The 139473-nt window shown below is 44.0% G+C and overlaps 1 protein-coding gene across 1 annotated transcript; it reads right to left on the reverse strand.

The window, feature by feature from the left end:
• Positions 1–3918: 3918 nt before the first annotated feature.
• On the reverse strand, positions 3919–113159 carry ARHGAP31 (Rho GTPase activating protein 31). Its single transcript, XM_065876489.1, has 12 exons — positions 113060–113159; positions 50808–50910; positions 48091–48235; positions 37770–37852; positions 36485–36592; positions 35082–35224; positions 28899–29097; positions 26710–26834; positions 20327–20389; positions 17894–18466; positions 10787–11064; positions 3919–7642 (listed from the first exon to the last, which is right to left on the reverse strand). Exons 1-12 carry the CDS (start codon positions 113157–113159, stop codon positions 5204–5206), a joined length of 4359 nt encoding a protein of 1452 aa, XP_065732561.1. The 3' UTR covers positions 3919–5203.
• Positions 113160–139473: the final 26314 nt, after the last annotated feature.

The following is a 139473-nucleotide window of genomic DNA, read 5'->3' on the forward strand; positions in this document are numbered from 1 at the left end:
ACCCTTGGCAACAATATTTTTCACTGCAAATATCACCAAGTTGTGAGCCTAGGCTGTATGATTGTTTTTTTAAGGGCCTGTCATTTCAGCTCATTGAGTGCCTCTCTCCCCTCCCCCAACCCCCTTCTGTGATAATATATGCCACGATAGCAAACTTTTGCTTTTTTTCCCTCAGAGCACCATTAACAAAAATCACTGAAAAAATAGTCCTCCCTGACTAATTCAAGAAATAGAAAAATTGAGTTCACATCTTTGCAGGCAGACCCACATAACTCCTTAAGCTGTGGAGTTTTGAGAAGTAATAGCTTTTTTTCCTTCTCATTTTTCATGACAACATCCATTGATTTATACTGGGTATATTGGGTGACATGTATGATTGCAACAGTAAGAGAGTGAAGTTGCAAATATTTGACAATTATTAAGATGTAAAATAACAAAGCAAGAAAATTTTACTGAAGCAAACGATCAGGACTTGTGCTGTGAGGAGACCAAACCTTGAAGTAATAAAAAATGACATCAAACAGAACAAAGTAGAACAATGAGCCTGAATGCATAAAGTCCACTTTTCCTATTATTGATTTTGCTGATCCCATGTCCTCTAGTTCATAGTGCCGTCATGAGCATTATGTTTTATATCATTTATTAGAGTACATTTTTAAAGGATAACAATCTTTTAATTACACTTAAATGTCTCTAAGGATAGGTTTAATATTTATGCTTTTTTAATCAATAGAAAAACATTTTGATTATATCTTTGGAAACATATTTGTCAAGCTCAACAAACAGCTGAAATCATGTGGCTTTCTAATAGACTCCTTTGAGAAAGTGCTTTACCTTACAGAATTATAAGCCAGGAAGTACTGTGGCATTAAGTTAATGCAAAGCATTGTGATTCATCCAGTAAAACACATGGCTCTGAATTTCATAGGTTTCTTATATGTAACTACATCCTCCTTCATCCTCATAGAAGTGATCCCTGCATTGCTCATGAACTTCAACGCTGCTGAATGTGTGCCAGTTGATCAGTGGTGGCCCCAATTTTATCCTATATGGACTTACCCTGATCTTAAGCAATCACCCTTCTACCATCTCCCATTCCTCTCCATGCTTGGAAAGGTGCTTGCTCCCTCTTCTGGTCTAACTTTGCTAGGAAAGGTGTTGACAAAGGAGGACACATGCTTTGTCATTCCACATTTTGAACTGACCTTCCTGCTGGAAATGCCTGAAATCATACTCCTGGCAACATTTAACCCCAAGATTCATGTTGTCATCAGATAGGACAGGCCATGGTAGAATGTAGTCCTAATCAATCCTGGTGGGAATTGGACCTACCCTGAACCTCTCCCATTCCAATCCCAGACAAATGAATCTTAGGTTTCCCAGTAGCTCTTCAGGCAGAACACAAGACCTGTGTAGACAATCGACTGACGCACCCAACTTTAAGCAAATGTGATTATCATGTGCTAAACATTAGACACGAAAGTAACAATTTATCTTGGACCTATGACTTCATCATCAACAGGAGTTAACCCATTTTGTGATGGTGGAAGTGTCTAAAACCCCCTCTCAGGGAGTATGGAACCCTGATGTTACCTGGCTCATTTGCCGAGATCCAACAAGACTTCACAGCCAAGCTAATTAAGACCATGCAAAACCTCAGAACTATTTATTCTTAGTTACCACTCGCTAAGTTTTTAAGTGATCAAAGCAAAATTCTCAACACCTGAATGTCTTCCTGGTACCTTCTACTGGATTTGTAATTGTGTTTAATTTGATTAAAGTCAGTAGGTAACTTGAACACTATTAGCAATCATATTAAAAGATGCTAAGTTGCTACCTGTTTTCCCCTGCTGCTTTCATTTGGTAACTTAATGGTTCTAGATCTTGCTCCTGGTTGCTTATAGGCTGTTTCATTTGCTGCCATCCCTCTCCCCTTTTTCATTAGACTCTTCAAGAATTTCAGAGTTCTGAGGTACCCAGTGCAATATTACTAAGCTCTTGATAAATATTGTCTGTTGAGGATGATGATGTTTACATTTTTAATCTCCCCAGAATTCAGAATTTTGCCTTGGCCAATATTTTGAATTTTAGGGCTTAGATTAGGCTAACAGTGTCTTAATGGGGTTTTTGATCAGGACCCTTCATATTCCATTTGAAGTAGAGAATAAAAACTAAATTCCCTCTACCTGCTACATTTTGGCAAAAAAAAAAAAAAAAAAAAAAAAGGTTGGCCTGGGAGGGCCATTTTGCCAATAAATATAGGTTATTATCTTATCAGGCAACCATTAACACTGAAGGAAACATTAGAATATGCATGCATTTCACTTTAAATTCAGGATTTAAAATCAGCCACCCCCATTTTGATGACTCATAGTTTATTTGAAGGTGCCTTTTGAGAATTTGTTTCTGTAGCCCTTTCTAGGGCACCATGTAGATCCTCCTATAAATAGCAGCACCTCTTCTCTCCTTCCCCTAGATGGAAGCAGGCAGTCTGATTTTCATCCAGCCATTCTCAGGGGGTTCATTTTTCAGTCCCAAGTGGATGACCAAATAGGTAATCTCAGGAGATTTGGGGGGAACAATTTCAAGGGGAAAATGTAATGAGTTTTCCTTGTCATGGAATGGAATTTCGTCAGTGCCAGGCTAGCCCCAGCTCACAGGAAGTTTATGATTATGGAGAGGTCCATACTTTAGCAGCAGGACACTGACCAAGAAGGTGAGTCAGCTTCCAAGGCCTTCTGGATTGATTGGCTGGGAAAGCTCAGAGTAGGGAATATCTCCAGACAGTTGTCACACACACGGTGTGTGTGTGATGACATGTGGATGATATCCACACACACACTTCTGAAGATGATGCTACAAATGAAAGATGTCAGAGTCTAAGGAACATGGCAGTCATTTAATCTACATAGGTGCCTCAAGTTGAACTCACTTGTTATGTAAATGGTGGCTTCTCAGTCTATCCTCAAATAAAAATATATCCTCTAAGTGTTACAAAAATTTTAAATAATCATAAAATAGTTTAAATATTTCATTACTTGGCTCAGAGTTCTGATGGTGAAGCAAAGTGCAGTTCCCTCCCTCTCTCACATCCTAACTGGAACATGGTCTTTATCAAAATGTAGACACCACAGTGTGCTGATATTGACATAAAGCCTGTCTGCCACATTTTCTGATAAGGCAGAAATGTACTTTTCAAATCTCCTAAACACGGCTTTCCTCATCTGGCACCACTATATTCCTTCACCTTTCTTGCCTAGGGGAAAAATGCTATACCTTAGGACTTTTCTTACGGGTTTACATCTCCTTGGCTGTTGGTCCAATGTCTGCTCACCCAATGCAAAAACCACTGACCAAAGGCCTATTAACTGCTCCCCTTGCTCACTCAGTGCCCTCTGAGAGCAGAACTCGTCAGCTGGCTTGCCGTTTATCTCTGTCACAGACACTGGCTTAAAAGGTATAGGACAAGATTTCAAAACTCTCTGTAAGGCTTCTCAGGGAAGAAGGGAGAGAGGAATATGTATCTGTTGCAGGACATCAGCTTCCAGTTTCTCACTGGAGGAGGTAACTTCAGTTCAGCCCCTACCCAGCCCATTGCCAGCCTTGGTTGTGAGGTCTGCCCAGAGGTACTGCTAGCTCTTAGAGAAATGTCTGCAGCGATTGAGCTTCTGGACAGAGTTCAGCCAGCCTTGAACCTGAGAAGAGGTACATAGAGCTAAAAATAGGTCCTATCTTTCTTTGTTTCTCAAACAAGATAGTTGTCTTAGAAGGTTTGAAAGTGTTGATACCATGATGGGTTTTGCATTGAGAAGGGTTCCTGTGAAGCCCTTTTTGGAAGAGCACCAAAAATCTGCCAGCAGGTTATGTTAATTCTCCTTCCTCTCTCCAGCTGAAAAGGAAAGAACCATTTGAAGTTCCAAATAACTGAAATAAAATCAGATTGGTTTATTGCTTCTGCTTGCATATAGACAGAAGAAGAGCAAATCTGAGTGCCTGGGGTCGGTGCTGGATGAAGGGAATTATGGAAGGGGGAGGGGTGTCTCAAATCTGCTCTTGACCAATGGAGGGGGAGGGAGGAAGGAAGGTGCCCACTGGCTAAAATGAAATACATTTTCAAGAAGGGCAGCTCTCACCAAGCGGGAGTGATGGCCACCCTGCAAGGGTTCTTCCCGCTCCTCCTAGGGCTCCCCGCTTATCCTCTCTGGTACTCTGGTCCCAGCCTAGTGTGGAAGGAGAGTGAAACTGAGCTAGAGGTGTTTTCTGTGAAAGTCCCACCAATTTATTAAACACTTAATGTTTGGAGGGTAATTCTGCTTATGTGTGAGGCTTTCCTCTTTGATGACAATCTGTTCGTGAACTCTGATATTGGAAGGAGAGCAGATCACTATCTCATACTAAATGAAGATTTAGCACATTTCATTGAGGTAACCCTCAGCTCAGCCCCCCACCCTGCCCAACTACTGGATTTATAAATCACAGGGCAGGATCATGGCAGCTGGAGTCCCAAATTAATAAAAGCCAGAGCCGGAAAGTCTTCTTGGATTGTGCCAGTCTCAGAGTTTGCTCTTGAGTATAGATTCTGATTTTCTATGCTGGTATATGGAGCCATCTGGGATAGATCTGCAGGGATTCCAGGGAAAGCACGGCTATATTCACCCACTTGGATGTCTAAGTGTACGTTAGTTTGCATTTCCAAACCTGCTTCTACTCTGGATAGTACACTTTTACAAAGCTTATCAGAAAACTGGTCTAAAAGAACACATGCTTTAAAGAGCATTAAAAAGCATGAAGTAAATAGGAGGCCTTCAAACCTCAATAGCAACATTTTCCAACACAGGCAAAGGATTTTCTTTCAAAAGACATCACATCCAGCTCTCAACAGTACTAGATAATGGCAATGGGGGAGTGATGCAACTTATAAGCCCCAAATATCACTGGAGGCCAGCATTTCATCCTTTTCCCTAACCTGACTTTTCCCTGCCTGCTCAAATAGGCTTATTTAAATGTCATCTCTTGGTCCTTCCCTTGACCTCTCTCCTGGCAAATGGCCTAATTAATAAATGGTCAAAAGGCTGAAGAAAGAGAAGAGGCCAAAATAAGCCCGAATTTGGATAACCTCTGCCTGGAATAAAGGCAAGTTGCCTCTGTAATAACTTCCAGATGAATCATGACATTTTCTCAGACACCAGCAGGTGAACTGATGTCATTCTATTTGCCTCCCACTTCTGCCATCCAGAATCACTGATCTCCGCTGGGGCTGGTAAAAACAGCTTGTTGAGGTCTCCAGTCTCTGGCCATTCTTAGGGATGGTCATTTTATTCCTAAGTGTAACCCCTTCTGGTGTGACCCATGTGTTTTCTGCCAACTCCCCACAAAGAAGGCCAGGGGAAATTGTCTGGGTGGGACTTCTGATAGGGGACAGCAGGACCTTGGAATCTGTCACTGTAGATGAGGGGGGCGGGTGGTCCATGATGGGGAAAGGAGGACTGAATAAGATTAGGCTCTGAGGTCTTCCTGGTCTTGACCTGTGGAAAGGCTTAGAACCCCCTGATGGTCGCTCTATTTTTGAAGAAAGAAGGTTGTCCCCAGATGGTTCTGTCTCTGATGTGCGCTTTCTACATTGCACTACTGCATCCTGAGTGGAGAGCAGGTTAACTAACCCTGGTTCTGGAGAAAGGGTGGATCCCTCGCACATGCAAGATGCAGTGGCATCCACTGGCAAGGACTCAATGGCTCCTGTATCTTGCTTTGGTTTCTCTTCCTTTGGGCTTTCCAAGGAGGAGAGAGAAGCATCTTGGGCAAGTTTCTGAGAGGTTCCACCAGTTGAGCCGGGTTCCTCTTGGTTCCTCTCCAGGGGCTGAGCCCCACTCTCCTCTGAGCTCTGAGAGGGCAGGGGCTGTGGGATCTGGGTGTACTGAATCTTGGGTGGAATGACTGGGACTGCCCTGGCCTGGCACATTTTGACCATGAAGGAGGTTCTCACAGCTGACACACTCACAGGAGCTGAGTTACGGCGGCCCGTCAGGGCATGAGCAACAATGTCCAGGTCCTGAGAGTCCTGGGAGTAAACCCTCCAGGGGTCTACTTTACAGTGAGATGAGGTCATCCATGTGATCTTTGGGTCTCCTGGCTCAGAGAGCTGCATTCCAGGTGAACCAAATGAGGCCATATTCTCAAACCGGAAGAGGTCAGTGATGGGAATGGCAGAGTCCAAGTTGAGAGAAGAAGGCCTATTTTTCCCCTTTAGGGGCCCACATTCAGTGCTCTTCAGCTGTAACTTTGGGGGATGCTCTCCAGGTGAGGTGCTGTCTTGCACACCCGGTGAATTCTCCTTGCTGTTTTCTGGCCCAGGATCACTGCCTTGCTCAATTTGAGGGTTGTGTGGCCCCAGGTGTGTCCCCAGTTCCTTTCCCTCTGCTAGACTGACAGGGCTGGATTCTGCTGATTTGGGCTGCAAACCACCTGGTCCCTTCTGGTTGTGAGGAACCTCTGTCCTTTTCAGGCCAGAGAACTCGTGAAAGGACCTCATGGCTTTCTCATCCCATCCAGTAATCTCGCTCCTGGGTGCCAAGGGCTGCAGAGGGTTGGAATTCCTCTCTGCTTCAAGATTAGCACAGCTGCTGGAGGAGGAACCCTCAAGAGTCCACTGGCTCTTAACCGTGGTTTTGCCATCTAGAGAATGGCTCTGGCGAAGGCTGGGCCTGTGGGAAAGCCGCTTCTCCAATCGGTGGCCCTGGGGGCCCTGCATCTGGGCCTCTTGTACATCTTTAAGGGTGGGTGAGTGCAGGGGACTTGTCACCCACTGGGGCTCCTCCCAGGGCTCCACCATCTCCAGACCATGCTGGGCAATGTCTGTCACAGTGTCATCTTCATCACAGTCTGAAGGCTCCTGTACTAAGTGGGCTACATCCTCCTCTCCTTGTGGAGAAATCTCAACCTCCCTGGTTGGGCTTGGAAAGCTAGAGCCTTTGCCCTCAGAAGCAGCATTCTTTGAATTTTGCTTTTCACTTTGTTCTGAAGAGGCCTCCTCTCCCTGACAAAGACTGGGAATCCCAGGGCTGCCTTTGGACTTCAGCTGATCTATATACGGGTTTGTTCTCAAATTCCCAGATGAGTCTTCTCTCTCAGGGCCACCGTTCAATAGCTGGACTGGAGGCGCCTCCTCCAAAGGAGTTGGAGGAGGAGGAGAAACAGGCAGGAGCAGAGGAGACAGATTCCCTGGGCCCCCCACCTCCGCTGCTGCTTGTGGAGGAGACTTCTCAAATGGAACCATTTCCAGAGGAGTCAGGCTGGCAGGGTCTGGGCGCTGGCCCTTTTCAGGCTCGGATCTATGGAGGATGCTGGTTGTCTCCGACTTCCCTCTATTGGCTGCTGCGGAAGTGCCCTGTGTGCTCTGATTGGTTGGATCCTTAGTCCACTCCTCCAGAGGGGCGGAAACTGGAGCTGGGGTGGAGCCACAAGGCAGGCTCCCAGGAGGCTCCGGGGAAGCAAAAGGCCCTGGACTAGACTCAAGAATAGGCTGAGTCGCGCCGGTCTTTAGAGCAGGTGGTGGCAAGGAGGAGAGTTCCTCCTCAGATTCAATAATTTTCAGCTCTTGTTGAATCTCAGGCCAGATCAGGGCGTTGGCCAGATCATCTTCATCCTGAAAAACATCAAGAAACTGATTACTTAGAACCAAAGACTCTCTCGGCGCGGACATCCGCACTGTTTCCCAGGGAGAGTCTAGGGACTGGAGCAGTGCCTGGCGGCGCTAACCTCAGCACACAAAGGATACAGCGTTAGTAATAACTGTGTCTGTTTATTCATGCTTACCGTGTGCCATGACATCATTAACTGTATTTTCTTAATTTCCCCAAGAACCGTAAAAGAGAACTACTACTGTAATTACTCCCATTTTAGAGATGAGGAGAACTGTGTTCAAATAGATTAAACATTTTACCAAAGCCACACAGCAGCAGACCAAGACTGAATTCCAGCTCAGTCTGCCCCAGAACATAAGCACTTAATCCCTGTGCACTGTTGCCCTAATAAAACAAACCAACCCCTGATCTCATATAACCTCAGGTTGACCCGATGGCTCACAAGAATGAGAGTCTCCCAGTGGAATGAAATGGTAACTCTTGTCCTGACACCTGCTTTCCAAATAAATAAAAATAGCTTTCCCCTCTTATTACCAAAGAAATACATACTCCACATGGAAAAAAAGATTTGATACATATGAAAAGAAAAAAGGATGAAAAATAGCAAAATGATATACCCCTAATTCCCCACAGATAACCACTGTTAACTGAGATGGGTGCTTCCTGCGCCATCTTATTTGTTGTCCTCGTCTCCCCTCAAGTCCAGCTTCTCTCTGTCCTCCTCGGCTCCTCCCTTTCCCTACACAAAGCCCACAGCTGCAGAAAGGAAAGGGATGAAGGGAGGCCTGGTCAGGGCCAGGGAAGCAAATTTCAGTTCCTTTTGCTTCTTATCTCAAGGCCTAATTCTGTCCCGAGGAGAAGCAGTTTGGGGAGGCATTTCTATCCTGAGGGGCGGACGGCCCTTCTGGGAAGTCTGACATGCTACCCACCTGACATCACTTCTCCCCTGGCTCTGATCACATGTCATTTCACATTACAGTTAATTGGACGCTTGTCTTATCTTTCCCAATGGACTGTGAGTTCCTCCATCAGGAACTGTGTTCATCCATCTTTGATTCCTCAAGGCCAAATGATGCCTGGTATACTGTGAGTAACTGCTCAATAAGGGGTCTGTGAATTTGAGTGGGTTCATTGTTTTCTTTTATTTTCTTCTGATAACTGTCCGGGAGTAGGATTACTTGGTCAGAAGGCAGGGGTATTTTTGAGATCTAATTCTACTATACTGCATTTATCTGTGTACATTTCTGTTTTGCCTACTAGACTGTGCCCTCCTTCAGGTCAGTGGCATCTCTTTACTCTCTGCAGCTCCTACATTATTGATCTCTTACTAAGAAACAATACATTTAAATGAATAAATGAACATCTAAACTCCCCTCCACCCCCAGTCTGCCACTTCAGTTAAGTGGACCATAGTGCATGTTTCGCTCAGATCAGAAACTCATGGGTTGTCCTTGATTCTTCTTTCTCCCTCAGTCCTTATCCAATCCTTCACCAAGTCCTATTCACTTGACCTTCCAAATAGCTCTGAAAGCCTTCCATTTCTATCCGCGGTTCCCCCACTCTAGTCTAAGCCACCATCTTTTCTCCCCTGATCTGCCACAGACTAGCCTTCTAATTGCCATCCCTGCCTCCTGTCTTGCCGTTCTCCAAGCCATTCTCCTCACAGAATAGAGTGGCCTTTAAAAGATAAAATTCGGAGCAAATGAGAAGAGTTTCCTTTGCCCTTAGGTTAAGCTCCAAATCCCTTCCAAGCAACCCTGCCTGACGTGGCTCCTGCTTTGCTCTGAGCCTCACTTTCTCTAGTCCACATTCCCGTTCTCCAGCCTTGTTCTTATTCCTTGAATGTTTCGTGCTCTTTCCCATTTCAAATTCATGGCACATCTTACGCTTTCTGCCTGAGAGTCTCTCCCTTCCTACTCTGCTCCCTACCGCTTTCTCCTAGCTAAGTTCTCAATCTAAATATCTATTCTTCAGAGAAGCCTTCCCTGACCCTTGTGACCCCCCCTCCCTCTGACTAGGTTGCATCCCCCTGTTATATGCTCCCACAGAACTCATACTTCCATATCACCCTAGAGAAGACTTGGTTAATGACCTTTCACCTACTAAGCTGTCAGCTCCAAGAAGACAGTGATGGTGACCGTCTTGTACACTGCAGTGATCCCAGTGCTCATCAGAGTGTCTGACACAAAATAGGCGTTTAACACGTTTTTAAATGAATGAATGAATTGCCGCTTTTACTTGTTTCCATGAATCCAGCCTGGTTCTCCTTCTAGCATTAACTTCATCTGCTTCTCAAAGCAATGTCATTCATACTTGATCCCTCCCCAGATTCAATCCCCATAATACTCTTTGCAACCTTCTCCTTCTATAAATACAAACACACCTTACAGGAACCCTTATTCAGCCCTCCGGAGGCCACTGTGGTGTGCCTGCACTGCCCTAACTCCCAGTCCACAAGCCTTTTGTGCGTGTCCCAGAAACCAAGTTCCTGGAAGCAAGTTAAAAGGCAAAGTTTTCTTTTCCCCTTTGGCACACTCCTCCAGGTCACAGAGCTATTTCTCAAATGTAAGACTCCTCCCTGGATGTCCCTGGAAAACCTCCTCACGACTTCATCTTGAGCAAGGATATCCCCCCCGCAAAAGACCTTGGAGAATCCCACCTCTAAAAAGTGGAAAAGGTTTAGTACGCTCTGGCATCATGTTTTAAGTTCTCCAGAGCCATAGGAGGAAGGAGTAGATCCTGAAAATCTTACAGAAGATTTTTACAAATAAACATAGACAACTGTCCATCCAGGATGTCTGGAAGAAGAGAGCTGGCCCCCATGAATGGTCATCACGTTTGGGACCAGGACACGAGAAGCAGGTTTTGCACTGCTTCCGGGATTGAATGTCATTACATTCCCAGGACATGTTACTGGTTTATGGTGACTTCAGGTCAGAAATATTTATAGAGTTGATTCGGTCCTAGGGAATCTGAGCTGGATGGTTACTTCGTATCACCATAGGATCCCTGACAAGTTCACTGCAAAAAAATCCCAGACCTGATTAGAAGGCTGTGCCGTAAAGTCCCCTTGGCAGAAACTGGTTCTTCACACAAACAACAGCAACAAAAAACTTTAGCTGGACCAGGCAGTGAGTCCACCTTACCATCTCATGGAGAAACACTGCTTCACCTCTGGCCCCAGGGCTCTCCTGCAGAGCGCTGGATTCCACCTGGCCAGTCTCTCCACCCTCCTCCACCGCCTTCTCTGCATCCAACTTCTTCTCTAATTCACTTGAATGTCGAGAGCCTAGGGAGTGTTCTGAGGTTTTCTTCTCCGGTTGGCCGCCTGGCTCCTGGGGAAGGCCTTTGCTGCATTCCAGTGCTCTCACTGCATCTGGTCCTGGCTTAATATTCTCAAGAGCTGCCTTCTTAGGTAAAGATGCTGCAATGAGGATGAGAGTTATCAGTGGAAGGAGACTCCATTCAAGAGAGGCCGTTCCCCGCACAGTCTTTGTCCCAGACTCGTTCTGTGTCAATGGATGGAGGGAATTCTCCCAGCTCACTGCTCCCTCACATTCTTTACCCTTTCCTCCTACCAATGATCTGTCCTCTGATCCCAGAGTCTCAGACTGTTGGAGATGGGAGGGACCTTGAAGATCATCTAGTCCAGTGGTTTTCGATTGGCAACCGTTTGCCCCTCCCCTCTCCAGGGGACATTTGGCAATGTCTGGAGACACTTTTGGCTCTCACAACCGGGTGGGGGGGAGTGGCTACGAGCATCTAGCAGGTAGAAGCCAGGAATGCTTCTAAATATGCTACAAAGCATAAGACCGCCCCCCACAAGGATTACCCAGTCCAAAATGTCAATAGTATTGAGGTTGAGAAAGCTGGCGCTAATCCAATCTTTTGCCTCTTGCCTAAGGTCACAGAAACCTGTGATTTACACCAAGCTACAAAGATGTATTATGATTGCAGCTTCCCATGTGACTCTTCCCAGGGGTGATCTGCACATCAGTTTGGATATATCTTTATATCTAAAGTGAGTAAGCGCTGATCTTAAACATCTACCAAGACACTAGAGAGGGAGGCAGACTTCATGTTTGGCCCCTACTGCCTTGCCTGAAGAAGGTCCTATTTCACTGTATAAGGCTGTTTCCACAATGTAGACTCAGTACTTAGCACAGTGCTTGTTACATAGCAGATCCTCAGTGATATTATTATTGTTTGCATTGGAATTAACGAAACCTGAGTTCAAATGCTAGTTTTTCAGTGAATCTTGTAACCTTGATACAATGGCATAATAATATATAATAATATATTACAGGGCTGTTGTGAGGATAAAGTAGATTAGAGAGGCAGAGCACTTAGTACAGTGTCAGACATACAGCAGAAGCTCAGAAAAGTTTACTGATTGAGAATGAACTCTTCTCATTGCCTCTAGTTATGCTGGTGACTTAAGGCCTCTGACCACAGTGCTGGCTTTAAAATCAGACCCAGGAGTAGCGTCCTGATGTCAGAACTAATAATGCTTCAGAACTGACAAAGTGTTATTTTCCTCTGCCCATCACTCAGCAGCCTTGTTTTTTGAAATTTAACTTAATTTTTGAATACGTAAAACAACTACAGAGTTGAAAAGTTAAAATTACATAAAAAAGTGGTCTCAGAAAAGTTTTGCTTTCATCGCTGTTGCTTCCATTCTGTTCCACACCCCCACTGTCTCCTATGGACAACCATTTTTACTAGTTTCTGGTCTATTCTGCCATAGTTCATTTTTGCATATATAAGCAGATACTTATACCATATATTTTTTAGTCCCCACCTTTATTACACAGATTATAGCCTGTGATTTATACTATTCCATGTTTTGCATTTTTTTTCACTTAAGAACATATCTTGAAATCTATGCCATATTAGTAATATAAGTGCGTTAACTGTTCTTTAGGATGTGGGCTAGTTTGAGTTCCCCTCAAAGTAGAGCCTGAGCCAAGGTCCTGGCAGCAGGTCGCTTATTCGAAAGGTGGTCCCAGGAAGCAGGAGTGAGGAGGTGAGACAGTGATGGAGGAAAAATCAATAAGTGGTTACCACAGTGAGCAACCAGAACTCAGTCCCTGGTGACCCTCTGAAGAACCAGGAGGAATGTGCCCCCTAGTTATTCCACCAAAGGGTGTATGGCTGGGGCATTAATCCCCTGACTCCCATCTCCTACTGGGTGAGAGCTGCCTCAGTTAACTCTCCATATACTTCTGGGCTTTCCTGAGCAAGGGCTGGGTGAGTTCCTCCCTTCAGAGAAAGCCCCGAGGCAGAAAACCAGAAACACAAGGCCGACACTTCAGATACAATGCCTTCCGTGTGCAAACTGTCCCCCGCAGATGAACTAGAGTTTGGGGAAATGGTGCCGGGCCCACAAAACTATGGACTCCATGGGACTCAACTGTGAGTGATGCACCTTAGTTATTCAATCCATCTCCTAACGGTGGACGTCTGGATTGTTTCCTGTTTTTTGCTATTACAAGTAATGCCGTGATGTGCATACACATTTTGTACTTGTGCAGCTATTTATTTAGAATAAATTCTTGGAAGTGAAACTTCTGGGTAAAAGGGTAATGCATCAGTGATTTTTTTAAAAATATTTTTTTCCCATTTTACTAAGAACTCTTAGTTGGATGTTTGCCAGTGTCTCTTTTTGTAAAGCTCAGGGTCTTCCATTCATTGACTGTGGACTCTTAAAGTGAGGACTGGAGGAAGGGTCTGCATGACATGTGAGCTTGTTCAGATCACTCACTGTCCTGCTCAAAGCCCTCCTCACTCTGGCTCAGCCACACATCCCCTCATCTCCACTCCCCTGCGTGACACTGAGCAGACCTGCTACCCCTGACAGGCCTTATACTCCCCTGCTCTGGTCCTCCCTGAGACTCGACTCTAACCCAGTCTTCAAGACGCTAACCTAATAACACCTCTTTTGGAGCCTCCCCAGACCACGCTCTCCTTCCCTCCGCTTCCTGCAGCACTCACTGTAATAACCCGTGCGGTGCCAAGCCATCAGGTTACCATTTTCTTTTCACTTGTATGTGGTGCCCATCCCCGGGTTAAGTTCCTCAGGACAGAGGCAGCATCTATGTCTAGAAACTATCTTCTAAGGGCCTAGGAGTCCAATATATATGGTTGCTGGATACTTGTAAGCTATAAAAGAGTCTCTGTAGCTCAGAACGGAAGGGCATTGTCAGGTTCCCAGCATGGGATGCTTTATGCATGAAGTGGGTGACCATGGAGACAGAGACTCCTAATGTCCCCTAGTATCCATTCTCTTCCTCATTTTGAAATAGAACCTTCCCTGCCGCTCAGGTTTCGCTAGGTACCTGGCCATCCAGCCAGCGATGCTTCTCAGCCTCCCTTGAAGGTCAGCATGGCCATGTGAGTTATGGCAGATGGGATGGAGGTGGAAGTGATGGGTGCAACCTCTGGGTCCACCCTTAAGTGGAAGCTGCTTGGGTGCCTCCCCTGACCCCCTTCCCACAGGCAGGAATGTGGTGGTGGGGGGTTGTTGCGCTCACTTTGACCACACAGGCAGGAACAACACCCCTGGGGACGGCTGAAGGAACCTGGGACCCCAGAGCATCTTCCCGAGCGCATCCACCTACCTCTGGTATGCAAGATAGAAATCAACTCCCATCTTGTTTGAGCCACTGTGTTTTGTTCTCTATGTGACAGCAGCTTGGCCTGTACCTTAACTAACAGAACCATGGGTTTATGAGATAGGCAAAACATATTTTTCTAGGTAGACTCCTGTTTCAGATGCACTAAAATATAACTATTTAAAAGAATTCTTTTGTACATTCTTCAGAAGAAGAATGAGGCAACTCCTAATATCTCTTAGAGTAATTCTGGAGTTAAGTTTAAATTAAAGTTAAATTTCTATGGTTACTCTGACCTCCCTCTAATAAGCATTTCTAGAAGGGGACCCAGAGAGTGTTAGTTGTAGCTTGTAAGTCAGCCCTTTCAGAAGGATCCAGTTAGTGGTCCTTTCCCCCCCCCGCCCCCCAACCCAAGAATGGAGGTTACCAAGACGTAGCCTTGAATCAGACAGAAGTCAGACAATTAATTATTATGACTAATTGAATAATCCTTTTTTTTTTTCATTCAAAGCGATCAATGATCTAACTTTCAACACTTTAGTTATAATGCAATACTTACTTGGTATCTCTTACTTTTTGGGTTGTACTGGAATTTTGCCTAGTTTAGCCAAAAGGAGAAGAATGGGTTTGAGCAGAGTGACTAAAAATTTAAATCAGGTAACCTGGAAAATTGTCTTTAATTCTGTTTCTTTTATCTATTGCTACCGTACAAAAGAAAGAAAAAATAATTTATTAAGGAAGGTGAAGTTCTTCATTTGGAATAATTATGGAAGAAGATAAGTAACCTACGTGAACCTAATTCCATCAGAGAGAAAGGTGAGGGGCCCTTCGCTGTCGCTGAAACTTTTGGCATCTCCCTCTGGCCATTGGTCCTAGATCCACGTGGCTGCCTCCTACAGGGTCCCTTGTTCTGCCCTGGCTGCTACTAATCACAGTCAGGGAAGCAGACTGGAGTCTCCATCAGTGTCTTTCCAAGACCAATTTGATACAGACTGGGTATTCTGAATTACCGAGAGAAGGAAGGAGAGAGGGAAAAAAAGTAACAGACTGTCTGCCAAAGACCCCTTGGGGCCTGGGGACCCTCTCTTTTGGAAAGGACAGCCAATCACATAAAAGCCTTTGGAAACACTTTTTTCCTCAAAGGCTGCGCTTCCTCTTCTAACCCTCACTCTGTTCCACCCACAGCAGCCCATGGAGCATTCTCCAGACAGGGCATCACTTAATTCCCCTAGGTTTTTGGTCCTCTTGTGCCCCATCCTGAAGGGAAGGGGGAGGGGAAAGGGACTGATGTTCACTGAGCATCTTCTGAGGACCACACCCTGAGCAGGCATTTCATGAATATTTTCCCATGCGGACCTCATCCCAGCCCTTGAGATAGGAGCCATCCCTGCTTTGCAGAAGAGAAACAGGCTCGGAGATATCAACCAGCTGTCACACTGCCCCAAAATGGTGAAGCTCGGATCTGAATCTGCCCAGCTGGGGTCCAAAATCTATACACAACAGTCAGCACCTCTCAGCCCATAATGCCCTTTTCCGTCTTTTCTGCATTCAGAAGTCCTACCCATTTATGAAGGCCCAAATGTCACCACTTCTGAGAAGTGTTCCTGGAATCCTCCTGAGAGGGCTGCTTCTTTTAGATGCCACTGAAGTCCCTTCTGAACACCCCTTTCATGATACTTTGGGTACTTACACTCTCCCTCATTCAAAAAGCCCAAAGGAGCACATATCCAGACAAAACTCTAATTCAAAAAGATACACACACCCCTACGTTCACAGCAGCACTATTTACAATAGCCAAGACATGGAAACAACCTAAAAGTCCATCGACAGATGAATGGATAAAGAAGATGTGGTACATATATACAATGGAATACTACTCGGCCATAAAAAAACACAAAATAATGCCATTTGCAGCAACGTGGATGCAACTAGAGATTGTCATACTAAGTGAAGGAAGTCAGAAAGAGAAAGACAAATACCATATGATATCACTTATATGTGGAATCTAAAATATGACACAAATGAACTTATCTACAAAACAGAAACAGACTCACAGACACAGAGAACAGACTTGGGGTGGCCAAGGGGGAGGGGTTGGGGGAGGGATGGAGCGGGAGCTTAGGTTTAGTAGATGTAAGCTATGATATATAGGATGGATAACAACAAGGGCCTACTGTATAGCACAGAGAACTATATTCAATTTCCTATGATAAACCAAATGGAAAAGAATATAAAAAAAGAATGTGTGTGTGTATATATATGTGTATAACTGAATCACTTTGCTGTACAGCAGAAATTAACACAACATCGTAAATGAACTATACTTAAAAAAAAAAAAAAAAGCCCAAGGGGCGTGTTAGGCTACTTCCACAAGCTGACCCTGTGCTGCAGGTGGGTGCAGAGTTTCAGTTTCCCTTCCTAGTTTGGAGCTTGCTGGGGGAAGGGACTGCATCTTAACAATCGTTTTAACTCTACAGCCCATAGCAAACACGTCAGGGATCATGGCAGAATGCTTAAAAGCATGGATTTTTAAAAATCTGGATTAAAATCCTGGCTTTTACACTTCCTTGCTATGAGTCCTCGGGCAAGTTAACAGATTCCTCTCTAAGCAAATGGGGATAATAGTAACTACCTGTACCTCATGGAGTTGTGGTGAGAAGAAATGCGATAATACATGTAGAACACTTAGGACACTGCCTGACACCATGATAGGTGATCAGAAAAAGCTAGCTTATATTAATTTTTATTTTTGTGTATGGTGTTGGGGTGTGTTCTAATTTCATTCTTTTTTACATGTAGCTGTCTAGTTTTCCCAGCACCACTTATTGAAGAGACTGTCTTTCTCCATTGTATATTCTTGCCTCCTTTGTCATAGATTAGGTGACTATAGGTGTGTGCGTTTAGCTAATATTAATTGAAATAGAAATATTCTTAAACCACAATGAGCATTTATTGGTTTGTCTGTCAGCCATCCTCTCCTCTGAGGTTCTCATTACTTCCCTTTTGTGTGGCTCACAGTTGGTTGTTGGTTCTCACTCCAGAGACGGCCCAGGGACTCTCGCTTGGCCAATCTTAGAATCCTATTAGTCTGCCAACAGTGACTGGTCCCAGGCTGGGCATGTGACCCAAGCAGGCCCAAACACAGAGTCCTCCCTGTGTGTGTTTTTTTTAAAGGAAATTGGGAGGAGGATGCTCTTCCTCACCGCTAGGGTCGCTATAGCCACGTTCTCTGCAGATGTGAGGTAGAAATGTGGGATGGGTGGATTGTGTCTGGAAGAGTTGAATCCCCAGTTCCAGCTCTGCATTCCATTCCATGAGCTTTCCCTCCTGCCTTACATTTACTGAGTACTTCCTGTGTATTAGACCCTGTTCTGATAGCTTTACATCTATTAACTAATTTAATATTCACAACTTAATACTAACATTATCCCTATTGTACAGATCAAGAAGCTGAAGCATGGAGTGGTTATGTTAACTTGCTGGAGATGGTACAGCAAAATGGCTGAGCCTATACTTGTACCAGGCAGTCTGGCTCCAGAGCCCGCAGTCTTAACGGCTTCACTACATTGCCTTGCAAACTCTGTTTAAGTCTGGTCTTTCCTCTCTTGCAATGGAAAGAGACCCTCTCCTTTACTTTACCTGTAGAAGTCTCAACTCCCAGTGGCTTCTCTTCAGGCCAATCTCCACTCTCTGAGCCCTGGAAAGAAAACTCTTCCAGGCTGGAAAGAGACTGTAGCTCCTTTGGGGGGGTTCTGCATGGGGTGCTGTTGGTGCTGATGACGGCTGACACGCGGAGTGGCACGGACACAGCAAAGGGCTTGGAGATGTTCAGGGCCTTGCGCTGGTGACGGGGAGAGGGCTCCATCTGGAAGAGGCTGCTGGTAAAGACAGATTTGCTGGGGCTGTCGTTTGAGGTGTAGAACATACCCAGCATCTTCGGGGCTGTTTGCTCGCTCTCAGGATCCTCGATGGGTCGGAACACCTTCAGCTGCTCAGGCGGGGCCCGGGCCTGAGCGCCCTGCAGCTGGCTTCGGTCACTGCTCACGTCAAAGCCCCCCTCGGCCCCCGCCGGCATCCCCTCCTGGCCCCATTCGCCCTCTTGCTTGCTGAGGTCACATGAGCTGCCAGTGCTAGTCGAGTGCATTTTCGCTGCTGGAATGAAAAATCCACCAGTGGTGACTGTTCGATTGAAATTTCCTTTGGTTTCTTTCCCTAGTGAAAAAGCAAACAAACGTGGTCAGCAGCCCGAGCACACACATCACTGAGCAGCCTTCCAGTAAGGGCAGGCACACAACACTTGAATATTGGAAAGGCATAGCACGATAATAAGGGCATAGCTATCCTAATAAAGACAGGTACATAACATTTGGTTGACAAGAGGAAACATCTCCCTATGTGCACAGAATCTTGTCATAATGCCCTGATAGAACCACTTTGTTGTATCATATGTATCTGTTTTAAACTTTGCAGGTAGAGCAGTTTCCAAAAGACAGACACTGCTGAAATTGCTAAACAGACCAGTCATCCACCAAGCATTAAATGTAGATCATGAAAAAATAAAAAGAAGGTGGGAGATGACAGAATGATGTTTGCTCAGAGTGAATATAAAAAGGCCAAAATAACAGAATCTTGTTTCATTTTAAAACTTTAAAACTTATTGTTTTAAGTCTTCTCTGGCAGATGGACCCAAACAGGGGTTTGATTTCCCAGCAAGGAAACAAATGCTGTTCTCAGCTAGACCTTTTTGCCTTTTCCCAGGCTTCCTCCTGCTGATTCAGAGGATGAGAAACTAGAAATGTAAATTAACTAAATGTTAGAAAGCACAGTTGTGAGGAGTGAGTTCCTGACTGACTTAGAAGTGAAGGCAAAGAAGAGAAAAAAATCTGTGTGAAATAAATAAGCTGGGAGACAACAACTGAATTGCCAGGGATCTGGAAAATAATTCCCAACTAGGCACTAAGTGCTACATCTTAGGTAACATTAAGTTTAAAATTCTTAGGAACCACTCTGTAGGAGAAGTGTAATTATCTCCCTTAACACATGAGGAAACCGAGACTTGAGAGGTTAGATAACCTGTCCAATGCCCACGGAAGTGGTGACCTAGTTTTTAGTGTCTTTTTTGTTTTGTTTTTTTAGCTTTTGAAATATTAAACCCTGCCAAACTGGGCAAGAACTGCCTCCAAGAGGTTTCAAAACCAAGCAAATTGATGAATATAAAGGTGAGAAAATGCTAAAAGGATGGAGCCAGCTTAAAAAGATCTCATTGAATATTTTACAAGTTTAGTATTATTTTTTGAAAGTTGTTCTAAAGATTTTCTGTTTTGTTTCAGGCTGCCTCATTTATCAAAGAGCAACATACCTTGTATTAAAGGGATTCGAAAGTCATGGTACAGTCATGGGGGAGTTTAAGCAGTCTGCTGCTAGGGAAGCCCTGTGTATTGCCAGTTGTAGCGGTGCTTGTTGGCCGCTTAACAAAAACAGAAGCAAGGGCTACGGGCAAGTCAGCCCTTAAGGCTGGAGCTGTAAGAACTAACACGGTGAGGTGCCGCTTTGGTGATGGGTGTAACCTGGCATGCAACTGTATGTACATCTGCTCCAACCAGCAGTGTCCAGCTACGTGCCAGGCTGGTGCCTGTCAGTGTTTATTGATGAATGAAGGAATGAATGACTCTACCAACTCAAAATCATGACTTGACAAACACAATGAAGCTAATGCCTACGGAAACACCTAAATTCAAAACTCTTCTTTATGCCCCAGGGGGAGCCTCGTCTGCCTTAGTTTTCAGGTGTTGACCCTTTACCTGGCTCAGGATTGAATGCAAGGAGGCTGCTGTCTCCAGCTGTGGGGAGACAGGCTGGAGAAAGAGGCCTCGTGGAGTAGGGGAGGTTACTGCAAGGGCTGTGTGCGCCCCTTGAGTTCCGGAAAGTCAGGGAGGGATTTGGGCCTGGGGGATTGTGTGTGGCCATGACTGGAGCTGAGCAGGGTCTGCGGTTTAGGAAGGCAAGTCTGGTGTGGGAGCGCCAATCTCCCAGTTGTAATCGCCAGTTCCAGATCCAACTGAAAAATCTCACCTTCCACGGGCACTGAGCACAGCGAGTCCATGCTTTTAGCTGGTCGGATAGTAGCCTTTTCCACTAAGGACAAAAGAAGAAATATCCCTGATGAATGCTTGTTCAGAGAAAGTGTTTAGAACAATAGGTCAGGCTGTAAGTACAAAAAAGAAATTTCTTTAGGGAAGTTTTTCAAGTATTTATAATTTTCCCCTTTGGAAAACATTCCCCACTCCACCTTAGATGTTCCTACTTTCTTGGTGGGAGTGACCTTATAAAAATAGGGCATTTGTAGATCAAAGGTTTATTAACATTTTACAGATAAGGGTAAGTTACAATTTTGTCACGTAGCTATTAGCAAATGAGGAGTCCTGAACCCGATTTTATTGTACAGAAAAGACTCAAAGATTCATCCATGGAGTAGAATCCATGGGGCTCTAGGCAACCCCTCCTATTTGACTAGGCCAGAGAGCAGAATTCTTGGCTGCAGCCACATCGCTCAACACCCAGGAATTTGGTACAACAGGTGAGAGGGAGCCCAGGGGTACTTTTCTCCCTTTCTCCCATGTGTCACCTTTCTCTACGTGCAGCTCTGCTCCTTGATGTCTGCAGCCTGGTTGCTCCCCAATGCTCTCACCCACCAGCCTCACCCTGGAGCAGATCCCAACCAAACGAACCTTTTTTGAGCACCTGCTGTGTGCCTGGTGGATGCTATGCATCTTCGTTAAGCCACCCAAGTAGGTTTTCAGAAGATTATGGTTTAAATAAATAAAAACTTATTATTTCAGGCATAGGCTTAGGCACTTTCACAAACATCATCATGTCTTTTCAGGAAGGCTTCCAGGGCAAACTTGCTAGGAGGGGAGAGAGGGCAATTTAGAAGCTGACCGGGAGCCCCAGGACTTGTGGCTTTAAGGTAACTCTGGATCCAGGCAGATCTGGCTTTGAATCCCAATTCTCCCACTTTTGGGCTGTGTGACCTCAGAGAAGCAACTTACCTTTTTGAAACTTCAGTTTTTTGGCATGAAAAGGAGGAACAGTAGAGCTGTTGTGAGGATGAAATGAGTAGTGCATATAAAATAGGTTGCATTAACCTAGAATAGAGTAAATGCTCAAGAAGAAGTAACTATTGTTTATTGTTGTTGTTGATATTATTCAAGATAAACTAGGGCTCAGCAACAAGGGTAAACTCAGGAGACGGTTCTAAAAGAAGCACTCAGTGTTGGCCCTAACCCAAATCGTGCCCTGACTCACACTTGCTTTGTCCCTCTTTTAAAGATCCTTTTTTCCTTCTTGCTCCAAACCCTGCTCCTTCTGAGAGGCTCTGAATTAGCCCCTTGGCCTCCCAGGCTCTGGGCTTATCTCTGCCTGGGTCCCACTGGGCTCTGGAAGGACACAGCAACATTCACCCAAAGCCTTGGTGACACCAAGATGGCCTTCCATCTCCTTACTTCCAGAGGTAAGCCAGAATTCTCATTCTTGGAAGACTGACTATTCCCACAAGTTTACAAAATGACTTTTTTTTTTTTAACATCTTTATTGGAGTATAATTGCTTTACAATGGTGTGTTAGTTTCTGCTTTATAACAAAGTGAATCAGTTATACATATACATATGTTCCCATATCTCTTCCCTCTTGCGTCTCCCTCCCTATCCCACTCCTCTAGGTGGTCACAAAGCACCCAGCTGATCTCCCTGTGCTATGCGGCTGCTTCCCACTAGCTATCTATTACAAAACGACTTCTAAAACTGCCTGGCCAGCCTCCCTTCATTCGTGTATTCTTTTTTTTTGGCCGCACCATGCGGCTTGTGGGATCTCAGTTCTCTGACCAGGGACTGAACCCAGGCCATGGCAGTGAAAGTGCCGAATCCTAACCACTAGACCACCAGGGAACTCCCCGTTCGTGTATTCTGAGACAAGATTTTGCCTTTGTTTTCCAAGAGCTGCATTTCTTGGCCTTCCTCATGGGTTTCATGTATCACCCTTCAGGGGTAGTGACCAGGTGACACTGAGTGTCACGGAGGATGGGTAAGCGATCTGGTTGCAGGGCCATCAGTGTTCACCTTTCCTGCTGGACCCTGTTTCTGACAACACAGCTCCTTCTGGTCCTGGTGGCCACAGTAGCTGCTTTTGGCAACAGTCAAGAATTCCCTGGCTCCTTGTCTGGATAGAAACTAAGCAGCACTCAGACATCCTTGGCCTATGACTACACAATCGTCCTTGGTATTTTGAGGGGACTGGTTCCAGGACCACCACGGATACCAAAATCCATCTGTGCTCAAGATCCTTATGTAAATGGTGTACTGCAGTCGGCCTTCCCTATCCATAGGTCCTGCATTTGTGGATATGGAGGGCTAACTGTATTTAGATTATATTTTTCTGTCTGGCACCTTGGCCTCATGGAAATGCATCCACCAGTTTTCTTTGGGTCCTTGGGTTCCCCTCTCTTGGTTTATCTCTATGGCTTTATTTCCCTACTCAAAGGAGTTCACTCTGGAGGGTTCCCTGGAATCTTCCTGTTTGATAATATACAAATTCCAGTACACCAGTGTCTGGGAGACTCCAAAGTTTATGCATCTCCATTCAGTCAATACCCAAGTTTTTCTTATCCTTTAGTATTTCCTATTTCTGTTCCATTTTCTAAACATGGTTAAACATACCTTCACCTGCCCCCATACCAAAAAACACCCCCAATACTATATACATGGTGAATCAATTTTTAAAATGCTCTTAAATATGGAGTTTTAAAAAAAGATTTTTAAAATTATTTATCAATAAATATGTTAATCCACTGATTTCCTTTTTTCACACACATATTTCAGTGAATAGCAAGCCCACGTGCCATTTTACGGTGACCATGCTGGTGGGTTATGACCAGAAGGCTCCCCACTTCCTACCCCCCAATCTTTAGCTTCTAGGGATCCAGCAACACTCTTCTGGTGAAAAGCAGCCACTCGGGCAGTAGTCAAGGTCACAGAGAGCCACTTATATTGACGCTGATGGTTCTTTAATTTCACCCCTGAAATTCATCAAAATTTCACCCCTGAATTTCATCAAAATTCAGCCAGTTTGATGAACTATCTCTGATTAGCTTATTCATGAGATAGCAGTGGTTTTCAACACCGGCTGCATATCGGAATCACCTGGGGAGCTTTTTAGAAATTACCAGTACTCTGAGTTCACCACAGAACTCCTGAGGCAGAGCTGCTGTGGGTGTGGACCATACTCTATGGGTGATTCTGAGGTGCGGCCAAGCTGAGAAGCTGGCCAGGGACGTCCTGTGCATTCTGTGAGTTTACCATTGTTTGATCCAGCACCTGGGGCTTCTTCCTTTTGAAAACCACAAGGGGGTGGAAATCTTCATAAGTCAAGATCAAAGAAAATCATTTAATCTAATTTTACTCGATTGTTTTGTTCTATTTTTTTAAACTTTTTGTTACTTGGGGAACCTTTTTCATTGTGTCACTGATTCTGTAACTGAAGGGCTCTCTGATGTGCTTCAGCAAGTCTGTTATTAGAGCAGGGGTTTCCTGCCAGGTACTCCCCCTTAAATTCTTCTTTGAGAATCCTAATTTTTGATTTGTATCTGCTCGACCATACCTATAGCAACCTGCCCTCTTCACCTGGCCATCTTGCCATTTTGTGAAAGACGTTTTTCCCTATATAATGAATATTGTAGATGCCTACCCAGAATCCATTTCCCTTTCCCCTTCTCACAGAGCCCTGTACATCTTGGGTGCATCTCATTCCTCACACAGGGGTGTAATGCCATTCTTCATGCCAGTGATTGGTTCAGGAACCTAGGCCTAAGCCAATCAGCACAGGGCACTCCCGTAGCCATAGGGATTGACCCGTGTGACTCAGTGAAGGCTACTATTGTGGGGCGGAGGGAGGGGGGCAGACAGACTCTTAACTGGGGTTTCCAGGAAAGAAGGGTCCCTTTCCTTAGGAGCAAGCTACCAGAAATGATCTTCTTTCTCCTTCTGGATATAGTGAGAGTCAAAGGTAAAGCCTAGAACTATTGTAGCCACTTTGTGGAGGCAAAGGAAGCCAGTCTGGGGATAAAGCTGACCGACAGGGGAGGGCATAGCTGAGGAAAACGCGGAGAAATGGAGACAGAGCCACTGTACTAAACCACCCCTGAAGCCTTCCCTACATCTGGATGTCCCAATAAACTCCCTCCTTGCAGAAGGCAATTGAGTTGGATTTGTCATTAATTACAGCCTAAACCACTGTACTTGCTATACCCTGTGACATCCCTCATTATTCCAATAGGTCAATGTGACAATTTCTAACATCTGTGCTTTATGATCCTTGGAGTACAATTATCACTGGGCTTGAGGAAGGTCCTTAAAAATATTACCTCATTTTTTCCTATTGGCATTAGTTTTTCCTCCCAAATCTTTATTATTAAGAATTTCAGGGGCTTCCCTGGTGGCGCAGTGGTTGAGAGTCCACTTGCCGATGCAGGGGACACAGGTTCGTGCCCCGGTCTGGGAAGATCCCACGTGCCGCGGAGCCACTGGGCCCGTGAGCCATGGCCGCTGAGCCTGCACGTCTGGAGCCTGTGCACCGCAACGGGAGAGGCCACGGCAGTGAGAGGCCCGCGTACCGCAAAAAAAAAAAAAAAGAATTTCATACATTCAGAAAAGTTGAAGACCTCTAAACCTAGGTTGACATTTTGCCACATGTCTGCTGTATCTATCTCTTTTTATCTATCTATCTACCTACATAGATATGTTTTGCTGAATCATTTGAAAGTGAGTTTCAGTATTTTGACACTTCATCCTTAAATACTTCAGCTTCAGCATATGTCTCCTAAGAACCATCAGCACACTATGAGAATGTACCGTTCTTCAATATCATCTAAAATCCAATCTATTTGTCCCCCAAATTATCTTCTGTAGTCCTTTTTTTTTCAAACTAGTATTCAATCAAGTTTGCTCATTACATTTGTACATTTACCTTTTACTACTTGCTTTCATAACAATTGCCCTCATTTTTAAGCAATTATGCTTTCAATTTATAACACTAAATGTCTTTGTGGCAAATTTCTATGGCCTCCGCTTTCTGACACAATATTCAGCCGGACTGGTTATACTCCCCATTATATAGTGGTTCCCTCAGTTCCCTCCTGCATCATAGGTCCTAACCACTACTCACATATAATTCCCGCAGCATTCCTATTTAAAAATCATGACCCTCAGTAGTGTGCCACAACTACTGAGCCTGCGCTCTAGAGCCTGTGAGCCACAACTACTGAGCCCTTGTGCCACAGCTACTGAGCCTGCACTCTAGAGCCCGTGAGCCACAACTACTGAGCCCATGCACCACAACTACTGAAGCCCACGCACCTACAGCCAGTGCTCTGCAACAAGAGAAGCCACCTCAATGAGAAGCCTGCACACCGCAACGAAGAGTAGCCCCCGCTCAACACCACTAGAGAAAGCCCACGCAAGCAACAAAGACCCAATGCAGCCAAAAATAAATTAAATAATTAAAAAAATAAAAATCATGACCCTCACCCTGGGGGAAAAGGGACAGATCTTCCTTACAGTAGAGTTCAATTAATAAATGTAGAAGGAATGATGGAAATGGAGAATGACCATTTGGTAAACACCACAGTAATAACTGTTGCAGGCAAGGACCACTGATGGATGTTAAAATGCATGGATGAAAGTATGATGAAAAAAGGATATTTGCATAGTCTGAAAATATCTCCCACAAGATACTTATTAATTGCAAAGGAAAAAAATAGTAACTTTACAGGGACAAACCTTGTAGATAGCACTTTAACCAAGTGCTCAAAACTGACATCACCAACAATAAAATATTGACCTCATGTGCCCCCTGATATGACACATTGAGACATAACCTCAATCTAACCATGAGAAAACATCAGACAATCCCAATCTGAGGTATATTCTACAAAATAAATGGCCAAAACTCTTCCAGAGTGTCAAGGTCAGAAAGACTGAGGGACTGTCCTAGGTTGGAGGATTAAAGAGGCATGACATCTAAATGCAGTGTGGGTTCCTGGACTGGATCCTGGACCAGAAAAAGGACATCAGAGGGACAACTGGCCAAATATGAATAATGTCTGCAAATTATTTAATAGTATTATATTGATATTAATTTTTTGGTTTTGATCATTGTATTACAGTTATCTAACATGTTAACATTTGGGGGAGCTGTGTGAAGGGTCTACAGGTTCTCTGTGTACTATTTTTGCAAATTTCTTGTAAATCTAAAATTATTTTAAAAAACCAAAAAGACTCTTCAGTTAATTTATAAGTTTCTCTTTCAGGGTTAGTGAATTTGACATAATCAAAGCAAAGACTTAAGAAACAGAACTGAAATATATATATATATATCTTATAAACATAACTGCTATTGATTCTTACCTGAGAGCCTCTGTCCTCTCACAAATACACTCCCATTTCTACTCAGCTTTGATTTAGAGTCTGATCCAGAACGTCCCAGGTTAAATATTGACTTCCACTTCTTTGATTTACTGGAGAGCTTTCTTCTAAAGGAGCCAAGCCACAGGGGGTTAGTTTGCTAACTAGCTATTTCAGTGGGACTTTTAAACTAAGAAGGAATACCCCAAACATGTTCTTAGTTATGAACAGCTCTGACATATCAGGAAATTTCTCTCTAAAATCCAAGTTGAGCCTGACTCTCCCCTGTCTGGGGATGCCCATGATGACCAAGCTAGGTTTTCATGAGTCAGAGTGAAGGACCACATTCCCCAGAGGAAGGGACAAAGATGTGCTATTACAGGCAGGGGAGGGGGCAAACAGAGACAGGGGTCGGTGGCAGACTCAGAGGTCACAAGCAACCACAGTTCTGGGAATTCTGGTAAGCAGTTCAGTCCTGGGTTATCAAAGATACTTATTTTTTTACAGGAGTAAACACTAAAGGCCAGAGACCTCAGTCCTGTTATGCTCCTTGCACTGCAGCCACACTGCTTGAACACCCACAGGCGAGGAGGGGGCTGGGGTAGACTTTAGTGGACTGGAAAGGGGGTGGATGAGAAAGCAACTTAGAAGAGAGCCTGGCCTGGGAGAGTTGCAGGCTGCTGGGTGTGGTCAGCGGTCACTGCAGAGAAAGGCAGAGGGCAGTCACTGTGTTTCTGGCTTTGTCTCTCATTTCTCTGATGAAGCAGGGAAAGTTGAGTGCCAGACTGGGCCAGAGGGCCTGGTGCCACCAGGGTTCATCACAGAGGCCCTGCCTGGCTCTAGCCGGCCTTGCTATCAGACTTCATAAAGTTCCAGGATGAAACCCTGCAACCTGTGGGCCCCACAGAGGACCTTTTCTCTGCAGGGTTCTCAGAGAACATCCAGGTCTCAAGCACAGCATGATTTTACCGTCCCTCAGAGACAGATCTGCAGTGCTTAGTGGCTTCTATTGGATCTGGCCTGATGTTTTCAAGCACTAGGCCTTGGGGTGGATTTTACGTAATCGCATACCTTGAGGTACGGTATGAAGGCACAGAGAAAGTGAACTTGATTGTCCTTCAGAGGAAGTCTTCCTGACCCCTGAGTGGAAGTCTTATTCTCAGGGATTTAGGGGGGAGGGGCAGTGGGGATCAGTCTTTCAAAACAGAGAGAGAGAGAGAGAGAGAGAGAGAGAACCATCCATGCACTTCAGGAAGTAGAGGGGTTTCTCGCCAGGTGAGTTCCAGATACCCTTCTCAGAGCACACAGTGTGACAGGCGCCCCCTACCCCTGTGCAACGTGGCAGCACTCTTTCTCCCTCCCCAGGGGGAAACAGCCTCGCCATCGTAAGGAGGACGCTGATAAGAGGTCTGAGAGGTCTGTTTTCATACCTCCTTTCACTGACCAAACAGCAAGGCGGACACTCTCCAGTGAAAAGATTGCCTTTCGGCTCCTCTACCTACTGTCTGCCTAGGATTTCGGACCCCTGCTTCAGTCACTGCCTCCTTTTTACAGTGGGACATGGGGCTGGGAGAGGGATGTGTGGAGACCAGGGTTACCACAGAATAAGTGAGAAGGAGAAGGGAGGGAAGATATGAATGAGAATGGTGTTTGTTTTTGGAGGGGAGGGAGGGCTCTAACAGGTAAGAGAGGAGGAACAGAAGCCAGGATGCACGTCCCCAGGTGCCATGTTCCCAGAGGTCTCAGTCCAGAGCGGTGCTCTCCGTCAGCTTGCCCTCCACTCATCCCTACGCCTTCCATAGGTCCCGTGGGAGGTGCAGGGTGGGAGGAGGGGGTCAAGTTTTTGTGTTTTGCAACCTTCCTTTTGAAAATGTCAAGCTTATTTTGTCTCAACTAAGGAGTAAAGGGTTTTAGTTCTGATTCTTGACACCTATGAGCCCCACCTACACCACGGTACTAGGGATCTCCGGTGGGAGCTCAAGTTCTTGATGACTTTGGGGCAGTGAGTGAAGGCATCAGCCGCTGGTGAATGTCGTGGAGGCAGCTCCCTTCTCTTCTGGAATGCTTCCTTACCCCCCAATCCAGACCACACCCCCAGCCCATGCTGCCATCACAGCCCTGAGACTCTATGGCTTCCTCCTCCGTCCCCCTCCACCTAAACATCTCCCAGAACTTGGAAGAAGGACACTTACTTGTTGTCTGGTAACTCAAGGACGGTGTGGAAGAGGGTGCCCATGGGAGGGACAATCTCAGGCAGGCTATTCTCTCTCCTTTCCTTCCGGGCAGGGTGATTAGTAGCTAAGCTCCGGGCCTGAGCTTCCTCCAGACTCACCAACTTCATGGGCAGGGAGAGGGCTGGCAACGTCAGGCTCTTCATGATCGGCCGGTTTTCTGTAAAGAGAAGAGAAGAGCTCACAGACCTCCTGGGAGGAGGCCTGGGCACTGGCTCCAGCCAGAGCCCCCATCCACAGCCCCTCCTGACCTCCTGACAGGGGCTTCTCCTGGGAGTGGTGGGGTCTATAGGGCAGAGACTACACGTGGGGATCTGACAGCCCCCCTGGCCGGACCAACCAGGGGGCACACAGGGGCTTCAGAAGGCAGCCTGCATTCCTGTACTTTTCAGACTCTTCATTCATCCATGCACACGACAAATATACTGAGCACTTACTGTGGGCCAGAGTGACAGTAGTGGGTATTTGCCCCTGGGAACTGCCTAATGCTTTGGTCAGGTGGGAATGTGTGTTCAGCCACAGACGCAGCCTCACTCATCTAGGGTAGGGCATGATACTACGCCTCCTCTCCGCAGCTGGAGAACACAGGCTCCAGGGGAGTTGAAGGTTGGAGCCTCGACTTTCCTGAAATTACCTAGCCTTGTATCTCTGCAGTAGAAAGACATTTTATGGCTATGCTATTCCCTAAGAGATAAGTGGCTTTTTATTCACTACCTAATCATCTTCAAGTGTACGCAAGCCAATTCTTGTACGTTTTTTTAAAGAATGGAAGTGATGATGACAGATCAATGGTGTCCACGATTATCTCTTTTCTCCAAGTCAATTTTTTTTTTTTTTCAAACTGGGGCAATCTTGTACCCCCTGTCTCCAGCCAGGGACATTTGGCAACGTCTGGAGACATTTTTAGTTGTCACAGGTGTGTGGGGGAATGCTACTGGCGCCTAACAGGTAGAGCCTAGGGATGCTGCTAAACATCCTACAATACACAGGACAGCCCCTCGACAAGAATTATCCAGCGCTAAATGTCAACAGGGCCAAGGCTGAGAAACTCTGATCCAAGTAAAAACGAAGAGGTCTAAGTTTGCCTCTACTTAGTATTTTGGCAACCTTGCCAGTTTTCTGTAACTTTGGAAGGGGTAAAGAGACTCAAGGGTAATTTGGACCAATTGACACTAAGAAATCACTTTTGGTATAGGACTCAGCTAATTTTCAGAAAGCACCTCGATAGCACTATTTCTCTTTGCAGAGCATGACCCTCTCTGAGTGAAATAAAACCACTGACAAAAGGCCTTGCAGACAATGTGACTGCATGTGACTCTGGGGCGTTTCCAAGGAGGAGATAGTGGCCGTCATTCAGCAGGACTACAATTAGATAAATCTGTGATCCTAAAGATTTTTCAGTGAAGTTTCCAACTTTAACCCAGTTTTCCCACTGAATCCAAAGGAGATTAAAAATATTTAAATTTAATTGACTCAATACTTGTTCATAGATCCTAGATTATTTATGACTTTTTTAAACTTAATTATTTATTTACTTAAAACATTAAATCATTCTGGGAGCAACTGGAACAACAAGAAAAACATAAAGTGCAGGATCAGGAAACATAGCACCCACCTCTTGCCATGGTTCCAGGCTCCAGTATACTAAGGCCTACTCATCATTTCTGCTTAGATGTTCGATAGGCATCTCCAGCTTTACATCTCATAACAGAGCTTGTGATTTTTTTGCTCCTTATCTCGAAACTGGTACCTCCTCCCATCCTCTCCAAATCGGTAAATAGCACCATGGATCACCCAGTTGTGTAAGCCAAACCTGGAGTAGGTATTTTTCATTGATTCCTGTCTTTGATGTACCCCTTCTCCCCCACATCCAGCCTATAAGCAAGTCCTGAAGCTCCACCTCCAAAATATATCCTGAATCCAGCCACTTTCCTCCTTTCCACTGCTAACATGCACAGACAGTCCCCAACTTCAACAGTGGTTCAACTTACAATTTTTCAGCTTTAGGATGGTGTGAAAGCAATATGCATTCAGTAGAAACCGTACTTTGAGTTTTGATCTTTTATCAGGCTACTGATTCTGTACAATACTCTCTTGTGATGCTGGGCAGCGGCAGGGAGCCTCAGCTCCCAGTCAATCACGCAATCACAAGGGTAAACAAGCAGTAAACTTATAACCATTCTGTTTTTCACTTTCAGTACAGTATTCAATAAATGACATGAGCTCGTCAACACTTTATTATAAAATAGGCTTTGTGTTAGATGATTTGGCCAACTGTAGGCAGGCGCAAGTGTTCTGAGCATATTTAAGGTAGGCTAGGCCAAGCTATGATGTTCAGTAGGGTAGATGTATTCAATGCATTTTCGACTTAACGATATCTTCAACTTATTGAAGATACGTTTATTGGGACGTAGGTTGAGGAAGATGTAGTCCAGTCCACCATGATTTCCCTCCTGACTTCTGCCATAGCTCCTTAACTGGTCTCCCTGCTTCTAGCCTTTCAGTCTCTGCTCCACATAGCGACCCAGATGCTCAGATCCCGCACGCCCTGTTCAAACACCTCCAGTGCTTTCCCCAGCACAGGGGACAAACCAAACTCTTAGCATGACCGACCAGGACCCTCCATCTGCTTTCCCTCTCCCCTCTTTGCCCACTGACACAGTGGTCTATAAAAATATACAGTAAAATTTTTTCAATGTATACTCCCACTGTATACACACATATACAGCTGTAAGTTATACATATATACCACTGTATTTGTTTTATGTGTAATAGAAAACATACAACATCATAGAAATTACAAAGTATACAATAAAACCAATGGAAAAGAATTCTAATAGTTTCTTCCAATACCCATACTTTGGTCTTTGGCGTCCCCTGGGTGGGGCACCCCACTTTGGAGACTGCATTTCTGTAGCTACACTGGCTGACTTTCTGCCACGCAATGAGCTCCTTTCCACCTCAGAGCTTTTACACTCCCTGTTCTCTGTGTTTGGAACGTTCATCCCCCAGATCCTCACATGACTGGTTTCTCTTGTCATTCAAGTCTCAGTTCAAAGATCACTTCCTCAGAGGCCATGTCCACTCTGTACCAAAATTATACCCCCAAGTCATTGACCATCGCATTATCCTGCTGTACTTTCTTCCTGGCATTTATCGTCTTTGAAGTGATAATGTATTTATCTGTAAACTTATTTATTGTTTGTCTTTGCAGCCAGACTATAGCTCTATGCAGGGCAGCGGCTAGGCCGTTTTGGATACTGTCCCCAGTGTCTGGAACAGTGTCTGGCACATTGGAGGTGCCCAATGCTACATATTTATGTTTTAATAAACCTTGGTATATCACAATCTCTCTGGCCTCACTGCTCTCATCTATCAATTAAAGGTGTTGGATTCTATGACTTTTAAAATCTTTCCAATTTGAAGTAGAACCCTATTTCTAAATCTCAAATTCCAGAGCGTATGACTTATTCCATTTTGTGTAAATATTAAGTATGGTACCGAAGTCAATAAGAATTCATAACGAGAACATTTAAATGAAATGCACTGAATAATAATTATTGGAGGCAATCAAGAATTAAAGAGGAAACTGGATTTCAATATGCAGGACAAAAGCTGATTAAGGCAATGGTCATAAAAAGAACAGGCATTTCCAGGTTGGAATTAGGAACATCCTTAACACTAACAGTCATGAATGGAATCTGCTGTCAAGAAGAACATCTCCCAAGAGTCATTAATTCTCCGCAATGGTTTATTTATCTGTTTAACTATTTTTTCCTCTCAGAGTCAGCACAAGGTAAGGAAAGAGCACAGGCTGGAAGACTTAGGTTCAGTGTTCAGTCCTACCAGATACTAAGCTTTTCTGGTTCTCTGGTTCTTCATGTATAAAAGAGGGTTGATAACTTTATGATGGTTGTTGTGATAAGACCATGAGATGATACATGTGGAGCGCCTGCCATGGTTCCCGGCACAGAATAAGTCCCCAATAAATAACTGGTTGACTCAAAAGGATGAATGAATGAAAGCGTATTATTTCTCCTTTACTTTCAAAAAGGATTTATATAGCTTACAATAAAAAATACATCCATAATGTGCGAGTTAAAATAAAGATAAAAGAAACGTCAGCCATTCCTAAGTATATAGCCAAGAGAATTGAAAACATATGTTCACACGAAAAACTTGTACATGACCTCACAGCAGCATCATAATAACCGAAAAGTAGAAACAACCCATATGTCCATCAGCTGATGAATGTATAAATAAGTCGTGGTATAGCCATACAACAGAATATCATTCGGCTATAAAAAACAGAAATACCAATACATGAGAACATATGCTAAGTGAAAGAAATCAGTCACAAAAGACCACATATTGTGTGATTCCACTTATATGAAATATGCAGAAGAGGCAAAATCCACAGAAACAGAAAGTAGATTAATGGTTGCCAGAGTCTGGTGGGAAGACAAAATGTGGAGTGACTACTTAATGGGTGTGGGGTTTCTTTTTGGAGTGATGAAAATGTTCTGGAATTAGATACTGGTGATGGTCGCACAGTTCTGTGAATACACTAAAAACCACTGAATTGTACACTTTAAAATGTTTAAAGTGGTGAATTTTATGGTATGTGAATTTTAAAAGAAAGATCATAAACCACATGGAGGACAGGATGGGGGTGGGAACAATTACACCAGAAATCAAAATTTGATATTAATTGCAATTGATTACTTTGATGGTTATACTTGAGTTTCCCAAGTATATTAGCCAAAGTAGAAAAGAATGCTTTGATCAGCTAATACAAACATTTTGCAGATACAGCTCTCATACACCACTGGTTCTCCAAGTGTGGGCCCTGACCACCAGCAGCAGCTCCATCACCTGGAAACTTGTTAGAAACACAGATTTTCGGCAGCACTCCAGACCTGCTGAATCAGAAATTCTGGGGATGAGATCCAGTAATCTGTGTTTCAATAAGCCCTCCCAGTTATGTGACGTATGCTAATGTTGGAAAATCACCCTCACACAAATGGCAGTTAACAGGCTTATTGATCAGCTGGATTTTTGATTTTTACAAATTAGGCTCATATGAGTTCAATCAGCATGAACCAATACCAGTGCATTCCTAGGGTTAATTATGTTATTATGAGACTACAGGACTGAAACATCATATCTTGCATCTCATCACATCCAGCATGAAATAGCTATATTTTTCTTGTATATAGTGGGTTTCAATGCTAGCTAGTCTCTGCATACATGCGCCCACACACTCATTGCTGTATGCCTAGTGCCCTATGCAGGGCAGAACAAAGTAAGCACTCAAGAAATGCTTGAGAAAAAGACAGATATTATACGATACCACTTATATGTGGAATCTAAAAAATAGTACAAATGAACTTATTTACAAAACAGAAACAGACTCACAGACATAGAAAACAAACATGGTTACCAAAGGGGAAGGAGAGGAGGGATAAATTGGGAGTATGGGATTAACAGATACACACTACCATATGTAAAATGAACAACAAGGATTTACTGTATGGCACAGGGAACTATATTCAATATCTTGTAATAAACTATAATGGTTTATATATATATATATACACACACACACACATAACATACACACTTCGCTGTACACCTGAAACTAACACAATATTGTAAATCAATTATAGTTCAATTATTTAAAAAAAATGCTTGCAAAGAGAAGGCATTCTGAATATATATGTGAGTATGAATAGGATGCCTCTTAATTCATTCACTTAGGACTTCTGAAATATCATACTGAAAGTAAAGATGAAATCTAATAGTCGGCAGAATATTGCCAGTGTCTCTAGCTAATCACGGGAAGAGTTTAAGAACTCACTAAAAGCAACAGAAGGTATTCCAGTTCACCACACCACATTCATGGGATAGGCCATGTATGCAACTGATCAGAAACATGCTAGAGCCACACGCATACATACCACACTTTTGTTGCACAGGCACACATGTATGTATGCACGATCCCCAAACACACGCAGTGTAGTCAGCACACACACACAGTTGACGCTGAGAGCTAGATCTCAGCCCACTCTAACTTATTCTTGGGCCCCATGCCTAAGGCAAAGAACGGTGATTAGTAGGGTGTATGCCAGAAGGAGCCATTACCATCGTTCTCCAGAGACCCGGGTGCACCGTTGTTAAAGATTTGATCCACATGATTCAGTATGAATTCAATCACCACCTGCTGGACCCGAACTGCAAGGAAGGCTGCATCTCCATTGCAACCAGTGGCTTCAATTTCTTTGGACCTGAACCGTGGAAGAAACATTCAGTGAATGAGTCTGCCCTACCCCATGAAGCATAAGGGGGAGCCAGTGGGCCTTTTGTACAAGCCATCAGTTCCTAAATGTATAGTTTGTTAATTTGTATTACTTAACTATTTAAGATCAATTAAAGGGACTCTCCAAACAAACTGAACAAATTCGAAACAGTTACCAGGTATTATACCTTGCAAAACTGTAAACACTATATTAGTGAATATATAGGAATTAATTTTTTTCTTTATAGGATCTTCTTCCACCTCCACACAATTGTTCTAAGGGCAGGTCATCATTTATGAAGTCATATGAAGCAGTTGATTCAGGGTATAGACAGCTAGGACCCCACCAAAACCAACAAAAGCAAAGGAAGCCCCAAAGACCCAGAAAAGGCCTTTTCAGGAAATTATAACATACAGACCCATAACATTGGCCACATCCTGGTAATAAGCTAGAAGATACCTCTGGGTTCCAGAGTTTCCATGGTTAGCAGGAAAGGGCTATTAAAAATCACATTTGGGGGCTTCCCTGGTGGCGCAGTGGTTGAGAGTCCGCCTGCCGATGCAGGGGATGCGGGTTCGTGCCCCGGTCCGGGAAGATCCCACATGCCGTGGAGCGGCTGGGGCCGTGAGCCATGGCCGCTGAGCTTGTGCGTCCGGAGCCTGTGCTCCACAACGGGAGAGGCCACAACAGTGAGAGGCCCGCGTACAGCAAAAAATAAAAAAATAAAATAAATAAAATTAAATCACATTTGGGCTTCCCTGGTGGCACAGTGGTTAAGAATCCGCCTGCCAACGCAGGGGACATGGGTTCGAGCCCTGGTCCAGGAAGATCCCACATGCCGCAGAGCAACTAAGCCCGTGCACCACAACTACTGAGCCTGCGCTCTAGAGTCCGCGAGCCACAACTACTGAGCCCGCGTGCCACAGCTACTGAAATCCGTGCAGCTAGAGCCCGTGCTCTGCAACAAGAGAAAACACCGCAGTGAGAAGCCCGTGCACCGCAACGAAGAGTAGCCCCTGCTCGCTGCGACTAGAGAAAGCCCGCGCAGCAACGAAGACCCAGTGCGACCAAAAATAAAATAAATTTATTTTTTTAAAAATTACAAAATCACCTTTAATTCCCACGTGTGACAACCACTTAGCCAAAAGTTTGTCTACAAGGGGCTTCGGTTTTGAAGAGTCCAGTCTTTGTTTGAATTGGGGGCTGCTTTGAGCTCACTGGGGTAGTGAGGTGAGGGGTGGTGGTTACCTGAGGAGGTTTGGAGCCCACACCAGGGCCAGGTTCCTGGCATGCATGTTTGTCTTGCTGCTGAAGGAGGCGATGTGGGCCAGGTGTCGAATCAGGTATTCCAAGGTCCTGTAACGGTTCATTTTTTAAAAAGCAAAGTAAGAAAATTTGGAGCCTGTGTGAAGCCTGAATCTGGAGATAATTTCTAAAGTTTGAGTTTAAGAGACTCTAAAATATTTCTATCTCATGAATTTTGGAGGACTATCAGGAAGATATCAAGATAGATGGAAGCAATTTTCTTAGCCTCAGGAATACTGGCTGTGGGTGGGGAAGAGGTGGGTTTGATAGAAGTCAGCTGAGGCCCTTGGAGCACCAGCCAGAGGCAGAATAGGGGACTCACATCACTTGGAGCCTGTGCCTCCTTTCACCCAGGGCAGCACTGCCTCATACTGTCTTGAAACTGGGCCCCATCTCAGCTTTTATTGTAATTCTCGCAACTACAGGTACCTGGCACTTGTTAGAGAGCTCATTTGATGGATGAATAACATCTGTTATTGCTGGGAAGCCCTTATACCACATGAAAACCTGCCCCCCTGGTAAAAGCTGGGCAGGCTTAGGGAACAATGGGAAAGGTGGTAGGATTAGGGGCTAAATTGTGAGAATGAAATGAAAGGATGAAATGATGGAAGGGATGGTACTGATGAGCATACAGACAGAACAGTCAGCCAAACGCTCAAGAGCAACAGTCAAACCCTGTTTAAGAACCATCTTGGTGGGGCCTCCCTGGTGGCGCAGCGGTTGAGAGTCCGCCTGCCGATGCAGGGGACACGGGTTCGTGCCCCGGTCTGGGAAGATCCCACAAGCCGCGGAGCGACTAGGCCCGTGAGCCATGGCCGCTGAGCCTGCGCGTCCGGAGCCTGTGCTCCGCAACGGGAGAGGCCACACAGTGAGAGGCCCGCGTACCGTGAAAGATAAAGAACCATCTTGGTTTCCATAGATTTGGTTGTGCTATGAACCTCGGTAAGAACCTAGACTATCTCTGTGAGGCTGGCTTCTGTGATCATAATGATTCTTGTGGGACTCTGAGGGGTGCTCTGAAAGTAACTTAGACATGGGCTGTCCCTCCCCACCAGTGTCTCTGGTCAGGCACCAACTCACTCTGATAAAAGTGACCTGTTCTCTCCCCTCAACCTGCCCTGGGAAAGCCACTGTCCACTGAATTTGTCCCCTTTTATGATGCTAGCCTGCATCTATGGTATTACATCACATTGAGAGGCTGTGAATTGCTTTTACCAAGGATTCTTACCTGTAATGGGATGGGGGGAGCTCCTGGATAACATTCTGGATTCGGGCCAGTTGGCCTTCTTCCGGGCAATGGGACACCGCCTCCTGCAGAGAGGAAATGAAGCAGTCCAGTGAGTGCTCGAGAAGGGGGACACCCACCTGTGTCTGCGGGTTTTATTTAGGTTTCTGGTACTCCAGCCTCCCAGCCATGCCTAGAGATTGTCCTTCCAGGGGGCACGCTTTTCTAGAAAAAACAAACCACCTAAAATCTCTGAGGGTTCATGATGGGAGGTGTCTAACAATGTGGGCACACAGGGTCTCTGTGCATCCTCAGATGTTTGGTAGGTATCTGGTAAAAAAGGTGTAGAATCTTGGGTGTGTCCCGTGTGGCAGAGAGAGTCACAGAGACTCACACTGGGAGAGAGAAACAGAGACAGGGAGACAGAGTGAGATGGAGATGAGAGGTTGGCTCCCTGTTTACTTAGCCAGCTATCTTTTTGGGTGCAAACAGCCACTCCCCACCTAGCCTGAGACTATCCCTTGACCCGGCTGCCTGTCATTGATGCCAGGAAGCAGGAACGACGTGAAGCCGTGCCTTCTCATCAGGATAAGAGCTTTGCCCCTGAGACCTGGTGGCCTTGTCCGGACTTGCTCTCTGGTTGTTTCCGGTGTGGGTATTTGGTCCCCCCCTCAGCCCAGGCCCTCAAGGAGAGGCTGGGGCTTCAGTAAAGGCAGTGTGGTCACAGTCCTGCCCGGGGCTCCTGCACAACACAGGTGTCCCTGGGCAGAGTCCCCTGTGTCCCGTCCTGAGACTGTCCTGCCTGTGCTCAGGCTCAAGGGCCCCTCCCAGTGCAGTGGCTGAGTGCTCAAGACTGACAGCATGGGAGCCATACCTAAGTTCAAGGTCAATGGTAATTACATCTTTTTTTTTTTTACCGAGGTATAGTTTACATATATTAAAAATGTACAAATCTTCTGCTACAGCTCCCTGAGTCCTTGCATATGCATAATAACTATGTAATCCCACTCACGTCAAGAGATACTTGAAAAGGGGCTCCTAAGCTCACTTCAATCCTTGTGATCCTGAATTCACAGGCATATGTGACTTACACAGTTCTGTATTTCCTCACAGTGCTGGAAACTTGCTTTGCATTTATATATAATGAAAAGTATAATCAGAAAATATATTCTCTAATTTGAAGATCCTAACTGTGGTGTGGTTTTCTTATGCTGTTCGGTCATTCACTGTCATTTCTTGCTTGAATGTAAAGGCTGAAGTTCAAACCCTCAGTAATGAGAATTTGGGGGCACAGAAAAGTGGAAGGAAATGAACTTTATGGGGCACCTTCTGTTTGCTGGACCCTATCCTAGGCCACACTTGCTGTGTCTGTTCTGGTCTCACTTGGAGGAGAACTCCAACACGCTCCCCCAACCCAGACCTTCCAACCCCCCTCACTTGTCTCCATTTCTTCCCACAGCACTTGCCATCATTATTCATACATATAATATACTTATTTGTTAGGCTTATTGCTTGTTGTCTGTCTCCGTTGCTAGATGTAAGGTCCGTAAGTGCAGGGATGTGATGAGTCCCAGTGCCTAGAACGTGCCTGCCACATAGTAGGTGCTCCCTGTCGATCTGTTGGACTACCCGTGCTCTATTTCCCTAAGTGGGACATCATGCCAGAGCTTTGACCACCAAGTTGTTTTTGTTTGACTTTTTTACTTAATTGAAGTAAAGCATTCACAGAAGCTAACAATTTTCAAAGGCAATCAAAAATTTCTATGTGGGAAAACCAGATTTCATTTCCTAATCAGAAATGGGGAGAAATTCGGGGCTGGGAGGGTCACAATCACAGGTGTCTCAATCTTCTGGTGGGTTTGCAAGCCTGAGAACGGAACCGGCATAAGCATGATCTCTGTGGCAACCCTTGCTTTTTGAGACGTGCAGGATGTAGAGGGTGAGGACAAGCATGGGGCCCGGAGTAAACACCTGACGCCTCTGCCCTCTTCCTGGGAGCTGTCATTTAGAAAACAGATTTGTGGAGAAACCCTGATTCCCAAGACAGGGAGAACCTCATAAAGCAAGTGAAGGGAGAGAGCTCAGGGGAAGGAGGGGCAGAGGAATGCGGGTGTGGATCCTCCCACATTCTATCCTGCAAATGGGGAGGAGAGGTAGGCCTCTCTTCCTCTCCGCAAAGCTGGGACGAGCTTTGCAAAGCTTTGCACACACACCCTTCCCAAGCCTCCCCCACTTCCCCCCACTTTCTAAAAATGTGTCTGGGGAAAAAAAGGTGTAGGTCAATTCAACAGCCCTCATGGAAAGTTCCTGTAATATTTTAGGAAGATGTTAGTCACCTTTGTTCTGAGAGGCTGGGCGGGCTCACCCCTGATGCCTGCAGGTCCCATTTGGGACTGGTGTTCATTTCACTATTTATAGCCTCTCCCTATCACACCCCAATCCTATTTGGAATCTCTCTAGATCTTTGTTTTTCTCCCAGAGGGTCTGCTCACTGCAAAGCTATTTTTCGATCTCTTTGTCTTCACCCATTAGGAGAGCAGAATCCATCAGTGGGGAATTGAGGGAAAGGAGTTGAAATTTTGCCCACCCCAATTTTTTGCCTGAAAGAGAATTTCACTCAACATTAGCCAAGCCAATCTTGCTAACAGCTAAACCTTAAAAGATCTAGGCTGACTCTGTGACTATTTGTTCTCTTCCAATCAGTATCCCTAAGACCAGCTTCCTGTCCTTGGAGGACTCTAGCGAAGGCTGGACTCCAGTCCCCTCTGGAGGGGCCCAGGCTCTACTTTCTTCTGCTTACCTGAATACCACCTCTACCCCTGCCGCCCGGGGAAGGCCCATCACCAGGGGGGACAAACAACCCGTGACTGTCCCTTCCAACTGCGCCCAGCCGCAACTCAGTTTTTACCCTTTATTTTGTATTAATTATTTTAAAATTATTATAAAGCCACCTTTATTATTTTTAATTATTTTAAGCCGTTAGGTTAAAAAGTAATTCATGCACATGATTTTAAAAATGCAAAGCGGGTTTCCCTGGTGGCGCAGTGGTTGAGAGTCCGCCTGCCGATGCAGGGGACATGGGTTCGTGCCCTGGTCCGGAAAGATCCCACATACTGCGGAGTGGCTGGGCCTGTGAGCCATGGCCGCTGAGCCTGCGTGTCTGGAGTCTGTGCTCCGCAGCGGGAGAGGCCCGTGTACCACAAAAAAAAAAAAAAAAAAAGCAAAGCATTCAAAGAAATACACAGAAGAAAGTTAGTCTGACTTCCAACTGCAGACCCTCAGTCTCCAGAGACAACCACTGTTCTCTTCCAGACGGTCATTATACTACCTGTCTTTGTCACACCCATGGCAGCAAGCACAACTACGTGACCTGGCCCATCTGCAAATTCCCAGTCTCCCATCATTTCCTCCTTGCCTGCTCCCTATGGGCCATGCTGGCCTCCATATATTCCCTCAAGCAAGCTCGGCATGTCCTCGACTAGGGCCTTTGCACCTGCTGTTTCTTCTCAGCACCCTCTTCCACCAGATATTTGCACAAATTGTTCCCTCACTTCATCCTTGTCTCTGTTTAAATATCACCTCATAGACAGACCTTTGATTATCCTACCAAAAATAGCAGTCCCCATCATTCTCTGCCCTGTACTCTGCATTAACTGGCTTCGTATTGCTTATCAGCAGTTCAGATTATAGAGCTATGCTTTAAATTCATTTATCATCTACCTCCTTCATTAAAATGTAAGTTTCACGAGAGGAAGGATTTTATCTGTCTTGCTTACCATTAAACCCCCAGCACCTGGAACTGTGCCTGCCTGGTATACATAGCAGGTGTTCAACAGACATTTGTTATATGAAATGAGTAAGTGAATGAGTCCGTATTTTGCTTTGCATTTGAAAACGCCAGAAAGTCTCATTTTGGCCACACTTCCAGGACAGTACCCTCGAGAACCAAACCTTCTGAGTGAGGAGCACCAGGTTTGCTGAGACAATTCCCCTCAACTTTTGGCTCCTGGCAGGGTGACCAATCTGCAGAGTTTGCCTGAGATTGAGGAGTTTCCTGGGACACAGGACTTTTCAGAGTTAAAAGTAGGGGAGTCCCTGGCAACCCAGGACAGTTGGCTGCTACCCCATTGGCAGCTATCTTGAGCTCACAGCCAGTCAGCCTCTGCCTGATGCCACACACCGGTGGTCCACCCCCAGTGACACTTCAGATGACATGTGTGGGTCAAGCAACCTGCCAGCAAATGTTTACTAGGTAACAGTCACAACATTCTCCAGTAGCTGGAGAGCAGGGAAAGGAAGCATAATAATGAATAAAATAAATACAGTTTCTGTCCTCAGGAAGCTTACAGTTCAATGAAGGAGACTGATACACAAAGACGTAATTTCAATATAAAATTTAATACCTCTCTAAACTGCCTTCTCTAAAAATCCTGAAGCAGCAACTTTTCTCTATCTTGGGCGTAACAATTTTAGCTAAATCAATCTGACCCAAATTGAGTTTTTCCTAAAATAAACTTTTCTTCTGATAAAAATAAAATGTAGTGTAGTAGGTTGAAGAGTTGCTTCCAAAGATATCAGATCCTAATCTCTAGAACCTGTAAATGTTACCTTATTTGGAAAAAGAGTCTTTGCAGGTGTGATTAAGTTAAGGCTTTTGAGATCAGGAGATTCTCGTGGATTATCCAGGTGGGCCCTAAATCCAGTCACAGGTATCCTTAAGAGAGGGAAGCAGAAGGAGATTTGACACAGACAGGAGAAGGCAGTGTGACCACGGAGGCAAAGATGGGAGTGATGCAGCCACAAGCCCAGGCATGCCAGCAGCCACCAGAAGCTGGAGGAGGCAAGGAACAGGTTTCCCCCTCGAGTCTCTGTAAGGACCATGGCCCTGCTGACACCTTGACTTCAGCCCAGTGAAACTGATTTCAGACTTCTGCACTCTGGAACTGTGAGAGAATAACTTTCTGTTGTTTAAGCCACCAAGCCTGTGGTAATTTGTTACAGCAGCCTCATGAAACTAATACATGTACTGGAAGGAAATAAAAAGCACCTGCTAACCCACCACCCAGACATAACTACTATTAACCTACTCACATGTGAAGCATTAAAGGAAGCAATGTGTCTGGGCCCCCCAGCACCAAATATGAACACTGGCATCATTTCCTATTTAGTTGCCTATACTGCTTTTTTCCATTTAACTTTATATTATGGACAGCAAATAGTCTTCAGAAATATGACTTTTCACAGCTACACAGGATTGAAAACAATAGAGTTATTATCATTTATTTAACCCATCCCTTGGTGTCAGACGTGTAGATACTCCCCAGTTTTGTTATTGTAATATGGCAGTGAAATATTTGTAAATCAATTATTTGTGTGCGCATCTGATTATTATCTTAGAATGGAGTCCTAGAACAGAGTTACTGTATTAAAAAATATGAGCATTTTAGGACTCTTGATAGTAATTTCAAATGACTTTCTGCAATGTCCAGCAAATTTACACTTGCAATAGAAAACTATGAAAGAGCCAGTGTCACCACAGGCTAGGCAGCACGAAATACTAACATTTAAAAAATGTTTCTTTAATATGCAAATATATTTTTCTAATACATTTATATTTTTTAAGTTGGTTTTTTTTTTTTTTTAATTAATTAATTAATTAATTTACTGGCTGCGAGGCTTGTGGAATCTTAGTTCCCCGACCAGGGATTGAATCTGGGGCCTCGGCACTGAGAGAGCAGAGTCCTAACCCTTGGACTGCCAGGGAATTCCCCATTTATACTTTTTAAATAATTATGTTTCTTCTATGAATTGTCTGTTGAGGTTCTTTGCTCATTTGTTTTTCAGGGTGTTATCTGTTTATTTTTTATTGATAGGTAGGAGTTTTATATAATTAAAAATATTAATCTCCTGCCATCTTTATTGTAAATGTTTTCCATAGTCATTTGCCTTTTAATTTTGTTAAGGTATTTTTAAATTTATTTATTTTATTATTTTTGGCTGTGTTGGGTCTTGGTTGCTGCACGTGGGCGGCATGTGGGATCTTCCTGGACCAGAACTCGAACCCGTGTCCCCTGCATTGGCAGGCGGATTCTTAACCACTGCACCACCAGGGAAGCCCTATTAATGTATTTTTAAATAGAGAAAACAATAATCTATATGTAGTTTAGTTTGTTAAATTTGTCTCTGGTGATTTTTTTTTCCTTTGCTTTTATTCTTAGAAAGCCCTTCTCCACCCTGAAATTCGCTAAATGCTAAGAATGTAACTTGACTTCTCCCCTTTCCCAACACTTAGCCAATTTTCCTAACATTGTTTATTGAATTGTTCCTTCACCAGTTTGGGATGTTTTCCTTATTTCATATTAAATTATTTAATACCTAAGCCTATTTAAGAGTTGTTAAATCTATTTTGAAAATAGTGCGGTAGTTCTGAGACAGAATGTTAAATCTTTACTTCCATTTACTAGCTGTACAAACCCAGGCAAAAGTCACTCGGAGCCTCAAGTTACTCATCTGTAAAAGAGGCAATAAAACCTACTTCACAGAGTTATTTGAGGATTGAATGAAATAATATTTGTAATAAGCTTATCATATTGTAAGCACTCAATAAGTGGCAGATATCATAATTATTATTCTTCTATTAATATTTTTCTAATTCTGTTATATTCCATTGAAATGTTATTCTACTTCAGCTGTGCAAGTGAGTTTAAATAAATCATTGTAAGAATGTGTGACAATGTGATAGAGCTGTTCCCATGTCCCTGTAGAAGGTTTGCTTATATTTTCATAATTCGTCACCGTGATCAAAGCAATCTACTCAATGATAAATTTTTCTACATAGTTAACATCACTAGGTCCTACGTATGTAGAACTCAGTTGTCACAACAAAACATTTTTATTTTATTTCTTAGTGTCACTAAACTATGTTTAAATACAATGTTAAGTTTTCTTGAGATTTGACGACCAGTGGACAATAACATTGCTTTGGTATTTTTTGTCGCTGTGGGAGATAGAATGATTAGCAATGTCAGGGAACACAAGTAGGGAGAGATCAGCATGGGTTTTCTTCTGAGCCTCTAAACAAGAACTAAGAAGAAACTTGTATTTCTCGAGTCTCTAGACAAGAATTCCTATCTACCCCCATCTATCGTAGAATGAAATTTAGTTAAATTAGACTCATTCAGTTAGTTAACGTGATGATATTGTTTTCTTATTCAAGGATGAAACCGTATAGTGATAAGAAGACTAAAACTATGCAGAAAACAAACAAGAAAGTCTTACGCACAAATTAAAAGAACAGTAAGATATATTTTTGGTTGACTGAGATTGTCAAACAGTTTAACAAATTGAAAATACTCAGTGTTGGCAAGGCTGCAGGAAAAAGAACATTCTTGTCTCTCTACAGAACCATTTGGCAACGTGTGACAAAATTTTAAATAAGCACTTTTTACTCAGTAAATCTTTTTCTGTGATATTTTTCATAAGGATATAAACAGACAAAAGTATAAGATATATGTACAAAAATGTTCACTATAATGTTGTTTATAAAAAGCAAAATGTTCAGAAACAAAAAGTCCTGGGACTTCCCTGGCAGTCCAGCGGTTAAGACTTCCACTGCAGGGGGCATGGGTTTGATCCCTGGTTGGGGAACTAAAATCTCACATGCTGCATGGTGTGGCCCAAAAGAAAAAATAAATAAAAAAAATAAAAAGAAGAAGAAAGAAAGAAACAAAAAGTCTAAATGTCCATCATTAGGAAACTGGTTTAAGAAATCATCGGGTGCATGAGAGAATACGCTGTAAAAAGAGTGCCTCTCTGTATTTGTTACCATGGAAAGATGGTCACATTGTTGAATTAGCACCATTCCAAAACAGCAATATGTAGTATTGAGGAACAAAAGTTGGGAGAGAGAACGGGAGAGACAGAGAGAGAGAGAAAGACAGAGAGATCTGTAAGGATGTCTCCTGAAATGTTAATAGAAAATATGCCTAGGACGTGAGATTTCAGGTGATTTATACTTTCTCCTTTATATTCTCCTGGATTGTTTTAATGTTTACAATAAAAATTTAGTTTGGTTTAGAAAAACAGAACACAACAAAAACACTATGCAAAGAGTAAAAGAATGAAGGAAATAACCCTGTGTTAATCGTAGTTGTCTCTGGTCTTTAAGAAGAGAGACCAAGGTTTCCTTTCTACTTTCCCCCATTTTCCAAATTGTCTTTTATTGAGGATGATTCTTTTTATTGAGTATTATATATCATGACGATGATGATAATCTGACAGACACACAAGACCCACAACCTTTCCTCCTGGTTCCCAGGAAAGACTCCTCTGTAGTTGGAGGGTCAAAGGCTGTCGTTATTAATGACTTAGCCATGCAGAGTGGAGGCTCATTTGCCTTCTGCCTTAGATCTCAAGGTCCTCTTAGATCTTTAAGAGTCCCCTCGGCTGGTTTATGCTGGCTTTTCAAGTGGTCAACATTTATGCTCACTTTTGTTTGTTTGTATGTTTTGACCTAATATTTTTTTAATTAAAAAATTAATGGGGGGCTTCCCTGGTGGCACAGTGGTTAAGAATCTGTCTGCCAATGCAGGGGACATGGGTTCAAGCCCTGGTCCGGTAAGATCCCACACGCTGCGGAGCAACTAAGCCCGTGCACCTCAACTACTAAGCCTGTGCTCTAGAGCCCGTGCTCTGCAACAAGAGAAGCCACCGCAATAAGCCCACGCACCACAACGAAGAGTAGCCCCTGCTCACCACAACTAAGGAAAGCCCGCACGCAGCAACAAAGACCCAATGCAGCAAAAAATAAATAAATATATTTATTTTTTAAACATTAATGTATTTTTAGTGGATAAGATTTTGAAAGTTAAAGTATAAAGAAGCAGGGAAAACTATCTATAATCCCATCATTGAAATAAATAGCTATTAATCTTGTGAACATCTTTCTTTTTAATCATGTCTTAATATACAACTGTGTACCTGCTTTTTCCAGTTATCATAGTGAGTGTTTCCCTGTATCACTGAAAACCCCTAAATCTATTTTAATGGTCCACGCCCAATTTTTAAAAAGCATTCATTTATCCCTATATAATTTCAAACTGAAGAACATTTATATGCTCATAATAAGTTCATTACAAGAGCCATAAGAAAGATTCCTTCCCAGGGTTAGAGCCTAGATCTGGTCCTTACCAATAATTGCAACTCCTTCATAACCTTAATTTCAAACATCCCCTCTGACCACCCTACTCCAACAGTCTGCTGACCTTACTGGGATGAATGACCTATTGATCTAATTTTTCATTGTTACCTGCCTTAGGCCCTCATTTCCCTTCTTATCCAGACAAATTTCTATGGTCAGTTATTTCAATCACTCCCTTGCACACACTCTCATATCCCTCCTCCCCTTTTTCTAGCTGAGCCTCAACCTTGGTTAAACCCAACTCTTCACCTACTCTGCACCTCCCCGCCTGCAGCCAAATGTCCAAGCCCTATTTTTAATGCTGTCTTTAAAGACATGCTCTAAGGGTGGGAGGGAGGGAGACGCAAGAGGGAAGAGATATGGGGACATATGTATGTGTATAACTGATTCATTTTGTTATAAAGCAGAAACTAACACATCATTGTAAAGCAATTACACTCCAATAAAGATTTTTTTTTGTTTTAAAAAGACATGCTCTAAGCATTTATTCTCCTTTCTCATTTTCCTTTGGGGACCCTATTTGGTGACCATACAGCTGCTATATAGGTGTTCTGCTCTTGCCCATCCATCCTCCACCAATCCAACTCACTGGCCTAACCTGCACTCCCTCTCGGCTGCTTTTCCCAGAATCTTTTCTCTTCCCAGCTTTCTGACCTCTCTGTTGACTTCTGTTTGTTCTCTCTCCCTTCTCTACCCACCTACCTCTTTGTGCAACCCCCAAAAGAAACATAGAAGGAATAGCCCGAAATGAATTAGCCACGGGGGGTAGCATCTGGAGCCTCAGGTTCCTGTCCTGCTAGGGGGCAGAGTGACCTTGGGCCAGTCACTTCATTCTCTGGTTCTTAGTTTCCTCCCTATATAATGACACGCATTTGGTTACATAAATGTGGAGATGATTTAACCCAGTTCTTACACACAAACAAACATGATTCTGAAAATTGAAGAAAGGAAAAATTTAGCAAACAGTCCCACTACCTTACTTTCCTCACTGTACCATCCTGCTTCCGTCACCAAGATAATGGCAACCATCTGGTGAGTATTATTATTGTAATTTTAGTGCTGAAACTTTCCTTGGCCCATCCATGCATCCCACCCAGTAACCATAACGGAAATCCAAACACTCACCGTGAATTTCTCATAGAGCTCATAAGTCAGGAGGGGGTTGGGCAGCTCCCTAAAGTAGAGCTTGCAGAGGGAGCCCACACAGTGGATGTCCTGAAGGTACACTTCCCTTGTCAGATCTGGACATTGATCTGAGCCAAACTCTTGCCTGAAACAACACAGACAGAGACATAACAATCCCAGGAACATGTGTTCTATGTCAGCAGCTACTTGGCTGCGTAGGGGGTAAAAAGACCCTAAACTGCTGATTTGACCATATTTTTGACCTTGACTCAAAAAGACCTTCTATTTCAGGCATAAGGAAGCTACAGGAAAGATTTCCACTTCGGGTCTGGATCTTCCCTGCAGAAGCTGCTGTAATTAGAAAGACATAATCCCATTTACAAATGGATTTCTCATGGCATTATGTCTGTAGTCTCAATTATGAACAGTGGGGAAATATGAAAACAATTTTCCAAAAACCCTGTTGAGAGTTCAGTTTTTCCAAAATATTGTTTTAAATGAACTTCTCTTTCTTGGAGGAGAGACCAAAACCAGGGTGAGTCAGATTGTTATCATTCACATCCACGTATTCATGTCAGCAAACTTGTTTTATCTGGAGACTCAAACTCAAGGTTTCAGAACTTCAATCAACTCTCCCTTTGATGCTGAATGGAAACTTCTAGGCCACTTGATAGTGACTCCCACAGGACAAATGAGCTTACAAATATCTTCTTAAACAACCTATAGTGGGGTGCGTGGGAGCATCGTCAGATTCCAGGCCTCATTTCTAATTAAAAAAAACATTTATTAACAAGGTTACATGAATATACTACCTCAAATAATATATACTTATAAGTTAAAAATCTATTTAGGGCTTCCCTGGTGGCTCAGTGGTTGGGAGTCCGCCTGCCAATGCAGGGTACGCGGGTTTGAGCCCTGGTCCGCGAAGATCCCACGTGCCGCGGAGCAACTAGGTCCATGCGCCACAGCTGATGAGCCTGCGCTCTGGAGCCCACGAGCCACACCCACTGGGGCCCGTGCGCCTAGAGCCTGAGCTTCGCAGCAAGAGAAGCCCGGGCACCGCAACGGGGAGTGGCCCCCGCTCGCCGCAGCTAGAGAAAGCCTCGTGCAGCAACGAAGACCCCAATGCAGCCAAAGATAAATAATAAATAAATAAATAAATTTATTAAAATTATATATATTTAAAAGATTATAAATCTGAGCTTTAATGCAGAAGAGAAGTTAGCTTTCTTGAGAGTATTCATTTGGTCAAACATGTAGTGACAAAGTCAACCAGACTCTCAGAACCAGCATCCTGAAACAGCTTGCTGCCCATTCTCCTGTAGTCGGGTTCTGCCCCTTTAATAAAGGGAAGGGAAATCCCTGATGCTGTCAGAACCTGACAGGAACTGAGTGAGGCCTTGAAAAGCAAACCATGCAATGGCCTCAAATTCATAGGCATGTGTTTTTCTTACGAGGGCAGAACACAAACAATCTAGAGCTTATTTAGTTAGCCAGAAATTTCCCTTGTCAAGGCTAAGGTCAGTCCTTAAGTGAAAAAGAATTGGCCATTGTCCAAATGTCCTTCCACGATACCAGCTACTGTGTAAGTGTGTTTCAGAGCTAAGAGTAAACTGTTAAAAATACTTGCTGTTGAAACTCTGAAAAATGTCACATGAATAAATTAGTGAAAATGATGTAAGCACATAGATCTGTTAAAAACCTTTGGCTGCAATAAACCAGTTATTTTTTTAACAGCTATCACTTCTCTGGGAGTAAAAAGAATGTTTTATTCCTTTGGTATAGTTTCATGACAATTGAGATTTGAGGACGAGGGGCAGAAAACTAAATAGGAGGAAGAAGATAAAAAAATGAATTACCTGCACATGTAAATTTTACGTATTAATCTTGTAACAAGAATGTTTTATTTGAAAAGTCTACATTTGTAACTAAAGAATACATAATAAATACATTAAAATGTGTTCTTTTTGTATTAAAGAACAATATTCAACATACATAAACCTATTCTTTTAGTCATGGAACAGTACATATATTATATATAATGTATATATTCTATATATACACTATATACACTCCCTTTATTTTACAGATATAATACATATAAAGAAGACTACTGTCCTCTTAATTCATTGTGATAGAAATTTCTTTCAAAAAATTCTAGGATGCATTTTAGAATTGTTTAGGATAAATCCATAGAATTGGAAATAGTTCCTCTATCAATAATTTTAAAAATACAGGCATCAATTAGAGAAATGCACAATCATGCAGACTTCTGATTTCTCGACCAGATGAAATATCAAATGTTGAGTGTGTGCCAACAGCAAAACTCAGGATGACCTGCAAGTTCTGAATACCATGTAATGGGGATCTGAGCTGTGGGTAGGCAAGTGAGTAATAGTAAATCACTTTTTCCCAACTTGCAATTTAAATCATTTGAGTTCAATTGAATCTACCTAAGAGGGATAAATCTGGTGCAAGACATAGGAACAGATGAAAAGCCCTCAGGAGTTTTTGTTGGAAAGAATTACATCAGATTGGTGAGCTTCCTGATTAGATTAAGAAGAGTTAGGCATCTGAAAACATCAGCACTTGATCTTCTGCCCTGCCATCCTTCCCTCAATCCCTTCAGTTTTTAATACCCCCAACACCTGCAGATAGAGGTATGGACAGAGGAAGGATCATGGGAGAATCCTTTGGGGGGCTATTCTTTGGCTTACCTTAGCCGTTGTATGTTTGAGGTGACTCCTGAAAGCCGATAAATTCCATCCACAATGCCGTGAGTCTCTATAAATTCTGCACAGCTCTTCAATACATATGGAACTATGCAAAGGAAAAGAAAAAATAAAGTATTAGGTATAAGTCTGACTGTCTTTTAAAGATAGTCTTTTAAAAATCGAGGTACTTCAAAGAGAAGTAAGTATGGAATGCATATGAGCTACAAGTGGAAACAATTACTTGTAAATGGTAGATGATGTTCTTTGATTTTTAAAAAAAAATAGGGTTTTGTTAAGTTTAGGAAACCCATGTGTTTTAAAAGTTAGGTCTTTTTTTTTTTAGGAATTTGTAAAATATGCTAACACTTAAATTTTTGAAACCAGCAGTGACCTTGGAAATCCCACAACACTCCTTATGTCACTGGTTCTCCCAGTGTGGTCCCCTGACCAGTAGCACCAGCATCTCCTGGGAACCTGTTGGGAATGCAAATTCCCAGGCCCCACTCACACCCACTGAATCAGAAATTCTGGAGGTGGCGCCCAGCAACCTGTGTTTTAAAAAGTCTTCTAGGTGACTGTTGTGTGATAAAATTAGAGAACTCTTGCCTAGTCTACACATGAAGAAACCAAGGGGCAGGTAAATTTATTTACCTCGCTCAAGAGTACTTGTTGCTTATGAAAAGTGATTTAACACATGGAAAAATGCTTATGATGTAGGTAGGTAAAACAAGAACAAGGCACAAAATCAAATATACCCTGTGAATTCAGCTATGTTTAAAAAACTGCAAAGGGAAAAAAGACTGGAAGAATATCTGCCAAAATGTTAAAGGTGATTTAAAGGTGTTAAGTGTTTTTTTTTAAAGGTGAGAACCTCCTCCTCCCCACCGCCCCCGCCGGCACCACCACCAAATGGGTCAAACCAGTCATTGATAGAATGGACCTCATATAAGGGACCAACACGGCCTCTCAAAGTCCTGCCACTCTAGAAGTCCAGTGCCTGGGTAGAAGGGTCTGGCTATGCTGTTCTCTCCTCAGGGCTGCACCTGATCAGCCCAGCCAGCTCAGTGACCCAGAATGGCAGCCACAGACCTTCTGGATGGCATGGAGAGAGTGGCAAGTCACTTGCCACTTTGGTCCTTGGGCAGATCCACCGGAGGTCCCTCTGTGAGACTGTTGTAGATGGTCTGGAACTACCGAAGCCTTGGGTGCTGAAGTCCTCAGGTACAGAGGTGGTATGGGAACTCCATGAACCAGGGCTTGGGTTAGCACTGTGCTCACTCCCCCAAAACATACTCAGTCCATTAATGCCTTGGATTAGACTAAAGCCAATCCATTAATGCTTAATGCACATGATCATACCCACACACAATACTAAGCTGGACTGGACCTTTTACATGGGTAGATACTAGGTGTTCAGGCTCAACATTCTTGCTGGATTCTCTATTACAATACTTTCTAAACAACTCCCCCATCATTTCCTTCAACCACTAACTATCATTTTAGGTGCTGAGTAAAATTCATCATACTTAAAGTATTCCACCCACCTCTCAAAGGCTGTGCATCCCCAGAGCCTTTCTTCTCCAGGACACATCCATGTTTTGCCCCTTTCATTCATGACCAACTGGTGAGAAGCTTCTTAGTTACCCAAGGTGGAAAGAGGGCAGGAAGTGAACTTGGGATTGGAAATATTGAGGTCAGAGACCACAGAGGTGGAACTATTCCCTGTGAGTGAATACAGGGTAGGGGTGGGTGTGGTGGAGAAGGGGCTGTGAGTGTGGGCAGGGGTCCAGAGCCCCTGCCTGGCTTCAGTTAGAAAAGCTATACTTTGATCTATTTTATGAAATAGGGTTCTTGGTGAGAACCCTATTTATGCCTCATGCCTCTAAATAAATTTTATAAATAAATAAATAAGCAAACAGAGTTCTCATGCTTAAAAAAGCTGTATTGTTTTAAAAGAAAAATCCCTATTGTGCACAGTAGGTCGACTCTTTCCCACCCACAACAAGATGTTGTTCTGTAACCTGCCACGCAAGGTCATGGTCAAGAGCACAGGTTTGAATGCCAAACTGCCTTTGTAACCTTGGGCAAAATATGCAATAATTCCATTTCTTAATTTCCACACCTGTAAAATGAGGGTAACAGTGATATTAACCTCATAGCTAGGATTGAAGTAATACTTGTAAATACTTAGCACAGACCCTGGCATATAAGCAGCATTCTACAATGACAGTTATTCCTATTTGAAGCTTCTATAGGATGTAAATTTATCATTTGTGAGATTCAGTCTTGGTGAAAACAGTTTGCTGCCTCCCATCTGATGGGCAGTTGGGGTAGAGCTGACCAACCTCTTCCAAGTCAACACTCACCTCCCTGTTCAGAATGGCTTTTGTGTCCCTCTCTGGTTGAGGTCACTTTTCTATGCATTGAGGTGTATCTTCATAATACAAAGGCAGCAGTCCTGGAACTGTGCTTGACCTCGATGTGTTTCACAATGTGAGTCTGTACCAAGGTATACAGCTGCTGCACAGCACCGGTGGATTGAGAGCTCGGAGCATTCCCAAGCAGGACTCAAAGACAAAAGCCTCAGCCTCAAAGGGCTTCTATAAGGAACACTCCACAGACGGGCAGTGCAGGGTCACCAATCCGTCCTATCCCATTCTCAAAGACTCACCTCCCAGTAGCATGGCTCTCAGTTGTATAACCTCAGGCTCCGTTTGTTTTAAAGGCGAGGAAAACACATTCCCGGATGGAGCCTCTGCCATAAATTTGGTACAGAGGCCCCAGAACCTCTCGTCCACAGCTCTGTTTAAACAGGAGGCAATATTAAAACAACCCAAGGGAAAAGGCCATGGTCCTGGTCCCTGAGGCGTGTTAGCTTTCTTGGATTCTCATCTTGGGCCGAGTTGGAAGACGTAGGAATTCTCCATCATACTCAGTAAATGAGAAAGGATCCACTTGATCTCTGTAATCATCCAGCTCTAGAGCCAGAGCAGTGGTTCTCAGACTGTGGTCCCTAGATAAGTCCAGCAGCAGCGTTGCTTCCCAGGTGATTCTGATGCATGCTGAAGGTGAAGAACGACTGTCTAGACCAGAGCTTCTCATATCTTAATGTGGATACAAACCCCCGGGATCTTGTTAACATGCAGATTCCAATGGGAGGGTGGAGGGAGGGAGTCAAGAATTTGCATTTCTAGCAAATTACCAGGTGATTCAGATACAGCCAGTCTGCAGCCCATACTTCGGGGAGCAAGGCTCTAAAGGTAATACTGGTCGGTGGTGTTGCAGGGGCTGCCAAGAGTATCGTCTCAAAGTCTCAGGATTCTTTAGGCTGTTGTTCCTGGGGCCCAACCAAACTGGGAACACCCTAGGATTCTGGACAGGATAGAAGCTTGATACAAAATGGCTGAGTAGGTATAGATGGAAAGAAAGCCTCCATTGTCTGTTTAGGTTGCTATAGAAGGTTGGAGCCACAGCACTAGTTCTGTGGGATTTATCATGGACCCAAAGAACGTTAAGTCTCCTCCTACAGAGGTACACACAGTTGCGGATTATGATATAACATTATGACTTCTTTGAATTATCGCACTGATGGTTCTCTAAGACCCTTTTTTGTTTGGTTTGGTTTCGTTTTTCCTGGAGCAGCGATCTTTAACGTTAAATTTTAATCGGAGCACAAAATAAATCCTGAGGTGGTTTCTGACGGAAAAGAAGGCTTTGCCGTTGATTTGTGCTTTACAATTTACAAAATGTTTTAAAGTCCTTTGTTTCATTTGGTCCAACTTGCTACAACTAAAAGTCATTTTATACTCATAAATAACGTGGGGGTACTTCTTTCCTCAATTCCAAACTTCTTCAAGGGTTTAGGGCAGAAAAGGCCAACAATCAAATCATTTCTCTGAATCCCCCCAGAGGTAATGCCTGCTAAGCTGCCCCACTTCCCTGTATGGCTGGAATCTGATCAGATCTGGAGATGGAGATTGGAACAAACACAGTTTTATTTGATCAGTTATGTGATCATGGCAGCTTCATTCTTTCACAGTGCAAACTGCATTTGTGTTTTAGGGAAATATGGCTCTCCTCCCGCCCCATTCTGGATTTTTGTTAAGGTCCTGTACTGGTCATATTTCATCCCCTCTCTGGGTCCTGCATCCCTAACCATCAGAGTAAAGTCTAGTGGTACATATATACAATGGATTACTACTCAGCAATAACAAGGGATGATATAGCATATGGGTGATAGAAGCCATTCTATAGAAGAGTACATGCCATATGATTCCATCCACATAGAACTCAAGAAAATACAAACTAATTTATAGTGGGAGAAAGCAGGGAAGAGGCAGGAGGCAGGAGCTGCAGAGGGGCCGAAGAAACTTTTGGGCATGATGGATATATTCATCACCTTGACTGAGGTGATAGAAAGGACCAAGGATCACTGGTGGATGAAGAATTGATACTTGCAGGGGGAGAGTCAGAGAGAGACAAGCCGCTGAACAGGGAAGAAATCTTTGAGAATCTCCTGCTGTGCACGGGGGAGAGAGTGAGGGCTTCAGGCAGCTCTGCTGTGCTGTGAATAAGCCTGCTCTACTACGGCATTTTTAAAGAGATGAAGTAAAGATTTCAATCACTTTTCTATTATTTCTGGTTGTCAGCAGAGAGCTTCCCAGCTTTCCATTCCGCAGGAATCTAAGAGTCGTCACAGCGGCTCCTGTACCTTCTCCCTCTGCCAGCTCCTGCTCTGTATTTCTGTCCCCTCCTTCCTCGATCCTGCGCCTCCATCTCTCCTGAGCCTCCATATCTCCTGCACCTCCATGTCTCCTGCGCCCCCATCTCTCCTGAGCCTCCATGTCTCCTGTGGCATGCTCCTCCCAGCCTCTGTGGGCCTTGGCTTGCCTGAGGGGTCGCTGTCCTCCTGCAACTCTCCCTCTTTGATTCTTCTTTCTCTTCCCTGTTTTAACCTCTTCTCTCTTCCTCCTGACCTAATGTAGGATTATAGAAAAGTCTGAAAATTCGTGGTATTTATTTTTTAAAGTATAATGTTCTCTGTTCTTTACAAAAAGCAAATTAACTGCTTTCCAATTTTCCAAGGAAAATTGTTTTTTTAATATGTCAGGATTTAGCCCGTCCTCCTTGGAGTAAAGTTTCTTTTTCTGTTCCTCTAAACTTAAAAAAAAATTGAGATATAAATCAAATGTCATAAAATTCACCCTTTTAAAGCACATAATTAAGTGGTTTACACTATATTGACAGCTAAGCAACAATCACATTTCAGTACCTTTTCATTATTCCAATTCTAGAACATTTCTGTATCTACAAGGTAATTCATTGCAGCAATTTTTGTAATAGCATGAGATTGTTCATCAATAGGAAGCTATTTATATAAATAATAGAATATCCATATAATGGAATACTATATAGTCATCAAAAAGAATGAGGAAACTTTCATGTACTGATATACAGCAGTCTCCTGATATATTGATATATAAGATATATTGTTAAGCAGAAAGAGTGAGGCACAGACCAGTGTAATGGTATACAAGCATTTGTGTTTTTTAAAAGAGAGAATAACAGAACAGCTATACAATTCCTTTGTATATGCATTAAATATCTATGGAAGGATGCATAATAAAGTGATAACTTCAGTTGCCTATGGGAAAAAAAACTGGGAAGCTGAGGCCAGGGCTATGAGTAAGAGGGAGACTCCTCATTGTATACTCTTTTATACTTTTGAGTTTTGAACTATAAGAATATATTACCTTTCCCCAAAACTTTTCATTAAAAAATCCAATTCAGCAAATACTTATTGCAAACCTGCTCTCATCCAGCACTAAGTGCTAGGTGTTGCCTGAACCTATGTCATCTCCATCACTAAGTTGTGAGCTCTTTAGGGACAATGAGGATAGTTCTGTCTCATTCATCTAGAATAGCCTTGAAAACACGAGCACTTGAAATGTTTTGCTAAACAAGGGATTGGTCATTACTCTCCAGATGGGTTTTCAGTCCTCCATTGATATCTGGGTCCTTCAAAGAGGAAAACACATTTTAATGTGCCAGGCACTACATGAGGTGCTTTTTTTTCTCTCTCTCTCTTTTAACAGCATTCTCCATTCTATAATCATAGCCAATCCACAAAAGACATAAAATTCTCCATTTTGAAAATGTGAAAGCTGATTCTCAGAGAGGTTAGGCAAGTTGCCCAACATCACAATTCCTAAGTGTCAGAGTTGGGATCCAAACCTAGGTTTGTCTGACTCCAAAGCTCATGCTTTTTTCATGGTACCGCACTGAGGAGGAAGTTTAGAAAAAGCCCCAAGCTACACCCACTTGACTCAAACCCTCCCCATCAAGAGAGCAGATCCCATGAGTTAGTGGCCAGGTATGGAAGCACCATTTAAGGAGAGCTGTTTGGTTCCTTGCCCTTGACTATCCATATGCCTGAAACTCTACCACTGCAGACCCTACCTTACTGTGGTGATGGCTTTTAGGGGTTCAACACCTAGTGGTTAACATCTATTTTTAAGTTCCTTTTGAAAAAGTTACAGAAGCAATATATACTGATAAAAAAAATGAAAAACACTTCCTGACTTCAAGCCATACTATAAAGCTATAGTAAACAAAACGTTATGGTACTAGCATAAAAACAGAAAAGAAGATCAGTGGGAAAAAACCAAGATCCCAGATATAAACCCAAGAATATATGGTCAATTGTATTTCACAAGGAAGCCAAGAATACTCAATGGAGAAAAGACAGTCTGGGAAAATTTGTGCTGGGAAAACTGGATATTCACATGTAAAAGAATGAAACTAGACCTGTATCTTATACCACTCACAAACATTAACTTGAAATGGATTAAAGACTTATATGTAAGACACGAAACCACGGAATTCCTAGAAGAAGACATAGGAAAAAAGCTCCTTGACATGGGTCTTGGCAATGATTTTTTTGGCTATAACACATAAAGCACAAGCAACAAAATCAAAAATAAACAGGCAGGACTACATCAAACTAAAAAGCTTCTGCACAGCCAAAGAAACAATCAGCAACATGAAAAGACAACCTATGGAATAGGAAAAATATTTGTAAATCATGTATCTGATAAGGGGTTAATATACAAAAGATATAAAGAAGTCAAACAACTTGATAGCAAAAAACCAAATAATCCAAATTAAAAATGGGCAAAAGATAGACACTTCTCCAAAGAAGATATACAAAAGGCCAACAGATACATGAAAAGATGCTCAACATCACTAGTCATTAGGAAAATGCAAATCAAACTCACAATGAGATATCATCTCAAGTTAGAATGACCATCATCAAAAAGACAAGAGAGAGGGCTTCCCTGGTGGCGCAGTGGTTGAGAATCTGCCTGCCAATGCAGGGGACATGGGTTCGAGCCCTGGCGTGGGAAGATCCCACATGCTGCGGAGAAACTGGGCCCGTGAGCCACAACTACTGAGCCTGCACGTCTGCAGTCTGTGCTCCGCAACAAGAGAGGCCGCGATAGTGAAGAGGCCGCACACACTGTAATGAAGAGTGGCCCCCGCTTGCCGCAACTAGAGAAAGCCCTCGCACAGAAACGAAGACCCAACACAGCCAAAAATAAATAAATAAATAAATTTATTTTAAAAAAGACGAGAGAAATGCTGGCAAGGATATGGAGAAAAGGGAACCCTTGTTCACCGTTAGTGAGATTATAACCTGGTACAGCCACTATGGAAAACAGTATGGATCCTCAAAAAAATTAAAAAGTAAAACTGCTATATGATCCAGCAACCACACTTCTGGGAACATATCCAAAGGAAACAAAACCACTAACTTGAAAAGATATCTGCACATCGCAGTTCATAGCAGAATTATTTACAATAGTCAAGACATGGAAACGTGTCCATCAAAAGATGAGTGGATAAAGAAGCTGTGGCAGGGACTTTACTGGTGGCGCAGTGGTTGGGAGTCCGCCTGCCAATGCAGGGGACACGGGCTCGATCCCTGCTCTGGGAAGATCCCACATGCCTTGGAGGGACTATAAGCCCGTGTACCACAACTGCTGAGCCTGCGCTCTAGAGCCTGCGAGCCACAACTACTGAGCCCGCGAGCCACAACTACTGAGCCACAACTACTGTGCCTGGAGCCCGTGCTCTGCAACAAGAGAAGCCACCGCAGTGAGAAGCCCGTGCACCGCAGTGAAGAGTAGCCCCTGCTCACCACAGCTAGAGAAAGCCCGCACACAGCAACAAAGACCCAGTGCAGCCAAATAAATCTTAAAAAAGAAAGAATTTGTGGCATATATATACAACAGAATAATATTCAGCATAAAAATAAGGAAATCCTGCCATTTGTGACAACACGGATGGACCTTAAGGGTATTATGCTAAGTGAAATAAGTTGGAGAAAGACAAATACTGTATGATCTCACTTATATCTGGAATCTAAAAAAACCATGAAGCTCATAGAAAAAGAGATCAGATTTGTGGTTACCAGAGGAGGGGGTGGGGGAAGCGGGGAGCAGGAATTGGATGAAGGTTGTCAAAAGGTACCAACTTCCAGTTACAAGATAAATGATTACTAGAGCTGCAGTGTACAGCGTGATGATTATAGTTAGCATTGCCGTACATTATATACGAAAATTGTTAAGAGAGTAAATCCTAAGTGCTCTCTTCACAAGGAAACATTTTTTTCTTTCTTTTCTTTCTCTTTTTATTGTATGTATATGAGATGATGGGTGCTAGCTAAACTTACTGCGGTAATCATTTCACAATATATTTATGTAAGTCAAACCATTATGCTGTACACCTTAAACTTATACACTGGGGTATATCAATTATATTGCAATAACACTGGGGAAGAGAAGAATAAAAATGAAAAAGATACACAAATTTAAAAAGCAAAGAGCGACTGTCCCGTTTACACAACCCTTCACAATCTCTCAAATGATAAAACACACACACACTGAAAGGCTAATAGTATGTTTTTGCTTTTCTATATTCTTCATTTTGCTTTTCTGAATTTTCTATAATGAGGGTGAGGTACAAATAATTTTTTTAAAGAAAAAAATTGGTTTTTAAGAAAACAAGTTTCGGGCTTCCCTGGTGGTGTAGTGGTTGAGAGTCCACCTGCCGATGCAGGGGACAGGGGTTCGTGCCCCGGTGCGGGAGGATCACACATGCTGCGGAGCGGCTGGGCCCGTGAGCCATGGCCGCTGAGCCCGGGCGTCCGGAGCCTGTGCTCCGCAACGGGAGAGGCCACGACAGTGAGAGGCCCGCGCACCGCAAAAACAACAACAAAAAAACAAGTTTCGTTAAAGAAGCCCAAGGGCTTTCTAAAGTTAGTGAGGCAATTTCCATGTTTGTTGAAGTCCTTTCCAATGACCCTGTGAGGTAATTACTCCTTGTTAAATAGAAGTATTTGCCTAACCAGCTCTGCTCCACTGCTGGGTGAGGCTCCTGATGGAAGACTATATCCTGGAGTCCCCTCCCCTCCTCACTTCCAGGGTTTCAGATGCCAAATCAAGTCAGCTCTTTCCCACAGAAGTGTCCAGGTCCCCCCTCTGCTCCACACCCTGACTCATCCCAGCTGAGCTCTCAGGTCTCTGTCATCCGTACACCCACTCCTCCCAATGACGATTCTCCTTCTACCAAAGCAGATGTACTGCAGGGCTATCCGGCCCAAGGGACAAAAAGGTGAATAAGATCTTTGCCCTCAAGAAGCCAAGAGGGAACGGACAAATACCGTGTACCTACTAGGTGCTGACCCCTGAGCACTACACTTTCATGCATTATTTGTACCCAGTGCAGTCCTCACAACCACTTTCTGAGGAAGGTATGTATCTTTGCTTTGTAAATGAGGAAATTGAAGCTCACAGATTATTAAGTAACATGGCCGGTATGAAACGATCAAGCAAAATATGTTAAGGGCCCTTGAGAGGCACCAAAACGTGACAGAAGTTCTTCTAAAAGATTACACAATGGTGGGGGAAGTCAGGCAGGGCTTTTAGGTGTTGAACAAGAACAGGAAATTGTGTACATTACAGACAGCTGACAGTATGAGAGGGACCTTGTTAGAGAGGGCTGAGGCAAGACCCTCACCCCGGGGCCGCACGATGCCGTGAGATTGATCAGTGGATAAAGGAGGACGTACAAGGCTATGCAATAAGGACTCAGACACTGGTTCCTAGGGGGTGATTTGAGATGCTGTGATGTGATAAGATACAATGTGATGCAATTATATACTGTGATACATGCAGAAAGCTTAAATAAGCCTCCGGCATATAATAGGCACTTTGTAAACATCACCCACTTTCTGATGCAGCTAGAGCAGGGAATGGTATAAACAAGATGGGAAAACAAGAAATAATGTGGTGAATTCCAGGAATGCTGACTAGACCAGTCTGGTGGAAGAGAAGGTAAATTCAGGTAAATTGGAGGAGTTTTGACAGGCTAGGAAGACTGCATTCTATCTTGAGCTCCACTGCCAAACAAATCTTTCTAAAACACTATGGAAAAGCTCCCCTATTCCAAAACATTCACTGGCTTCCCATTGCCCTTAGAATAATGTCCAATCCATGCAGCTGCCTCAGTAGGGGTAACCCTGGAATTCTTCCCTTCAAGGGAACAGGCTTTTGAGAAAGGTGGGTGGAGGAGGGGATAATATGAAGGAAAAGACTTGCCACAAACATATCGATCCAACAAAGGAAAATAAGGCGTCCCTTTAGGGTCAGTGCAGAGGACCTCGTACGCTTTGCCAAGGATGAAAGGGGAGGTGAGAAGCCTCACTCTTTTCTAGTTGCTTCCGAAAATTTCTTTAAGAAAGGTACGTGCCTGGGCTTCCCTGGTGGCGCAGTGGTTGAGGGTCCGCCTGCCGATGCAGGGGACACGGGTTTGTGACCCGGTCCGGGAAGATCCCACATGCCGCGGGGCGGCTGGGCCCGTGAGCCATGGCCGCTGAGCCTGCGCGTCCGGAGCCTGTGCTCCGCAACGGGAGGCCACAACAGTGAGGGGCCCGCGTACCGCAAAAAATAAATAAATAAATAAAAATAAAATAAATAAATAAAAAGAAAGGTAAGTGCCTTTGTGACTCAAAGATAAAAGGCTGGTTGAGGGCAGTGAAATATCTGGGACCACACATCATCAGTTAATGAGCAAGTGGAAACAGCCTAGGAGGGACTGTGAAAGGGGCCTCCGGGGTGTTTTTGGGTTTGGGGGAGGGGAGGGTTGTGACCATGAGGGAGGGCAAAGCTGACCAGGGAAACCGGGTGGGGTGTGATGAGGCTACACAGAGAACAAACCTGGAGAAACCCTCACACGGCCTTGGGCTTAGAGCTGGCCCTGTTCACCGGGTACACAGGAATGGTGCAGAAAATGGCCCTCTGCTGAGAACGTCCCTTTTGTCCCCTGCTGAACATGGAGGCTGCGAGGCTTCGGATAATTTATGAAAATTCTTTTGGCTTGTGCTTCCTACTGTCTGACTTGGCTCTCAGGGGAGTTGTCGGGCAGACATCACTCACTCCGTAAGGCTGCTTGCGGATGCCAGAAAGCTCTTTCAGGCATGCCCCAGCACACTTGCAGGCCCAGCTGTGAGCATCAATTCCCTTATCATTGCCAACGAGTCGTTTAACTCCTCAGTCGAACTGCGTCAAGACCACAGTCAGCTTGGATCACCCAATCAAGGTTTTATTTCCTGGACTAACAGACCCTCTCTTTCTTGCCACCTACTCCTTGAGACGCCACGGATGGAGGCTCTTCCGCAGTGATGGATAAAGAGGATGGCCACGTCTGCCTCCAGAGAGAGTCCCAGACGGAGAAGGGATGGAGCTGAGCAGGCTAATGAGACAAAACAGGGAAAATAAACCAGCTTCTTGAACTGTATGGTCACTGACACCAGTCATCTGAAGAATGAGGACGGCGTAAGTTTTTCTCTCGTCTGAGTGTGTCCAGGCCATTTTTTTTTCTTTTTTTGCATGCCTTAGTAGGTGGTCATGGGATGCACTTACCAAATGCTATGTGGGTGGGGTCCCATGCTTAACGATAATTATTTCGTTTAATTCTCACAACTCTGAGGTGTACACATTACTATTCCTATTTTATAGATGGAAAACTAAGGTTTGGTGTGGTCGGATGGCTCGCCCAAGGTCAAACAGCTAGTGGCAAAGCTGGGGTACAATTATGAGTCTGTCTGAATTCCAAGTTCATGCACTTTCCAGTACATTGTATAAACCTAACCTCCACACCAGGAAAACCCAGGCACAGACCAGGCATGGGGAAGACCAGAAAGCCACAGAAAGCTGAGCTGATTTCATTTCTAAGAGCAACTTGATGACAGAGAAGGACTTAACAACAAGGAGTTAAGAAACCTGGGTTCCAGTCCTGACCTCCAGGTACTAGATTTCAGACCTTTGAGGAGAGTAACTGTGCTCCTCTTTGAGTTGCCCCCAGGTGACTCACAGGTACTCAGTGCTGGGTACCTATCAATTAGAGCAACATGAACCAGCTGTATATCCTTGACCAAAAAAATACCTACTCCCAGCCTCAGATTTTCATCTGCACTAGGTTCAAGTTCTGGATCTAGACGATTGCTAATGTTTCTTCCAGGTCTAACATCCCATGACCTCTGAACCTCCTGGATGAAGCTGGGGAGAAGCTGGGCTAGAAATTAAGAAGGCAGATCTGACTTCTACCTGCAATGTTCAGGTCCTCACTCCTACTGGTTCTGGTTTTTATCTCGGTCTTCTAGGGCAAAACACTAGCATTCTGTTAGTTTTGTTTTTGTATTGTTAATTGACTCCCCAACTTGTCCCACCCATGAGAACAGAAATTTGTGTTAAATAAATATAAACTTCAATCTCAGGAGGTTTACACGTGTCTCCTTTGGTATGGCTGGACTCCTATTAACCCCAGTGCTTTTTTTTTTTTTTTTTTTGTGGTACACGGGCCTCTCACTGTTGTGGCCTCTCCCGTTGTGGAGCACAGGCTCTGGACGCGCAGGCAGCATGTGGGATCTTCCCGGACCGGGGCACGAACCTGTGTCCCCTGCATCGGCAGGTGGACTCTCAACCACTGCACCACCAGGGAAGCCCCCCAGTGCTATTTCGATTATTATGGAGGCTGGAGTCCTCCAGGGACTTGGCTTTAAATGGTGCTGATTCATCTGAAGGTCCCCCCCAACTGAAGGGACCGTGTCCTGAGAGCAAGAAATACCTTCCCTTGCTTATTGTACCTTCTGGTTTCCTGGGAGGCTTAGCTTCCTAATGGTTTCCAGACCTGTGGCACCATGGGTTCTTTTCATTTCTGTGTTTTCCTAAAATCATCTTTGCTAATGAAAGATGGGGAGCGTTTAGAAAAACAACTTCATCATTGGCCTGCTGGGCCTAAGTGAAGAACAGCCAGGTAGCGCTTATCAGCTCCTCTGGCACACCCCCTCCCAGCATCCTTTCATTTCCTGCCCAATATTCCCGAGCCACAGGCAGCCATTGTTTCGAGAATCGCTCTGCTTGAAAGCCTGGGTACTGCGGCCTCCCAGAGCTTCCTGTTGTTACAAGGCCCAGCTTTCCTGCTGAAAACAACGGCACTTCCCTGCCTATGTAACCCTTTTGGGGCAACTCATTTCTTCCATGAGCTTGTTCCGTGCTTGCAAATACTGGATGCTCATTAAATTTATCTTATTTAGCGTTTTCTTTTTTCTTAGTATACAAGTACTGCAAGTAGAAAAAAATGTAAATACAGATGAGCAAAAGAAAAAAAAAATCACCAAATTTCACCCTCTTCTATTAGAACTTGAAACCTCTTTAGTGTTCATGGTTTATGACTATTCATCAACATACACAGAATTTACACTGGACCCAGGGCCAACCATTCCCAATGGTTGAAACGGAGGCAGGGAATCCTGCCTAGAAACCAGCCTCCTGGAGGTTCTCATACATTGGTGTACAAAAGAGGCTCTCGGCAGCTTAAGAAAAGTGCAGCTTCCCAGAGAGATGCCCCTGCAAATTCTCAGGACTACTCTTGGAGAGACTCTGAAAGAGATCCTCTTAAAAAGATTGTTAAGGGCTTCCCTGGTGGCACAGTGGTTAAGAATCCGCCTGCCAGTGCAGGGGACACGGGTTCGAGCCCTGGTCTGGGAAGATCCCACATGCCGTGGAGCAACTAAGCCCGTGCGCCACAACTACTAAGCCTGCACTCTAGAGCCCGCGAGCCACAACTACTGAAGCCCCAGTACCTCGAGCCCATGCTCCGCAATGAGAAGCCCGCGCACCACAACAAAGAGCAGCCCCCGCTCGCCGCAACTAGAGAAAGCCTGTGCACAGCAACGAAGACCCAATGCAGCCAAAAATAAATAAATTAATTAATTAAAAAACCCCACAGATCTGATTGCGTTTGTCCCTAGCGAAGACCAAGAGCCACATTGGGGCACGCTTGGTTCTTTGTGATCCCTTCGCCCACACTACCCTCTCTAGTCACAGCAAACCCCCCATGGGTCCCTGAAGCCCATGCTTCATGCCCTTGCGTTCTCCTTCTTCTGACTGAGATGTACCCCCCACGCAGATGCTCCATGGTCCTTCAGAACACTACTCTAGAGCCTTTCCTGTAAACTCAAATAGAGTAAATCGCCAAAACACTGGACACAAAGCTCTGCTGTATAGTCTAGAATTCTGGACACTAGTTTATGATGCAAATCAAGATAGTCTAATTTCTCTGAGTTTCTGTTTTTTGGCCTCTGGGAACATAGTTGAGGGATATGATGTAGAGTATTTTGGAGACTAACACTCCTCCCTTCCCCACCTGTCTCTCTGAATCGCTGAAACATCACAACAAAAAGATAGGCTCCTCGAGAGACTGCACCTTTTCCTTTGCAGGGAGTGCGTTATTCTTTATGTAAAATCAGGCAAAATTAATGGCGATCTGCGGTTTGTTAAAACAGCGAGGGATGATGATATTCAAGCTTTTATCCTGAGGTTTTGCAACTCATGAATTACTTAGTATTCTCTGAACGTTTCCTATGCAGAGCTAGCTTCATTCAGAAGCCAGATACTATAATTCCCTGAGCCTGATCACTCCTCCCCTTACCACTCTGAGACCCCTCCTTTCAGCTCTGTCTTTAGACAAGATCCTCACCAGATCTGTTTAGGACTAAGGCTAAATGATAAAGATGGCATGAAAGATTACTGTCAAAGTTCTGGGCACTTTCTCAGAAGAGGAGCAGTCATAAATAATACCTAAAAAACAGACAATTAATAAAGAAAATGCTAGTTTACCGTGAAGACACTTTAACTTCTAGAGTTAGAGAAGCTAGGTATCAAACAGCTTTCTATGCTTTTAATTCCTAACTTTTGGGGAATTCCCTGGCAGGCCAGTGGTTAAGACTCGGCACTTTCACTGCCGTGGGCCTGGGTTCGATCCCTGGTGGAACTAAGATCCCATAAGCCACGCAATGTGGCCAAAAAAAAAATTTTTTTTTTCCTAATGTTTGTTCTCCTCACCTTTTCCTTAACAGCTTCAAAACTGGAATTTTCTGCTGCTTGTTTTTTTTGTTTTTGTTTTTTTTTTTGCGGTATGCGGGCCTCTCACTGTTGTGACCTCTCCCATTGCAGAGCACAGGCTCTGGACGTGCAGGCTCAGCGGCCATGGCTCACGGGCCCAGTGGCTCCGCGGCACGTGGGATCTTCCCAGACCGGGGCACGAACCCGTGTCCCCTGCATCGGCAGGCGGACTCTCAACCACTGCGCCACCAGGGAAGCCCTGCTGCTTGTTTTCTGCTATAGAAAATGTCAGTGGTCAGATCTGATCCTACGGTAGCCCAAGAATGGGCAGTTTTTAAATGGTAAGGCTAAGGTTCTGATCCCTTTTCTTGGGTACCCAGAAGGGGTCAGGGAAGGGGTCAGGGATTCCACCCCGGGTTCTCTGGCACCAGAGGGCAGCAGCCTGTGCTGGGAGTAATAGCCTAAAGAGGCTCCAAATGGGGACTGAGTCTCTACCCAAGCTTGCATACAAGGAGGCCACTGTAAGGCTTCCAGGAAGAAAACAATGGCAAGAAATTGGTGTCTTAAAAGATCTGTCAGTGTCAATTACAGTGAGGGGAACCTAGAAGCAGAGAAGCCTTCTGGGAGAGAATCTAGGCACAGGGTGACTCACCACCAGGTCACCTCTTCGGGGAAGCCATCCCTGATCCCCAAAAGGACTGAGTACTTGTTATATAGTCTTAGGGCAACCTGTACAAATTGATACTTGACTGAGTAGGTTTTGTTTCTGTGTTTTTAAACACCTGCATTTTTTTCAGTAAACTCCATGAGGAGCTATGTCTATCTTATTCAATTTATAAGCCACCGCCCATGATCTAAGCTTATAGTCTAGTGCTCAAGCAGCACACAGAACGAGACAAAGTGCACACACGGATGGATGATGAAAAGAAAGGCGGGGCCAGGCGCGTGAGCATCAGCTGGACCTTGCGTAGGACGTGGCGAGATGACATTGTCCTAGCAAGGACCAGATTAGATGCAAAGTACACATTTGTTTCCAGGGCTTTTTTTCCTTCCCAGCTCTGTATTTATTTTCTCCCTCTCAGCCATCCCATCCCCACCTGCAAGCATCTGCTCCATACTCCATTCCCGCTTTCCACGGGTTGGTCAACCAGAATCCTGGAATTTTGGACTGCCGCAGTTGGAAGGGACCTTAAAATCACCTGGTTGAACCTGCTTGATTCAGTGTCAGGAAACTGAGGCTCCAGGAAGTTTGGGGACTTATCCAAGGTCACTCAGCTGGACAGTGGTAAAGCCCTAGCGTTAGAGGGAGACTGAGAAAAGGGTACAGGAGTGTTGAAAAGTCATTAGGATTTCCTTTCTTTCCAGTTTTGAGGATTAGGGTTTAAGTGCCTGGAAGGCCTCTCTCTGGTCCAGACTAACACTTTGGTGTCAGACCTAATTTAGGGTATTGAAGCTGAGGCGCACCCTTAGCAGTCAAACCAAATTAAGTATGTTTGTTGGATCTTCACGTGTAAAACACCGTGCCAGATTTTGGGGATTCAAAGAAGTATCTTATAAGACGCTGCCCGTGACCTCAGCTTATAGTCTAGTGAGTTCAATTACATGCAGTTAAACTGTGGGTAGAACAAAAACGTCAAGAAGGGTTCTTTCTGTTCATTCTACATCTGTCAGGCTGGGTTTAATGATATCTTTCTGGACAGAGAGGAAAAGGAGGCAGCTGTCAGAGGCTTGTCTCACCCCTTCTGAAAATGTGCTTTCTCTTTTTAAAAAGCGAGTAGCTGACCCTGAGCAAGGAGGAGGCACTTGTTTATTGTCTTGAAGACCCCATGATTCCCGTTTAAAGAGGGTGTGGCCTTGCAGTGGCTTAAATTCCCTGAAGAGAAAGAGACGGAATAGCAGTCTTTCAGGGCGCTCTCCCGGCAGTGTGGCAGGTGTGGCCTGGGGACACAGAGCAAAGAGACTGGGGAACCTACAAGGAGGATCAGCTCTATATGGAGGATAGAGCAGCTCTGCTATCCTGTGGGGGACCCAGTGGAGGGCAGTCGACTGCTCAGGATCCAGGCCAGGTGACGGATTCTCAATCCAGGGGAGCTGAGAGGGATTGGAGAGGACAGGCAGTGGGTGCCTGGGTGTCCACATAAAAGAGGTGGGCAAGGGCTGACAGAGCCCTTCATGACTCAGTCTCGAGAGCAGACTTCACGGTGTATGTCCCGACATCTTGGTTTGGCGTCACTCGCTTAGCTCACTTAGTAGTCCTCTCTCACTTACCTTCTCTCAAGCATCTGGGAAGAGGGACAGATCAGGGAAGAGAAAAAGGTCACTGCCCTAGTCTTCTACATTGTTCAAGCTGTGCTCATGTCCCACCTCCACCATGAAGGCCTCCCAGACTCATCTGTCCATCAGGTATGCTTTGGCAGCCACTCTGTGTTCTGGGTGCTGCATGCTAGTCGTCAAAGATGCCACGGAAAGCAAGACAAGAGGCCCCATCTTCAGGGAACTTAGAGTCTATAAGAGGGAATTCATCTAAATGAATCGCCTCTACTGTTCCTGGTTAAGGGGACGAGGGCTGGAGCCATTATGCCTGGATTCAAATCCTCCCACTGCCACTTTCTGCCAGTGAGATGTGGGCACATCTCCTAGAGGTCGATGCCATAATGCTAGTGTGCCGGCTAGGTGCCAGGTCCTGCCTGTCGTTCTGTGTAATTACAGACAGTAACGCCTTTCACTTTACAATGTTTCCCAATTTGGGTAAAGAATCATATGCTTATAAGGTTCAGTTTCCTTATTTGTAAACTGGAGTTAATAATAAAGTCTACCTCATAGGATGAGATTTAAATAAAAATCTGAAAAGTGCTTGGAACAATATCTCAATAGACTTCCAATACATATTGAAAATTGCCATTGCTGCTTGTATAGTGGCTATCATCCCACTGGACTTGGTCGTCTGGAGTGAGTGGATCCTTATATCCAGGACTGTTTTACTCCTCTCTGGATCCCTAGCGCCCAGCACCATGCCCTGCACAATGGCGATTCTGACTCCATGGCTTCCCAAAGGAATTGTGTCACAGGCTTTAACCACACAAGGGTACACTTGCAGAATAGCTGATTGGTGGCCTGTCCAGAAATGCTGCTTCCTATCTGGTATCAGACAAAATCATAGGAGAATGGAGGATGTTCTCCTAATTCCCTTTCTGAGTAGGGTTGCCAGAGAAAATACAGAGCACCAGTTAAATCTGAATTTCAGATACACAATGAATAATTTTTAGTGTATTTTCCCAGTATTGCATAGGATATATATTAAAACATGATTTGTAATTCACCTGAAACTCAAATTTAGTTGAGTGTCTTGTATTTTTATTTGCTAAATATGGTAACCTTATTTCTGAGTCCATCTCCTACTGTTTGCTGTCCCTTCCCCAAAGCAGTGTTCCCTTTAAGCCTCACACTCACAAAGCCACATCCATAAATCTTCCCAGACTCCTATTTACCCTATGGACACACCTTAGGCCTATCCATGGGATACCTCTCATGATTTAGCTCCCTGCAACAAGATGACGAACTGAGAAAGGGGTGGGGCAGCCCCAGGTGTGGTTGTGTCAGGGAGCCAGAATCCTCACTGGGTCAGAGGCATCAGGATGTCCAGAAGTGTCGGTGGGCTCCCCTCCCAGTAGAGATAAGGGGAGGCTATTTCCCCACCTGGTCTCTCGGAGAAAAGGGAGAGAGAACAAGGATGAAGCCAGTCTCGACAACCAGATCAGGTTTCTCTTCTCATAGGTTTCTTTGTCTTCTAAGCCTGCCTCCGCATGTCCCCACCTCCTGGTGGCCCTTCTCCTTGCCTACAAAGTATATTTTTGACTGTATGAGTGGGTGGATGGGTGAGCATATTTTTGCAGCATTCTTTTAGAAAAGGTGGGAGCAAGATACCAGGGTATCTATGACTTGAGGGAATATAAATTTTTGGAGTACCACCTCCTTTTTCCTTAGAACATTTATTGTGTGCCGGGCACTGGGTTAAGTATCTCATATGTATTACATCATCCAATCCATACAACCCTGCAAGGCAAGTATAACTATCCTCATTTTACAGGTGAGAAATCAGGGGCTGAGAGAGGTTTACTGCCTTGCTGATCATCATTTGGTTTGCAAATGGTGGAGCCAGTATTTAAGCTGAGTTTCTCTGACTCTGAGCCCCTCTCTTAATTAGCTTCCTATTATTGCTCCTTTTTCAGAATACACCCTGGCAACTACTAGGTGCTCAATCACTATTTCTTGAACGGATGCTTGATTGAATGTATGAATGAATGTATCTAGACTCAAGGAGCCACACTCAACCTCTGTAGACTCACCAGACAACGATCACCAAAAGAATGATTTATCATGATGTGTCTACATATTTTTGATTTTGAAAATTCATCAAAGCGTAATTTGTGATCAAATATTTCATGGCTACTAATTTCATTACAATATTGGGTGTATTTGTTTTTAAACGGAAATGTTTTGGTTGTGGGTCCTGAGTTCCACAGACCTTGATGCTCCTAGTTATAGTCTGCATTTATTACAGTGTTTTGGGGAAACATATGCCCTGTGTAATTCAGGAGTCAGCTGGATTTTTGAGGAATCATCCTTGTGGGATTCTCAAATCATAGTCTCTGGCTGGTCACAGCCTTTTTAAGAATTTTACTGACACATGCTCTGACCTTCAATTTTATGTGAACCAGCAGTAACCAACGGTCTCTGCATAGCTCTGAGTATTCTATTGAGAAATTTATTTTTTCTTTTGATCTTGATGTACATTTGGTATTAATTTTTTTCCTGGTGTGTTTCCATTTACACATGAATGACCTCAGTTTGTTTTTAGCAGAGCATTGCTACAGCTGGATGACGATGCAGGGCTTATTAAACAGAAGAAAGTCCTTGAAGCTGCTGGCCTAGGACAGAACTGCTTTTTCAAAGCACATACAGTCATAGCACACATTCTGTTACATACAGATACACACACACTGAGTCAGAGGACATCAGGCTGTGAAACACAGAGGGACTTTACTTTGAGGAATGTGACAATGAATATAAAGAAGTAAAACAATCATCATCTTAAGAAAAAAGTGATGGGGACCAGGTTGGGTACAAGCTGTGCTATGCAGTCTGGTATGGTTTAGATCATCATTCCAGGAATGCCCAGAGCTTCTAAGTCTTGCGTTAGAAAGTGAGAGGACACCTGGGAGACCCCTGAGAGGTAGCAGGAATGTCTTCTGCACAGATTTCTGGTTCTTACATAACATCAGCGATGGGCTTTTCATTCGAGATATGTGCTTGGACATGCATTAGCATACTTCAGAGAAGAGCAAGGCAGAATAATAAATATGGGATTGTCTCATATTCTTGGCCATATGGTCAACAGAATTAAACTGTTCCAGAAAGAGCGTCACTTAACTTCCTCCTGGAGACTGCAGCCTTAGCTTGTGTGTGAAAACAATACCCACACTCACACTGAGAACTAGGCTGGATACCTCGTATCTGTGGGTTTTGATCCGATCCTCACAACACCCTGCAAGGTAAGAATCATCATTCTCATTTCCAGAGGAGGAAACTGAGTCTCAAAGAAAGAGGTCCCTTGTCACAGCATCCCTTGTCACATCACACAACTGGTAAGTGGCCCAGGCTCTGTCCACCCCATGTAACTATTGCTATTCGATGGCTGATGGGGTCAAATGGCGCCAATTTTCATAGACACTAGAGCTACTCCTATATCTAATTAGTCACTAAATGGTACTGGAATTATATACCGCATTTGGAAGAGATACCTCTGGAGACTTCTGTGGAGCTCCAAATTTGGAGATACCACTAGAGCACTGAATTTAAATGATAAAATGAAAAGATAACAAGTCACCTTAAGAGATGGCCACAGGGGTGAGCTAAGCTCTTTCGCTGGCTAAATTATTAATTTCTATACACCAGACCCTCAATGTCTGCCATAAATGTGTGGCTCAACAAAATTAAAGATGACTACGTGACAAGTATCTCATTGTGGTTTTAATCTGCATTTCCATAGTGGCTAATGATGGTAAACATCTTTTCGTGTGCTTATCCATCTGTACATCCTCTTCAATGAAATGTCTGCTCATATCTTTGGTCTATTTTCTAATTGGATTGTTCAGGGTTTTTTTTTTATTACCAAGGTTTGAAAATTCTTTATATATTCTATATACTAGTCCTTTGTCAGATATGTGGTTTGCCAATATTTTCTCCCACTCTGTAGCTTGTCTTTTACCTCTTAACCAGGATCTTTTGCAGAGCAAAAGTTTTTAATTTTGATGAGCTCCAATTTATCAGTTTTTTCTTTTATGGATCATGCTTTTGGTGTGAAGTCTAAGAACTCTTTGCCTAGTCCCAGACCCCAAGGATTTTATTTTTTTTCTAAAAGTTTTATAGTTTTGCATTTTATATGTAAGTCCATGATCCATTTTGAGTTAAGTTTTGTGTAAGGTTTAGGTGGAGGTTCATTTTTCAGCCTGTGGATATCCAATTGCTCCAGCACCAGTTCTGGTGTAAAGGCTATCCCTCCTCCATTGCATTGCCTTTGCACCTTTGTCAAATCCGTTGGGTGTACTCATGTGGGGCTGTTACTGGGTTCCCTAGTCTGCTCCATTGGTCTATGTGTCTATCCCTTTGCCACACCACCTTTATACTGTGGCTATGTACTAGGCCTTAATATTGGGTAGAGTGATTCTTCCCATTTTCTTCTTCTTTTTCAAGATTGCTCTATTATTTTAGAGCCTTTGTTTTTCCATATTAATTTGAGAATAAGCTTGTCTTTGTCTACAAAAAAACTTGCTGGGATTTTGATAGGAATTGCATCAAGCCTATAGGTCATTTAAGGAGAAACTGACATCTTTCCTATACTGAGTTTGTAAGAACCTTTTGATTTGTTCCTTCTCCACTCCTGTGACTCCCACCCAAAGGAGAGTGTCATTAGTTCATGTCTGAATTACACCTGACTAACTTACAACTCACCTTTGGATTGTGTTCTCCTGTTGTCCCCATTCATCTTGTATATTGCTGCCAAAATAATGGACCTCAAGCCCTCCTCCACAAAGTTCTTGTCTGGGAGTCTCAAATGGCTTTCTACTCCAGACCCAGGCTCAGGTTTACCCTCTCTACAAACGCCCCAAACTTCTCACTTCTCATTCATTCTTGAGATACCCGGTAATTCATGACTCTGGACCTTTCCCTAGTCCTTCTACACTGCGAAGCTAATCTGTTTCCATTTTCTTCTACCAATTCAAGCTTACTCCATGCAAGAAATATTCCCTAAATAACTCGGTCATCTTGTACGTGCTCATACACAGCAGCACGCCCAGCATATCCAACATCCAGAGCAGGTCCTTTTTAATGCCATCTTCCTTTATATAAAGGAATTCTTTTCAGCAATAAGCATATAATAGTAATACAGTAATAATTATTCATTGTTATCTTCTTCTTTTGTTCTTTGTGTGTGTGTGTGTGTGTGTGTGTGTGTGTGTGTGTGTGTGTGTGTTACGCGGGCCTCTCACTGTTGTGGCCTCTCCCGTTGCGGAGCACAGGCTCCGGACTCACAGGCTCAGCGGCCATGGCTCACGGGCCCAGCTGCTCCGCGGCATGTGGGATCTTCCCGGACTGGGGCACGAACCCGTGTCCCCTGCATCGGCAGGCGGACTCTCAACCACTGCGCCACCAGGGAAGCCCTCATTTTGTTCTTTTGTTTTAAATCAATTTACTTGAAAAGGAAAAATAGAATTCTATTTTAAAGATATTCATATGCAGTAAAGTGTTTCATGTATGAACTAAAATTTGCACTTATGAAACAAATATATTATACCTTGTAGTTTACACTCTATTTCACTATCTTAAATTTTGGCTGTAAATAAAAACCTCAAGTTCTCATATAATGACTTAAGTTTTGTTTCCCCCTATTTGTAATCACTCTGTTACTGTTGTTTACTTGACACCTACTGTTTAAATGCAGGAATGTGTAGAACCACGGGGTTGGAGACACAAGCTGCATCTGAAACAAGCTCAAACTATTCAAACCAATATGAACCGATTGTTAAAATGAACACCTGTAGTCGAATCCACATGCGTTAGGGGATGGCTGTACAAGTTGGAGGTCTCCAGACTAACGTCCTTGGAGAATACAATGTTTATTAAAGGACAAGTATTAAAAATGTACCAACATACCAGATATGTTTGCACATATATTACTAAAACGCACAGTCCCTCAAAATATTAAACATAGATTTACCACATGATCCAGCAGTTCCACTCCGAGGTATATCCACCCAAGAGAAATACAACATACACCTGCTCAAAACCTCATACGTGAATGTTCACAGCATTATTCATGAAAGCCAAAAAAGTGGAAACAACCCAAATGTCCATTAACTAATGGATAGATAAATAACTGGTGGCATGTCCACACAAAGGAATGCTAATCGACAATAAAAAGGAATGAAGTACTAATGCAGGATACATGGGTGGGCCTTGAAAAGAGTCTGTTAAAAATGAAATAAAATTTTATATAGTTAAGTGAGTCTTCTATAGACTTTTTGTTCAGAAATCACTGTTTTTAAACTCAACCCCAGGATCTAGATTCCCTGTACAGTTGATCAACACAGAGCACCCTATACTGATGAACTGTGAACAATCCATAGATATGTCTGCTGCTCTTTCCAAACCCAAAAGCAGTAAGAGCCCCTGTTCCCATGGCTTTGGAGACACTAGCCCCGTGGTTATCCCAGCTCCCAGCCATGGCCCAATGCCGCTGCTCCTCTCAGTCCAGATCCCCACGGCAGCATGGCTACCACATATGGCCCTTCTCCTGACTGAGCCTCTAAACCCTGTGGGAGCCTATGTGTTCTCCTCCTCCACACCCTTCTCCTCCTGTATCCCTCTTCCCCCCCACTCACAATGCCACCAGCTCCACCTCGGGAGGACACATTTCCCCAGAGGCTCCCAGACCTGCCCACTACCCCTCCCAGCCCACAAGAGATTTTGCTTCCACTTTGAGGGTCAGAGTTAGGGTTCTTGGAAACCTCACTTGCCTCCTGGCAATGTCATAAGTTGTTGTCAGTTCTTATAGTACTACAAGTGCTATTTTTAAAAGACATTCATGTACATTGTCTCCTGTGATTCTTGCACTTTTTAGAAGCTAGACTTTATTTCTAGCTTCTAGAACATTTTCTAGACATTTCTGCAATTTTGATGATAAAACTGAGGCTCAGAGAGGTTAAGTAACTTGCCCCAAATCACACAGCCAGTAAGTAAAGAACTATGATAGAAACCTATGGCTTCTGCTTCCTATTCCAGTTCGGCATTACAGAGGAGTAAACCACAATGAAATTATAGTCTGCATAGACTTCTGTTGATTGGCCTTGGAGCCTAACCACCATTTTAGACCTTTTTTTTTCCATGGGAAAACACATTTCAAATTCTAAGCATTCAATGTACAAGTGTTCCCCTGCAGCATAACTCATTTTTAATTTAGGGGCTGACTCTATCATCTCTCCACCAAAGTTTCATTTTTATTGATTCCATTATTACACTGGTCAGGACCCAAAGGGAAGATTCAAAACAAAGATTCTGGAGTCAGGCTTGGGCCCGCCACTTATTAGATGTCACCTCAAGCAAATTATTTAACCTTTTTGAGCTTCAATTTCCTCCTCTGTAAGATGGGGGTAACATTATACATATAGGATTATCATATGTATATTACCTGAATAGGCGGGTGTGTAAAGTGCCCATTGTGGTGCTTGGCACTGAGTCCATCTGCAGTAAATGTGTAATGTTGCTTTACAGAGTGACTACGACCCGGAATATACCCCCACTGGCCAGGAAGGGCCCCTGTTTATCCAGTTGTGCAGGTGAAATTAGTAATAGTGCCCCCTTCCATTCTTAAGGTGATAAATTACATGGTTACCTTACCTGCAGATGGCTGGCCGGCAGGGCCCAGGAATGGTGACTTCAGGGGAATCACATGGCCCCAAGGCCGGAGCTCCCTAATTACAGGAAAATCTGGCCTTTGTCAAGAGCATCTCACCAGGGAGCTGAAAGCTACTGTTGGGATGTTTCCAGAAGCAGAGTTGAGGGTCTGAAGCCAGGAAGAGAGCTTGCAGGGATTAGGGAGCTCAGCCAAAGGAACCAACAGTCACGCAAGTGTCTGGTGTCTGGCCAAGGAGCCAGGACACAAGGGCAGGGTGGGAGTTGGAGAGGGGGCCAAGAAGGCAAGCCAAACAGGAGGTGAGGGTGAGCCAGGACACAAAGTGTCAGGGACACCAGTGAGGGAGGTCAGCAAGGTGCTGGAAGGGCGACGGGTCTCACTGTGCATGGAGCGGGTGCCTGGGCATCAGGCCCCCGTGGTATCTGGCTCCATCCTTCCTCATCTTTAAAGGGGTTGAGGCACTGCCTAGGGCACATCCAGGTTGTACCCTCCATGACATTGCACATATGCCAGGGTTGATCAGTGACTCTGAGACTGCCAGTGATAACAAGGACCAAACATAATGGAGGCAGTGCCATTTAAACCTCCCAAGGCAACGTTTCCTCCATCTGCTCGTGTCAATTTGCCATGTTCGATAAATAGAATTGGCAGCTTATTTCAGTTTTACCTGAGTACTGACTTCTCACAAAGTCCTGACTTCTCACGAAGTAGCTGTCTCATAAATGAGGTGTAATGATCAAAAGACCTACTAATTAAGAGGCAAGCTTGATTAGAAAGAAAGGAATAATGGGGTGGGAGTCAGAACTTCTATCCTGGTTCTGCTTCTTTGTGCTCTGATTCTTGAGATGAGTCATTGCACCTCCCTCGGCTCATTTTCCCCAGCTGTCAATGAGGAAATAATTGTTGTGAAGGTAAACAGAGAGTATGGGTACACAAACATTACAAAGATTGTGGAGTGCTATACAAATACAAGCTAGACATAGCTCCAATATAATAATAATGTAGCAATCTCTTCTAAAACAGACATTTATCATCTGTATTAAGAAGCTCAGAAAAATAACATTATGTTTAAAAAAGAATACACCTGGGCTTCCCTGGTGGCGCAGTGGTTGAGAGTTCGCCTGCCGATGCAGGGGACACAGGTTCGTGCCCCGGTCCGGGAGGATCCCACATGCTGCGGAGTGGCTGGGCCCGTGAGCCATGGCCGCTGAGTCTGCACATCCGGAGCCTGTGCTCCGCAACGGGAGAAGCCACAACAGTGAGAGGCCCGCGTACCGCCAAAAAAAAAAAAAAAAGAATACACCTGGGGTAGATGTAATGAACAGATTCTAGTATACTAGAATCAGGACAACTTCAAATACTAAAGAAATACTCCTTTACATGCTCCTTGAATATGTTAGTGGGAGTTGCTAATCTCACCTCCCTCTAGAAACATACAACAGTTAGAAAACATAAATATCTTCCCCCAAAGTTGGGATAGATACAGGGATGATAGGCCCATACTAGAATATTCATACTAATGGAAATTCAGAGTCCTCTTTTGAAGAAGGAAGAACAACCTTTTCTTTCCAACAAACACTCCTGGTTCAAACCGGAATGCTGAGTTGATCGGTTCTGGTCCAATATTTCAGCAGATGGAACCAACAGCACCTTTGATCAAGGGAGCATAGTGTTACAGAAAACGTGTGGGCCTGGAATCTGACGAGCCTCGGCTCCTTACCAAGCCGGCCCTGACTGCTTCTCTGTGACTTCAGGCAATTCATTCAGCCTCACTGAGCCTCGGTGCTCTCATCTGGAAAATGGAAGCAACTAATCGAGTTGCTATGAGGACTGAACTAAATAACATCTACCACATTTCAGGTATAGCACCCGGCACAGAGGAGGGGACTCACTGTCCCTATGAGAGCACCTTGACCTCTGCCTTGCGCTGCCAGGAAGCCCGGGACGAAGACCATGGCAGTTGCCTGCCTCTAGTCAACGTGGGTGAGCGGTGAGACAAGGCTGCCAAAAACGCTAACCCACCCCAGGCCTTGCGAATGGAAACATAGGGTCTCGAACTTGTGTGTGTGTGTGTGTGTGTGTGTGTGTGTGTGTGTGTGTGTGTGTGTGTGTGTGTAGTCTGCTCCAGCTAGAACACATCCCACATCTGGAGCTCTGGCTGCAGCTTGCAGAGGCCCATCTTAAAATACAGGGCATCCAGAGGAAGGTGAAGAGGAGTCCAGAGGACCTGAACACCACCTCATTTGAAGAGTGGTTGAAAGAGCTGGTGGGGGCGGTGCTGAACCCAGAAAAGAGAAGTCTTAGGACAAAGTGAGAACTGTTTCCAAATAAGTGAAGGGTTTCATGCAGGAGTAGGTGAAGACATATACTCCGTGACCCTGGAAAGCAAATCACGACCCAGAGGTAGAAATGACAGATGCGCTGTGTGGCTCAAACGCAGGAGGGGCTCTGGATCACGGGGAGCTCTTCACCTAGGGGAACGTCACTTCCCGCAGCTCCTGGGGTCCAGGATACCCGCACTGGGCTAGGCGGAGATTAGCTGCCCTGTGAGGCCCCTTCTGAGTCAACAGGCCCTCAGCAGAGCCCTGGATCTTACAATCCTGTTATAATTTTTTGGTCCGTATTAAATCATATTTTATAAATCTCCAATTTTTAAAAATGGTTGATCGAGGTGATTATGCCTGAGACATGTTAAAAGCCAGAGGAGACAGTGAATATGTTAAAATTGTTTGCCTTTGGTTATTAGATTCAGAACACTTTGGACGATTTCCGTTCCAGTCTGGAATTACAGAATACTTCCTAAAGTGCCAGGAGCTTCATATACATAACTTCCCTGACTCCTCCTTCCCACTCAAAATCCCTCTTGGAGTCAGAGTCCTATTTATTACTGCTTTACCCAAAAGTTAAATTATTTTCAAATTTAAAATCTAAAAATAGTTTATATCACTTTCCTTAAGCCCTTCCATTTTTATTCTTTTCTCTCAAATCGTTCTAAAGTTCAGAACATATTTGTGCAGAAATACTATACACACATGTAGAAGGAAACTGATTAAAGGGCCAGTTTTTTGTTTTTTTTTTTCTTTTTTGCGGTATGCGGGCCTCTCACTGTTGTGGCCTCTCCCGTTGCGGAGCACAGTCTCCGGATGCGCAGGCCCAGCGGCTACGGTTCACGGGCGCAGCCGCTCCGCGGCATGTGGGATCCTCCCGGACCGGGGCACGAACCCGTGTCCCCTGCATCGGCAGGCGGACTCTCAACCACTGCGCCACCAGGGAAGCCCAAAGAGCCAGTTTTGATCCTCTTTCTCCCCCAAATACAACTGTGTAAATGACATTTTTTATCTCGTCTCAAGCATGAAGTGCTACAGAAGTACGATTCACTGCTCACACAATGTTCAATTATTCAGCGTGGGACCCTGAGGCTAAAGGAGATCTGGGAACCCTAAGGTCCTAGCCAAGCACCCCTTGAACTCATCAGAGCAAGGGCAGACCATCAGAAGTGAACGTTTGAAATATGTCAGCAGTTTCAGAGGAGCACCCAATGACATTTTAATCTGAAAAATTATAAACAACCCCACTCCCACCACCAGCCCTGCCACCTCCTGAGGAATGTGCAGTGTGGTGGATCTGAAGGAGCCATTGATAAGCAGAGCAGCTTTAAAGTGCCCTGGTGAGGGGAGAGTTTGACAGCAGAGATTATTTCTGATGCTTTCAAAGGCGCACGCTTTATAAATGTTTTGCACATATACGGCATGGGTCTGTTTCTATGCACGGCATATATACGTGACTGTCTATTTAAAAGCATTTCAAAGCTCATTTAGTAACGGCTTCTCCTAAGTGCTGTGGGGTGAAAGACGAAGAGATAAAGAAGGCCAGGTCTCTCCCCAAAGTACTACAGAATGCCCTATCTGCCAGCTACTTCCACGCCATCTCCATCTTCCTCGTTTAACAGATGAGGGAACGGGGATTCCAAGAGGGGAGGTGATAGGGTTGTCAGAAAGTTAAGCCTAGGCCCAGGTTTCTTGATTCTAAACCTAGAGTTTACTACGTGATGGTGGAAAGAAAACATCCACACTGTAAACCACAAAGCAATGCTAAAAACGGGCAAAGCCACTGGGGGCCTGGAGCCTTGGTTTTCATCCCAGCAAAGGAAGGCACACCCTGCCCCATTTTTTGGCCACTGCAATACAGACCACAGGGTGCTCACCCTGGGTCACAGAACAGTCATGCCACTGACGTGCAATGCAAGACGGTGGGGTCCTTCCTACGAAGCTAGCAGGCTGAGCTGCTGGCATCACCCTGCCTGCAAAGGGCAGAACTAGCCAGGCCACGCTCCACCCCTGGTGCAGCCCTGGGTTCTCTGTGATTGCTGTTTCAATCCACTAAGGATTTGAAGAAGCAAGTGGGAAAAGACACAAACCCCATCTCCTACATTTCGCCAACGCGAAATTTCTCCTACATTTCGCTCTTGCCTTTCAGTCTGGTTTGCGCCTTTCCTGAAGGCTCAGACTACAGCACTAACCAGAGAGATTAGATCAGTTCAGACATCTGTCAACTGAATGGAAATGTCTACCACACCAGTTGGGTTTATGAAGCAGCTGGGGGAGTCGCTGATGAGAGTGGAAAAGCCGCTCGCCTTAGACACAGCCTCATGTTCCTCCCCATGGTGACTCCCTCAGTGTCTCTGTTTGTTTACCCATCTGAGGTCTTCGTTTACCAGTTTCTCGGCCCCAGTGAGGACCCACACAATAAGGCTTGGGGACACTGCGGTGGGGACACTGCAGATGCGGCGCGGCCCCAGAACAGTCTGTCCTTTCATGGCTGCTGTGGAATGAGCGCGGCTCTGCTAGCGGGCACGCAGGGCATCTTCTGTCTCCCGGCCAAGTCCGGTTTCCAAGTTCCCTACCGTAACCTTGGATACGGCTGGATGGGGGTGGCAAGGCCCTGTGAGGGGTCTTTGTTTGTCACTGGAGGCTCTTTAGAAGGAGGGTGTGGATAGCTGGGTTCTGGGCCTGGCAAAGAAGGAGGGAAGTGAACGGGAAAGAGGGAACGGACTGCTGCAGGCCGACGAAGAAAGGATCCCGGCCAGGACAGACCCACCATATTAAGCTCTCCGGGTCTCTAGCTCCCCTTCACCCCCTCTTGTTTCCTCTTAGCTGCTCCCGCTCACACAGGCTGCGAGGATTTTATGTAGGAGGGAGCGTGTGGGGTTTGCACGGCACATGGTTCTGGCCCTGCAGCGGCACCGTCAGGCAACCTTACAGGACTCGACGCAGGCTGTGCTGACCTGTGGCTCCAGAGTAAGCAGCAGAGAAAGAAGAGCTCGGTGACCATCTGCCACCACGACGTAAAAGGCAAAAGTAAAAGTGGCAGGGACCCCCAAAGTTCCTAACTCAGGGTGTCCTTTGGGGACTCTGCACCCTGAGCTCATATTCTCAGACAGACTTCTTTGCCGTAGGCTTTTTAGGTGCCTTCCAAGGTATGTGATCATTGTCATGAAGTCTCATCATGGGTGATTTAATTGTCCAATAGATATTTCTTGGAATTATAATAATTATTATTTTTCCAGGAGCTATCATTTCAAGCAGCTATTATATGCCAGACATCTACATACATGATTTCATTTCCTCTCCCCAACAATCCTGAAAAGTGGGTATTATAATCCCCTTTAGTAAGTGAGAACACAGAGGTTCAGAGGCTAAGCCTGCATGACGAGGAAAGGGCAGAGGCAGCTTTTCTGTCTGACCCCAAAGCTTGTATCTTTTTTTTTTTTTTTTTATTGGAGTATAGTCCCTTTACAATGTTGTACAAAGCTTGTATCTTTATAATAATAAATATAGACGAGAAAGTAGCAGGGAAATGCCACCTTCAATTTTAAAACTTTTTATAACTTCTTTTACTGCCATATAATGTGTATTCACTTTTGAGTGTCACTTTTTCATCCCCGAGGGCACAACTCACTGCCCTGCTGCTTCTACCAGTCGGAGAGCGCATGACTTCCAAAGTGAGATGTGGCTGACAAGGACAATGAAATCTCTCAGGCTGCATTAGCAGAAAGCACAGTGTCTAGAAAGAGGGAGAACACCACTCTGGGCTCCTCAGTTGACACCCAGCACATCAGGTCTCTTTTTGGGGAACACAGTATAAGAGGGGCACAGGAAAACTGGGCCAGGTTCAAAAGAGTCTGACCTTGAAGTTCAAGTGGACCCTAACAATATCCTATGCAGAAAAATGGAGGAACTGAGGTTATTTGGCTCGGAACAGAGTTGGAGTTTCTGGCAACATGTAGGAAGTGGGGTGGTGGGGAGGAGAAGGGATACAGTAGATATCTTCAAACTTTGAAATGCTGTCCAGAAGAAGAATTCTCCAGGGTAATGGTAATGAGCAGTTAGTCCTTTATACTTGCATAGTGTAAGAACGTTGCCAACGGCTCAACAGACGGAAGGGTTTCCAATACGTGGAGCTGTTCACTGACAGAAGTGTCTGCTTTGTGGGGCAGTGAGCTTACCATCACTGCAGAAAACAATCACCCATGACCTTTAAAGTCACTTCCAACCCCTAAATCCCACAATTCACCGGTACATTTACCGTCGTAAACATCCCCTCAGGTCCTATATTTCTTCCTCCTAACAGCTCATTTGCATTTAATCTGTTATACTTGGTGGACTTTACTTTTTCCCGTCACTTGAATTAATTCTATTCTTTAAATACTTCAATATGAATTAATAATTGATGGTTTTATGAGGTATCCTTGAAAAAAAATTTTTTTTCAGATACTTGACCTTTTTGATCAGCCAAACATTTAATCCTAGATTTATAATACAGGACATGTAAAGCAGATCTCTTGTCCATCGGGGAGGACAACTTATCTTTATGGACACATTATTCCAAATTTTCCTACCTAGTGACCAAATACTGTCATCATTTCCCCTTCTAAAATGGAACAGTAGCAAGATCAATTCTTCTGGTTTCTTCTGCCTCGAATGTTGAAGTTATTTGTGTTGGCAACAGCATTGTATATGCATTCAATTCGGTTCATTCCTTCCTTCATTCAGTCAGTCAATATTTGTGGAGTGTCTAATATTGTCCTAGGCACTGGGAAGAGGCAGTGAATAACACAGACAAATTCTCTGCTCCTGTGGAGCTGCCTTTTAACGGAATGAGACAGACAGTAAGCAAGATTTTTTTAAAAGTAAATATATACAAGATAAATAAAATATACATTAGATGGTTCTCTTTAGATGTACTAAAGAGAAGAATAAAGCAGGAAGAAGTGTATGGGAGGGGTGGGCAAAAGAAAGGATGTTTCCATTTAAATAGGGTGGCCAAGTCCCTACTTACATATTGTTTAAATAGTGGGAGCCCCACTCTGTAATGTGACAGTTGAGTTTAAAGTCTCAAAGGAAGTGAGTGAGTGAGCAGGGTATCTATCAGAAGAACATTCCAGGCAGAGGGAATAGCAAGTGGAGATGCAAACCTCAGTCAGGTTCTGGACGCCTGCTGTGGGCTTAGCATCACATGTGACAAAAAGAAGTAAAATACAGGTCTCTGCACAAGGATCTTGAAGAGGAAAGCACACGTGCATCTGAGACAATAGGCAGTCAACTGCCAAGGGCTAAATAGTGTAGATCAGTTCACTGAAAAGCTTCTTCTCTTTAGTCACAGTGGACCAGCCATCGTCCCCCAAAGCACCCCTTGCATGCTTCTGACTGTCCACCACACAGGCCGGTATGCTTCTGCTCTAGATCTTACACAACCTTCCAAGCCCAGCCCGAACTTGTCCTCCTCCATGGAGCTCTTCCGGGCCATTGGATTGTATGGCTAAATGATAGTAGGCCCCACCCTCCACCTACTGAATAAGAACCCCCATCTTCACAAGACCCGCGGGTGATTCCTGCGCACACTGAAGTCTCAGGAGTCTAAGTCACTCATCTTCAAGTGTGGCTGCACACTGTAAAACCCTGGGGAGCTTTTAAAAATACCAAGGCCTACTTCCACCTTCAGAGATGCTGATTTAATCAGCACGCGGTGAGAGCTGGGTGCTGAGAGTTTTTTGAAATTCCCAGGTGATTCTAATATGCAGCTCTCATTTCCCTCAAAGTCCTCTCCCCACTGTCTTTCCCTGGCTGTCAAACACCCTGCCCTCCGGCATGGCTATTTTTTTCATTAGGTGGATTCTTAGGCATTGGCACCGGAAGCGGCGTCCCCTCTACGCTTTGTCCCCTCCCTCCCCCTCCCGGAGGTCTGCACGCAGTGAAGATGACAGTTGAAGGAGAGGAGGGCAGTGGGAGAAGCAAACTCTGAGCAGACTCCCCAGCCCGCAGTGTGGCCTTGGGCAAGCCGCTTAAAGTCCTTCTCTGTGAAGAGGGAACAACAGTACTCTCCAGTCTGCCTCATGCAGTCTTGGGGAAGATCAACAGAGGTCGTGTGTGAAAGCGTTTGCAAAATAGTACTGAAGTGCCTTATAGCTGGCACGGCTTCCTGGCCAGGAGTCCTAGGATGTTCATTTCAAACTTAAAAATCTGCCTTTCCCCTACTTCTCAAATCTAAGCAAACAATTTTAAGCAAAATTTGATCTTTAACATCCCAAAGGAATGGCTATGACTGTACAGTGTCTGTACTGACGTGGGTAAGTGCCATTTAACAGTCAGACCTCGCTGCACCATCACTTACCAGAAGGCAGTGATTCTGTGGCTTGAGGATATTTTGATTAGCACCAAACACCCTGTGAGCGTTCAATAAATATTAACCAGTGAGGCCTAACTTAAGATGGTACGATGTTAAGACCACAGTACGCCACTGTTGAAGTGAAGAGTACTTACTTATCACTTATCCACATGACCAAGTTTTCACCTTTTAAGGAAAAGCCTAGCATCTTCATTAGCCTTTTTGCTGATGTGCAAACTGAAAGACCAAGAGACCCTAGCACATTCAAAACAGGTTCTCTGTTTTACTAAAAGGAATGGTCCACCGAAAGTCACACTAATTGCTAAATGCCAGCAGTTAAGAACAGATACAACTGTACTGCCTTTAACTAGACCAAGCACTGGCTTTTGAGAGAGTCTAGAAAGGCCTCTTTACCATATATTTTCCTCACATCTCTCCTTAGAAATTCTTTGAGGTTCTCATTCTGGCAGTTTCTTTGAATAGATACAAATGCCCTCGGGAGGGGCAACAAGAAGCCCCTAGCATCTCCGTGTGAACCAGATGTTGAACAGAACAATGGTGCCCAGGCTTTCTGGCTTTCATGAATCAATTTAAAAAGATTTCAGGGGACTCACATAGGTTTACTGATTTTTTAATTTTTCTGAGAGAGGACATCAACTGAAACCAAAAAGAACCATTATTATTTCATAGTAGAATGGACAGTTCAAAATAAATAAAGTTATAAAGAACAGAATTTCAGAATAAAGGACTGTCCTTTACAAGAGAGGACAGTTGAAGTCTTACAACTGCAATGATACCACAGATAAACACATTACACGGTCCCTACTTTTCCTATGGCTCTGCATTTGTGCTAGGAGGATTTGAAGTGAATTCAAAATATTTAGCGTCCTGAAGGTGGATGGGCGGCTAAAGAAGGTGGCGTATTCTAAAAAGTGGAAAGAAAGAAGAGAGGAAAGCTCTACAGCAATCATTTTGCCTCGGATTACTTGCAGATACAGATAACAGATCCCTATCACGTTGTTCCTGCAGGGAACTTCATCCCCTTGGTTAAAAAGCAAGGATGGCAGGAACCTCACATATTATACTTGAAGAAAGAATGCTCACAGTGGCAGAAGGTCCCTGGTGCCAACTTTTCTTTTTCACTCATGAGTGTACCTTCTCTGTCTCCTTGGGGGACCCACCTGGACAGAAGGGCAAGGATGAAGGAGAGGAAACATGGAAACAGCATCAATAGTCCAAACCTACATTAGAATGTAACTAATCTGCAAGGCGGGGAGAGCAAAAGGAAATCTCTCACTATAGCTGAAGATTTTCACAATGAAGTTAATGCCTCCCTTTGAAAGGATATGAGCCGCAAAGGTGATATAAACATTTTGTGATAAAAGATTCGCTCCGTTTCGCCCGAGACCCTGAAGCTCAGAGGACCTGCCCGGCACCCTCCAGCTGGTGAGATCCAGCCCCGGACCCCGCCCTGCCCCAGATGGCCTAACCAGGCCTTGAGCCAGCCCCCCACCGGTGTTTCCACAGGTTTCCCTCTCTCAACTGATAGTATGTCACATGAGGCAATTAAAACAATTTCCTAAAGTTCTGATGTATCCTCTCTCTTTCTTCCTTTCCTGTTATCTGACAGGTTTCCCTTCTTCCTGGATGTGGTTAAGAAAACAAACAAACAAAACCCATGTTTGATGTTCAGGGCAGCCCTCTTCCCTCTGTTCTTGCTCTGGGTGCGGGTCTGCACCCTGACCCTGGGTGAGGACCCCACCCTTTGCCGGGGCCGCACCGACGCGAGTTGCCGGGTCGGAGCCGGGGCCTCCGGTGGCCGGGGACCCCGGCTCCCGGGAAGGCGGCGGGAGCTAGTGGCCGGGCTGCGCCCAGGAGTCCGCCGGGCGCCGAGTGACTCAGTGTGGTCCGAGGGGTTTCGGGAAGCGGCGGGAGGCGCGCGGGGGCGCAGGGCTTTCCCCGAAGCCGCAGGGGGTCGGGCTCCGGACGCCTAAAGAGGATCAGAAACCCGTGGGCGGAGTGGCGGGAGAGGAAGCCGAGGCGCAGGGAGCAGAAGCCGGCGTCATTGTTTCTTTTGAGAGGGATCCGAGGGAACCTGGCCTTGACGTTAGGAAAGCTGAAGAGGCCGCCTGAAGGGACAGAGCGCGGCTGTGCGCCCCCGGGTCCCAAGGGCCTTGGGAGGAGTTTCCGTCTCCCCAGCTGGCGGGGGTGGGGGGCAGGGCTGGGGATGCGGATTGGAGGAGGGGAAGGGAGTGGCAAGAGGAAGGGGAGGGGGTGTCGCAGGACCCCGCAGCCTGCGCCGGGCTGGGCCGGTGCCCCTGTCCCCTGTCCCATCCCTGACACGGAGCCCGGCGCGGGTCTGACCTAAACCCAGGTCAGCAAGCGAACGACAGAGGAGCAGGCAAAGAGGGAAGTGGAGTGAAGTGAGGGGCTCTGCCGAAAAAGAGCGCCCCGCGCACCTCCTCTGCTTGGCCTCTCCTTCCCAAACCAGCCGGTTCTCCATCAGAGATTGCTTTGTTTTCCACGTTGGCCTCCCAGCCCTGGGGTGGGAGGCTGGGGTGGGAGATGGTTGGGCAGGGCAGTCCGAGTGGAAACAGAGATGGGGGTGTGAGGTGCAAGAGCTGGCTGGCACGCGGGAGACGTCCAAGGAACACAGCCGGCCAAACGGAGAAAAGGTGCCAGGAGGAGTGATGGGTGAAAGCTAAACCACCACGCAAGGCAAGTTGATAAAATCTTGGCTCTAAAAAAAAGATGTAAGATGATGCAGGGTTGTCACTGTGGGTTAGGAACTTGAATTGCATTATATCTGTTTTCACTTATCTCTGTAAGCTAAATGCTATTATGCCATTCCAGAAGCAAAGAAAAAATCAGAAAGCTACAATTCCAGCCTCAGCCTCCAGCTTCCTGAAGCCAGCCCCCCAGCCCCTACCCTTGCTTTTGCTCAGGTTTACATATATGAATCAATAACCACCAGCCCCTTTTTTTTCTTAGTAGTTTGAGTTCCTTCGCTCCCAACCAAAAAAGTCCTAATTATACACCTTTTAATCCAGTAATTATACTTCTAGGAATCTCTTCCAAAGAAATATTATAACATAAACAAAGAGCCATATGCCTCGAAATAGTCACTGTCGCCTTCTTTATAATATTAAAAAATATATAATCTAAATGTCCAATCATGGGGAGGAGTAAATAAACTGGTACATTTACATGATAAAATATTACAGAGCCTTAAAATAATGTTAAAAGTACAGTTTGATGACTAGAATAAAGACTTAGGTTGTAATGCTAAGGGAGAAAAGTAAGACCCAACATTAGATATATGCGATGTAATCACAATTATGTGGAAAATATACATAGAAAAAAAAATCCTGGAAATAAATTATATCTTTCTGTGGTAGGATTAACCCAAGTACTCTTTTCTTTCTAAAACATGTATTTTCTAATTTCTGTACAATGGGGATAAGCATGTATCATTAATTAAAATATTGAGCTATTTATTTCAAAAACTTTACATATATAATGTATGTTTTATGGATATATATATTCTTAAAGATATAAATATATATTCAGTAGCAATTTCATTCATATGTGTGTGTGTGTGTGTGTGTATATAAATATATATATATAAAGGAAGTCAGCAGTCCTGGGTGAAAGAAGAAAAGAGGTACTTGAGCAATTTTCCCATTAACTGAAAGATTTTCCACAATTTAAAGGGTATGTGGGAGTTAAAGGGGATGCGTAATTTAAAAAAATTTTTTTTATTGAAACGTAGTTGATTTACAATGCTCAGCCAATCTCTGCTGTACAGCAGAGTGACACATATTGACGTTCCTTTTTTCATATTCTTTTCCATTGTGGTTTATCACAGGATATTGAATATAGTTCCCTGTGCTAGACCTTGTTGTTTATCCATCCTATATAGAATAGTTTACATCTGCTAATCCCAAACTCCCAGTCCTTCCCGTCCCCATCCCCTCCCCCTTGGCAACCACAAGTCTGTTCTCTATGTCTGTGAGTCTGTTTCTGTTTTGTACTGGGTTGGCCAAAAAGTTCGGGTTTTTCCATGACATCTTACAGAAAAACCCGAATGAACTTTTTGGCCAAACCAATAGATAGATTCATTTGTGCCATATTTTAGATTCCACATATAAATGATATCATATGGTATTTGTCTTTCTCTTTCTGGATGATGATCTCTAGTTGCATCCATGTTGCTGCAAATTGCATTATTTCGTTCTTTTTATGGCTGAGTATTCCACTGTCTATGTATACCATATCTCATTTATCCATTCATCTGTTAATGGTCATTTCGGTTGTTTCCATGTTTTGCCTATTGTGAATAGTGCTGCTGTGAGCATAGGGGTGCATGTATCTTTTTGAATTATGGTTTTGTCCAGGTATATGCCCAGGAGTGGGGTTGCTGAATCATATGGTAACTCTTATTTTTAGTTTTCTGAGGAACTCCACACTGTTTTCCATAGTGGCTGCATCAACTTACATTCCCACCAACAGTGTGGTAGGGTTTGGGGATGGGCAATTTTTATGCATCCAATACATTAATGAAAGGGAAGGACATGCCTGCAATGGGCCAGAGGAGGGGCAAATATCTGAGTATAAGAATACACAAAAAGGAAATGATGCGATCGCAGCTGATTCCTGATTGGCAAGGACATGCTTATTCATGGGTGGAAGGGAACAAGATCGGAATACAACTCTTAATGGCAAAGGAAAGAATACATTCATAAACATAATTACTTAGGAAAGGAGATAAGGGAGTAAACGGTAACGTTTGGCACCTTGAAAACGGCACCACGAAAAGTTCTTTTATAATAAATGTATGTATCAGGAGAATATTTTCTAATCATGGAGATTAGATGTGCAAAATGAACTCGACACGTTCCTGTTTAGTCCAAGACTGTTGATAGCAGTATTTTGTATCTCAGCTCAAGCAGATGATTACGGATTGAGAAATGCTTAAACAAAGGTTTAACAAAATGGGCTCCCTTATTTGGAGCCCATTCCTTTTACACAGGGAGGGAAATGGGAGAAAACCAAGAAAGCCTCATATCTACATGCTGTGTGTTCCTGAGATCCTTATGCAGCAGTGAAAATATACACTAATTAATAAAAGCAGGTTTCCTTTGGTTTTGTGTGAGGATCTGGTAGAATGAAGAAAACTGAAGTATCCTGCAAATAATCTAACACTAGATACTGTATGAAAACAACTGATGGAGCTGAAATTATGTTGAAACTATGTTAGGTAGAAGGCAAAGCTCTTGTTCTGGGATTGAAATCTAGGATTCCCTGGGTGGTGAACACGGAATTTACCAAACCATACACAGAAAGCTCTCTGTTTGGGCTTAATGATGTCTTGGGTGATTCCAATTCCCCTCCCTTGATTCTTCCCCTACCAGGGGAGATCCCTTGCGGATCTCACCTCTCTTGCTGTTCTCAACATGTGTGGATTATTTCTCACTCCCCCTCGCCCCCACCTAATGAGGTGGGAGGACCCACTCAGTTGAGGGCTAGAATCTGGACCTTCGTGGATTCACTGTCTTCCCCTAACAACACTCTAATCTCCCCTACATCATCACCCTCCAGCCTCCCCAACTTTATCACTCTATTTCCATTCACTGGAATAGCTTAGAGTGGGCAGGAAGAACCAATTATGGTTCTTTTCAAACTTTCACAGTTAAAGGCTAACTAGAGCCAGGAGATAGGATGTTTCAGCACTAGGACAATGGTAGGATTTCTACAAACACTCATTGGTTAAATGAAGAAATAGGGAGCACGATGTTTGGGTTGCATATGACTTTGTATGGGTACCTAGATGGAAAGTGGGAACTGTCTTGTTTGATATCCTGCAACTCATGGAATGCAGTGAAATTTAGCATATTAAAAAGTCTTATGCTACAAGGTACAGTGATTTCTTAATATCTTCCATCAAAAAAGAAAAATGCAGTAGAGAAATCATCTTATTTAAAAATTATAACAGCGGAACAGAAAGCACTTCTGTTTGCTTTGCCTAAAATCCAAACACCAAACATAAGCATTTATATGACACTTGGGCTCACAAAATGGAAGAACTTTTTTACCTTGTCCTAAAACACACAAACAAACAAAAACCCTCTAGACTGTTTTATAAAAATATGTGATGAAATCCAGAAGGTGCTTTTATCTCATAACACCCATACCAGAAGATTAATCTCTGTGGTTGGTGTCTTGTTCTGGTTGGGGATATGTCTGAGCCCAGCTTTGGAATCTTCTTCAGTTAGAACATCTGCTCCACAGTTGTTAATGTTTGTTTGGTATTGCCCAAAAGAAGGCAGCAGAAGTGAAGAATTTTTTAACAGTGAATCCCAAGATAGACTAGATCAGCAGCATCGCTTATTTTGAAAGGCATTTTTTTGGGAGCAATGTGACCTGTACGTAAAAAAAACAAAACAAAACAAAAATGGGCATGTTGTTGGACCAAGAGATGGATGTCCATCCAATACTGGAATGTAGTTTAGCTTGTTTTCATTACTTCTCAATTTTTTTTTCCCAGAAATATTTGCTCATTGAATTATTACTACATTCCACAAAACTAGCTGAGCTTAGTTTTTAAATTTTTAGACAGAGATTTGAATGTTTAACTCAAAATAAATCATAAATGAGAGACTGATTCCACAGCATTCAATTAAGAGTACACAAGTGTAAAAAAGTCCTAGCTGTCTTAGGAAGTCTAAATAAAATATGTAAATAATCTATATCATTTGGAAATTTGCTACGTTAAGCAAGAAACAAGGACAGTGTCATTTCTTTAGGCTCTGTGAAACTAAATTAAATTAGTTGATCAATAAGAAAAATACCTCATTTTTCTAAATAATGTGAGTGAAGTTCATGAAAAACCAAGCATACTTGCATTTGCAGAGTGGAAAAGTTACATTCAAAGCAAAATTCAAATTATTAGATGATTTTTTTAAAAGATTAGAGTATAACCCCTCTGTCAATAGTGTTATCTGTAAATTATTCTTATCACAATAGTTATTATTCAAGAGTTCCAATGGAGGTCGTTTATATCAGTTTTAAATTCTACCTGGTGAAAAACCGTTGAGACCTAGCATTTGAAAAACTGTAGACACAGCTGGGTTTAGTTTCAAAGCTCCAAAATTAAAATGAAAGAGGGAGGGCTTCCCTGGCGGCGCAGTGGTTGAGAGTCCGCCTGCCAATGCAGGGGACACGGGTTCGTGCCCCGGTCCGGGAGGATCCCACATGCCGCGGAGCGGCTGGGCCCGTGAGCCATGGCCACTGAGCCTGCGCATCCGGAGCCTGTGCTCCGCAACGGGAGAGGCCACAACAGTGAGAGGCCCGCGTACCGCAAAAAAAAAAAAAAAAAAAAAAATGAAAGAGGGAAAGACCCTAATCCTTGAAACCATCTGTTCAAAGAACAGTGAAAAAAAAAAAAATGATGACGGTCTTCAGCTGGGGAACAACAATGGCCTCTTAACTGAAATCTGAAAGTCCCCTTCCTATTCACAGTTTCAGCCGATCCTCACAACATCCCTGTGAGGTCTATAAAACAAATATTTTTATCCTCATAAAGCATATATATGTTACTCCATGAATGTCACATGGAGTACTTAACCCCACGTCACACAAAACATCATTAGCAAAGGCAGGACTTCAACCTAGGTTGGCTGCTTCAAAAATTCTAAAGTTCCTTTTCTGTACCAACTTCCAATTCCATTCTTCCTTCCTATCCCCCTTCCTTTCTTTTTTCCTCTCTTTTCTTCTCTTTCATTAAACATTCATTGGGATGCATCTGCAGTGCCAGAAATTATTCTTTGTTGCCAGTGTTCACATAGACACATTTACATCCACAATGGCGAAAAGGCCAGGAACTATTCATAGAAATTTAGAGAAGTGGCATTAAGGCCAGCCCTTCAGCTCTGCTTCATTTCTTTACTGTCTCCATTGAAAATGGAACCTTCTCACATCATGTAAAACACAAAACAGCGTGTTACATATCAGGGCAGTCTCCCCCCTCCCTCACCCCCAGAACTGACTTTGCATGTCTATTCTGCAGGCTCTGTGAAATGTCTTATCTCCAAACAAAACAAGACACAGCACAACACCTGGACTGCCCAGAGGAAAGGTTCCAGGGCAAACCTAAGGGCAGCAGATCTCAGAGAGGAGGTATTAGTGAGGTCAGGAGGGGCCATGGGAGATAAACAGTTGGCTGGGTGGGTGACCATGAGACAAAAAAGTTTTGCTGATTTGCAGATTTAAGTAGTAGTGGTTTTCAGACTTTTCTTCTAAGCATGAAGTGCTTTGTTCAGATAAATTTCACCCTGAAGCATAAAACAAAGAGCGCTGAAGAAAGCAGAGTGTTCTGGCTTAAGCAAGGTGGGGGGACCCCAGAGCCCTCCCTTCAGGCCTCTCTAGTGGCCCCTGCTATAAAGCATAGCACAGATTTTTAAAAAAATAATTAATTTTTACTGGAGTATAGTCGCTTACAATGTTGTGTTAGTTTCTACAGTACAGCAAGGTGAATCAGCTATACATATACATATATCCTCTCTTTTTTGGATTTACTTCCCATTTAGGTCACCACAGAGCACTGAGTAGAGTTCCCTGTGCTATACGGTAGGTTCTCATTAGTTATCTATTTTATACATGGTATCAATAGTGTATATATGTGAATTCTAATCTCCCAATTCCATAGCACAGATTTAAAGTTATTTGTACTTAAATAGCCCTCAAAATAAGCAGGCAAGCTCAGTCTCTTAGGATTAAAGTATGGTCCCCCAAGCAACTATTTCAGGAAGAGCCCCTAACTCAAGCCCACTCCAACCCAGGGGATTTGGAGAGAAGAAGCAGCTGGTCAGGGATGCCTCTCTTTTCCTGGAAACCTGATTACTTACCTTCAAAGCAGAGAATCTACCCGAAGCGGGACAGGGGGTGTGAAAATAGAAGGTTTGGGTTCCTAGGGAGCTGGCTGGGGGTTATTGGATTGTTGTGGACTGTATTAAGTTTATCCAGTCCTAAAATAACAGTTCTCTTTAGCAAAAGTTACTCAAACACATATCCCTCAGTACCACACTGGGAAATTAGTCATACTTTATAATCCTTTAGCAATTCACTATTTTCAAAGCACACTATTTTCATGTCCATTGTCTTGTCAGATCCCCATCCCATAAGGCAAGCTAGACAGGTATTATTAACCCCATTTTACAGATGAGGAAGCTAAGGTTCAGAAAGATGAAGGGAATCCCACAAGGTCACATGGCAAATACCTAGGTCTTCTGATTCCCAATCCAGAGCTTTAAACATGAACACGATGTACATAAATCTTGTAACCTAGTGAGCAGTAAGTAAAGGCCACAGATTTGGCATGATTAGTTTTGTGTCTTTTGGGAACAGCAGTGTCCTCGTTATGCAGCAGGTGTAATGATGACCTGCTTCATCTAACTCACAGGACTGTGAAGCGCAAAGAGATGATTTGGTGCAAGCACTCTGTAAGGTGCCATCTAAGGGTTTGTTACTCCCCAACCCTCAGTCCCCTGCAGTCTTGGCAGGTTCTCTGTCCTTCTAGTAGCTTGGACCTCACTTTTACAAACCCCCCAAAAATGTATCTCACACTCTGTTGGTATCATGCAAGTCTCTTGTGAGTGTCAGCTAGTGGCCAGAGGAGCCAGCCAGCCAGCCATGCTTTTGCACAACCTCAAACCAAAGCTCTCTCCCTACGTTGGGGCTTCAGGGATGCGATGCCAAAGGTTTCCAAGACTGCTTTACCCTGAACCCCAAACAGTGGCCATGAGGACTGTAGGTCCAGCTGATGTTTAGGGAGGGACTCGAGAGGTATGTGCATGGACCTCCATGGAGTCATCACAGGTAGGAAGGTCTTTGTCTTCTTGGCAGAATCAGAGCCTGAATTTGGCAGGTTCATCTGAGAGTGATCTGTCCTCTGCAACCAAGTTCTGAGGGGATGACTTTGTAAAGTCAAATGGCAATGTCATCATGTTTTATAGGAATTCACAATTGGGTCTAGGCTGTATATAGATGGAGCCTCTTGCATAGGAGAGCAAGCTACAGATGACAAAAGGTGTCTGATGAACACAAAATCAGAGTAAAGAAAGTTGAAATTTAGAGAATATGTATGCTTTTACAAAAATGAAAATACCTTATTGTTTTTTCAAAGTATAAACATACATGTTCATCATTTAAAAAAAAATTTAGACTGTAGCAACACAGCAAAGTATACAGAAGAAAGAGAAAAGGATCCATCCAAAGAAAGCCATTGTTAACGTTTTGAGCATATCCCTCCAGAATTTTTCTTACATGTATTGTTACCAAAATGGAATTACGTATACTTTAGGTGTTGTTTTGTAAACTCGTTTACTTAAATATCGTTGGAAATTTTTCTGTGCCAGTAAATATATGTCATCCTTTTAATCAGCTATATAATAAAGGATATTTTCCTCAAGCTGTGAGGTAGTCTTATGAATCCTCTTTCTCTCCTAAAGGCGTCATCATCTGAGCCTCTTCTCCTGTCTCAGGGATCCCTGATGCTGGTTGGTTCTGAGAAACACGCTGACCCATGACTTCTGGCCAACACCAATGAGCAGCCAGAAAACCTCACTGGACCAGCTGCATCTTTTCGGGCAAGCAACTGTACTCTCCAGGGCCCCAGGTTCTCCATGTGTTAAATGAGCGGTTTGGATAGATAGACTTCCTAAGATTCTTTCAGCTCGAACATGATGATTTAGCTTCCGGTTCACTTATCTCTGTGTTTGCCTCGGTACAGGAGGATCCTGGTACTGAGTGAACGGGGTGCCACTGGAGCCCCAGCTGTGCACCTGCATGACCTATTTCAAGACCCTGAAGATCCTCTGCTCGGAGCAGATGGTTGAAGCTGGAAGGGCTGGGGGAGGCACAAGGCTGTGTGGGAGGGTCACATAAGGGAAACAGCTCTCCTGATTTCCTTCCAGTATGGCAGTGAGTGATATCTACAAGGAGGCATCAGATTCACAGCGTATCAGTAAGTACAGCCTTTGGGGCCATTCAGCCCTTTCTGAGCACTAGTGTCTAAAGTGTAGCATCAGTACAGTATTTATTTTCCATTTTAAAAGCCCTCTTCCATATATTATCTCATCAAATTCTCATTCCTGTCTTTTAGGTGAAGAAACTGAGATTCAGAGAGTGGCATGACTTGCCCAAAACCAGGTGATGAGCATTTGCCAAATGAAGACTCCCTAAGCTCCACCAGTGTTTCACCAGAGCTCACCCAGCTTCTCCTCCACCTCCACAGTCTCCCCATTGAAACACAGACACATGACAGATGCACACACATGTGCAAAATACTCATGCAGAACACACCCTCCATCCCCACCCCACCACCACACACACCCAAGACAGCATTGCCCTTCCCTGGGTCCATCCTGGCCCAGACCATAGAGACCCAGGAAGAGCAGCAAAAGCAGGTGAAATGGAGGTGGCAGCCTAAACAGGAAAAGTATCCTAAAGTTGATCATACATATATTTTGCAGAAACTAAAACCAGAGTGTATCTTAAAGTAGGATCTTACTTTAAAGTGTATCTTAAAGTAATGTATCAGTACATTCAACACATATCTGTGAGCGTTATGCTAGGCGCCAGTGGTAAACTGATAAACCAGGGGACATGGTTCCTGATCTCACAGAGTTGGTCCAGGGTCAGCTAGAGTCTAGAATGAGGCAAGAACAGGGTGGGGGTGAGAGTGGTACATTCAATACAGGGTACAATGGGAGCACACAGAAAGGGCCCCTAACCCCTCCTCAGAGGGATCAGGGAAGGCATCCTGGAGGATGAGACATCCAAGCAGAGACCCAGAAGATGGGTTGGAGTTGGCAAGACTGAGGTGGTGGAGCTAAGAAGAGAGACAGGGAGAGTGTTCTACACGGAGGGTGGAGCATGTACAAACACGGGGAGGCGAGGGGAGCACGGCACTTTCGAGGAACCACGAGAAGTACAACGTGGCCAGGGGACCTGCTCAGGTTGGGAGGTGGTGTCCATTGAGGCCACAGAGGATGCAGGTGTCTGAGTGTGATGGGCTGGTAAACCTTGTTGGTATTTATGGAGTTGATGTTTGTCTCGAGGGCATTGGGAAGCCATTGAAGGGTTTAGTGAGTGATGTTGGTGACAAGCTCTCATCAAGACATTCTCCTTTTGGCCACTGTAAGAATCTACGATCGTAACTAATTTCAATCCTACTTTAAGATACACTCTGGCTTTAGTTTCTGCAAAATATATGTATGATCAACTTTAGGATACTTTTCCTGTTTAGGCTGCCACCTCCATTTCACCTGCTTTTGCTGCTCTTCCTGGGTCTCTATGGTCTGGGCCAGGTTGGCTCAGATGACCAGAGCACTGTGATCAAGATGCCATGGATATGCCAGCAAATAGCTTCTTACTGGTCCCTGCTCCCAGCCTCAGCCTTAACCCGGGGCCTGGACTCCACGCAGACAGCATATGGGCTGACTAACCAACATCCCTCAGGAAGACTGGAAAATAAGTTTAAGGTATAATAAGAAGTAAGTGAGCTAGGAAATTCTACCCTCATCATAAGCAAAGGGAAGCAGTATTACTATTCAATAAGTAACAGATAATAGAAGTTGTCAACGAAAATGATGCATGGCCCATACAACACACTCAATTAATGCTAAATCAATTGAACAGTATTTAGACAATAAGAGAAGCTTTATAGGAACTTGTAAAAAAGAGGAAGATTTCTATATAAAGAAATGGTTAAAGAAACTATGGTATTTTTTTTTTTTTTAATTTATTTATTTATTTTTGGCTGTGTTGGGTCTTCGTTTCTGTGCGAGGGCTTTCTCCAATTGCGGCGAGTGGGGGCCACTCTTCATCGCGGTGCGCGGGCCTCTCACTGTCGCGGCCTCTCTTGTTGAGGAGCACAGGCTCCAGATGCGCAGGCTCAGTAGTTGTGGCTCACGGGCCTAGTTGCTCCGCGGCATGTGGGATCTTCCCAGACCAGGGCTCGAACCCGTGTCCCCTGCATTGGCAGGCAGATTCTCAACCACTGCGCCACCAGGGAAGCCCGAAACTATGGTATTTTAATGATATCACATATATGTGGAATCCCAAATATGACACAAATGAACCTGTCTATGAAACAGAAACAGACAGATGCAGAGAACAGACTGGTGGTCGCCAAGGGGGAGGGGATTGAGGGAGGGATGGAATGGGAGGTTGGGGTGAGCAGATGTAACCTTTTATATATAGAATGGATAAGCAACAAGGTCCTCTTGTATAGCACAGGGAACTATATTCAATATCCTATGATAAACCATAATGGAAAAGAATATTAAAAAAAGAATGTATAGGGACCTCCCTGGTGGTGCAGTGGTTAAGAATCCGCCTGCACCGGGTTCAAGCCCTGGTCCGGGAAGATCCCACATGCCGTGGAGCAACAAAGCCTGTGCGCCACAACTACTGAGCCTGCACGCCTAAAGCCCATGCTCTGCAACAAGAGAAGCCGCTGCAATGAGAAGCCTGCGCACCATAACGAGGAGTAGCCCTCGCTTGCTACAACTAGAGAAAGCCTGCATGCAGCAACGAAGACCCAATGCAGCCAAAAATAAATAAATTTATTTAAAAAAAGAATATATATATACACACACACATAAAAAATGAATGTATATATATATGTATAACTGAATCACTTTGCTGTACAGCAGTAATCAACACAATAATGTAAATCAACTACAATAAAAAAATAAAAAAATAAATTATGGTATTTTATTAAAAGTATATATGTATTTGCTTGTACATGCACAGAATATCTATGAAAGATTTCCAACAAAATTAACACTAGTTCCTTCCCAGGTGAGGAACAGGTAGGATGAGGACAGGAATAGGAGAGAGATTTTTTGCTAGACCTTTTAAATTCTTTTACAATTTGAACCACAGGAATGCAATACCTGATTTTTTTTTAAAAATTAACTTAAAAAACCATCCATTCAGCAGAATCTCAGGCAGTAATTAAAGAGTGAGATCGAACTATACTTACAAAAATGGATCCTTCTCCAAGATCTATTGTTATTTAAAACAGCATATTTCAGAACATACGTATGTGGTAACTTTAACTTTGTGGGGGAAAAAAACAGACAATCATTCAATATGTGTATTTTTTGCTACATACACAGAGAAAGGTCTCTGTGTTGTCTGATGCAGTAGTCGTGAGCCACATGTTGCTACATAAATTTAAATTAAAAGTTAAAGTTCAGTTCCTCGGTAGCACTAGCCACATTCAAGTGCTAACAGCCAGATGCGGCAGTGGCTGCCATACTGGATAGTGTAGATAGAGCATATTTCCCTCAGTGGGAAAGTTCTCGTGACAGAACTGGTCTCAATGAATCCAGCCCAGACTGTGAACCGGCAAATGGGACTGCAAGGATGTGAGAAGGGACTTTGTACTTTATAAATCTCTGTATCGTTTGGATTTCTTTTTAACAATTACTTTTATAATTTTACAAGAGTAGAGGATGGCTCACACCTGTAGCAGGTATTTATTGCTCATTAAAATCGCATCCTGCATTTTTTTATGACCCCTGCCATTCCTACTCAGGAGCCAAGGGATGGCAGAGCACCGCTAGAGGAGTTACCCCAGTGAAGGGGGAAGAGAGATGCCCGTTGTCCGCAGTGAACACAAGCCCCTGTTGCCCCCTCAGGCAGCGGCTGACCATGCTGCCAGCCTCACTCCCTTCTGGGCCTCTGCTATTCAGTCACGAGGGACACCATCAGTTTGAGTGCCTGCCAGCAGGAGAAGCAAAAACTGAAGTATTTTTAGTTCTTGGAGTTCTGGAATTTGGCAAGGGCAAGGCGGGCACAAGACAGGGAGTCCCACCTCCAAGGGACCCTGAGGTCTCCTCCGAGATGGGACCTAGGCCGGTGGGGAGGGAAGACCGCTCTGAGGTGGGGACAGTCAGCGCAGAGTGGAATGGGAGCACACGGGGCCAAGCTCAAAAGGGCACCTGGGAGTAGAACTGGCAAGAACAATAGGTCTGATATCTGCTCTGTGGTTTCTTAAATTGGGGGATGACAGGATGAAGAGGAAGCTGGAGGGAAAAAGAGATGGGATGGAGTAGAAATGTGAGCGGGAGGCAGGTGGGAACGAATGTTACAAAAATTTTCACCTCAAATAAAACGTGGATTTGAAATGTTAAACATCACTCTGGTTATTATCCGTAAGACAGAGAGAAATGAAATTTCCTATGATGGAAAATAAATAGATGAAAAGAACTCTGAAAGCCTGAGTTACAGCTGCTTGGGGCACCTCACTTTTCCTCCCCCTGAAGGAAGTTTATTCCTAGACTAGGGTCCAATTTTTTCTCAACAGCAACAATAGAAACAGCAAAAAGGACACACGCTTTGAATGTGGCTCGAGATTCTTCTTCCTTTCTCAGTCTGGAACTTACTATAAACCTCATCCAGGAAGGTAGGTGGCTCAGGCTTCAACCTTGTTCCCTTTGTTCTTCTCTCCAGAATGTTGATCCTGCCATACTGTTTTACACCTCGACACCTCTGCTTATATTGTTCCCTCTGTCTGCAATATCGCCCCTTCAGGCAGAGACTACTTAGATTCCACTCATTGTAGAAGATCTAGCTCCTCTGAGTCAGAACTGATGATATCCACTTCCTCCTGTGGTTTGTGTGAGGCTCAGCAGAGGATGTGTCCATCCCCTGCATGGGATTGTGAGCCCCTACAGGGACAGATAATGCCTGCTCGTCCCTGTGTCCCAGCTGACCCCGTGCCTGGTGCATGGAAACTGCTTAGTAAATGCTGATGTCCATCTGTTCCTCCACTCTCACAATCACCACCCTATTCCCTTCATTCACATTATTAATATCTATGGAGCCAACCATATGCTGTGGGGGAAACAAGACAGTGGTAGGTTGAGTAATGGTGCCTCAAAAATGTCCAGGTCCTTATTCCTGGCATCTGTAAATGTTGCCTCATATAGCTAAAGGGGATTTTGCAGATGTGATCAAACTAAGGATCTTGAGATGAGGAGATTATTTTGAATTATCTCATGTAGTCACAAGGTCTTTATAAGAGAGAGGCAGGAGATCAGACAGAAGGCCATATGAGGACGGGCCAGAGGGAGCAAAGATTCTTCCTGAGAACCTCCAGAAGGGAACCAGCCCCGTAGACACCTAACACACAGGTGAACAGAGAAAGGTCAGTCTTCAAGGAGCTCATTTTCTTTCTACTCAAGGAAGGAGACAATTTAGGAAACCATGACAGTCGTTGGAGATGAGACGTAATAAAGGTCTAAACTTCACCATCCTGATCACCTTCTCAATATACTCCTGTGTATAAGCTTCCAGCTTCAAATGGAGCACTGAGAAATGAACACAGACTCCCTATCTGATTCAACCTGTGAAGAGCGCAGGGTGGATCCCTTGATCCACACCCTCTACAGCCTAAGATGCTGTTCATACGGCCTAAAATTGAGCCAGATACACCTCATTCAGTCAACTGTCAAAATGCAATTGTGGAGCAAAGAAACAGGCACATGTGAAATGTCATACAGGCCAGCCTAAACCCTGGCTTTCCACTGTTCCATCAATGACAGAAACAGACTCATTTTCCAGATTTATAACTCTCCTGAAATACAGATGGAAAGTAGAAGGTTGGATGGCGGTCACTATGATTATAGCCTTTCGCCAGAACCCATAACCCTCATTTTATTTCTTTCCAGTTTTGCTTTTAAATTGTTTTCTTTTTCTGATTACTACAGAAATGTACAATTTAGAAAGTTTACCACATTCCCACCCCAGAAATCCGTATCAACAGATATGAATCTTAAAACCAGCATTTTTATGCATTCAACCAAAGAAAATAAATAATTATGTGTATATAAGAGAATTAAAGAAAAAAACAGAAAGAAGGAAACCCCTAGGGATATATGGGAGACTTGGAATATTTGTTCTCATCTCCTTCTCAACTTCCTTGTCTGTAGCATTACTCAGGAACCACATTCTGAGTAATGAGGCTGAAACAGGATAAGATTTCTAATCACCAAGGAAATAAGAACCACAGTTAACACTTATGGAAGGTTAACTAAATTCCAGGCAGTGCGCTAGTTTATTTAATCCTCATAATGACCCCGTGTGATAGGCACTATTATTCTCACAATCCTCACTTTATAGATGAGGAAACTGAGGCACAGAGAGGTTTGGTAGCTTGTCCATGGTCACACAGCTAGCATGGGGTAGAGCTGAGATTTGAACCAAGGCAGACTATCAGCATAAAAGCCACATACTAGCCACTTTGCCACAGGCACTGCTTCTCAGAGAGGTTAATTGATTTCACTAAACTGCATCTATTAAGGCAGGATACCAAACTAACAGGCTTTATGAAGATTATGTTTTTAAATAAGGAGGGGAACAAAAGGGCTTTATGAAAAATTCAATGAATCAAGATACCACATTCCCATAATAATTTTGAAAGATTTTTTCCCCTCAATTTAAGTAGTAAAAATACATGTTCACTGTTGAAATTTGGGGCAATATAAAAACTATAACGAAAAAAAAATCATGTGGTTTCACTTAGCTGCTTCTTTTTACAAGCTAGTCAAAGTGAGATCAGTAGGCCAAAGATATCACAAGCGCCCAGAGCTCATCTTCAAAATGTAGATCCCTAGGCCCCATCTCAGACCTCCAAGAGCAGAATCTCTGAGGGACTGACCTCAAATACTGACCTGCAATGGCACTTTACAGCTTGCAGCCCTAAAAACTGTAGAACTCATTCTGTGGGATCGTGTGTTCTCCACAGACCCAGATACTACTGGACCTATGCAAATGCCCATTTGAAACTTTTATTAGATGTCCATTTTGTTTCAAGGAGTCCAAATGGGAACTTAAGGAGTATTTCTAATACTCCTTAAAGTGTACTAAAATTTAACCAATATTTCTCAAATTCTGAAATTAAATTTTAAATGAAATGAAATTTTAAAAGTAAACACTCCATTTTTAGTCATCCTGATGCCCAGTAAAGTTTGAGTATCATTGCCAGAGCCTTAAAAAGAGAGGCCCAGAACTCTTGGACCCATAATTCAGAACTCATACACTCCCCTCCCACCTGCCCCCAGAACAGCCTCCCCCCTTTCCTTTCTGAAACCAAGTTGACTTTAGGAGCAGTAAAAAAAGGGGAACTGAGGAAACCAAGTCTCATTGGAGAGTCAGGCTTGGGTAAGGGAAAACAGGTTACTGGATGGATATATTTTCCTGACCTTCAGCTGCAGGCTCTGTGTCCAGGGTCCAACAGCTATAATGCAGCCCCTGAGAGCCCTCGAGTGGGGTTTGTGCCCTCAGCTCTGAGCCGGATTCAGAGCCCTGCATCCAGCTTTGCTTTTCCAGAAAGCAAAATGGCTTCTCTCCACTAACACCAGGCCCATACTCTAGCTATTAGCCAAACAAAGGATTTTCCAAATACGGACCTGAGAAGCATGTGCACTTTGAAGGCCACAATGAAGCTTAAATAGCTAAAACATATTAAAAAGAAAGCCAACAACTGACGCCAAAAAGCGTGAGTCCTTAAAGAACAGAACAGCAAGACAAAAGCCAGAAAGAAGAACACAAATATGCATTGTAGGGGAGGGGCAATAGGGAGGTGTAGATTTATATGGAAGAGTTGACATCATTGTTTCCCAATAATACTCAACATGCAGGAAACAGATGGGAAAGCAGTGGTGGAAGGGGCTACTTATGGTAACAGGGCATGCTCTCTGTTTAGAATCCTGCCATTTGGAACCTCAACGTTTGACTTTGAAAAACTGGGGATGGGAACTCCATTGCCGGCAGTTTTATTAAAGTTGAACTAAATCCTGCTGAACTTATCACCTTGGCAATGCATGGGTAAATGCAGCTCGGCATATCAGACCCTGATTTACTGCCGGCATGACTGCAGCTGTTTGGGTCCAGAGGAGACAAAGCTAGGAAAGCGGAATTTAATGTCGGACAGACATGGTTTGACTTCTGGTTCTCCCAGTTCCTAGCTGGGTGATGTTAGGCAAGTTGCTTAATCTTTCTGAGTTGGTTTTCATATATAAAATGGGGGAGGGGGAAGATCCCTGGTGGCCTAGTGGTTCGGATTCCGAGCTTTCACTGCCATGGCCCAGGTTCAATCCCTGGTTGGGGAATTGAGATCCCGCAAGCTGTGTGGTACAGCCAAAAGTAAATAAAATTAAAAATAACAATAAAATAAAATGGGGGGGGGCAAAAGAGAACTTTCCACATGCAGTGGGGAGAGATTGAGGCTACACATGTAGATTTAATCAAGAAACATACTTAGGGTGGTCAGTTGACATCATTTTAAAAGTTTTATGTTTTAACAGAATCTCCCGTTCCCCTGCTCTTGGGCCAGGCGCAGACACAGCCAGACCAACTGCCACACTTGTGATCAGCTACAGTGCCTTCTCCCGACAGTAGGATCACTCTCCTGCCACTGAAGACAGCTTCTGTCACCCCGGCCAAGGGTGCAACCAAAAGGGTTGCAGGCTTGGAGGTCCCCCCACTCCAAGCCTGGCCATTACAAGTCACTGTCAACTACCTTTCCCACAGTTTAAGCATCTTCTCCCCCAGGGCTCAGGAGGGTGTGACCAATTACAAGCATCAGGCAAAACCATGTGGTTTCCTGTCTGAAGAAACCAACCACTCTATCTCCCCGTTATCTCCGTCATTCCTCATGGGTCAGATGATGTTTATTGTTTTATTGATTTATTCCCCCCTTACAAACAATCCACTCATAGTTCTCTTTCACTCGGTTGCCTTGAATGTTAGCATCTCCCGCTTGCACCTTCTGTAGGACCCTCATTTCATTCTTGGTACTCTTTTGGTTATTTTCCTGTCTTACGCAACCCACTAGGCTGAGAGCAACTTGAGAGCATCTTTGTAAACCCCAGAGTGTCCAGCATATTGGAGTCCCATTAAATATTTGTTGCATTGAATTGAAAGCCCCATACAAGACGGTTTCTGAATAAAACCATGAAAAGAGCCAGGGAAAGAAATATGCATAATTACACAAATTAGCTCAATTCACGAAGGCTATCGATTTATTTAGTTTGCCAGCCTCCTACTTTTTATGTCAGACTGTTTTCTGCTGTCTGTAACAGCAAGAGCTGGTATAAGGTGCTTTTGGGGAGGGTGACATTCACCCCTCTCCCTCTGGGGGGTGGCGGCGAGGGGCCCCCCAGAGGCATACTGGGTCAGCATCAGGCCATGGGCATGGCACCAGGGCATGGTATGCATGAACCAGGCTTGAACTAGAACAAGGAGTGCCTGAGACTCGATCCCAGAAACTCAGTTGGTTCTGGGGCCCCGCCAAGAATGTGATTCATACCAAGGAGTGACTGGTGAGGCACTAGGGATAGTCAGTGTTTCTGGGGCACCCTGTGCAAAGCCTGGGTCCATTTCTAACTGGAAGTAGCTATGCGCCCTTGTGGGGAACCTTGAACAATCTTGGATTCCTGCTGTTCCAGCATATCAGCAATGTCCCAGGTCCTGAGCTTCCTAGAAGGGCTCTAACTCTGGCTTCCTGAGGAGGAAACAGGGTCCATCAATCATCTGCTGTGTGTTAGCCTCAGGGAGGCCAGCGAGCTACCCAATCTGCATGAGCTGCCCAAGGCCACCCGCCTTTAGCCAAGCTCAGCGTCCACTTGCAAACACAAAGCCAGTGAGAAAACAGAATATCAGGTAGAATGAGGATCAAACTGGGTGCCTCTGACTCTAAGGCAAGTGCTGTTCCAGGAGGGAAGGAGGATTGTGGCTGCAGTAGGCAGGGAGGGGCCTGGGAGGAAAAGGTAGGGGACTTGAAAGTTAGTAGGTGGGGTTAGAGTACGTGTGTGTGAAAAGCTCCTGACAGAGGGTGAAGTGCTATGCAAACGTTAGCTGTTATTATTACTATTCTCCATCTAGGCTGGGGGAAGAACAAGGCAAGGGAGAAAAGGCTACATTTTGCAGGTTAGTTCTTTTTTTCTTTTGACAAAACTGTAACATAAATGTCAAATTATGAAATATGCTATTTTGGGAGATTGTGTTTGTGCCTAAGACAGGCTTGGCTTTGGGAGTCACACTAGATCTGGATTTAAATCTTGCCTCTCTTATCTCTACAATCTTGGCAAGTGATTTAACCTCTTGGATCTCAGTTTTCTCCTCTGTAAAAAGGGTAAAAATGCCCAATTCTTACAGATTTCGAAAATATTACTTTGTACGTATAAAGTGACTGGCACATAGTAAGCAATGAATGCAGACTGTAACTCTACAATTAAAAATAACAAGCAGGTGTGGTTTGGAGCTCAGCTTTCATTTCTGGGTCCCTTCTCTCCTTCCAGTACACGCCCCCCCCTTCCTCCCCCTTCCTTTAGCAGCCTAATGTTCTCAGCTTTCTCTATCAAAAGCTGCTCTTAAAAAATCTAGCACCAGTATGTGTCTCTTCTGATTTGAAGTCATCATGCTTTCTCAGGGGTCCCTTATTTTAAGGCTTACCTAAAATTGCATACTGGGGGGAAGGGAAGATTAGCCGGACGGTGGGGGGCTGCTATCTAGACACCTAAAGTTCCATCAGGCTGTGACTCCACCTCAATCAGGACTCAAGGACAGTCCTTTGAGGGAGGAACACCAAAACCTAGTAAACTGAAGGGTGACATTTGTGTTGGGGCATAGAGAGAAACAGAAAATCAGGTGGGAATGCACCTGTAAGCAAAAAGAAAATTAAATCTGAAGTGTGACAAGTGGGTAAATGCCACTTTGGCTTCAATACAGGGCAAGCAATGAGTGAAAAAGAAAACAAAATAGAAAATCGAAAGAGCTAGTAGCGCCATGTTCCTGGGTCTCAAGATTGGGGTGAAGGAACCAGACCAAGGAAAGTGGAGACCTGAGACCCAGAAGGTACGGGTTGGGGGGGGGGGGCGAGGGGGGGAGGTGTCCGGCAGCTCACACTGACTAGCCTGTTCTGGAGGAAATAAGCACTGGGTAGTCCCAACCAGAGGGTCTATCACTACTTTGTTCCAAAATCTAATGGAAGAGGAGTTGGGGGGCACTTCTTATCCCCAGACTGAGTCCTGGACCTCTCAGCCCTGTTCTCCTCTCCCACCCTCTGCCACGGAATCCCAGGAAACTTTCTGCAGGGAGGTGACCCCCAGGAACAATCGGTCCCTAGCAAGTGCTTCAGAACTGCCTTGGTCAGTCAGCTTCCGGAATTTAGAATGTGTTCTCCCCTCATCCCCACTCCCACAGGAAAAGGTTTCCAGGCTAGCCCACGGATGCCTAATGGATTAAGGGGGGAAATAAAAAGAATGTATCAAAAACTACAGCTCTAATGGCATTGGGGAGCTTATCCACCACTTACAGCATCATCTATGGGAAAATGTGTTCCCAGTTCCAACTTGTTTCCCTCTGCCCCAGCAGATGGTCCACTGGGCTCTAGGGCAGGTCTGGGGCTACCTTAGCAGTCCCAAGGCCTGGGCCTCCAGCGGCTGGAAGGCATCTGGGCAGCTACCAGTGGGGGTGGTAGGGGTGGAAGAAGGGCGAGGCTATGCCTGTCCTCAAGGGGCTCCTGGCAGAGGTCTGGAGACTGGGCAGGAGGGAGGGATGTGGGTAGGCGGAATGGCTGTTTCCATCCTCTGGGTGGGTTGTTTATCATATCCAGACCGTGCAGAGTCAGTTACAGTTTGGCTTCATGCAATCAGTCAGCTTGCTCCAGGTTTAAAAGCCTTAATTCTCCTCTTTTAGTTCTTCCTGTTTCACTGTGGGAGCCCAGATCTGGGGATGCCCCTCTGAACTCAAGCCCATGAGGTGGCTGTTCTGTCTGCACAAACTCCACCTCCAGGACCTGACTTCTCTTTCAGTTCCCTGAAGGTCCGGGAGTGGCTGGGTACCTTTCTCAGATCTTTCTGAGGGCCCTTTAGTTTCAGGTTGACATTTTGCTCTCCCACCACTGTATACTGATGGTCCACTCCCCAGAGGCTCTGGGAAATCCCTCCGTGAACTCTCCATTCAGCGGGACAACTAATCTGCTTCCTGTCCCTCTTGGTGCTTAATTAACCCATCTGACCATATCATTTACTCGCTTCATCGGAGCCCTCATGCATTCAGTCATGGATAGTATGTGGGTATGCTAGGGCAAGTCCAGGGTGTTATGATAACAACAGCTACATTTAGAGCTTACCTGATGCATACCCTCTGCTAAGTGCTTTGCCCATAGTAACTCATTTCTCTTCACACCAGTCCTCTTATCCTCAATTCACAAATGAGGAAAGTGAGACCCAGAGCGGGTAAGTAACTTGCTCCAGGGTCACTCAGCTGGAACAGGCAAAGTTAGGATTCTACCCCAGGCTGTAGGCTTCCAGAACTCTTAATGGGAGCCCCCAGCAGGGGGCACCTGACTTGGGAGGATCAGGGAAGGTTTCCAGAAGCAGCTGAGACCCAAAGGATGAAGAATTAGCTAGGAAAGGTGTGAAAACGCTGGGAAGGAGACCACTAACCCAAAGAGGATGCCCCTGCCATTCAATGTTAAATCTTCTCGTGAACAGAAAAATATTCACCTTCCTCGCTAACACTTTGCTCCTGTTTATGTTTGGATTTTTTGTCTATTTAATTGAAGATAAAAGCTTTTGCATTTTCTCCTTCAGTCATGACAGCTAACTTCAAAGCTTAATTGAGCCATTGGTTTCTGAAAGTTTGTTCACATCCCTTAGACTGTAAATTTCTTGAGTCTGGAGTGCCTGTTTCTTTCTCTCCCACGGTACCTCCACAGCGCCTTATACTGGTTTCTTAAATAAGCGAATAAACAAAGTGAGAGAATGACTTAGGTTCAGAAATGTAGAATAGCTACGCCTCAAAGTTCCCATTGCCTTATCCTTGTTCTTTGAAATGCTGGGGCCATCTTACTCTCATCAAGCTTAAAATTATATTTTGTAATGGGTGTTTATTCGTTATGAACCTTTTGTAATCCCTCGATTCAAATACATATATATTTTTTCTTTTCAACCTGATAAGAACTAGAAAAAAACCTTCAGGAATAAGGTTCTTATCAAATATTCAGAGGGTACATTCTGAATAGTCAAGGCTGCTTATTCAGGGAGAAAATGATCTGTAAACCCCTGCACGATAAGCAGTGGTTCTCAACTCTTCCTGCATTCCAGAATCATCTAGGAAGCTTTTTTTTTTTTTTTTTTTGGCGGTATGCGGGCCTCTCACTGTTGTGGCCTCTCCTGTTGCGGAGCACAGGCTCCGGACACGCAGGCTCAGTGGCCATGGCTCACGGGCCCAGCTGCTCCGCGGCATGTGGGATCTTCCCAGACCGGGGCACGAACCTGCGTCCCCTGCATCGGCAGGCAGACTCTCAACCACTGCGCCACCAGGGAAGCCCTCTAGGAAGCTTTTAAAACATACCCATGCCTGGGCACAAAGAGATTCTGATTTAATTGTTCTGAGAGGGGGCCTGGACATGAACTTTCTTTTCATGCTCCCCAAGTGATTCTATTGTGCTACCATCATGGCAAACTACTGCATGGACAATTATCCCTTTTTACCAGGGAGTGAGTCAAATGGCAGAGACTGTTGGGAAGGGTGAGGAAGTCCTCAGCCCTTAGAGTGGGAGCAGCACGGAGGCAGAAGATAGCTTTCCTGTAATGCTCTCTTACTGGTCCCTTGACTCCTGGCCCCAGCATTTTCAAGCACTGTGGGAAGACCCAGAGCACTTGATTCAGAGGGGAGAGGTAGGAAATGCTCTTGGATGCACTCTGGCCTCACGGGGCTTCATCCACAGCCTCCCAACTGCAGGTGACACAATGATGTGGTTTTCATCACACAGCTGCAAGCAAGGGTCTTCGTATTCAGTGGTCAAAAAGAAGAAAAAGAAAGCTGTACTATTTTCAGCATCAGCCGTGAGGAAGTGATGATCTTCTCCCTCTATTCCAGACAGGAAGAGAAAGTTCTCTGGTTCCCAGGGGAGAGCTAGGGGTTGGGGCAGCAGCCACCATGCTGGAGGGGAAGGGAAAGAAACACTGGCTAACTTGGCCAGGAGCAACTTCATGCCATTCTTGGGTGATCTCACCAGCCTGCAGAAAAGTGGCCAAAGAAGCCAAAGGGGGAAATTGGCCATTCGTATCAACCCTATGTGCAGCTTGGGACGACCAACAGCAGAGCCTGAACGTGGCATCTGTGTGGCTGCCTGAAGAAACTGTATACACGATTTGTGTGTGTGTGTGTGTGTGTGTGTTTCTAAGGAAAGGTTTCTGCTTTTCATCAGCTTCCTAAAGATTAAGGACAACACTGGCCCCGAGCAATGTCTGCGCTAAGTTAAACACCTATTTGTCACCCTGCCTCATTAGATTTGTCCAGTTGAAGGTAGCAGGACTGGGTTACAGCAATTGGCAGAAGTGGATGACATTTTTCCTCTGTGCTCAGTCCGGGGGTATAAATTCCTCATGTTCAGGTGGTCTGAGCACAGCTAATTGTCACCAGCTTTGCCTTGTACCCCAGCTCAGAGATTTCCCTCCCTCCCCAAACACACGGGCTCTCTTGGATTCCCCACATCTCTGTTCTTTCCTTCTGCCCTTGTGTTCCCAGACCTGAATCCACTTTTCTGCCTCATTTTATCCTTGACCTCCAAAGCTGAGTAACTGGGATGTCAGTCTTGTGAGGCCCTCCCCAGCCTTCTAGATCCTAGTTACCATGCTGACTTGTCACCCTCAGGATTCTGGGCTGAACTTCCAAGGTGGTGAGCAAAGGGGCACTACCCAGGTCAGTTTTTCCTCCCTGGGGGCAGAGTCCAGGCCTTGTCTATTAACTAATACATGTTTCAGAAAGTCCAAGAGGAGGACACATTGTTTTAGAGAAAACATTAGCACTGACTCTATTTATTGATGCTACACTAAAAGAAAAATAAGAGACAACTGCTTAACTAGTTTTAGATGTGGGAAAAAAGAAATCCTAATTATTCTCATTTATATAAGCTGCTTATTATGCCTGCCTAATTCCTACGTGGCACAATAATGGTGTATGGATCATTAAGTGGGTCAATTTCCTTCTGTTTCAAAGGAACTTTATTCAGGTATGTCAGTCTTGAAAGTTTGCTGATTCTGGGGCAGGGCTGTCTGCTTTCAATTAACGGAAAAAAAAATCATTAGAGAAGAATGTTGGCCTAGATAAGGATGCCAGGGAGGGGTGAGAAGGCTAGTGGGCCAGAGCCCTCTGCGTCCCTCATGATTGACTGTATGACCTTAGGCCGGTCACTTTACCTCTCCCGGCTTCCCTCCCTTCTCCCCAGGGCAGGAAGAGCACGGGGTACTGGTTTCAATTTTTTTTTAAGAGTAGCCCCTTTTCTTTTTTTTCCTGAACGAAACATATATAAAAACCCAAAATATACATCAGGTGAAAGAGGAACCGTTTAAAGCTGCCTTTGAGGAGTCTTCACAGAACCCTAGGATTCCTTGCTCATCCTAGGATCTGTGACATTGTAAGAATGAGTCAGGACTGATAAGCACCTCCATGCAACTCTCAGCTTTGGAGTGAGGGCCCAGAAGAGCACCCACTTGGTGAAAGGTGGTATCCACCAGCATTCATAAGTGAACATGGACATGAACCTGAAGGCCCCCTGCAAAAACAGGTGGAGGAGAACCATTTCATTCTGATCTTCTGAGGGTAGTGATTAAGATGCATAGTTGGAGTTCTCTCACACTCAGAAAAACTCAACCTAAGGATGTTATTTCAAATCTACCTCTCCAGATTGTTGGAGAGGATTACATGAATTGACTCAGTTGTGTCCCAGTTTCAAAAGAGGCAGTTTTGAAACCTGTGGTCCCCTAAGCTGTAAAATACTAAGCCATCTGTCCTAATGACATGGCAGCCCCTGAACTCAAGGACACCACAGGAATATCACACCACTGCAAATTACTAGGTGGTGCTAAGTCCTTAAAAAAATGAAATAGAAACAAAAGCACTGCTCTGTTTTTGAGATGCACATTTGATATGAGCTAATCAAATAGTTTTTGAGATTATTTTCCTGGAGGCAGAGTTATTCTGCAGTTAGCCCTTCAGTTTCCCCCCTTTGTTGTATCTATCTATGTATAAACACAAGGCCCATATAGTGGACTTTTTTCTCCCTCACTGAAATTTCTGAAGACAAGGCCTTTTTGTCACGGGTAAGTGCAGGGCCAGTCAACCTTAACAAAAGCAGTCATTTAATGCTCAATTTCCTCAACTTTCCTTTGATTAAAAACTTCTCACTTCAAATGCTGGTACTGTACTATAGATTGTTTTCTTTCGCCCTCCCCCCCCTCCCCGCAACAAACGTTTAATAAGTTGTCTCTACCCTGGAGGATTCCCTTTTTTTTTCCCAATCCGACCTTGAAAACATAGAGGCTCTCCTTTTCATGTACAGACCCTAAACTATTTTAAAATCAAGGCCCTCTGACCTTTTTACAACATTCTTCTTGTCAGACACACCAAACGCTAATCTGAAAACCAAGAGGAGGTAGAGGGTCTGAGGGGTTGGGAAGGGGAGGGAGGGAGCTACTATATATTTGGCATCAGTTCAGAAATTCAGAAAATGTTTGTGCAACCACTCCCCCGGCCAGGATCCACCGCACCCCCCCCCCCCCCCCCCCCCCCCCGCCTTCCAGCACATTAATAAAAAAAGATGTGAGCGGATGAAATCGGAGAGCCCAGGAGGGACACCTAAGGCGGTCATAATTACGTACCCAGAGAATCCCACTGAACACCACACCACAGATCGAGGCCTCCTCCCTCCCCTCCGACATCCAAAGTTTGGGAACAGGACCTCTCAAGCCCCCCACCCCCAAGCCCCAGAGGTGGCCGGTTAAACGTGTAGCAGCACCGGCGCACCGCCCATTAATGGCTTGGGTGACACAAACGGAAGGGCTGACACAACCTCTGCACGTCGGGGTGGCAGCGTTACGCACCTTAAGAATCATGTATGTTTAAAAAAAAAAAAAAAAGCACAGTGAGCGCTCAGGCCTGGAATACATTAACTTGGGAATTGAAGGCAACACGCCCTACGAGAGTCCCTCTCTCTCTCTCTCTCAAACAAAAAGAAGCGGGGTGGGGCGTGGAGGGGGGGGAGGGAGGCGAAGGCACTTTACCATCCTGTCCTGAGCTTTCCAGATACTCCGTCAGGTCACAGCCAAAGGCGCTGGCGGCTCCCTTTCGTTTCAGCTTCTGCTTGGCACCCTTGTTCTTCATGAGTTAGTCCCAAAGAGGTTGCCCCTCCGTCTTCCCCTCCCCGCTGCTTGGCACCGCGCCTGCGATGGTCTCCGGGGGAGGTTAGATCAGTGGTTGCGGCGCGGCGCTGGGGGGCCGCATGGGCGTGGGGAAGAGCCTGGGCCCGGGGCAGCGCGCATGGAGCCCGCGGGGCGCGGAGCCCGGCGCGGGCGCGGAGCCTGAAATCCACGGCGCTCTCCTCCAGGGCCGCGGTACCGCAGGCCGTGTGGAGCTGGCAGCGGCGGGCCGGCGCGCTGGGAGTGTCACTTCCTCACTTGGAGTCCCAGGGACTTTCACGGGCTCCCGCGGTGTCTTCGGGTGTTCTCCTCCTCTTCGGAGGGAGGGCGAGCTCTCCGGTCCGTCTTCTAGAAGACCGGGAGTGGCCGAGAGCGTGGGGAAGCCGGCGGCGGCCAGGGGCGCGGAGACAGCCCGGGGGCTGCCGTAGGTCCTCTGTCCGGCGCGCGCTGTCCTGCCTTCAGACGGCTTTGGTAGAACGAAAAGCAAGCATCCTGTCTCTCTCGCCCGCCCTCACGCCTTCCTTTTTTTCCTGTCTTACAAATCCTAGGATCATCCAGCTCAGGAAATGCTGGAAGGAAGTTAGCTAGGGAGGGGGGTGGAGGGTGGAAATTTTTGGCAGCTCCGTGCTGGTGTGTGTATGGAGCCGGAGGAAGTAGGTGGGTGGGTTGAGGAGGACGGGGTGGGGGAGAGAACGCGCTCTTTGGAGAGCTGTTCTGCGACTCTGGAGATAACTGGGCAGCTCGGGAGGAAATCGCCGCTCTCCTAGGAGCACCCGCAGCCCGAGCCGCCCGCTTCCTGCCCCACCGACGGCTCTTTGAAGACAGCAGGAGGAGGCGCGCTGGCTTACTGGATGGAGGGGGCTAGGTGGGACTGAAAAAAAGTGGCCTGCCTTGTTTTTATCGTCATTGTCGTCATCTCTTTGACACTTTCTATTTCGGTGCCTGTCCGCTCCTACACAGACACTTAAAGAGTAATGACGGAAACAAAAACAGGGATTCCAGCGGAGAAACCTGACGGGGAGCGGTTTTTCAGCCGGCCACTCCCAAACTTCCACCCTCCTTTCCGGCGCCCAGGTACCCCAAACCCAGCCAGGTCCCCTCCCAAGCTGAGGGAGGGATGGAGGCTGCCGCTTTGTAACCACTGCTCAGGAAATTAGATTTCTGGTTAGAGATTCAAGCACGCGCGCGCGCGCGCGCGCACACACACACACACACACAAACGCACACACAGACGTTATTGCAAAGTTTGCTAAGTGGAAGTGATCTGGGGGGGAAGTCTCAGATTTAAGGTGACTCTGATATTCTGACCTAATGTGGAGAAAGCAGTCTCCCAGGTTATTTCATAATTTGTCTCAAGTGTTCAGGAGGGCATGTTTTTTCTTCTCCAGTTAATTTGACTTCTGTGTACTCAGCACACAATAAGCACTCAAATTCTTGTTATTTAACCATTTTAGGATTAGATTAAACTTCCTGGGTAAATTCAAATCCATGTATAGGCTTGAAGGGTAAGGACATTCATACAGCTCAGAAGGCTGGAAAAAGCTTTAGGTATAGTATTTTAGTCACTGAATCCCTTTACAGTCTCTCATCTCCCTATGTATCACCAAGACAGTTTATGAACTTTGACCCTTGACCTTCTCTCTTTGTCAGAGCTTACAAGTGATAGCGTGCCTGCCAAATCTGGCTCACAGATGTGTTTGGTTTAGTACATGCCATGCTTTAAAATTTTTTTTAATTAATTGCCAACATTAAAGAGTTAACATTTTTCACATAAGAGATCGGGATTTCTGGCTTCTCTTGCAAAAATGGAAGATCTGGTCACACCGAAAGGGCATTTCTTTATGGCAAGGACCGCCGATGCCAAGCTGTAGCAGCCCGCATGGCGGCATCACCTTCTTCAGAGATTGAGCCCTCCAGTTTCGAAACCCCCAGTGCCCGTCTTCCCCACTGGAGTTTGCGGCCCAAGCTCTGTGTATGGTTTCTCCTTCCTTCTATTTTCCATCAGTCTCTCAGTGACAACAGCATTGCCCCAGTCATCTTGGCAAGACATCTTCAAGTAACCACTGACTCATTTCTCTCCGCCGCCGCCTCCAGTCTAGTCCCGCCCAGAGAGATGAGTCCTTCAAAATGCCTCTCCTCTGTGCTTCTTCCGTGCAGTCCCATTCAGTGAGGACCATTCACTCCTAAATTATTAGAATAACTCCTAGTGGGGTTTGCTGAGTCAGGTCTCTTCCCATTTCATCCTGTGCACTAAGGGCCTGTTGAGTCTTCCTGAAGTATTGCTGTTGTTGTTTGCCTGCTTTGCTCAGAACCTGTCAATGACTCCCTGTTTCCTACTCCCACGACAGCAATTTCTAAGCATTTTGTAAGCTACTTGGAGAATATTTGGTAGGGTATTTAGTATAATGACTTGTTCCTTTATTTATAGAGAAGCATCTCCACATGAGACTATAATTATTACTATTACTATTTATTTAGGAATTTACTGTACCAAAGACTTTCGTATTTGACCTACAGTGCATTTCATCATTTTGGTAGCAAAGGAGAGAGGCTAAAGTGTTGCTCTTTTTCTGGGTCCAGGCCCCTAAGCACAAATTATGGATAAGTTGGCAAGCCCTGTGAATTACCTTTCTAAAGCTTTAAAAACATTCTTTTAACTTTTTATGTTGAAGTAATTTCAGCTTATAAAAATTTTTACAATAGTCAAAGAATTCCCATATACCCTTCATCAAGCTTTCCCAAATATTAATGTCTTATATAACCAGAGTACAATTATCGAAGTTAGGAAATTTATATTGATACAATAATATTAAATAATCAGCAGACCTTATTCAAGTATTAATTAATTTTAATTATATAAAATTTTTATTAAATATGGTCTTTCTGACAATAAAGTTCACCAGTTAAATAAACAGTAATTTACAAGTAATTCTCAAAACACTTCACTTTATAACGTTAACTATGTAGGAGATCCCCTTAAGCACCATCAAACCCAGCAGGTGTAGGTTGTCACAAAACAGGGCTGCCTAGATGAACCATAAAGCTAATGACTGACTCAACCCAAAGATTCTTCTATGCTTTACTGAGGATTCCCCAAAGGGACCCCACAATCACAGAATTTTCATTCTGGAACAGCCTGAGACCTTTCAGCCCCTGCTTCGTTATAAGCTGGTTTCCGGTTGTTTAGGGTTCAGGGTTGAGGTAATACTGAACAATGGACAAGGTGTCCATTATGTCTGGACCGACTGAACAAACTTTATTTGAAATGTGTACATGGTGGTTCTTTGTCTCTATCTGATAGCTCTCAACTATCTACACCTTATGGTGGGAAGAACTCACAATTTATCAGGCTGGATAATGAAGCTACATGGTGACAGCCTGACCCAGGGAGCTGGAAGGTTGCCCTCTCCTGGTTTGCTCCCTGCCCCCTCTCATTACTGAGTAAGCCCTGTGATAATTGCCGAATTTAAATCTAGCCCTTGTTCTGGACACTCTCCTTCTATTTTTCTTTCTCTTCCCATTTTTCTTTTTCTCTTTGCTTACTCTAAGAGGTGTACCTTTCTCCGGGTCTGTGGAAGGAAGTCAGATTTGGGTTCCGATGGGTTTTTTTGCAGGGCTGAGGATTTCCCAGGAAGCAGGTTAAATGGAAATAGTGTAGGAATGTTAACAGGAGGACTAATTAAGCTATTTGGTGATAATATAAATTATGCCTGTAGCAGATTATCATGGTGCGAAAAGCACTTAGCTCACATGGAACTCCCACAGAAGAGTTCTGTCCTTGCCTATGATTTATCTTATCTGCAATTGGTTAAGACTGGTGCTTATCAAAATGTGCCATCTGCTTCTTTCACTCACCAACGTTGGTAGCAATCTTCTCTGCTGTAAATAAACAGATGCAGAAGACCAAGAGTGAATATTGGGAGATTTTTTTTTTAATTGAAGCATAGTTGATTTACGATGTTGTGTTAATTTCTGCTGTACAGCAAAGTGATTCAGTTTGTGTGTGTATATATATATATATATATATATATATATATATACATTCTTTTTTATATTCTTCTCTATTATGGATAAAAATATCCTTCTCATAGGATATTGAATATAGTTCCCTGTGCTATACAGTTGTTATGCAGGACCTTGTTATTTATCCATGCTTTATGTAATAGTTTGCATCTGCTAACTCCAACTCCCAATCCATCCCTCCTTCACCCCCCACTCAGTATTGGGAGATTTTAATGTCACCTGTGATTTAGCCTTTTCTTTTACCCAATGGGCCCATAAAGCTAGAGTAGAAATCAGCAGTTTTAGAGTTCTCCCTCCTCTCCTCATGCCCAGCCAATTAAGTATTCATATAACTCCTTGTTCATGGACTGTGGTTAATATGCTCTGAATTCTTTGTTCTGGGGTACACCCTTCTGCTACGTACATTTTCTCTCCCCCTTTCTTCTCCCCCTTTCCAGTTTAAAGATGCTGGTGTTGGGACTTCCCTGGTGGCGCAGTGGTTAAGAATCTGCTTGCCAATGCAGGGGACATGGGTTCGAGCCCTGATCCGGGAAGATCCCTCATGCCGCAGAGCAACTAAGCCCGTGTGCCACGACTACTGAACCTATGTGCCACAACTACTGAAGCCCACGCAGCTAGAGCCCATGCTCCGCAACAAGAGAAGTCACCACAATGAGAAACTTGAAGAGTAGCCCCCACTTGCCACAACTAGAGAAAGCCCGCATGCAGCAACAAAGACCCAATGCTGCCAAAATTAAAAATAAACAAACAAAACAATAGTTCTCTGTTTAAAAAAAAAAATAAAGATGCTAGTGTTGTCACTGATTGTTGGGTGTGATGAGCTGAATTGTGCCCCCCTCCATGTTCATATGTTGAAGCTCCAATCCCCAATCCCTCAGAATCTGACTGTATTTGGAGATAGGGCCTTTAAAGACGTGATTAAGTTAAAATGAGGCTATTAGATTTGGCCATAATTCAATCTGACTGGTGTCCTTGCAAGAAAAGATTAGGACACAGAGAGACATCAGGGATGTGTACCACAGAGAAAAAACCATGTGAGGACATGGCCTTATGAGAAGGTGGTGAGAAGGTGGCCATCTGCAAGGCAAGGAGAGAGGCCTCAGGAGAAATCAAACCTGCCGACACCTTGATCTTGGACTTCCAGCCTCCAGAGCTGTGAGAAAACAAATTTCTGTTATTTAAGCCACCTTCTGTATGCTATTTTGTTATGGCAGCCCTAGCAGACTGATATCTTGGGTAAGGTTCTTCCATGAGAGAGGTCTTGTGCCCCTTCTGAGCCCAGCCACCACTACTCTGAGGGTCTGAAGCCAGTAGAAGATGAGGATGGCCAGAGCAAAAGGGCTTCTAGAAAGTTATGTATGCCAAACTCATTATTGCATTACCCTGTGCTATGGGTTCCCAGTGTAGGTTATAATGCAAACTGTTGCTTCTAAATGTCCAACTGAGATTGGATAAGCATCCTCAGTGGGGTTGAGGGAGGTCCACATTACCAATCTCTAATCAAACAGAACCGAGTGGAGGAGAGGTCAACTCGACGGGAGAGAAGGAACGAGAACCAGAATCAGTCTCCCCATCCTAGAAGCAGGAATAACCTTTAGCCTGCAGGCGTTACATCCTGAAGCATGGCAGCTAACCTCCCATTGCTCCACCAACTCTGCAACCATGAAAGCCAGTTTTGCTTCTAAATGTGGTTCTAAGAGCAAGCAGTTGTGGTGATAACGAAGAAGGAGGAAGGCTTTAAATGGTCCCACTCCCAGCTTAAAAGGTGAAAGACAGACATTATTATAATAAATGATATTCTCTCTCTCTCTTTGTTTCTGAAGCATTCTGTATTGAAGTTCCTTTTCAGTCCCTAGAGTTGCAAAACTGTATTGCTCAGGGCAAAAAATAAATAAATAAATGAAAACACATTGGGAAACACAGCTTTACAGCCTCGGTTCCCTAGCTGAGAATGTGATGCAGTTGCTTCCCCATCAACTAGGCATTTTGGAGTAGAAAGGGCAGAAGGTGAGGGAATAATGAGAAAGAAAAAGACTTGGTTTCAAAAAAGAAAGTCTTACTAACTTTTTATAATAAAATTGCATCGATCAAATGCCCCTACCCGCTAATTCAGAAACTCAGACTTTTATTTAAAAGACGAGATGTAGGAGGGGGTAGAGCTCAAGATGACCCCAAGTTTATCGGATTGGGGGCTGGTAAGGATAAATACTATTTTTTGGAGAAAGATAAAACATACCTGTCAAGGGCCATGTCAGAGCTGTCAGGAGGAACAGTCCTTTGATAGTGTAAAATGCAGGACTGGGTAGAAATTGAGAGGTTAGGACTAGAGATTAGACGAGACACCTGCACACAGTATTTGAAATTATTTGAGAAATAAGTTTTCCCCCTCCAATATTTTAGTTACATTCTAATTTCTTTGCATTGAATGTTGTTCAAAAGCAAGAGGTTTAGAGATCTTTTGTGTCCTGCAGAGTGTTTTAAAAACCGTAGCCACATTTGACCCATAATGCACAGTGTAGCACTAAATGAACCTTCAGTATTTCAGAAACGATGAACAAACCAGGCAGCACAAGACCCTCTTGTCCCACTCCACGTGGGCGCTGGACTCAGCCAAACAGCAGTGGGAAACTTCCTTCCTAGAGTCACATGCAGAGAAGAGACTTCACAAGGCCAGGGGGAGAGCCAAGTGCCCTGGGTAGAATCACTATTATACCGACATGGGAATCTGTGCAGGGTCTTTTTATTTTTTTAGTTCTTTTTAAAATTTTATTTTATATTGGAGAATAGAGAGTTGATTTGCAATGTTGTGTTAGTTTCAGGTGTATAGCAAAATGATTCATTTATACATATATGTATTCTTTTTCAACTTCTTGTCCCATTTAGGTTACTACAGAGTATTGAGTAGAGTTCCCTGTGCTACACAGTAGGTCCTTGTTGATTATCTATTTTATATATAGTAGTGGCCTTAGTTTCTAAGTCTGAATTTGTATCCCTTTGGGTGGAGGTGTCTGTTCGGTGGCCCAGAGGGAAAGATGTCTGGGTTGGGGGGTGTGGGGCGTTGCTGGAACTGGCAGCCCCCCGAGGCCTGGCTGGGTCTGTCTTGAGGACCTAGCAATAGGTTCTGGGGTCCCTCTCAGCAGCTGGGCTTGGGATCACTTCTCTCACTCCCTGCTCTGTAACTTGGGAGTTCCTAATCTGAACAGAGACTCTGGGAAGAAAAAACTAGATTCCTCATAGAATTCAGGAGTCCCTGGGAGAGGGGATAACTTAGCTATCTGGCTGATTTCATTTATCTTAGTGTCTTGTTTGTTTTGTTTTGTTGCCTCTTATTTTGCCTCTGCTTCCCGTTTTACTCTGTTCTGCACCCCTTTGGGAATGTTGCCTCCTTTCTGGCTCGGAGAAAGCCAATAAAAGGAGCAGAGATGTGGTTCCAGCTCCATCTGTCTCCCCCAGGGTCTCCGAATACTGAAACAAGTGATTTTCTTAGGTGGGTGGGGATCTGTCTCCACCCCGCTCATTGTGTTCCAGAGTTTCCTGTGCATTGCCTGTAACCCTTTACCAATCTGCCAGGAGCCTTTTAACACAAAAGGGAGGAGATGGGGGAAGGGAGTACTGAGGAAAAACATCCCTATAAATAGCCTTCTTGAACAAAATTGTTTTCCCAGTACACAGTTGTTTTTAGGCCTCCATGCCCCCCGTGATCTACCTCTGCACCCTCCTCCTCATACATTCCAACCTTCCTCAACATGCCTGGTGTTCTCACTCAGTCCTCTCTGGATGAAGATGTTCTAGAGGCACAGGATAGAAGCTTCAGATCCGCCATAGGCCCCCTCACCAGCTCTGGGTGCATGGGCTGTGGTCTGGGGCTGACCTGGGTTGAACAAGGTTCTTAACGTCTTTGAGCCTTAGTTCCTCCACCTGATAAATCAAGGTTATAATAACTACCTTGCAGAGTTGTTGTGAGGATGAAATAAGATAAGGAAATAGCCTAGCACTTGGCCTGTCTTTAGGCCAGTGTTCAGTACACAAAGGAGAGTGACTTTCTTTTAAATTGAAATATAGTTGATTTACAATGTTGTGTTAGTTTCAGGTGTACAGCAAAGTGATTCAGATACTCTTCCCATATAGGTTATTACAAAATAACGAGTATGGCTCCCTGTGTTATATAGTAGTTCCTTGTTGGTTATCTATTTTATATATAGTAGTCTGTGTAGGTTAATCCCAACGTCCTAATTTATCCCTCCCCTGCTTGCCTCTTTGTTAACCACAAGTTTGTTTTTTACGCCTGTGAATCTCCTTTCTGTTTTGTAAATAAGTTCATTTGTACCTTTTTTTTTTTTTTTTTTAGATTCCACATATAAGTGATATCATATGATATTTGTCTTTCTCTGTCTGGCTTACTTCACTTAGTATGGTAATCTCTAGGTCCATCTATGTTGCTACAGATGGCATTATTTCATTCTTTTTTATGGCTGAATAATATTCCATTGTAGAGTGATTTTTATTATCTTCTCACTGAGCAATATTTCTGTTTCCTCCATCATGATCCAGTTTCTTGGGATTATTTTTCCCATTTCCCCAGCCTGGTCCCATTTCCCATATAAAACACATTTATAAGACTTTATTTTATTTTCATTTATTTATTTATATCTTACCCAGTTCCAACATGGTTTGAGATGATTTACTTTACATTTAACTGTTTAGAACCAGGAAACATTTTCAGAAAAGGTAAGATTGCCTCTTGTTAAACAGTTTTCTAACACTGAAGATATGTTGCCTTTTGTGGGCAATTTGGGAAGCAGTTCTGATTGTGGCTCACACTTTTCTTACACCTCTGGTGTCCCCAGACCTGTTTTTACTCCTATCTTGAAAGCACAATATGCAGAAATTAGTTTGAGGACAGGAATTATCAGAGGTTACAGATATAAGTTACCTCAATATATAATTATATCCCCCAAATTGTAAACATTTGGAAGTTGGACAATATATTCCTATTGTTTTTCATTATACCTTTTGGATATGTTTCAAGGTCATGGGGGTTGGCAGTGGTGGGAAAATGGTACCAGTTTGTAAAAAGGATTATACTTGAAAAATCTTACATCTATTTCAGGGAACATTCTGCTCTTTTCAATCCTCAGTACACAAGTATTTAATTCTCCATGTGGATCCTAAAAGAACCTAGTCAGATGTACACAAATATCATTTACTGGTGCACTTTTTCAAAGTAAGATTGTGTGTGTATATCTATCTAACACCAGCTTATCACACATTAATTTAATTTCATGGGAAGTCCTCACAGATTTCGTGGGAACTGAATATTTAAAGCAGCTGCAGGTTTCCCTTCTAATTATTCTATTTAGAAGAACTTCTTCAGTTGGATATCTACCTTGTGGTGTGTTAAAACCTTTCAGATTAACATGCACATGCCTGGATTTACTCCTAAAATATCCTCCCTAAACCCCTATATTTCCCAGACAGTCCTGATTTCAAATATTCTGCCCCATTGTCAAACCACATGCCAAAGGATGTGTACTGATTTTTGCTTTAGAAAATACGGCCAATGTTATAAGATGAATTGTGTCCCCCACCAAATTCACATGTTGAAGTTTTTTTTTTTGCGGTATGCGGGCCTCTAACTGTCGTGGCCTCTCCCATTGCGGAGCACAGGCTCCAGACGCGCAGGCTCAGCGGCCATGGCTCACGGGCCCAGCCGCTCCGCGGCACATGGAATCCTCCCAGACCGGGGCACGAACCCGTGTCCCCTGCATCGGCAGTTGGACTCTCAACCACTGCGCCACCAGGGAAGCCCCACATGTTGAAGTTTTAACTCCAGTACCTCAGAATGTGAACTTCCTTTGGAAAGAGGGTGGTTGTGATGTAATGAATTAAGATGCGATCAAACTGGAGTAGAATGGGTTCCTCACCCAATACAAAAGGTGTTCTTAGAAAAGGGGGAAATGTGAACACATTCATGCACACAGGACGAATGTCAAGATAAAGGCAGAGATTGGAGTGATGCTTCTACATGCCAAGGAATGCCAGGTATTAGCAGGAAACCACCAGAAGCTAGGGGAGAGGCATGGAACAGGTTCTTCTTCACAGTCCTTAGAAGAAACCAACCCTGCCACCACCTTGATCTTGACTTCTAGCCTCCAGGACTGTGAGATAGTAAATTTCTGTTGTAGAAGCCACCCAATTTGTGGTACTTTGTTACAGCAGCTCTAGGAAACTAATGTAGCCAGCATAGTAAAGAAGCAGAGCTAGCCCCCAGTCCTGCGTTGGAAACTGTTACTCTCATGATCAGATTGGTAAGAGTCTAAGTAAACTCAGAAGTCTCTTGGTGGAAATATCTGTATCTTTAGCTGGCGCTAACGGTTAAGCACTTTTATACAGAGAATGCTCACTTCAGCAAGGAGCTCCAATGGAGGTCAAGGAGAAGAGTTACAGAAGTATACAGGGTTTCACCTGATTGTACAGGATGGGTGGGATATGGGAGATTGGCGGAGGTGGGGGGCAGGCTCCTTCCCACATACCTTAATGTTTTGAAGCATGTTTGGGGTACCAGAGAAAGGAAGCTCTGCGGGGCCTGTGTGATGACGCTGTGGCCTCTTGCATGGGCCACTCTGGCTCCGGCCCCTTGCTCTTCCGTCCCTTCTCACACCTCTGCAAGGGATCCAGGAAGGAATTACCTTCCTGAAGACTGGAATTTTCAAGAGTCTGCAAAGTCTGTTTACACTCAGTATTTACTCATTTATTCAGCCAGTCAAATTTCCTGAGCATTCTCTACACGCCATATACCGGGTTTGGTGCTGAGGACACAAAGCAGAAAAGACTCCATCCATGCCCTCGGGAGCCCTCACCCTAGTGGCAAGAGAGCCAAGCACACTGGCAACTGCAATATCAGGAGACAGATGGGAGCCCTGGAGTCGGAGTGACTGATTGCCTGGCTGAGTCGAGGGGATATCCTAGAGGAGGTGACTCTGGTGGAGGCTTGAAGCGTGACGATTTCTCCTGCAGATAATAGGGGAGAGGATTTTCAGAAAAACAAGGACAGCATTTCTAGGGACACAGACGTGTGTGAGACCAGGACTTGTGCAGGGAGTGGAAAGCGTCAGCGTGGTTGGGTGTGGGAGAGATTGGTGGCATGGCTGGCTTGTGCCAGTCCGGAGTTGATCCTGCAGTGGGAATTCATTAAAGAACTTGGAGCAAGGCAGTGTCGGCCAAGCCTGGCAGAGATGTGGGGGTCAGGACAGGGACAGAGGGAGGCGGCAAACCAGGGGGAAGGGCAGCAGCATCCCTCCTTGCCTACTCTCTCACCTTACTGAGAGGTGGAGATGCATCCTGGTTGATGCCTAGTTTCTGAAGTTGAACTATTTGGGGTCAAATCCCGGCCTTGTCACTTGCTTTAGTCCCGCAACTAGTTCATTCTGAAGCCTAAATATGAAATCAGATGGTCTATTAAGGGAATTTATCTGTATTAATACTACATTTTGCACGAAAAATAAGTCACAATAGATTCTAGAAACTGTGGAGCTGTAAGTTTAGCTTCTCTCCCTGGGAATTATTTGTAAGAACATCATCACAAAGTAAATTTGCACACACCTTAAACTGTATATCATACCTTGGCCTTAGAGGAATTTGGCTTGAATTATTAAAATGCCCACAAGGGGCATCCCAGTAATCGTTAATGTCTGAGATGTGCGTTTGCCCTCTAGTGGGCATTTGTGAGTGTGTATGCATTGTAGATACACATACAGCACACATACACACACACAGAGTTTCCATCAATGGTTCATAATCTTCCTCCCCTACCCTCGACACTTAAAGGTCAAATGGTATTTCGGATACATCAGTATTTGTAAAAGTGTCTTCATTTATATGAATCAGGTTTACGAGAATGTTTTATTACGTGTGTGCTTGCACACACAGTGGGGAATAATAGTCTCACATGGAGGTTCATTTCAAATTACATGTACTTATATAGGTATATACATATATACACATGTATAACCAAATCACTTTGCTGTATACCTGAAACTAACACAATATTGTAAACCAAGTATGCTTCAATTAAAAACAAAACAAAACAAAACAAAAAAACCTTCCAAAAAAAAAAAAGCAAGAGCCCACATGCACTCCTCCACATCTGCTTTTCTTGCTTCCATTTGAGAATTACTAATCCAGAAGACAAAGTAGAAATATATATCACCACCATAAAGGTATAGTGTGCCTGCCTCATAGTAGATACTCAGTAAACATTAGCTCTCTTCCTCTTCTTTTCCCTATACTTTCCATAAAAGCTATTCCAAAGTATAATTCAACAGTAAAATGTGCATTTGGTGTAAAGCATTACTCTGTGTGAAGCATGTTGTTGTCTCCTCAAATACAAAGATGAATAAAACTCCACTTCTATCTTTAAGATGCTTACAGTAGAGAAACTTCTAGCTTGTAACTAAATTCCAGCAGGATATGTCTCAAATATTTGTTTGGGGTAGATTTTGGGGAAATTAGAATTTGGTTTTCTTTTAGAAATAGCATCATAATAATGCCAGTTTCTCCTGATTAAGAAGAAGGACCCTTGCGGTAAAAGATGAAATGAACATCAGGGGAACGTTGAGTTCTATTTGAACGAGTAGAGACTTAGAATAGGCCCAGAAAGAAAGGGGAGTAAAGGAGACTAGAGTCAGCGTGGGAGGTGTTTTGTTGAAGTTTGAAGAGGGAGAGAGATTTGGGAGCAGTTACCATATGATGTGAGACATTGAGAGAGGGGCAGGGAAAGAAGATTTGAAAAGGTTTTATAATGTATTGTGAGTGGAGTCCCCCTTTGATGTTTTCATGACACTGTAGTAAAGATTTAACTTGTCTTTCTGTTATTTTTGGATTGGGTTAGCGTTTTTCTGTTTTGTTTTGTTTTTTTAAAATCAGACCATGAGGAGACAGGCTGTGAAGTGTCTTAGGTTTATCTGGAAAACATAAGTGTTCAGACCATAAAGCTTTAAGAATGGGTACATTATAATTTCCTCATGTGCCTTAAACCTAAAATTAAACAAAACTAAAATGATAAAATTGTATAAGAACTGTCTATGATAAAAGTAATATATGCACTTGGTTAAAAAATTCAAAAGGTATGGAATGGTATTCAATGGAAAAAGAAAAACGCTTCTTGCTTCATTCCTTAAACCTCTCCCCCACCCCCATGTCTCACCACCCAAAGGTAACCACCTTTAAGAATTTGTTTTTAATTCTTTTGATGGTTAGCACTATAATTATAAACTCTATGCTTATATCACTATTTCTTAATTTATATACTTTATCCAAGGTCTGTTAACCCCCAAGCTATGAATGATAATAAATCTAGTTCATTGAAACTATCTCTCCATTTCTTTTCCCCTTCATGCGCTCTGTTAATGATATTATTTCCCATGTATCTTTTGGTTATCATTATAAATTTAAATACCATGCTTAACCTTTGAATTCTTGCTCCATCAAGAATAGGTAGTGACTCTTGATTCCCTACTAGGTAACAAGAGAGAAATAGCCCCCTCACATTACTCTTCACCTCTCCCCTTCCCCTCACTTCCACCCGATCTCTGTACCTCTCAATTTCTGTCTTCTCTACCCTTACATTTACAATGTTAGGGTTTATAGCATTTGCGTTTTGTTCTATAAGTATTATTAATTTTTCTGTATTTTATCTATTGATTGAGTTTAAAAATTGAAATCAATAAGTTACTCTGTAGCATAGTTTGTGCTTATGCAAATATAATTTACTATAGAATTTTGAGTGGTTGGCTCGGAAGATTAACATTCAATATCTCCAAATCTGAGCAATTCAAAGGAGAATGAAACAAGCATCAAGGCCAAGTAGATTCTTCTTTCTTATACTACATAACTTGCTCAATTCATATCATATTTCTTGCTCCATTTTTTAATTTTATTTTTAAAAAATATTCATTTATTTTTTCATTTACTTGGCTGCATCGGCTCTTAGTAGCGGCCCACCGCGGGATCTTCGTTGCGGCTTGAGGGATCCTTTGTTGCAGTGCGTGGGCTCCTCATTGTGGTGCACCAGGCTTTTCTCTAGTTGTGGTGGGCGGGCTCTAGAGCGTGCGGGCTTAGTTGCCCCAAGACATGTGGGATCTTAGTTCCCCCACCAGGGATCAAACCCGCGTCCCCTGCACTAGAAGGCGGAATCTTAACCACTGGACCATGAGGGAAGTCCCCCATGCTCCCTTTTTAAAAACTTTGTTTTTTTGGTTTTACTTAGAGTTTGTAATTGTTCCTTTTCAAAATTGTTTTTCAGAGTCCTAGGTCCTTTGCATTTTCATATGATTTCTAGAATTAGCTTTTCAACTTCTGAAGGAAAACAATCTGCTGCAATTTTGATTGGAAAGGCATTGACTGTACAGATCAATTTGGGGAGAAATGACATCTTGACAATATTGAGTCTTCTGACCCATAAGCAAAGTATATATCTATTCATTTAGGTCTCTTGAATTTCTCTCTACAATGCTTTGTTATTTTCAGTATAAGACCTTTTACATCTTTTGTCACATTTAGCCTCTAAGTTTTTCATATTTTTTATGCTATTATAAGTGGTATTTTAATGTTTCAAGTTCCAATTGTTCATTGCTAATATACAGAAATTCATTTTTGAATATTCATCTTTTTCTTGCAAACTCACCAAACTCATTAGTTTTTGTAGCATTTTTATATGTTCCATTGGAATTTTTATAGAAACAATCATGTCATCTATGAAAAAGACAGTTCTTTTCTTCTTTCCAATCTGGATTCATTTGATTACTTTTTAAGAAATATTATTTCATCTGATTTTTCTTTTTAGTTTGCTCATATGATGAATTACAGTGATTTTTGAATTACATTGATTGAGTGAATTACGTTGATTGATTTGTGAACCCCATTCGGTTATGATGCAGTATTCTTTCTATATGTTGTTGAATTTGTTAAAATTATGTTTAGGGTTTTTGTATCTACATACAATGTTGAATGTGAGTAGTGACAGAAGACATCCCTGTCTTGTTCCTGATTTTAGTGAGAAAGCATTGTCTTTCAGCATTGAACATGTTGCTAGCTATAGATTTTTGTAAATGTCTTTTATCAGGTTGAGGTTGTTCCTTCATATTCCTAGTTTGCTAAGAATGTTTTGTCAGTAATGGCTATGGGATTTTGTCAAGTGCAGATTTTGCATCTATTGAGGTGATTATGTGGTTTTTCTCCTTTGGTTTGCTAATATGGTGAATTACTGTTTGATTTTTTAACATAAAGCAATCCTGCATTCTTGGGATAAACTCATACCTCTTGGTCATGTTGCATTATCCTTTTCATACTGTTGGATTCAATATGCTAAAATTTTGTTTAGAATATTTGCTTCTATGTATATTTGAGATATTCATCTGTTTCATTTGTTGTAATATTTTTGTCTGGGTTTGATATGAGGGTAATGTTGGTCTCATGAAATGAGTTAAGAAGTATTCCCTGCTCTTCAAATTTTTGGACAATCTTGTGTAGAATTAGTATTATTTCTTCTTTGTGTAAAATTGGTATTAGTACAAATACTAAATTGTGTATTATTTCTAATCTTGTGTAAAATTAATATTATTTCTTCTAGCTAGTGAATTCTATAACTCTATAATTTACTAGCTATCTGGGCCTTGAGATGTCTATGTGGGAAGGCTTTTAAGTACAGTTTCAATTTCTTTAACAGATAAAGAAGTGTTTAGTTCATCTATTTCTTCCTGTGGGAGTTGTGGTAATTTATGTCTTTCAAGGAATTTGTCCATTTTATCTAAGTTGTGAAATTTATTGGCATAAAGTTATTCATAAAAATCTATTTTTATCCTTTTAATACCTATAATATACATGGTGATGTCACCTCCCTAATTCCTGATATTGAGAATTTGAGTCTTTTTTCTTTTTCCTGACTAGTCCAGCTAGAGCTTAATCCATTTTGTTTATCTCAAAGAAGGACAAATACCATATGATATCACTTATATGTGGAATCAAAAACATGACACAAATGAACTTACCTATGAAACAGAAACAGACTCACAGACATAGAGAACAGATTTGTGGTTACCAAGGGGGAGGGGGGTAGCGGAGTGATGGATTGGGAGTTCAGGATTAGCAGATGCAAGCTATTATATATAGAATTGATAAACAACAGGTCCTACTGTGTAGCACAGGGAACTATATTCAATATCCTGTGATAAACCATAATGGAACGAATATGAGAAAGAATGTATATATGTATAACAATCACTTTGCTGTACAGCAGAAATTAACACAACATTGTAAATCAACTATACTTCAATAAAATAAATTTAAAAAAGAATAAAGTCACTCTCCTATATAACCACAATACAAGGATCACATGCAAGGAATTTAACATTGATAGAATATTATCGTATAATATATGGTCAGCTTTGATTATCTATTGCTATGTAACAAATGACCCCAAAATTTAGAGGTTGAAAACAACAGTGTAGTACTATTATATCTCATGAGTCTGTGGGTCAGGAATTCAGATATGGCACAGTGGGGAGGGCTCATCTCTGCTTTATGATGTCTAAGCCTCAGCTGGAGGTGGATCTGAGTGGTTGTTGGCTTCTTCACATGGCCAGTGTGGGCTGCCTCATAGCATGGTAGCATCAGGGTAGCTGGGCTACTTACTTGGTGGCTCAGGGTTCCAATAAAAAGTGATTCTAGAGATCACCAATAATAAAAATAGGTATCACACATAAGGCGATGTTTGCGGATATAATATCATCTTTATCATATTTCTGCCCAAAATGCACAATTTGAATCCAATCATGAGGAAACAGGTAAGCCCAAATTAAGGAATATTCTACAAAACAACTGGTCTGTAAACTTCAAAAATGTCAATGTCATGAAAGAAAAGGACAGATGAGAAACTATTTCAGATTAATGGAGACCGTTTTAGTTAGCTTGAGCTGCCATAACAAATACCACAGACTGGGTGGATTAAACAACCGAAATGTATTTTCTCACAATTCTGGAGGCTGGAAGTCTAAGATGAAGGTGTTGACAGGTTGGTGTCTTCTGAAGATTCTCTCTTTGGCTTGCGGGTTGCCACCTTCTTCCTGTGTTCTCCCATGGTCATCCCCAGTCTATGCTGTCTCTGTCCTAATCTCCTCTTCTTTATAAAGACACTGGTCATGTTGGATTATGGCCTACCATAAAAACCCTATTTTAACTTAATGACCTCTCTGAAGGCCAAATTTCCAAATATAGTCAGTTCTGAGGTACTGAGAGTTAGGGCTTCAACATCTGAATTTGGAGGAGATTCAATTCAGCCCATAACAGAGACTAAGGAGATTTCTTTATATGTGGTCTTAGATTGGAAAAAAGTTGTTTTGAGGTATATTATCGAGACAATTGGAAATGAGTATGTACAGCATGGTAGATTAAAAATAGCCTCAAATTCTTTGACAGTCCTCTCACTGAGAAATGGGACTATATTGCCCCTCCCTTTAAATCTGGGCTGGTCTGTGACTGCTTTGTCACATGCGAGAGAGTGAAAGTGGAAGCAGAAACTGCCTTTAAAAGGCTGGGCTCGGGCTTCCCTGGTGGCGCAGTGGTTGAGAGTCCGCCTAACGACGCAGGAGAGGCGGGTTCGTGCCCTGGTCTGGGAGGATCCCACATGCCGCGGAGCAGCTGGGCCCGTGAGCCATGGCCGCTGGGCCTGCGCGTCCGGAGCCTGTGCTCCGCGACGGGAGACGCCACGCCGGTGAGAGGCCTGCGTACCGCAAAAAAAAAAAAAGGCTGGGCTCAGAACTGGCATAGCTTCACTTCCACACTCCTTTTTTAAATCTACCATGTTGTACATACTCATTTCCAATTGTCTCAATAATATATCTTGTAACAAAATTTTTTCCAACCCAGGAGTTTTTCAGCGGCCATGGCTCATGGGCCCAGACGCTCCGCGGCATGTGGGATCTTCCCGGACCGGGGCACGAACCCGTGTCCCCTGCATCGGCAGGCGGACTCTCAACCACTGCGCCACCAGGGAAGCCCCCAAGAGTTTGTTTTTTTAAAGATTTATTTATTGTTTATTTATTTATGTTATTTATTTTTGGCTGCATCGGGTCTTAGTTGCGGTGCGGGCTCTTCGTTGTGGTGCGTGGGCTTGTTTCTAGTTGTGGCATGCAGGTTTTCTCTTCTCTAGCTGTGGCGCGGGCTCCAGGGCGTGTGGGCTTTGTAGTTTGTGGCTCGCGGGCTTCTCTCTAGTTGAGGCACACAAGCTCAGTAGTTGTGGCACGCAGGCTTAGTTGCCCCACAGCACATGGGATCTTAGTCCCCTGACCAGGGATCGAACCGGCATCCCCCCAAATTGGAAGGCAGGTTCTTTACCACTGGACCACCAGGGAAATCCCAGTCCAGGAGTTTTGATGTCAAATCTCCTCAGTCTCATTTAATCTGAAACATTCCTCATCTTTCCTTGTCTTTCATGACATTGACATTTTTGAAGTGTACAGGTCAATTGTTTTGTAGAATATCCTTTAATTTGGGCTTGTCTGACTGTTTACTCATGATTAAATTCTAGTCATGTATTTTTGGCAGGAATACAAGAATGGTGATGTTATGTCCTCAGAGCATCACCTCATGTGTGATGTCAGTTTGAACTATTGGTGAAATTAACTTTGAGTACTTGGTTAAGGTGTTATCTGCCAGATTTCTCCAATGCGTAGTATATCCTCTTTGTAACTGGTAAGTAACCTCTAGGATATTGTTTTTTCTTTAAAAATTTCAAAAAGAGCTTTCCTGTATCCTGTGTCAGACAATTCCAGTATCTGATGTCCTTGGGAGTCTAAATCTCTTGGGTGTTAGTTCTGCCGGCTGTCCTTACGTGTGGGCCTCCAGTGCTTGGTGATTTTTTAAAAAAATTGTTTAAATTATTTTTTAAAATTGAATTTGTTTGAGTCCTATGGAGTGTGTATTGAGGATACATCCTCTAAAGTGTGTTTCCATTGCTCAGAGCACAAGAGGCTTGGGAACTCCTTAGTGCTCTTCCGCAGCCTTGGCTTGACGAGGAAGGCGCAGGTTTGGCTCTTCTCACATCGGTCCCAAATCAGTGTCTGCGGAGACTTTCCGTATGCCCTCAGCCCAGGTCTCCTGCTTAGAGTCTAAGCATCCCAGCACTGGTTCTTCCCATGGTTTGTTCCTTTTGGGGTAGGGATGGTTCTTGGAGACTCTCTTACTTCCCCATTGAGTGGAAGGATGTCTTGGAGAATCTCGTCTTCTATCCTGCCTGCCTAAGCAGAACCCACTCTGATTTTTCACTCTAATCTTTAGTATAAATATGATTCTGCTTGGCTTTCTGTAATAATATCTTTGAAGAAATTTGGATGTCTCATCTCACAACTGGCTCAGTTAATATTCTCAGTAGTCCTGTGAAATGGGAGTCAGTTAATTCAGTACATTATGCAGCTGACAAGTTGAAAGCTGTCAGGGTAATGTAAGGTAAATTTTTTAACTTCTAAAGCCTCCGTTTCCTACTCCGTAAAATGGGAAAGTGCCTATCTCCTTCCCAAAGCTTTGTATTTACGAGGATGGAATTTGGGAAGCGCCCAGACCCTAGCGCAGTATTGGCACAAGGATTTATTAAGATGACCCAAAGGACAAGCTGTCCTTCTCCCTCCAGGTGCTCCTTCCATCGCCCGGGGAGGGTGGCCGGGCGCTGGGGCGGTGGCGGAGCGTGGAGCGGGGAATCCGTCGGACGGGTCTAGTGGAGGACGCGCAGACTCGCCCCCGGGCCCGGCCGAAGCGACTCCCGGGGCGGGCGGGGGGCGGAGCCGGCGCGCCGAAGCCTCCTCCCGGGCGTCGGGGGCGGTCCCTGCGGCCGCTTCTCACCGCCTTCCCTTTCTCCGGGAGGTGCTCGTCGAGGCCGCGTGAGGGGTGAGTCAGCGGGGCCTCCCCTCCGCCGGCGCCCGGGAAGCGCAATTCCGCGCGGAGCGTGGCGGGCGCCGTGTGGGCATCCCCGGGCGGCGGGCCGGGTCAGTCCCCCGCGCCGAAGCCGGGCGCGGGCCGGGCCTCGGAGGGCCGTTCTGCCTCCGCCCAGGCGGCGGGGCCGGGCTGGGGGCCTGCGGAGGCCGAGCTCGGCGGGAGGCACCAGCTCAGGTGCGGGCGGCACCGCGGCGCTCCCAGGCGAAATGCTGCCAGGTGGGAATTCAGGGGTCGGCCTCCGAGGCCCCGCGTCGCGTTTTTGGAGTCGCCACCAGCACCTCTCTCCCTGCCGGGAGGATCAGCGTGAAGAAGCCCCTTCCTCCTTGGAGCCCTCTTTCCCCAGCGTTTCTGCTGGGAAACCCATTGCTGATCTCCGCCTGGGACCTTCAGGGGCCGACGAGTGGTGAGGGTCGACAGGATTTTAAAGTACCTGAGATACCTGCCCTTAGTCTGGCTCTGCGTCCATCCGTTGCCTGTCAATCCGTATCTGTTGGTGTTCGGTCTTCCATTAGATAAGGGCTAAGTCTAGGTTTGAAGAAAACAGAAAAGGCCATGAGTATTGGGACTGAGAAAAGGCCTTTGGGTTGGTAGGCTCAGGAGAGCAGTTATCAACAGGGTGGGCGTGTGCCGGGGTTGCAGAGTGTTCAAGAGTGGGTGAGGGATGAGGGTGTGGAGGCGGCCGGAGCACAGGGAGACCTCTCCAGCCGTTTGGTGACGAAAGGGAGTATTGTATTGTATTGTATTCTATGCACATTTTTATATTCTGTTTTTTTCTTTCACTTAGCTATCAATGAGCACTCTCCCATGTAGTTTTTTTTTTTTTTGCGGTACGCGGGCCTCTCACTGTTGTGGCCTCTCCCGTTGTGGAGCACAGGCTCCGGAAGCGCAGGCTCAGCGGCCATGGCTCACGGGCCCAGGCGATCTGCGGCATGTGGGATCTTCCCCGACCGGGGCACAAACCCGTGTCCCCTGCATTGGCAGGCGGACTCTCAACCACTGTGCCACCAGGGAAGCCCCCCCCCCATGTAGTTTTTAAGCACCATTTTTAAGGAAAGCATGTGCTCCATTATATGTAGGTATTGTAATTAATTAAATCAGTTCCCTGTTGTTAACATTTTGAATCTTTTGAATTTTTGGTTATTTTAGTAATGTTGGTTTGAATATCGTCGTCTACCTCTCTGATTATTTCTTAGAATAAGTTTCTAAATGATGGAGTTGAAAGCTATTCAAATGCATTTTTAAAATCTCCTTTTCACATATCTTCTTACTGCTTTTCCTCACCCAAAGGAAAATGAACGTTTCTGAGGGATCTGTTGCATTACAGGTCCGATCTCTTATTTCAGTGGTTCTCAAACTTTAATGCGTATAAGACTCAGCTGGGGAGCTTGTTAAAAATTCATTTTCCTGAGTCCCAGGCCCAATTGTTCTGACCCATTAGCTCTGGAGTAGGGCCCAGGAATCTACAATTTTAACAAATTTCCCTCTGTCTTTGATATAGGCATTCTTGGAACCACACTTTGAAAAATGTTTTTAAAATAAATGGCAAAACGGAATCAAATTTAGGTCACTTCCCCAAAGCCATTCATGCGTCTGGTAACCAGATTTGTACTCAGCTCTTTGTGACTTCAAAGCCCTTGTTTTCTCCATTACCTCAGACCTTCAGACCTTCTCAAGCCTTTTCATTGATGTGCCTCTAATAACTGCAGAAAGGGAACTGCAAGTGACCCCACTACAGGATTCTCTGGGATAGCTGAGAATGGCACATAAGTGCACAACGAGCCTCCATTAAAATCCCCCATTGGAAATTCTTAGGAATTCTTTCATGCTGCATAACAAAGACTAAATAAAACAATTTCAGTCCCTTGCTTGTTAAATTGATTTCATGTTTCCTGACTGTTTCATGCCAGCCCTTGTTGTAAAACAGTTGATGTAGGACCTGCAGGCAACTCTTGCCCAGAGGCAGGGACACTGCTCTGGTGTGCTCTGTGGGTTCAGGGAGGAAGTGGCAGACTAGACAGCAACTCCTCCCAGAGTCAGAAGAGAGGAGTACTGCTTTTGGAAACTCAATGACAGAGAAGCAAAAGGTGGTGGGCAGGACTAAGGGAAAGGGCCATTCATTAGAGATGGGGCCCTCTGTCCTTAGGAGAGCATTGGTATTAGTAGACCGAAGGGAGCTAGCATGGGGGTGAGGCTTTTTCTTTTTAAACATCTTTATTGGAGTATAATTGCTTTACAATGGTGTGTTAGTTTCTGCTGTATAACAAAGTGAATCAGCTATACATACACATATATCCCCATATCTCCTCCCTCTTGCGTCTCCCTCCCACCCTCCCTATCACACCCCTCTGGGTGGTCACAAAGCACCAGCTGATCTCCCTGTGCTATGCGGCTGCTTCCCACTAGCTATAGATTTTACATTTGGTAGTGTATATGAGCCTTTTTCAATTTTAAAAATCTTCCCCAAATGGAATTTTATACCAGTTAATTTTTCCCCTTCTTTATTAGTCTTTATTTTTTCTCCTTTTATACCATGTCACATTTATTTTAGTAGTAACCTGGGATTATTGTGTGTCCTTGTGTGTTTAAACTAGTATATCTTAGAAAGTCATTCATTATTTACCACATTTAGCACCTACTATGTGTCAGGTCAGTTTGAGGCACTAGGAATACAAAAAACAGTGATTCTCTTTGAGAAGTAAGTTAATTTTACTGCTGTATGTTGACTTGGATTATACACAGTCTTCGACTTTTTCTTTTAACTTTTAATTTTAGACTTAGGGAAAAGTTGCAAATATTGTACAGAGAATTCACTCAACTTCCCCTAATATTAGCCCCTTACATAACCATTGTTCAGTTATCAATACTATTAACTAAACTATAGACTTTATTTGAATTTCATCAGCTTTCCTGCTAATGAATTTTCTTTCTGTTTCCACTGGCTGTCAAGGATCTTACCTTGCATTTAGTTATTTCTCCGTAGTCTCCTCCAATCTGAGATAGTTCCTCAGTTTTGCCTTGTTTTTCATTATTTTGACCCTTTTGAAGAGTCCCAGTTATTTTGTAGAATGAAGTTATTCTGTAGGAAAGTACTGATTAGTTATTTTGTAGAGAGCAATACATCACTGATTCATGAGGTTGATAGGTCTCATCACTGGTGATATTAACCTTCATCACTTGGTTAAGGTGATATCTGCTAGGTTTCTTCACTATAAAGTTACTGACTTTCCCTTTGTAGCTAATAATTATTTGAGGGGAGATACTTTGAGACTATGCAAGCTGTTTAAACTCATATTTTTACCTACTAATTTTAGCACCCATTGGTGGATCTCGTCTGCAACAATTATTTACAGTGGTGTTTGCCTAGTGGTGATTTTACCCCCCATTTCCTGCTTCCTTATTGGTTGGAAGTTTAGTGTAAGAAAGAGCTGCCCTTTCCCATTTATTTATTTGATCATTTATATCAGTATGGACTCATGGCTATTCATTTTATTCTGTGGGTTAAAATACAATGCCATCATTATTTTCTTGCTCAAATGCTTCCAGTTTTGGTCATTAGGAACTCAGTCTGAGTTTAAATGACCTGTACACGTAAATGGCTGTCATCATTTCTATCCCACCCTTGCCCCCTGCCCAGGGAACTGTTAACCTAAAACAATAAAACAGCCAGTTATTTTACAAGCAAAATGGGTTTATTCTGGAGCAGCAAAGAATTGCAATTTGGGGCATGCAACTATGGCAAACCACATGCAAGTCCAGTAAAGCAAAGGAAAAGAAACTTTTTTATAGAGGAGAAGGGGAAATTGGGAGGCTCTGTCATAAACAAAAAGTCCATTGGAGGAAACTAGGAGATCGAAATATAGTGGCTTTTCATTGACTGAGTTGTGACAGTCTGTCATTTGCTGAGCTTCTTCCTCCTGCTGGTGGTAGTAAAGTGGGGTCACTTCCTGCCAAAGATGCAAGGTGGGTCTCTTCCTATTGGGATCTGTATTGATGTGATCTGTATCTCCCCTTCTGGCCTCCCAGTTCCACTTCAGTGAGGTTTCCCTTTATTAATTTTCACAGAACCATTGCTTCTTTAGGGTCTGGGCAGTGATCACTCAGAAGCCAGGTAAAGGAACTATAATTGGGAGAATGAATACCAGAGGTCCACGGAAGGTAGGACAATGTGATTGCAAATAGTCAGCTCTCAGGAGCTCTGCAGGAGTAAAAGGAGTAGCAAAATATCAGCCTTTTTATTGGTGCTACCCCAGAGAGGCCCAAGGGAATAGGACCCTGTGCCTGGGGCCACATCTTGCGCACTATGAGACATCCAGTGTCTGCAGGATTACCAGATGGATTTAGAGACATTGAAATGCTGATTTTAGTGCTCTTGGCTGCCGAATGAAGACCACGTTCTTCCTCCTTGGTACTAGGTGCTTAGTGAATATTTATGGAGTGACACCTTGTGTCCTCCCCTGACCTCCCACGGTGGTGTAAAAATGTGTGCATATAGAGATTCTCTGAGAATGAGAATGATATTTGGCATTCATGCTGATATACCCTTTGTTATAACTTGTCTTCCATGCTAGATTTTTGTTTATGGAAAATTTCAAGCATACAAAAAAGTAGAGTGAAAAAGAAAATGAACTCTCAGATACCTATCACCTTGCTCAGTACTTTTCAATATTTTGCCAATTTTATTTCAACTATTTCCCCCATTTTCAGGGTTGGAGCTGGCGTATTTGAAAACAAATTGCAGACATTACAATCTAAGGAAGGACTGAAATAAACTCTGAGTGCAAGGACTATACCTTAATTCCCTTGGTGCCTAGCACTATGCCTGAAAATAGCAGGTGCTCAGAAAAGACTGGTTGAATTGAGAGGAGGAAAAACAAAATTATGAGAACATCATCATTTTGAACTAACCCTAGGGCAGACCTAGAAAGGAAAAGGGTGGTGAGTCTTGCCCTAAAATAACTTCTTTCATGTTACCTGAATTTGTTCTCTATAACCATGATTCCCCTGTCATCTTAAGACAGCCTTGACTGAAAGAGAAAATTCTTTTTAGGAAGAGTTCAGGGTCTCTCATTTATTTAAATGTTTTTACAAAGAAGTCCAATCTGATGATGTTTTCCCAAACACCAACCAGGAGCGACCTGCCCTAAAAAGAGCTCTCTTTAAAAAATCATTATTATTATTTTTTAATGATAAGAGTGGTATATACTCATTGAAAGAAAAACAGGAAATTACAGAGAAATAGAAAATAAAATTATTCAATATGTATTTCAATATGTAATTCCAGAGATAACATCTTGGTTAGCATGCTGATAAAATTTGAGCATGAATCATATTGGTAATCAGAATCAACAGATATTTATATCCTTGGGAATGTACTAGGTGTGTTTGCTGTGTCATCTCATTAAATTCTTACAGCCATGTTGTAAATTAAGCTAATTTTTAAAAATCATTTTATAGCTGGGGAAATGGAAACATGGGGAGAGTGTTTGCCTTCAATCTGATAAGCAGGCGGGGCAGAGCTCTCTTGAAACATTATCCCTCTATAAGCAGCTCTTAGGAAAACAATGTTCCCTGTCTAACTTTTCCAAGACTGAGATTTTATCAAAAACTGTTGCCAATCCTAGCATTTAAGCCTCCTGCAATTAAGTCGGCAAGAGGTAGTCTGGCTCCAGAAAACTGCAGACTTACTCTTACCTGGAGGGAAGAAAACAGACCTCCAGGAAACTATTTCAGAGACAGTCTCAAGGAAAGGGACAGGAAGAGACAGGTAGAAGGCTGCATGTTTCAAGGGTTTGTGCCGGGCACACCCAGGTACCAAGGGGAGGAAAGAGACTGAAACGTCCATGTGAAGGATGTGGCAGAAGCCCAGGCTTTGGAGCTGAGCACGTGGGCTCAGACCCCAGCTCTACCACTTAGTAGTTGTGTGAGCTCAGGCAAGTTCCGTAATCTCTCAACCTTCATTTTCTCCTCTATAAAATGAGGAGACTAATAATTCTTACCTCACAAAGTTGAGATGAGAATTAAGTAAGTTAATACAAGTGGTTTAGCCCCAGTGCATGGCACAGAGTAAATGCACAAATAGATCACTCTTCTTATATAGCGATTAATCTTCTAATTAGTTATTACTGCCTCAGCAAGCCCCTAAGCAAGGCCTAAAGACCCTAAACAAGACCCTAAACACAGGCCATACTGTTTAATTGCTTCCTGGGCCAAATCATCTCTCTTGTGGTTTGATCCAGGAACCTAACCTACGTTTATAACATGGTGTCTAGAGA

This window comes from Phocoena phocoena, chromosome 4, assembly GCF_963924675.1.
Source record: "Phocoena phocoena chromosome 4, mPhoPho1.1, whole genome shotgun sequence".
Classification (NCBI taxonomy): domain Eukaryota; kingdom Metazoa; phylum Chordata; class Mammalia; order Artiodactyla; family Phocoenidae; genus Phocoena; species Phocoena phocoena.

Coding starts and splice junctions, on each gene's coding strand:
- ARHGAP31 (XM_065876489.1), bottom strand. CDS start 113,159: ATGAAGAACAAGGGTGCCAAGCAGAAGCTGAAACGAAAGGGAGCCGCC. Junction 20,390..26,709: donor GAGAGGACAGAGGCTCTCAG/GTAAGAATCAAT, acceptor TTTTGTCCTTAG/TGGAAAAGGCTACTATCCGA. Junction 7,643..10,786: donor CAGTGTTTCTCCATGAGATG/GTAAGGTGGACT, acceptor GATGTTTTTCAG/GATGAAGATGATCTGGCCAA.